This window comes from Lytechinus pictus, chromosome 1, assembly GCF_037042905.1.
Source record: "Lytechinus pictus isolate F3 Inbred chromosome 1, Lp3.0, whole genome shotgun sequence".
NCBI lineage: Eukaryota > Metazoa > Echinodermata > Echinoidea > Temnopleuroida > Toxopneustidae > Lytechinus > Lytechinus pictus.
Genome location: NC_087245.1, coordinates 22,261,735 through 22,405,913, shown reverse-complemented (window position 1 = coordinate 22,405,913; position 144,179 = coordinate 22,261,735). Strand labels below are relative to the sequence as shown.

The following is a 144,179-nucleotide window of genomic DNA, read 5'->3' as shown; positions in this document are numbered from 1 at the left end:
TGCACATATTCATCAATAAGTATGGATGGAAATATAAAGAATATGAAATATGTTATTGTTTTGAGTAGTGTAGGCAATATAACATGAGGGCGACAGGTGATTTCATCCGTATCACTGCCCATCCCACCCCTAAAATTCTCCAAATGGAATGCTTTTGGTTAACCATCTTTCTAGAGTCTCCTTAAGGTCTGCCAAACACAATATTTATTTAGAAAATCAATGTTCTACATATGACAGAATAATGATATCTTGAATTAACTGCATTATTATGCATTTTTGCAGAAAAATAGTCCTTGAAATGAAAGAAATAACCCCCCAATATTCAGTAATGGCCCCAAATTGAAAGGAAAGACAGCCCCTAAAAGGGTTTTGATTAGAAAAATGTCTTATGCAAATCTACCTATCTGCTGAGAGCCAAAAAGGCTTTACACTAATAGAATCATGTAGAACTTTATTTTAATACACCCTTTTTTCTACTTGAATATCCATGAGTTTTATCAAATTGGTTCTGAAATTTGCACTTTTGTGTTTCCTAAAATAATTCTAAATTTGTCGACTTGTATATTTCCTTATTACATATACTCTCGTGACATTTTTATATGATACGGAAGACCTTGTATGAACCTGACAGATAGACTAATTACATTAAAACCATTTTGAATGTCAAGAATAGTCATGGATGTTGTCAGTTATTTTCAAAATCTTTCACCTAGTTAGTCCATTTCTTTTTTTCATGAACTTTTCAGAAAAAATACATTGACCAATGTTCAGAAAATTAGAATACAAATTTGTGATGATGTGTTAAATGTTTTCAGATCTTCTGGGCCTTTTACTAGTTGGTAAATGTATCACATGTCATTCTTGTAAAAGCACATTTCACATCTTTATAATGATAAATGCTTAATGCCCTTTGCTATATAAAGTAGGCTCTTTCCTGCCAAAACAGAGGTGTTAAAAGTTAGCATACACCAGTCAGTTGATAGAGGACAACAACAAGCATTTTACACTCGTACCTATGGACTTGGTGTTCAACTCCCATTGGTGTTATTCTGTTTGATATATTGACAGTGTTTGGTGTTACTATATTTCAAATTCCATTTCCACCATGTATTTCTTATTAACACCTCTGAGATTAATGCAGTCCTCTCATAACACCATGGTAGGTCCTTGATAACACCAACTGGTTCTGATCTAAACACCTTAGTTTTTACAGTGTTAATTTGTTACAGTTTCCTATTGTCATTTTTTTTTGGGGGAGGGGGGGGGGTGATAGTCAGTAGTAAGACAAATGCAATACTAAATTGTTATGAAGTTTATTAATATTTATATATCAAAATGTTTGATAGATATTAATCAAGCAAGAGGCAAAATATAAGGTCTGTGATTATTTTCCTTTTTGACAATTAGACAAAGTCTGTGATAAAGATTCACACAGCTTGAAAACATTCACAATATTCAAAACCCAGAATTGAATCGATGCTTAAAAATGACCGATTTGTATGAAAATTGAAGTCACTGAAAGCATTGTTTATTAATATTATCGCATGATTGGATTTTATAACAAGTCATTGTTATAGGAAGGATTTGATTCTGAAAAAGCCAGAAGTATAAATATTTTTGCAAAATTACCTTGATGAGTGATTTGATTCTGGAAAATGCCAAAAGTAGAAATATTTTTTCCAAATCATCCTACTTCACAATGATATCACTCATGGTTTAAATTGCATTTACAAATAAATACAATTATCACATTTACGTTGGAAATGAAAGAGGAAATCATTTTAAATGGATACTTCTGCATTAATAGATTACCATCTTCATTAGATCAATGCAATAAATGTTGATAATGCAGAAAAGTCAATAACTTGCAAGTTCACTGGTTTAATATAAAACCTCACCCCAAAACAAAGAAAGATCAAAGAAAGATAGAAACAAACAAAATCCAAATACTTATTTTTTTTCATTGGACTCATATTGGTGGTAGAGTGAGTGAGGCAGATCTTGAATGTGGGAGGTCTCTTGTAATTCCAATAGAAACCCAATGTACATCAACCTGTATAATATCTTGGGAAGATGTAGTATTAATCGGAATTCCAATATCATTCAATGAATAATAATTGCCCACATTTTTTCTCCATCAAGTTTGGATCCCACTTTCCCTATCTCTCTCTTTTTCCTCTCTTTTTTCCCCTCATGCCCCCCCCCCCCTCTCCCCCATCATCCACTGTATTGTTGACAGCTAATTTTTGTTTTGCCACTTTCTCATTGTATTTGGACTGTGCTGTGCTGTTCAAGCCCGTTGAAGGAAATTAATTACCTGAAATACGAAGAAATATCTGTTGAATAGAATGATAGAGTTTATACTTTCGTACAGACATCTCTTTCATAGCAAAATTAGACCTGCCTTGGTCATATTGGTGGACCTGAAGAAGCTCTTGCCCGATTTTTTTTTTGGTTGGCCAAAGCGCTGCAAGATCAGTGGTGTTATCACTACACTAGTTGATGTGAGAGGACTGCACCAAACATTTTCACCAATACTCAATTCAAGGTGTTGGTTCAAACACTCATCGGTGCTAATTGTTTGTTCGACTCTGTTTGGTGTTACAATCAAACTCCATCCTGCAACACTGATTGGTGTATTCTATTTACTTTAACACCATAGTGTTATATTTAGTGCTTTCACACATTAAGGCTGAGGCAGGCCCAGGTCAGACATGGATATATAATTGTAGGCCTATATTGTTGTTGAAAGAAAGGGTAGATCGCATTCATAAATGCTTCAGAAAATTCTCACTTCAGTGCGTGAAACAGGATTGGGAATGAAAATGTTTTTGCGATAAAGATCTTAATTTTTTATGTTTATTCACTGTCTTTGTGCCTCATCTGTGCTGAAATGTAGCTTGGGAATAAATGTGACAAAAACATATTGACATACAAAGTTGTGTTACTATATTCAGGGAGGTCTCTGCTTTAATGGAAATGTACATTCATGTGTAACAACACTGTCACGTGAGATGAGGTCATTCATGTGGAATATTAAGGGGATGGGGTGGTGGTTCGAGCAGCTGAAAGAGGAAAGGGAAAAAATGCACTGTAATAAGAATGATGAGGGGTAAGTATAACATTTCTTGTTGAAAATATACATTGTAAAATTACAAACAAAATGCATGATTTGCATAAAAGTTGCATTCCAGATAATTTGCCCATGTCTTCATTTTGGTATATTAAACCATGTCTTGAATATGGAATGGGACAACAATTCCAAGATGTGCTCTTTGTAAATAACCTTCTTACAGAGTTATCGAGAGACAAGTGATTAAAGGGCTTTTTAAAAATAAAAATGATAATACCAAGAGTTATTGCAGAATCTTTTCAGTAGTAAAATTCACATTTTCACAATGAATCAGGAGATGAAAAGTAATCTAATGGTCACAGTAGTTTTTTTTAGACTGGAATTTAAAACATCTCCCACTTTTTGCAGGTATGATAAATGTTTACAGTAATTATAAAGTTATAATGAAATTAAAAGAAAATATTTGTTTCACTACTTGTTTACCAATATCTGCCCCATGCAGCAATGATCCCCTAAATGCCTACCTGACGGAAACTTGAAGTAAAATGGCATGAAGTCATTGCATATATCCATGATCAATTAAGGTTAAAAAGTTAATCCATTTTTTTCTAGTAGAAGATCATAATCTTGATCCACGAATAAATATGCCATCTCGGATTACTTTAATCCACATCATTCTTCACTGTCTTCTCCCATACCTGTTCCACAGGATAGTCTGATCTAAAGGCCCCCTCACACCTAACCGAATTGCCTGAAATATGCCTTGCGATGGCTGGCGAAAGGCATTTTTGTGAAAATCGTTTTCAATGGTTACTGATAGTTAATCATATTTACCCTTCGTGTTTGGGTTCGTACAGACGTACACCTTCTGAACTAACAGCTGCGATTATTCAAATTCGTGCGGAAATTTTGAACATGTTTAAAATTTCCTGACGAATTGAAAAATCGTTGGTCATCTGTTTGAATTCGCATCTCTTATTTAGTCTGCGGTAATCGTTTGTGTGTTATTGTCACGCATAGTCCCTCATCGCGCTTTTGCCGAAGTGGACCGATCTTGAAATAACCCTTAACGAAGCAACATGATGACACAAACGTACAAGAACGCCCAATCTATTCCCTCGTCTTCGTTTCTAATCGCATGCCATATCTAACCATTGCTCACTATTTGTTCGTCTTATTGGGTTATATCAACCCTTCGCTCGCCTTTGGCTGCAATTTACTCAAAGAGGTGAACCGAAAAATCATATCCTTTGCATGTCATATTTATCCTTCGCTTACCGTTTGTTGATAAAATTTGACAATAGTTACTGATCGCATGATTTGACGGAAATTTTATTTGAATTCGTTGAATTCGCGTGCATTTTTCCCATTCGTCACCCTTCATCCGCCTACATTCAGTCAGGTGTGAGGGGGCTTATAAGCTATCTAAGATTTTTTTTTTTTTAACTTAACAAATTATCTTAAAATCTGTTTGAAAAATATTGAGAAATTTAAAAAGAAGATTTTGAGGAATTAACATTCATTATTACATATTTGTATCTACATATATGTACTGTAACTTGTCCAGAGTACAGTATCACAAAGTTGTAGGGTGAAGAAAGTTACTAATATGCTTTTCACACTGCACTTTTTTCCCTTAACCCCAGGAAATTGGTGGGGCTAAGGGGGGGTCTTAGCCCCACCAATTTCCCGGGGTTAAGCTTAGCCCACTTTGTTTTCACACTACGTTTTAGCATATGGGCTAGCACAGTAAATAGTACGGTACTATCTGGCCCTGCAAAAAAGCAGGGTTAGCCGGCTTATTGTGGTGCTAGCACCACAATTGCGGTGCTAAGAGATGCAGTGTAAAACGAAACAGGGCTAAGGAAAAGTGGGGCTAAGCATTAGCCAATCACAGAAGTCGAAATTGCACATTATTCGCGCTCTGTATGGTAAAGTCATCAATATTTATGAGCTGTGTGATTGCCCGGGGTTAAGGCGTTAACCCCGGCTACCCGGCTAAGCAAATAGTATGGGGTTAAGAAAGACAGTGTGAATCGAAAAAAAGATAGTTTGGGGTTAAGGATAGTCCGGGGTTAAGGATAGTATGGGGTTAAGGATAGTATGGGGTTAAGGAAATGCAGTGTGAAAAGCATATGATCTTGAAGTAAGTCTATCACTAACCAGGTCCCTGGGAAGACCTGATTTGAGGGGGAAGAGTTCGCCTTTAGCCAGCGGGTGTCTAGGATCATGACTCTTCCTCACTGACAGACGTTTGTAAAAAAGAATGTGAGTGACTATACCCTATCAAAACAAAACTTCTTATTTATGCCAAAAGATGTGTTTCTAAAATCCACAGGTTCAAATGTCAATTTACTGGTGAGAGAGATTTTCCTCTGATTTTATAATAAACAAGTATAGAGATCTTGTATGAAGAGTAAACAAGAGAGGGGGAAAGATCCTTGTTGGATCATGAACTTGAGTAAACTGTCACTCAAAGCATGTCTTTGTCACTTTTGGAACAGCACTTCTGTGTAGATCAAAACATATTTTTGACTCTCGGCCATTAAGTTTAAGCTTTGAAACTTGTCTAAAAGTTTTTGTATTAATATTCATTGATTCGAATGATAATGAAACATTATTCTAGAATCTTAGAATAGAAAATCTGCACTTGAAGAAACATGAGAAAAAAAAATCAATTTGAAAGTGGTGGATACAAATGATCATAATTATGGAGATAGATTTATAGTATTGGGAAGGGAACAAAATGATGAAGACAATTGGAAATATGGATTGAGGTTATAAATCAAAGGATTGGTTCAAAAGTGTAGAATTTTGATTTATCAAAACTGTGATCTGGTTGATTAAAAAAGTGGGATATTAACATTCCATAAAGGTGTGATAAAGAAGGAAAGAAAAGTTTAAAACTACATGATTTTGAACAAAAACAATCTGCCCGACAATGACTCAACAACTCTTCACAGAATATTGCATTACACCTCTGGCTTCAGAAGCTGGGTTCACAGTCATACAAACAAAGCACTGAACTCAAATTAGATTTGAGCAGGGGAAGAGAAGGGGGAAATATGATCACGTAATCTTCAACAAGCTTTGACTAGATAGAAATTTAGGGGGAGGGGAAGATCATTCCATTTAGAAAAAGTCCGCCCCAAACGAGCGTTTCCTGTGATGCGACGCAAGGAGATAATGCTTGGTTGAGAATCTGTAGCAGGGAAATGGACAGATGCATCTTCTCTTTCTTCATTTAAGGTTAGGAAATAGACAATTACTATCTCCTTGATGAAATGTTTGTTATCTGTCTTAGAAATTATGTTAATGTCTATACTGAAGGTTACATAATTTTTAAAGCAGATTGAAAAACATTGAGCATTATGTATTACATGTACTTACTCTCCTTATTGTAAAGTAACCATAATGCTAATAATTCTCAGCTTAATTGTCTCTACTCAGTATTTCATGTATCAAATTTTCTTCATATTTGTAAAAATTGTTTATTCTTAAGGGCATTAACATGTGTTCTATTATCTGATAATTCAAGAGAAGTTTTATAGAGTTTCTTCATAGGTTTTGAAATTCTGATACCCTTTATCAAATGTGCTTCTTCTTTTTTATTTTAGTATTCAGTTATGAATTTCAAATGCAAGTATTCCAAACCAAACAAAAACAGTAATCATGTAATGTGATTGTGATAGAATGAAAATTTCATAATAATTAAAGGGCATTGTAATCAATCTGATGATTATAGCCCTTGCATACCATTACATAAACTTAAAGGAGAATGAAACCTTTGGAACAAGATAGCTTGTGTAAAAATAGAAAAATCAAAGAAACAGATCAACGAAAGTTTGACAAAAATTGGACAAATAATGAGAAAGTTATGAGCATTTGAATATTGCGATCACTAATGCTATGGAGATCCTCAAATTGACAATGCGACAAAGATGTGTGATGTCACTTGTGAACAACTCTCCCAATTACTTTAGTATATATCACTTAAATTGCCTCTTTTATCACATCTATCAGTAGATCATGTGTTCTTTCTAGAGGAGGGCATGTAATACAGCTTTTTAAAGGATACATCATGGATAAAGAGTTTGTATCACAATAAGAAAAAGCAAAAAGATACATTTTGAGGGTATTTTATAGTCCATCAAAGGGAAAGTTGTTCACATGTGACATCACACATCCTTGTCGCATTGCCAATAGGAGGATCTCCATAGCATTAGTGATTGCAATATTCAAATACTCATAACTTTCCCATTATTTGTCCGATTTTTCTCAAACTTTCTTTGTTCTCATTCTTTTATTTTTCTGTTCCGACACACGCCTACTTGTTCCAAAGGTTTCATTTCCCTTTAACTACACATTTGAGACACAAACACCTCTAAGTACTTTCTTGTAGTAAGCTACAGATTACATAATTTGATAAATAAAAATACAGAATTATTTATTAGATATGGAATACTTTCATTTCGTAAAAACTTTTTTTTGCATTTCGGAAATAGAAAAATCTTGAAATACCACTTTTTTGTAGTTAATTCTTAAAAAATTGAATCCCTGTTATAGAGATGACGACAAAGTGCTTGAGGGATGCTGAAAATTGTAACTAACCATGTTTGTTACTACTCCAGGGAGAATGAACCAAATAGCCAGGAAATAGGAGCTAACACCAAGTCTAACCATGAAGCCGTCAGAAAAAATTAAGCACATGCAGAGAGTCAAACCGCAAGATTGGACGAGATGGGGGGAAAAGGGTGAGGAACGGGGCAAAAAGGGCATCTGGAAGTCTCAAACCATCCCTCGTAACTCAACTAGCAGTAATTGTATGAACTGATGAATATTAGGAAGGTCGTATGCAGAATTTTTTCCTGGGGCGGGGGCAGGACGTGTAAAATATTTTGAAGAAAATTGAAAGCAAGGGAGCGAAGCAACTGAGCTTGTCATTGGAGTGCTTTTGCAGTTTTAAAAGTGAAATTGAAGGATTTCTGTGAATTTTGTTACAATTTCAAGTAAAAAGATGTAGTTTTTCCAGACTTTCTGGGAGGGGCAACTGCCACACCTGCCCCCCCCCCCTGCTGCATAGGTTTATTTCCAATTCATCTAATACCAATTCATCCAATTGCCAATCTTGTCTACTATCATGTGGTCTACCAACACTTCGTCCACTATCCACATGGTCTAATTGCCAATCCGCCCACTCACCATTTCATCTAATAACCAGTTGGTCCAATAGCCATTTAGTCCATATACCATTTGGTCTATTGGACTAAGTGTTAATTGTGCAACATGAATGAAAATGAATTGGATATTAGACCAACTGATTATGAGACGAAATGGTCATAGACGAAATAGTGATTAGAAGAAGTGATGATTGGACCAAATGGTTGTTAGACGAAATGTTAATGGGCTGAATGGCATTAGACTAAATGAAATTAGACCATGTGGTGAGTGGACGAGTTGGCAGTAGACAAATTGGCAATTTACCACTGCATTCAGCCATGAATATGAGTGGATAGAACTGACTTCTGAGTAGAGTCCCAGCATGGTGAATCTCTGACATTTCTCTACAGATATTCGGAGAACTGTTGATTTCACTGTCAATATTATTCATCTTCCCTTTAATTTATAGCTAGGTATTTATAACTTTGACCCTAATCTGCACAAAATAAATAAGGCCAACATGTATAATCTTGACCAGAGGTGTGTTAGTGGATAAGTCTCTGGATGTCTAATCATCAAGTCCAGGGTTTGGCTCCAATACCTCAGCACTAACATCCTTTGACAAAGTCTAATGGGGCGTTGCAAGAAACTTGCGATCAATTGCAATTCATTTTTGTTCCCGAAATCAAGCATATGCCATGCAATTAATTTGCAAATTTGCGATTGATTGCTCATCTGCTCCATGAAACAAGGAGTGTAATCTGATTTGCTGTAGCTAAAAGTGATCAATCAATTGTAAAATTGCAACAGAATATTTGCGATCGATTGCAAATATTTTCTTGCAACACCCTCTTAATCTGAATTTTCCACTTTTCAATGGGTGCCTTATCCCCCGGGGGGGGGGGGGGGGGGGGGGGGGGCCACTTCCATTGACGAGTGGATACCATGCGTGACCATGGGGTCTCGAAAAGCACCCTAAACACATATTTTCCATATTCTGAAAATGCACCCCTTAACAAGTATATTTGTGTGTGAAACCCTACCCTTAACAAGTATTGAAAACAAAACGATACTCTTGGCAAGTATTCCCTGAATTGACCCCCTAAACAAGTACAGCGATATTTTAATTGTTATGTCACGGACATCGGTCGTCGGTTTTACCTTTACCTGATTGGGTTTAGCCGTACGTACAGCCCCACCTCCCACATCTCCTGCAAAATCATACTCTAAACACGCAGTGCAGTGTTGACTCTTGGGGCAAATAGTACATCCCTTATAAAACATTTTGGTCTTTATTTTTTACACCCTAGCAAATTTGACTCTAAACACGTAGCTTTCCTAGCGAAAATAGATACCCTTTTTTCATTATTTTAGCGTTTTTGACACCCTTATTACGTTACGTACGTAAAGTGCCCTATCTTGAAAAATACATCCTTTTTACGTGTTTTTTGGTCACGCATGATATCCACTCGTCAATGTAAGTGGCCCCCCGGGGCCTTATCACTGTGTCATGCTAATCCCAGGGTATTAATATTGCCATAATTTATAAACATTTGTAGGCCTATTTGGTATTATGCAAATGTTGCAGCATATACAGGGTATAGTCATTATTTTATCTATCTTTGACCCCTGTCTCCTGAAAGGTGCATTGTGTTACGTCTGGTTAATTAATACCCCCAAAGAATATTGTATTATTCAGATCCAACCTTTTCTGTAATTTCCATTTTCTGCTTCAAAATCAGAATCAACTCGTGCAGGGATTATGATAAAATCTTGCATTTTCATCATGAGACGAGTTATTATTCATAACTTTGACCATGGAGTTGTAGCTCCATGGTTCGGACAACAGTAATATCAAATCAAATATCCTGATGATTTGTGTGCCCACAAGAAGGGCATTAAAGGGAATACCTCAAACCTTTCAGAAATTCCCTGCCCTAATATATGCCCATTAGCGGGGATTACTTGCTGGTCTGATCACAATTTAAGATCAAAGGATCGCAAAGAGTCCAAAGCCAGGTGTAAAACAAGATCTACATACCCCACCATGTTTCATTCTGCTTACCCTTGTTCTACATTTATCCCAAAATACTTATAATGATAACAACTCAAATTGCAAGTGGCTTGAAAAGTTGCATTTAATGTTAAATCTGCCTTCAAGGTCATTATTTCAATTAAGGTGCACAAAGGGCTTAGACTTAGAGCACCAGTTTCATTACATGCTAAAAAGGAATAATATTTTGTGTAAATTGATCTCATTAAAATTTTGATTAGCGGTGGAATTTTCTAACCTTGGGTTGAACCCCTGGGAGTGGATGACTTTTTTTTTCTTCAAAAGTTTGGAATTAGGCCTACTTATATTATGAACACCGAGAAATGCAATAGGTTTTGGTTTGCCACTAAATGTTGATTTTTATTTTAAAGAGCAGGGAGTTTATGAATATGATGGGTTAGGGAGATGATATGCCTCAGTGTCATTGCCCTTTGACTTTGAATATAAATAATGTGCTCCCATTTTTTTTGTATGTAATGGTTAATTAGATGAGTAATGATAATGTTGATGCTGATGATACCTCACCATCTAGAAAGCTGTCTTGACTTTTATACATCCATTCTTTTCATACTGCTATATAAGATGATGCAAAACACCCTTTATATTAAGAAGATAATTCAAAAGATATATATGAGGAAAAAATAAATAAGAAGAGTAAACAAAAAGTATTAACCCATGGGAAATAAGAAGAAATTAACATACAGAATTAAGGACAAGAAAAGGGGAGGAGCAATAGGTCTATATGGTGAGAAGCGTGAGGTTATAGTGGGTGGGGGTGAGATAGATAAGGAGGAAGAGAGAAAGATGGGGAGTGAGACATAGATTAAAATGGAGCTGTAGAGAATAGGGGAGTGTGGAGTGAGAGAAAGAGAGTTAGTGGGCAGGGGGGAGGGGCAAAGAAGTAGGCCCACATGATAAAAAGAAAAAAAAAAGATAAGAGATTGAAAGAGAGAGAGAGAATATGGGGAAATTTGGAAAAAATCTAAGAAATGAAAATAGAGACAAAGAATTGAAGGGCTTGCTGATATTTGTTGAGCTTAGGTTAGTAAGCCATGAGGTCAATGTTGGGGTGACACTGTATTATGGTAAATCTTATCTCATCGTATTTGTGGGTCTGTCTAAATATTTACATGAATAGTATTGTTTGTCAGAAAAGGTTAATAGTTTGTTCCAGTTTGAAACACACACAAATCCTTTTTCCCTCCCATTTTTGCTTTGTCCCTTAATTTGTCATTCATTCAAGAAAATCCATTTGTGAAAATACCAAGGAAATAGCATTCATGAATGGTTTGGTTTGTTTTTCCAACAAAGACTTAATATTTTGACTCATCCTGATTATAAGAAAATAAAATGAAGAAAATGCCCATCACTAAGATATAGATGGAGATGTGTATGTGGGGTGGGGGATAAAGATAAGAAGAGAAGTGGTAGGAGAGCTATTTCTACTAAAGTGTTTACTTGTAAAGATGAATTAGAAAGAAAAAAATAGAAAATGTAAATTTGTTTGGGGATGATGCAATTGAATAAGAAAAAGAGGGGAATGTTTAGCCAAGGATGTATCTTCAAAAGTAAACAATACCTACCACTTTACTTTCTGATGTTTGTGATGTAATCCCTTCAATCACAATGAAAGCAAGGTCATGTGGTTGGTTGGTAGTTTTCTGGGATCAGCCAACCAAACGCTGTGTTTCCAAGGCCACACCCCCATCCTCCTTCATCCACACACAATCAGTTGTGCCCAGAGTACACAATGCATGGATTGGGGAATGTGCTGTGTGTGTGTTCGTAGTTTGCACTCAGCAACACAAACACAGTTTGCAAGTGGGCACCAAACCATGCGCTCGCTCGTATTCTATCTTCGCAGAAATAATCATTTAAATTTTACATTTTTATTCATAGTGTACTGAGTATATGTTTTTTATCTTTTATAATCTGATTGGTGAAGAGAATAGTACAAGATTGAGAGCAGGAGTTGGATAAAAAACAAGTCTATTCCATCTTGGATCAAATACCATTACACTTGGAGTCTTGGACTATTATTTTGGATCCTAAAAGTTGGAGCTGTCATCAACAACACTTTATCTTATCTGGTGAGCATATCTACATCTAGTATAAAACTCAACATTTGTAGTTGGTGACATTGCATGTCTTTCAACATTTCATTCAACATGGGATACTATTGTTTAATTATGTTCACTTATTTCAAGGAAATATCTGAGTGAAAATTGATGATCTATGTGGTTTTGATGATGCATTACTAGTCTATAAATTGGAATTATTCATATTTTGTAAAGCAAATTGATTTTAATGTTGATGATCTGTGAATGATAGTTTAATTTAAGAATGAAAGGGTTTGTAGCATCCAGTAGGATTTGAGATCTGTCATTTTGTTTTGTGTGACAATAGAATAATTTTTACAAGAAAGAGACTGCGCTTTTATTTTTAGATTTGATATTAATAATGATAATATATAAAGATTATATCCAAAGTACTTCTCAATAAGCTTCCTGCCGTATATCTGCAGACCAATTCTAAAATCTTTGATCAAATGAAAAGCATATCCCAAAATAAAGGAAAATTTATCATTTATAAAAAATGATAATATAGACATGTAGAGCAATGATTCATTTTGAGCTTGAGGGGCAGATTTATATGAAAAATGTGGTAATGTATTTTTATTTGTATAGATCCTTTATTCTGCAGTTCAAGAAATGTTAGGTCTAAATAATACATCTCTGTTGCATCAGACAGATGCAGATTAATGAGCATTCATTTGATTTCTAAAGTTCCTCATTGCAATAGGATGATCTCTGTAGAATAAAATCTACCACAATTGAATGACAAAAAGTACAAACTATTCCAGTGTCTGAGGTAATGGGTGCAGACATGCCCCCCTTTGAGCTAAATTATGACAGGTGAACACTGAAGCCGGAAACCTTGGAATAATCGCTTGGTATTTAGAGATCATCTTTTTTTGTATGTGTGGTATAGGGTTGAGGTTTGAATAGGAATCCTGTTGGCTGTGGAATATATTTATCAGAGAGAAAACTGGTTGTTAATGAAATGAAGTTCAATATGGATTTCTGAAATTTGATCTATTTTTAACTGGAAGAACAGAAATAGTGGCAAAGGCTGAAGACAAATTATGTCATTTTTATGAAGAACATAAGTGTTTCACATTTTATTTGATTTCGTGGAGTAATTACCTTTACCAACGAGAACATTTGATATTGATTTCTACAATGTAAAAGAGAGAACTGGAAGAAAAAAGTGAAATACAGATAAAGTATCAAAATCGCCAGATTTTAATTTCTCTTTTATGCAAGCTCTACCTTCTTAAAAATGGATTCTTATAAGTTCACTGACCCTCATTCCCCCCACACCTCTTTTGTGGTATGTACCACAGGTCAATACAACATGATTCATTCCCCTTTGATACAAGACTGGGATAAAAATCAATATTATCTTGTCTAAACAGTAATTGCCTTGGTTGAACAAATCTGCCATTGTGAAGGAGTGAAGGAGAAGAAGTAACTTTCAAGGACTGACAACCTCTGGGTTGATGATTGTACACACATAATTTACATCATTAATATGTGCCTATTCACTTGAATGAGATGATATGGCAGAAGGCTTACACGTTCATCATTTAATTATTATTACTTTTCGGGGGGGGGGGGGATATCAGATCATAATTTCCTATGCAAGAACTGAAGTTTGTTGAAAATTTTTACCTGACTATAAACCATTGGTCAATTTTAAAAGAAGAAAATTTTCCCCAGAAAACAATTGCATAAATGGTAATTAACCAGCATGCCTGAATGTTGTTTATTTGTTTGAAACTTTTTTTTCAATTTAAAAATTCACCTTTTTCCTTCATTTTTTCTACTTGTAAAAAAACTGTTGGTAAGATTTCAGCCTCCAAACATGGTATGGATGGTCAGTCACACGTCCATCTAAAGATTACCTTCTAATGAGAATATAATCCCTATCTTAATACCATTTATTGGTAAATTCCTAGTAGCTCATCAGCCTTCAACAAAGCGTATCCTTCCATACCCTACCATTATCCCATTCTTATCAGATTTCACGGTCTTTTGAACACTTTTACCCTTTTTACACACGCTAAAATTTCCTTAACCCCGTACTATAGGTGGGGCTAAATTGCCATTTAGCCCCACCTATAGTACGGGGTTAAGCTTAGCCCACTTTCTTTTTACACAGCATTTTTGCAAAGTGGGCTAACCCCACCTATAGTACGGGATTATTTGGCCCTGCAAAAAAGCAGGGTTATCCCAGCAATTGCGGTGCTAAGAGCGATAGTACGGGGTTAAGATCGCTAGTGTAAAACGAAAGTGGGCTAAGCTTAACCCCGTACTATAGGTGGGGCTAAATGGCAATTTAGCCCCACCTATAGTACGGGGTTAAGGAAATTTTAGCGTGTGTAAAAAGGAATGAACCCTCAGTGCGCTCGTGAATATTCGTGAGCTACCACTAGTCCGGGGTTAGCGAGTTTCGTGTGTGAAAAGCAAGCATTCCTTATCCGGGGATAGCAATAACGATTTGGCATGTGTGAAAAGGAAAAAAAGATAGTACGGGGTTAAGGATAGTACGGGGTTAGCGATAGTCCGGGGTTAAGAAAATCCTGTGTAAAAAGGGTATGAGTTGCGTCTTTGATCAACCCTGTCATCCACTAGGCTTCTTGGGGGATTCCTATTGCCACATCTTTGAAGTTGTATGGTATTGGTAAGCACACAGAGATTGGATGGGTTCAATATTTTGTGTCAGTGACTCTACTCCAGAATACTTTCAGCAGACGTGAAAATACTAGCCATTTCCTGTCTTGATGCGCACTAAAGCCTAAGCACTGTAATTGTTTTGTAAATAAGGTTTAAATTTGCAGTCTACAGTGTAGGCACTCCCCGATATAGAGTCATGTTGTTAACCCATTGGAAACTGAAGGATATCGCTATAGACGCTATGTACAGCACATATTTTCCATAGACTAAACCCCCTTATATATTCAGGCTCAATCTCCAAAGGGGTTAAAAATATGAAAAGAATAACATTTTGTGATAAGGAAAAGAGCACATTCTGAATTAAGATATTAGAAAAATTACAACCATATCAACTACTGAAAATTCATCATCCACTCTGACTATTATACATTTGTTATGATTTGTTAGGACAGCAATACAAACTCAAGTCCTGTATTGCTGTGGTTTGTTGCCTGTTTGTTATGAAGACAGAGAAACTCCATAAATACCTGCTCCTTGCAGAAGGGCATGTCATTTATCACAACTCCTCATCCTCCATAGCCATATGGTAAAATAGTGTACACATGCAGGTTGATGACTTTATCATGTGAAGAGCTATGACTATGAGCTGTAACCTATGTGTTATGATGTTTTGTGTTTATTAGATGATGTTAGTACCAACAGACAGACAATCCCTACATGTCACTGTATCAAATATTTAGGAATGAGTAAAATCAGAGCGTAATGATATAAAGCAAGACTTACAGTAGTAAATGAATGAAAAAAAGATAATTGCTTTTAATTTAAAACATCGAGCTCCATCTTTCATATTTTGTTATGATCTCAACAGCGGATTGAAATTAGGAGTATGCCTTATGGCACAATTTTGTTACAAAAAAAGACAAAAGAATTGGAGTGAATGTTTTTTTATAACGTGAATATGAGACTACATTTTTGTTCTTAACTTCTTATATAAAAAAACTTCTCTATTTTTATGCTGTATGTAGCAAGTTCCCTACTTGTTAGACCGTTTTACTTATTATCTGCCAATTTTGATTGATTTTATCATATTAAATACATTGCCAATTTATATTTTAATTCATGTTGAAAACTTGAAGCACATTTCAGCAAGTTTTCCATTGAATATTTACCTTACTAATTTCCCTAAATTATTTTGCAAAGGTCAAGTGCTCATCTGCGGGAATTTATTTTATTAGCGTCATTTGCAGTTACCTGGTATTTGCATTCTGCGCTCGCAATTTTTTATTCCCGATAATTTGCTAAGTAGGGCGAAATTGGAGAAGAGGTCAACAAAGTGTAGCCCATGTGCTTTCCCAATCTTTCCAAACCAGCCTGATAATTCAATATTCACTCCCAGCCAAAGCTGTGTACTTTAAAAAAATCTATTGAGTAATATCTAAAGAGCTTTGGAATTTGGCATTGATGGTATTATCCAGGAGATTATGTTGTTGTTGTAGATCATATGTTTAAACCGCAGTGTATATAATTCATAAGGTATATAATTTTGCTTCTCTTAAATTTCCCCAAATTTTTCCAATTTCTGTATGGGTCTTCTTAGAGTATAAAAAAATAAAAATAAAATGAAAATGGGATGCACAAAACGAATGAGTGAAACAATGATACTCTCTTTTTAAAAGGCCAGGGATGTCACTACATTTGAGTAATTTAAACCCAAGAGATGGGGTTTTCGTCAGCCTGAGTTTGCTCAATATTGAAATTCTCTGCTGACCTGCCCTCAAAGGGAGAAATGGGGGGGGGGGGGGGGGCCTGCACAACCATTCTGATTCTGATTACAAGATCGCAATTCAGTGAGGCAAGGGGGATTCCCTCCACTTTAAGAAGAGTGTGATCCAGGGCAATAGATGATAGTATGGAGAAGGATGCCCCTGGCTTGAAGACTCATGTTACAAGAAATACAGGAGAAGTCAAGATCAGTTACAGTGTCTTTTGATGTTGTTACATGATGTCATCATATTCGTCTTTCAACATTACAAACTTCAAGTTCTTTGCAACGAAGATGGCAAATCTCATGTGTACAAAGAATAGCCACCTTAAAAACATTACCTGCTCAAAATTATTTATTTAGGTCCGGGATTTAGGTTAACTATATATATGTCATCAGATTAACATTTGGTCTCATCTATTGACCAAGTTAGTATATCAAGATTTTTTTTTTTTTATAACAAAGTAATGCATGATGGACACGTGAAACAATATATAAAACATATTTGTGTAAGATGTGAAATGCTTACATTAAAAAATAGGTATTGTTGAATATTGAGTTCGCCTACCTTCAGATGTTTTACACATTCTTGCTTTCCCTCATGTTTATAAAGATTTGGTCATGCCCTGGTTTTTGGAGTGCATTGAACTCCAGCATTTTTTAGACATCTGGAAGAGTGTGAATGACATTGGGTTATTATAGAGATGCAAAGAGGAAGGAATATCATGTTCACACTTTGATTCATATTCCCTTTCCCAAGTTCTATAACCTACATGTACCTACTATGTTAGAAGGTGAATAGCCAACTTGGTTACAGCAGGGAAACGGTTTGCACAAACAAAACTCGAATGCCTAGACCATTACCAGCTGATTTTTAGAGTTTGAAAGAAGATGCCAAGGTGGTACCAACAGTTCTAAGGTACTTTTTTTTTATTGAATTCTTCTTTATTTGTCATCAAAGTACAAAGTTCCAAATGTGATGATGATTTACTTTAAAAAAAAAATTCAGAATGCTACTCAGAAAATAATGTATGACTTAATCGTCATACAGTTTCTTTAAAAGAACAGTAAGTATTTTTTTAAAAAAGATCCCTTATTATGTTTTCAATATTTCTAATTTTGCAGTTTTCCTATTTCTTGTTTACTTCTTAGCTTTCTCTTGTACTTTGTGTGGCTCTTGTTCACATAAGTGCCGTGCAGCCAGACCAACAAAAGGTATCACGCTATTTCCTATGACATACCATGGTCCAGTGTGGAGTTAGTTCTTAGTAGGGTCCATGATCTGACTGTGGCATTATACTTGATATGAATTCTGAGATTGAAGACAGATGCCAAGCTTGAACAGGGTATCATGTTGTTTCTTGAAGACTGGAGAATCACTTGAGCACCCAACACATCTGGTTTCTTTCTCATGCACCTTTACCTGTATGTAATCTCAGTCACACTGGCAAAAACCGACCCCAGACCAACAAAAACTACTGCGTTCTTTCCAATGACATTCCATCGGTCGGTGTGGAGTCCGTTTCATTGGTGTGACTGGAGCCAAAGAAAGAAGCGTAACAGTCAACAAACTTTGCTCACTCAAAACATCTTCTTATGTATTCACACAAGGACCTTGGGTAAAGGTCAAGTCTACTATTAATGTTGTTAGCCTGTCCAGGATGGGGATCAAGTCTTGATGGTTCGAGGTTAGAATACATTGAAACCATAATCCAGAAAAATACATATAAAAATCTTTGTCTTTATTTCACTTATTATACTTTCAAAATACAGTACAAATTTGCGAAATGGGTTTAAAATGCTTGTATTTTTATCATCTCTTTAGTACAAAATTTGTCATTTAAATAGTGTATTTTGCGGCTTGACCATATCTCCTTCAGTATTGAAGTTGTAATTGTGAATAGAATGTATAGACATAAATACACATACACTGTATTTGTTGCCAATTCAATGTGCGATCAGTTAAGATTGATATCATCAAATTGATATACTGCATGACTACCATTTACAATGATGCAAATGTGCTCTTTGCTCACTAGTTAGTTTCTTTGTATTGGAAGAGTTTTATGATAAAATCATAGGAATTCCATATTTTCTTTTTGTTGCACATTTGTGACTAATTGGTCTTCAACTCATTCTAACACGGTTTTCTGTGTGTGATCCAGCTGTTGAATCTTGCCCATGCAGAAGTGAATAAATGTTGTTGACTTTCTGGAAAGGCATGTATACGCCAAAAGAATCCAGTTAGTAGTTGATTGAATATGCATAGAGTATCTCTAGGTATAGACAGTCAACAGTTTTCATACTGTAGAATAATCATATTGTCTTGTATGATTTTCCATAGAGAGGAAATATTCTTGTTTATACTTGGTATTAGATAAAAGATGGATTGTACATGTATCCATTATAGGGCTGTATGCTGGTCTGTCTGCAGGGCCACACAGACTTAGTAATATTTGTATGTTGTCAAATAATCTCCTAACACTTGCAAAAGTTTTGGCAACTTCTGCCTTGTCAGTTGTCAAAATTCAATCTTGAATTCCAACTTGTCCAAATAATCACTAATGGCAGCTATATATTTGCTCAGGTGCACTTTAGCTGTTTGTAGAAATCACTGGAAAGCCAATCGACAAGAGAACAAACCTTCACATTCTGTCTCCATTCTGACTGTTGCCCCCAGGTAAATGGGATTCTTTTGAAGTCAGGTACTATAGTAAGTGTCTGGTATTTGGTGACGCTTGTCAATAAAGTGGCACTTAATCTTGTGTAATTTGCACTTCTTATGACAGTGTGACATACTTATGTGTCCCATGATGGTGTAGAAGCAATTGAAAGCAGTGATTATAGCAGCATAAAGGGCTCAGTAGAGGATTCAACGCCTCTTTTTTTCCTTTGCTGAGAAATCTGTTGAGGAAACATTATTGCTTCAAGAATTCAATCTAGTTTGCTGGCACAAACCTTAATACTGTTTATGGAAGATGGTCCAACTTTGTATATCCTGAAGTCCCAGACTGGGCCTTGTGCACTGAAGGAAAGAACAAGTTGCAGTTTGGCTTTACTTCTCTCTAGACCCATTTGTTAAACAGTTTCATTTGATGAACCTGCCGAGGTCTGCTACCAGCAGTAGGCTAAATTCAATCTAAGGCCAATACCTAGTTCAACCACATTTTGTAAGTATGAAGCCCTGCACATGGGAGATTGCATGTGTAGCAGTGACTGCAGGTATAAACGTCATACTGCAACAGTTTCCAAGAAACGTGTTCTCCATTTTAAGTAGTCTGGAAATGAATCTCATTATGTGAAGGCACAGGATGTTAGATGATGTGCTGGTAACAAGATGTGCTTCAAGTTCAAGAATTGTTTATAGGTCAAAAAACGGTCATGGTAATTATAAAGATCATCAGCACTTTGCCTCAAACTTTGGATCATTACTACAATAAAGGTACAAATGAAACATGTAGGCCTACAGTATTACCTCATACTTATCTTTAGTTTACTGTCATAGCCATTCAAATGCAAAACATATTTTGGCATGTATTTTGGCATTTGATAGATATTGCATGGTATAAATTATTCTCCAAATTCAAAAGAATTTTTTTTAAAAGCTTAAAGATTAATGTATTGAACAAGTACTTTTTAAAAAGTTTTTGTTTTGTTAGATTGGCTTGTGATTATTAGGCTGCGTTTATGCGACCTCAAGCCAGAATCATGATTTGAATCATGATTTGAATCATGATTCAAAACACAAACATGAATCACAATATCACAGAATCAGCGTTTAGACGACCTTCATTCCAATGCTGTTTCTCCTCAGATTCGGGCCAATCCAGTGCGCATCACTAGTGCGCAGTTTGACAGAGGAAGTTTTTCGCACGTGTTTCGGCTCTCGAAAAATCTTTTGCTTCCAGAATTCAGTCTATACCTCATTTTGTTTACTTCTATCATATAGGGTCCATATGCTTCTATTCATCTTGTTAGTTTACCCAAAATGGTGTTCGGAAGTGAATTTCAGCGTAGATCCAATTTAATATTGATCCCATATTGATACTGTATACTCAACAACAACTGAGATCATTGTCTGTCCAGTTAATTCATTTAGTTTTATACTAGAACTTGAAGACATGACCAAAAAATGAAAAGTAGTGGACGATGCGATGACCAACACAGAACTTGAACATGACAAGAAATGAATGCGTAGTACATAATCATGTACATACAATGAGCATATAGAGCGCCTTGAGCTTGGCCAGAGTCAAACCGAAAGTAGCCCGACACAACAGTGAGGTCATAGAATCATGATTGTAATCACGATATCGTTTATTCGAACATTTTCGTACGTGATTCTGCAGAAACGTCTTTCCAAACGCCCCTTTTTTCGTGTTTCATGTTTGTGATTCTAATCATGATTATATTCAATTTCGACTAAACGCAATCGTGATTCTGCAGAATCATGATTTGAATCATGATTCAGATCATGATTCTAGGGTAAAAAAGTGGCGGATAAACGCACCCCAAGAAGGAGTAGAAGCACCAGTGATTTATGAGTATTACTAGTAATACATCTCTGTCAGACTTCCTTGTACACATTACCTGTTGGTATTTTCTGGACCATTTAACCTCCAAATCACAACTGTTGCCCATTTTGGTGGAGTAAAAACAGTAACAATTCTTCTCGAAATCTCTTTCCGCATAGTTGGTTTGTCTTTCTGCGGTGGCAAAAGGTTCATCGGAGTATATAAAGGGAAGTTCATTGGTCATGAATGAATGAATTTCATTGGGAGTTATTCACCTGCGCTCTTTAAAATTGTGAACTTGAAAAACAAAATGAAGTGATTTTGCCCAAAGTACGAATGTGGAATAGAGCTAATTTGTCATTGCTTTTTTCTTTACATAGGAATTCATTATCATAAGGAAGCAGTTACCACCGATGATTTATTATTATTAGTTCTTTACTGCCGTATTTGGTGTTAACCTGTAGACTACTGAATTCTGTAATTCCCATAGACTTTGTACAGGGACAACCGTGTTCTAGTAAGCAATGGGTTAATAATATAATTTTTTTAGATAGTCTGTACTAATTTCCTTGGCATTTGTAGCTGTTGTTATGCTGTGGAGTGCTAAAATTAGTATTGTGTCAGGAATTTGAACGTTCATGATTTTTATTTTGTCCTTTGGTAGATGGTAATTCTAGTGTATTGAGTACACTGCAGTTTTGTAAATCATGTGACGATATACACCCACATGAATGTGTAGGATTAGATCTGTTTACTGGGTATGAACAAATCTATCGTCTGAAGTTCATTGAGTCTGGCATGCTGGTAGGCGAGAACAAAGACAAAAGTTATTTATTTCCGGACTTTAAGTTATTTTTTTTCAGTTATGGAGTCTTTGTTATCCTTCTACTCTTTATAAGATTTTCTCTTTAGTTCTATTTTTTACTTGAACTTTGTTATTGTGAAGAAAAAATGCTTTGATGATGATACGATCTTTGTATTGTTTTGGCGGTAGTTGTAAAGAAAATTGTTTCGTATTGTAGCTTGTTGACATGTGGATACATGATTATAATCTTTTGTTCCATGTATCAATTTCTAATCCATTTAATTTGGGAATGTCTGCATATGATGGGTCTAAGGATTACCAATAGTTTTGCAAAACAAAATGATCTAAATGATGATTATAGACTGGTTGTAATGAAAGAAGAATGAAACAAACCAATTATAATTCAATTATATAACAGAAAGGTTTTGATTAGACAAGCTCTCATCATCTGATTAAGTAGCAATTGATTGTAGCAATTAATTGTGTGGGAAAATTTTAAGTACCGATTTGTTGTATTCCTTCCTATAAGTGGCAGATAATCATCTTGTATTTAGGATAGGGCAGTCATTAGACTAATTAAGATCAATGTTTATGACAAGATTGAAGATCCTACATGTTTGCACAAAGATGTTTTAAGTGATCATGAGTGATGCTAGACAGAGAGTAGAAACAAAACATTTCAATATCAAAGGGAAAAATTTGCTTCATTGTGCCATGTCTTCTGATGGGATCAATCCACTGATTTTGTAGCTACAACAGAGTTCAGTAGAATAGCCCATGTTGCAATGGGAACACCATCATTTGAATTTGGAGAACGGGGAAGATTTGTGCATAAATTTGAAATTGTAGGCCCTACACACTAATCTCAAATATGCAAAGTTCTTATATGCACTCCCAGTAAAGATCAAATATTGGAACTTTTTCCATTTATTCTATCAGAATTATTCTAGATCAGTCCAGAGGATCGCTTCCTAGATCTTTTAGATCAAATTCACCATGCCGATATTGACCGGGAAAAATTATTTCCAAGCAGATCTTATGAGGGTGGGCATCCTCTAAGGGAGATTAGAAAGTATGAATGGTCTTATTTGTACCCCCCCCTTAAGAAAAAGCCACCATGATTTTAATTTGATACTTCGATGATAGCAAGGAACCATGGGAACTCAGTACACAAACTTTGTTAAACTTGATATGACTTTTAGGCCATGCAGTCATGGGATGTTTATATCATATATATCAGGTTTTTATGCGAGATGTGTATTGCTTACATATCCTAACCCTGACATCAATAATTCAGAGTCCCTTGTCGCACTCTGTCACACTATTGCAGTTTCATATCACTTTAAAGCTGTCATCACCATTCTAACTTTATGTCCTTGTATAATGAGAATATTAACCTATAAACTGACAGAAATGGCATATAGAACTTTTTATATGCCAGTACAAATATTTTATCCCCCTTGGTATCATAACAAATAGTAAAGATGGGTTTTTTTATGGAGTAGTATAATAATATCACAGATCACACAGACATTAAACTTGACCCACCTTTTAAAGTTTACACACAAGTGCAGAAGTTTACAATAAAAGTTCACTGTAATACCTAGGGAATTGGTTTTCTTTCATAGTGATACAACACCAAATATTTTGATGGGATATGCAGTCTTTGAGAATCCAATGAACCACATTTATAGCACAACTTGTGCTGTGGTTCTTCATTGCAATATCTTGCTGATTTTTTTTCCTTAGCTGAACAGGGCAATACATATCCCTATAGAGACCAGTCCATGCAGTCCATGAGAGTGATCACAAGAGTCAGTATCAAAGAAGCTCCTTGATCAAAGCTATCAATTGTGTAATTCTAACAACTTAGAGACAGATTTGTCCATTTATTTACAAACCCACGTCCCCTGATAGGTTCCCAGGAATTTAAACATCTGAAAACTCCATTTCATCCATCGGACTTTGAGAAAAGTCAAACATCACCTCGCTCTAATGAGAATGGGGTCATCCAACAGCGCAGTATGGTCAGTATCTCAGGTGTAGTGCCAAGTTCAGACCAATATTGGATTACCTCTCCCCAACTCCAGAGCTGAAAATCACACACAGAGTCCCCGGAGGGCGAGATACCAATGGGTCATCGGATCCCGTTCTTAAACTTGGAATCATGACCCAATTTGTTGCTGAGAGATGGACTGTCCGCAGAGCCCTGAAATGGGGGCCGAAAATTGATCGTGGGGTGGAGTTAAACAATTTTCGCCCTTCTTCTTGAATTAGGGTTGACGAGGGAGTGGATTAGTAAGGGAGAAACTGGTCAAAGGGACTTTCAAGAATTTCTTGAACTTCTTCCAGTCGGAGGATAAAGGGCGGGCAGGGTTCATGCCTCTGGCCAAGTGCGGTCGGCTTGATGAACTTTTAACCTGTTTAATAAGAATTAAATGAATAGAAATCTGACGTATTTTGTTGAAATCAATTGAGAACAACAATATATGGCTAAAATTATTGGAGGAGGGCCTTTAACACCAGTATCATTTGGATCACTTTACTTCTGTGGTTGGATTTGATAATTTTTATTTAGCTTAGTGTGAGATTTTGAATCCTCCGAGTCATTTGCCATTGAGAGAAGAATCTCTCAACACTAAATCACGGTTTCCATAGATATTGAAATTGCTTTGATTGGTTTTACAGCATCTGCAGCCCTTACGAGATTGACCATAGAGGTGTTTGTGTCTTCATGGGTTGACCATCAGGTTTTATTTTCCAATTTGAGGAATAATCAGGTATTGCCACAACTGTGTCATCACAGAAATCTTCTATTTCTATCCACTTGGAAAATCAATGTCAGCAGTTTGGAAGAAATATATGTTGTAAAAAAATCCTCCAAGTAATTCTTACTTTTGAATGTGCTGCACGTGCCTGACGTGCCTTACAGCTGCAAACATAATACCACAACAATTTATTTTCTAAGAATCTGAAAACTTCTTTGAGTCTGAAACCAGGTGAGCTGTCTTTTATTTGACCTCTCTGTAGCTGCGGACGTGAGATGAAGAGTATTTTCGGTTGTGAGATACGAAAATGTTGTGGATTTGAATCCTTGTATCCTGTTGTTCAGACTCTGATGCCTCTTCAGGGATATACACATACTGTCTGCTGCAGACTCTCAGTTCTGAAGAGTTCTTTTGAAGAGAAAGATTCTTTTAGGGTAAAAAGGTAAATTGGAGTCTTAATCATTGGGTCATTGACTCTTTGACATTATATAAAGTCAAGATTCCATCTACACGTAGTCATCCAATTTCCTCTTATTATGCATGATGCTTTGTTTTTCAGTTCATGCTGATTCAATTCTGCTACCAGGACACTACATTCTGATCTGCATTGTCATGATGGCTGATTTTAAAGTTATCCAGTCTTTCTTTGTGATTTTGATTTATATTCTTCCCAAATGCCGTTGAACAAATTAAAAATAATGGGTTTCTTTTGAAATAATTTTATGTTCTGAATCTGACCTATTTCAACTTGCTTGTCAAGTCAGATGTAATAATTTATATTCATAATGGTTCTCTGAAATGCATTTTTGCTATGCTAAATTTGAAATGTTTTGCATTCCACAGGTCTCAAGAAGTAGGAATTTTGGTTTGAAGAAGGAAAGTATGGTTTATAAAGATGTGAAGTGTGTGCTAGTTTGTGAAAAAGAGCATGAATTAATGTACCTTTATTTACATTTGATAAAAAAAGTGCTAGTTATTGCCGATTCAGAGCTAAACACCTTCACATTTATCAATCTTTAATTTGCCCTTGATTTCATTGTTTTACTCATGTCATGACACAAAGCCGTATGTAGAAAAATTTGTAGCCCTACTTTGTACTCTTTTGTAAGCTTGGATGATATTCCAATATTCCACTTTATAGAATCTTAAGAAAAAATAAAGTAAGATGAATGCAGGGTTTTAGGTTCAGTTTTGTGTGTATGGATTTGAGCCAGCTTTAATAATCGATGAATATAAAAGGGACTTTGGGTTCTGTTTTGACAAGATCCCTATTAGGGAGAGAATTGAGGAGGCTTTATCATTGTCACTTCATGACAAAATGCACTTAGGAGGTAGGAAATAACAAGGCAGCGGAATGAAAACATTTTATTACCACCTAACTTTGCCTTCACGAGCCCTCCAAACACAAAATACCAATTCAGACTGTTCAGTATTTTGAATCTACCTGTTTGTAGAAACAACATAAAGCAGTTGGGAAAAGAAATATTATTTGAATAGGAATAAAATGAAAGCTACACAGACATCAATGTTTATGATAAGCCACACCCTGTTTCGTGATAATAATTTGGGGCTTTAATGACTGTAGAAATGATGGGATCTCAAGTCTAAATTATTCATATTATTTACCACTCTCAGTTAGAGCTATACATAATATTTTAGTAAGCTGAATGGGGACAAGATGCACTTTTAGTCCTCTTTTCCAAAGAGCAGAAAAAAGATCTCTAACAATAATCCTCACAGCGGGCCTTCCTTATCCTGCCATTCCGGATTTCGATTCCTGCAGGCGACAACCCCATTTCTCACACCGAAATCGCTGTATTTTCATTTCTATTCAATCCCTTTTCATTCCAGAAATCGCTTTTTTCCTTTGCCGCCCTCAAACAATCTAAATTCTCTATGAAGAAAAGGGAACACTTGCTCAGATTTGTAGTTGGTCCGATTGTTGTTTGTCAATCCGTTCCTGCAGCTGACAGTGTCCTTTTGAAAATTGAATTTCGCCAAGTGAAAGGAGCTAGAAGTCAACTAGTGAGGAGTAAATTGGCTTACAGCAACCAACACCTTGGTGAATTAACTTTGTTATTCCACTGTTGGCGTTTTAACACTTGATTGTGCCTTTTCTTCTCTATACCACAAATGTGGAGTGACAAAATATGTGTTTCACAGTAAACTTTTGGGCAATCAAATAGCAGTTTTTTGTTGCTTTCTTCCATACAAATGGAATTATCAATATAGGCCTGTATGTGGATTATAAAACAATATAACAGTGATAGCCGTAAAGTGATGTGATAATGCATTTTGAAAAATGTAGATCGACTGATCCAAGTGTATAACCCCACAACAAGTTATGAAATTCATCTCAAATTTTAGCAGCAGCATTTTTTAACCTAAAAGAAAGACAATTTAGCTCAAAACAATTCATTTATAAAAAGCATATTGTATCCTAGGTATTATATCTCTGAAATATAAAAAATCCTAAATTTACTTTCAGATGTGCATTGTGCAAGAGACTATGTAGGCCCACTGCTTGGTCGTTCAGTGGGTCTGAGGAGTGATAAGGTGATAAAATCAAATCAATTTCCAACCAATCAAAACTATGTGAACATAGCAACCTGTGGAACTTCTGAGGATGTTATGATTATGTGACGTGACATTCACGTAGGTAACAGCATCAATGTACTCTTTTTTACAGGATATGCGATATGTCACTTGAAAATGGCACAAATCTAGATAAATCCTCCTTTTGACGTGAGGAAATTTTCTGGATAAACTCTGAAATTTTACCCATTTTGCATTTTGAAACATGATGCATAATTCTCAAACCACTGCAGCTCACTGTAATACAGCAAAATCTTCTAGACTTTATACAACCTTGAACTTGATAGGGGAAACTAAAAAGGAGATTTGGTTGAACACTTTATCTCATGTTGTGTTTTTATTGTTTGAAAATAAGTTGAAAGGTTTTGTGAATACCTCTATTTTCATTGGTTTGTGGAGATATCAGCAAAGAATAATAATTGTTTAAAGAAATTAATTTCTGTTTTCTTCAATCTCTGGCAAAAGTATAGCAGTATACGGACGCTTGCTCTTCATTATAGACAGATCAGTCCTGTGTGATAATTTACCATTCCATTCAAGGTTTCGGAAGATGATTTGATGGTATTCAAAAGTTATACTGGTATGCAAAGATTTCCATATGTGTGCGGTATTTTCTAAAATAATAAATCAGGTATGGGCGAATATGAAATGAAGTATTTTCTCCAACCTTGTATATTGTATTCACAGATATTTTCAGTATATATCTGTGTGTGGGTGTGTGTGTGTGTGAAAACATGATGGAATGTAGTTTTTAGTATTATACAAATCTCCTGAGGCCTTGTATGGAATACGATATTCAGAGAGAGAATTGAACATTGTGTGTATTGGTGATGGATGTCCTCTTTTATGTTTGAGTATCCCCTGTGGGAAAAGTGCAAAGATTTAATACTTCGTATTGCAGTTGAAAATAAGGGGCTCTAACTGTAAAGTAGAATTAATATTTTTCTTGGTATTTTGAACAGGGTGCAGTTTCATAAAACATACTAGTAATCCATAAACTTGCTGCGAGAAATTTATGGGAAATTTGCTCTTAACCAATCAAGTAATGCCATTTGAATAACTTATAACAAGTGTGGCATTGGTATTGAAACGGAGTCCGGAGTCCGTATGTAACTTATACCAAGGGCTTGTTTGGCAATGGTATTGAAACAGGGTCCGTAAATGAGGAGCCATCTTCCTAATAGCTCATGAAATGAGATACTCATGGTTGAAAATGAGAATAAATGTATTTGCTCCTCTCATTCCATGTTCTCCTATGCCATTGATGCGGATGGAATGTGAAGCGTAGATACTGATAACTTGGATCATTCAACATGGAGTCAATTGCCTCTGTGTAGTTGATATTTAACTGGATATAGGTCTTGACAATGATACATACATCAGTAACATTTGGAATTGGATTGTGAATGTTGAGACTGAGCAGACTGCATTCTGTGAGCAGAATGTAAGATATAGGCCTGAGGAATGTAAATGTGATGGAACTCGAAAGGAATGAGAAGACATGAACAAATACCTGAAGGAATGTAAATCATGTGGATTAAAAAAACTGAAAATGATGAAAAGTACTCAAAATCTTTCTAGAGCAACTGCAACACTTTTGTCTAATTCTAGCATTTTTTAATTAGTAGGTTACAGTAACGGGAGGGGGTATGAATAAAAAATAATCGCACTTTCAATGGATTAAGCAATGTGCAAGGTGTGTTGCTATGTCAGTGCATAAATTTTCCTATGTTCAGCATACTTGAAGTCCTCCAATTATAGCGAAATAGCACCCAAACCACATTGGTTTATTGGGGCACTTAGAGGAGAGAGGGCTATTGAAAATGTCTGGAACTGTAATATTGGTGGCAGCGGTGGGATTTAACCATGGACCTATTACGAATGGACATTCAACGAATCCCCTCCTTTGACCCAAAGACCGTCGCCGCTAATCCTTTTATAAACAGAGCGCTGGCAGCTGACACCCATCAAGCCGGTCGTAAAACACGCTCTCACTGATGGACAGCGGAAATCAATTGTACGCTGCTCCTACCCATTGCGATGTTGTTCGTTCACTTTATCAAAAGCAACGCACAGCAGCGAACGTTAGCGCTATGAAAATGATAGCAGAAACAAGAAAACAGGCGTGCATAAACGTATTTTTTACGTACATCGCTAACAACCGGAAATGAAATGCATTGACATCACCTTGCAGATCCGTATATCTACGGCAAAAAAGCAGTTGAAATTTGACGAAAAAATCTGCGGAAAAACGTTAAAATTTCATCTTTTTCGGACAGTATTGATGTCGATAGTAGCGCTTACCTTCGGTCAGAAGTTGATTTTCATTTGGGCATAAAATTCCACAGGATTGATGAAATTTAACGGGATTTTTTTTGATGGACAGACGACAATCGCACATTATAGACATCCTAAAATAATGTACTGAAAAACCGGATATGAATTGCGCATTGCATTCTAGGTAATGTAGGGACTTTCCCTATTGGCAATCGGGCATACAACATGACCGTCTTTGGTCGAAAGAGGGCCAGTGATCGATCGGTGACGATCATCGGCCGAAAGGAGCTTGTGTAAACAATCGCCCCGGGCGGTCGTCGTAAAAACCACGTAAAGAGAAAGTTAAGGGTTAGACAGCAATTTTGACAACTGGAAACAGGTGGTGGTCATAAAATGCTCTCGTTGAATGTCCATTCGTAATAGGTCAATGATTTAACCTACATCATGAAATTGACTAGTACCTCGACCAGTTCTTTGGGGTGGTTGGTGGTGTTTGTTATCATTTGAATTGGAAATTCAGGTCAAATAATACAACATAACAAGTATGAAGGAGCCAAAATGATAATATGTCCATTTATATATTGCAGTTACTATGTGCATATACCCAACTGTGTTTTGATACTTGGCATCATATTATTACCCCGGCTGTAGCTAAGCTGCCATATTAATAGGTGCTAAAGCATTCCAGGAATAAATCCTACCGGGTACCCATTCACCTCACCTGAGTCGAATGCAACACAATGTGGATAAATTTCTTGTTTGAGGAAATTACGCCATGGCTGGGATTGGAACCCATGACCCTCTGTTTCAAAGTCCGGAGACTAATCCACTGGGCCACAATGCTCCACGTATGAATATAAAATACAATAATTGAACTAATTGTATATATTTTTGATAGAGAGGTTTTCTTGATCTGTTCAAACTGTGTAAAGAGTTGATGTGTGTACAAAGTCAGTGTGCAAAATTAAGAATTTTAGTTAATAAAGGAAAACAAACTAAATGAGGAATTTTTGTGCATCTGGGACAGAAAAGTAAGTTAGTAGTGCTTGAAATGTTTCATGAGTACATTATAAAAGGGGATAGGAAAGGAGATATGAAACTAAAGATGGTTTGTTTCAAATACAATGTGTTGGTCAATGTTGAAATATGAACTGGAGATGATGGGATGACTGGATGTTTAAAGAATGTAATGATTTCATAGGTACTGGAAAGAAGGGAAGTGAGACAAATTAAGATTAATCTTTAATAGGAAGTCATAATGGTCATGTCAAATCTTATCTGTATGATTTCTGCACACATCCACACTTCCTTTCTACAATTATTGCTTCAAGGCTCATTAAATGTCAGCCAAACAACGTCAATGATTAATGACACGTAAATGTGATTAACATTTTCTGTTTACACCCAGTACGTACTTATGTGACATGTTGCTAATTTTGGATTAACTGTTCTATCAAAAATATATGCCATCAAATGGTATCTTTCATGAATTCCTTGATATTGGTTTGCTGTTGGTACCATGGTACTGTCTGTTACCATAGTAGCTGTTATGCACTGGGACCCCGGATCTAGAATAAGGTAGCATTGTCTTTGCTGGTATACTCAAAGTTCACTTTGATCCAGAATGAGTCGATCTTGTAATTGGGATCAGATGAAAATAAAAGTAGCTCAAAAGCTGAGGTTTTCAGGCAGGCCTGTGGCATGAACTCAAATACTTTATTAATTGTAATGTTTTGAAGTGTACCAGGTTAATTTCTTCCTGCACAACTGGATTGACCTCCTTTATAGGAGTCATGGCAACAAATGTTGCCCCCCCCCCTCCTCCCTGACTGATGCCAGAGGTTCCATGGAAAACGCATGCCAAAGATTGTGCTACATTCGTTCAATCCAGCTGATCGATCAGCTTTAAGATGAACACATTTTATCTGTGGTTTCCCTCTATTGCCAATTTCATCATGTTCCCACCTAATACCGGGTGATTCATCGTTAAACCAAGAGCTTAAAAGTTGACATTTAAACTGGCTTACACCATCATTTTTCATATCCAGACAACTTGTTCCAGGGACTTTTTTCCCTGAGAGTAGGGGTGCTCTTCTAAAATAAGATGAAGTTTAAAGTTTAAAATAAGATGAAGTTTAAAGTTTAAATATCCCCATTTGTTGTAGCCTAGCTAGTGAGAACAATTTTCTGAGTGAAAGATGATTCAGTGTGTGATACCCAGGGAGACCCCCCCCCCCCCAGTTCCAAAGTGTGCAGTTCTCCCATGACCTTTCCCAAATGATACCCTGGTTCCTGGAGAGTTTTCCTTGAATCATCGTTATGAAATAAATTGGATTAATGTCATTTGATTAATAGAACTGTTGGTATGGAGAGGGATAATAGTTCAAAGAAAAAAAAAGCCGGTAACACTCGGGTAAGTCCATAAAATATGTATGTCCGACCCCCTATATGTGGGACCTTCATGACATTTTCTGTTTCTGATTTCTGGTTCTTTGGACAGTCTGTAATGTTCTCAAAGGACCATGACTTGATCAGGTTACAAAGTGAAGTAAGACTTGAGAAAAATGGGGGTCAGGACGAACAAAAAGTTTTATGGAATTGCCCACTCTTAAAGATTTGCCTCTCAAATACTATATCTAGAAACCATGTGGAAAGTAATATAGAGATCTCTGTCCCTTATAGGTTTTAGGCACATGAGGTTCACATCTCATTAAAATAAATGATATCTGTTAGAAGGTCCTTGCTAAAATGATCTACAAGAAACTTAAGAGGTATTTAACTTTAAGAGTCATGTATGTCAAGGACAGATCATTGCTTCCACATTCATGTAGGTGTATGGTAAGCCGATAAGCCCTTGTGCTCCACCCATCTAGAGCAGCTGTCTGGGGGAAGAAAAAAAAAACACCTGTCATATATCCATCAAACCCACACATGTATCATCTAGCACCTCATAATTTATATGGGTGTGGTCCGCATAGGATAAAGATACGTTTCAGATGTTCAGCCATGTTTTATGTGGCATGAAAGAAGATAACATACAGTACTTGGTCTTGATCAGCCATTTATCGCTCACCATTATATTTGATATTGTATTGGATGAATAGTTAATTATGAATGAAAGTACTTGTTTAAAAATAATCTCCTGGTGTTATGAGGTGTCAACAATTCCTCCTAATTTATAGGTATTTTCATGAGGGTTCGGGTGTGAATGTGCCAAATGTGTGCTATTTCTAGACAAGTTATTGAGCCTGGATTTTCATTTTTTTTGCCCAGCTGGATAGTGATATTGATATCTTGTCCTTTCCCTGACACAGTCTGCCTAGGGGTCATGTCAGGTCATGTGATAGGGGGGTTAATTGAGGTGATAATTACTGGTCAAAGGTCAAGGAACTTTCTCTGTTTGTTTTTGTCTGGCACTGGTGGGTGGCAAGCAAACCAAAGGATTGTGAGTGGCATGAGGGTATACCTTTGTGATAAAAGGAATGGTTTATCAAAAATTTCATTCATATATATTTGCCTTCGGAGGAAATGATGTGACCAATGTGGAATTATGTGCCAATTAGGGAATTACCCATGGTAGAAATAACATATATTTTTTTTTGTGCGTGCGGAAAATAACCATTTCGTTGGTGGTCATCCGAACCATCGTATCACACATACGACGGTGCAAACCCATTTCAGAGAAAATTGACTTCAAAGTTTACTATTATTTTCACACTTAGTTCCCCAGCCTTACAACATATTAATTGCTAGAAAAATATATGGTTGGAAAGACCAAGATAATTGCTTGACATTGGTATCTTTATTTTTATACAAAACTAAGGATCCAAGAAAATATTGCAAAAGAGCTACATGGTGGTAATTTTGGTTTGAGCGACTTAAATTTTCCCTGTACAAAAACGGCATAGGGAAAAAGCGATACGACGTTTTGACTGACCGCGATTTCAATGCGCGCGATCAGTCAAAACGTATTGATTTTCACGTGCAAAGTCAATGCAGTTCCCAGTGCCAATACGACGGTTTGGCTGACTGCACGCATTGAAATCGCAGTCAGTCAAAACGTATCGCTCTGTTACAGTACACGTTTCCACTGGGATTTGCGCATTTTATAAAAAATTAGTATGGCATCACCATGTAAATCCTCTCATATCTCAGAAAATAAAATAAATTGCTGCCTAGAAATTTAGTTATGAATAGAGTAGGACTTGTACTTCATTTTATGCAAAAATCTCAAAATCAATTTTTTTTTGGGACCAAAATTAACTGATACGACAGTTCGGATGACCGCCGACGATTACTAGTCTTTTTTAATTTCAACGTAATATTTCATTCACAGCTTCAACATTTGCCTCCATTTCAGGAAGGAGATACACTGTTTTCCAAATGTTAACTCAAAAGTCAATAAATCAAACTGTTTTATTTTTAACCACTCAGTTGTTAAGTATGAATCTTTTTGGATAATGACAACTTTCAAAAGACTTAAGCAAAAACTTAATCCTATGTAAAAACTTTCAAAGTGAGATGGAGTTCTTTATTTTCAAATACTTCCTTGCTTTACTAGAATATTAACAATGTCATCAAGATGCATTTTGGGGTCTTTTTTAAACTATTGTATTCATTGTATTTCTGCAAGACTTTGCTTAATATTAATGCCTATTTCAAAGCAGTGCATTCTAGATATTGGAGGGGGTTGAGTTATTATATAGGGCCAATGCAATTCCATGAACCTGTAAATGTTTGTTCTTACTATCATTGTATCATTAAGTACATTTACACACATTCACATTGAAGATTATTTCCAGAAGAGCCAGTATGAACAAAAGAAAGGTCATTAGACTTCATTCCTCTTGTGTCAATTTGATGCCCTAGTGGTATTTTGCAGATACTTCCTACCTGCATAGAGGTTTAAGATTGCATTTGAATTTTCAGATGGAGTCAAATTTTTCCATGAGGAATTATATATTTTGCCTGGCTTAAGGTGTTGGTCAATATTATGTAGCTGGATAGTATTTGGATGGAATATATTTAGTTGGAGGATTACAGAGTCCATATCTTTTTCTAAGAAATGCAGTTGAACAATTAGGAATCGGAATATATTTACTTCAACATGAAATGGATATGGTAGGCCTATTAGCCAAGGGTAGTGGGATAGAAGGATCGTGATTTTGTGTAGGTCATGAAACAGGTCAGTAAAATTACACTGACCCCATGTACAAAGAAATTCAAACACAAAATCAAATGAAAGGGGACCATGAAAATATGAAATTTGACAAGATGACATTCATGGCATACTTGACCTTCTCACTAACTTGTGGTTTTTTGTTGATGAAGAATTCTTTTTATGTGACTTGTGTGTCTGAACAATTTATCACAATGTCATGTTTATTTATGTATATTTTTTTCAATTTCTTGTACAGTCATAAAAAGATGAGAGAGACTTATTAGCTGAAGAAGGCTTGAACAAGTTCAACCATCTTGGAAGTCAAGAGAACAGAAGAGAAATTAGAGAGAATCAACTACGAAGAACCAAAAATAATCTTCGCAGGTAGGTTGGGTAAACCCTTCCTGTTTTACGGTAATTTTTCTTCCATAACCCCTCTGTTGTCTTCTTCAGTCTTTACCACAAATTTCTGCACACCTGGTTTTATTATTTTTCTGCATAGTAAAATTGGGAGGAATAAGTGTTTGAAATTTTAATGAGGGGGCTTTCTGTAATTGAACACAGCTTTCACAAAACTTCATAGGTTTCTTTTAGCAAAAGTGTTATAACTTACAGGGGAAATGTCTTTTTCCTTGCACTGAAATTAGAAGCCTTGGAGAGAAAACAATTGAGTAATGATTTAAACTTAGAGAGAATAAGAGAGCTGTCGAAAGGGCGGGGGAGGGGGGCTGAATAGATCCCAGTATAAAAAGAAAGGGATGCTGGAAAAGTGTGAAAAAAAAAACAATTATAGAATGGATGACACCAATGCCCTTTTTACACAGGATTTTCTTAACCCCGGACTATCGCTAACCCCGTACTATCCTTAACCCCGTACTATTTTTTTTCCTTTTTACACATGCCAAATTGTTATTGCTAACCCCGGATAAGGAATGCTTGCTTTTCACACACGAAACTCGCTAACCCCGGACTAGTGGTTTTTGTCGATCATTCGTAGTACAAGTACCTCACTCGTACCATTTTACACACGCTACAATTTCCTTAACCCCGTACTATAGGTGGGGCCAAATTGCCATTTAGCCCCACCTATAGTACGGGGTTAAGCTTAGCCCACTTTCGTTTTACACTAGCGATCTTAACCCCGTACTATCGCTCTTAGCACCGCAATTGCTGGGATAACCCTGCTTTTTTGCAGGGCCAAATAATCCCGTACTAAAGGTGGGGTTAGCCCACTTTGCCAAAATGCTGTGTAAAAAGAAAGTGGGCTAAGCTTAACCCCGTACTATAGGTGGGGCTAAATGGCAATTTAGCCCCACCTATAGTACGGGGTTAAGGAAAATTTAGCGTGTGTAAAAAGGGTACAAGAAAGGAAGAGAAGTACAAGAGAGACACCAGACAGAGAGTTGCCGCTTCCTTTAAGACATGGCACTGTGGTATCTTTGAAGATGACAACATCAATGATTTCACATCTACTAAACAGGTGCTCTGCAGGGACCTCATATTAGTCTAGACGACCACTTCTCTTTTTGAGTCCCTGTTATAAATACAAACATATACTTTTACAAGACAACAATGACAAGCTTAGCAAATAAGGTTAAAGGGCAAGTGTAACAGCAAAGTCACTTTCCAGGCATTTACTTGGATTCTGGCCCAGGTACCTTGCTTTCAGCCAGTAGTTCATTTTTTTTTAAAAACAAAATTACCATTTACAGATCTATTTTATTTAAAAGAGGATCTTTGCAGAAAGTTTTTTTGTTTGTTTAAATGCAATACTCATGAAATCCAACCAAATGCAAGTTTGATTTGCATACTTCTGATTGGTTAAATATCAAGGTGCATTTGATTTTTTCGAGTTGTGTTTGATTGCAGCTCTTTTTGTAGCAAGCTCCATCCCAATTTTGAGAGTCGTCGGTGATGTAGAGTGGACAATTTTGTTTTGAGTGTGTGTGTGTCTGTGGGGGGGGGGGGGGTGATGGAGTACCTGGGGATGGTCCATTTTGAAGAGTTCAGGTTCTGTCTTGGCCATACCAGCTGAATCTTTGGAAAATCTATGGGATACATAAGGTGATATCATGCCCAGTTTAGAGAGGCATATGAGATCATGGGGAGTATTTCATGAAACATCTTGTCAGTGATTTTCATTGAAAAATTTGCTTTGAGTCAATCAGATGCAAAGATTTTAGTAGCTTATAACAAATAGTCTCTGAAAGTCAATGGCTATTTGCTTCATGAAACACTCACCTGATTAAGAATTCATCAAACTAAATGTGTAGTTTTTTTCTCTCTCTCTCTGTTGAGTCCTATCTGTCATATTCTGTTTTTGTTTAGAACTTTTGTGTTGAGAATTCATTTAATGTGATACAAGAAAATTCACATATTGTGTTTTGGATCAGCTCATCAAAGATTTGGATTGCTTCGGTGATGCAGTGTGTCAGTTTGTGTGTTATCTTAAATCAGGAAAGCTGTTTGTATATTGTCTCTGGATTTCGTGCTTTCCCCTTCCTTCGTTTGTTTGTCCACCCTCTGTCTGAAGCTGAAGGTTGATTTTTTGTAATTCGAAAGACATCTTGGCACAGTAATGTTAAGGAAGACATGTCAAACATACAAACATTTATCAAAACAGAAGAGATCGATGGAGCCCCCTCCCCCGCCATGATGCTATCAGGAATAAAAAGGTTGGGAAATCATTTTTTTAAGAAAAGTTTATCTAAGACCTACTTGTCACAGTGGAGTACAGGCTGGATGGTACTCTGTCTGGGCCACTCCAGCCCAACTGTTTACCTTAAAAGAATCAATGAGATTTTCAGATTTTTAACTCCTCAGATTGGGGATGCAGTCAAGAGAGGTATAAATCATAAAAATTGTAGCAATCAAAATATTCTGAAAAGGAGTTTGATTGAATAAAGTGACACAACAAAGTTCTTTGAAAATGCACTGCCTGATACAGGCTTGCTTTTGAAGCCCGATATGATATTTCAAGTGATATCATTTGAACTCTGCATGCTTTTGCTCAGATCAAATTATATCTAAGCAATCAGATCCACAACATGGAAATAATCTTGAGAAAACACCCTGAGCTCAGAGATCTATTAGCCCTGGGAAACCATCGGCTTAGATAGTGAAATTCGATCAAGAAGCAATATATGAAAAGGACATGATCGGGAGTGGTTGTCAATGTTATGTTTGATCAACTATCCAGCCCATGGGGCCATCAGCTTCGATAAACGACAAGGAGCTTGAAATTGAATTGTCAGACAAAGTGTGGGAGGACAAATCAAATTTGGCAAAGATGGACCCCAGATGTTCTAACTTTGTCCCCCCCTCTGTCTGCCAAGGAACTGCATCTAACCCTCTGAACCTCACCATTGGGCATCCCACATGCAATACGAATGGAATTTGTTGTCATGGGAGGCCTGGGGTTAATTCAAACTTGAGCTTATTCAGACGTCCCCCACATCTTTCCTTGACCATAGCTATGAGACACTCCAAAATCTGTAAGATGGTGTGCACTGTCATCTTTTGAAAGTCATTTGAAGGTCAGTGAAATTAGCGCTGCTTCCAAGCATACTCATCAAGGTGGCTTTTCAAGTCTAAGGTGTTTTCGGCTGTCAGTTTTTGTTTAGATTTCAGGCACGATGATAGTGAGCTGGAGAATAAGGTTCTCCTAAGGGAAGTAAAAAGATAGAAAGTTATGAAATTTTATTTAGGTGAACTTGCAAGATATATCACTGAGTTGCCAATTTCAATTTTAAGTGACCTGTGGCTCATTTCAGAAAGAGTTGCAATCAAAGTAGACTCAAAAATTCAAAAGCAGTTTTATTTTCAACCAATGAAATGCATGCAGGTATGTGGGACTTGCGCTTGATATTTTGAGTATCATTTTTTTAGGAGACCCAGGGGCCTCATTAAAAAGAGTTGAATATTATGTGTGTGACACTTAAGTTTTACATTTGAGTACCAAAATCTTTATAAAACAGAGGTAAAGTTTGACGACAAGTCATTGTTGTTATGGTTTTAATTATATAATGCTCAATTTTTACAGATTTGACAGTAAAGACCAACTTGACTGAATCGTAAAATGTTATAACGTTGGTAATACTAAATGTTCAAGGATGAATAAATCTTTGTTTCAAATGACAATGAAGAGAAAATTAGAATATTTCATATTTCATTTAATAAAATACATAAGAAATAGTGCATGGGTGACATCAGTCCCCTCAGTTGCATACTGTTTTAACAAATTAAGCAAAAATTAAAAATGTCATAACTTTTTATTTTACACCCGATTTTGATGAAAATTTTTGTGTTATGCTTGTTGGATTTTCTCTTTTTATTCAAATCAACTTTTTGTTTGGGTGGACTTGTCCTTTAAATATTTCTTTACTTTTCAATTCTTACCATGGACCTATAGGTCCATGTTCTTACTAAGTGGGATCTTTTATGGTCTTTGGAAAAAGTGGTTGACCCACAAACCTGTCATTATGATGAATACAGTTGTCTCTATAAAGAAATAAGGTGCCCCATTTGCTTGCTCTCTCTCCCTCTCCAGTTTCTTTTCAAGCTGTGATTATTGGCTTGGATCCATAGAGCATCTTGGTGAGATATGTACTTATTGAATTGTCTTGTCATGTGTCGTGGGTCAGAGGAGAATCCCAATGTGTTGATCTGATCACATCTTCTTTAACATTATTGTTCTTTGCCAACTTTCCATCTACTATTAACGACCTTTGGAGGATTCACAACTTTTCTTTGGATTTCAACTTGAGGTGTCAATTTGACATTGTAAAGATAAAGGACTGTATTCTGAAGTTGGGTTTAACTTTATAGACCATGGTCTAACTCTGTGCCAAAATCATGGGAAGCCAAATTTTCAAAATTTTGTTTACAGTGAATGCTTCTCACGGCTCTTCACTAATTATTTGATGGTGAAGACAATAGTCATACTTATCCTTCCCATGCAGTTAATAATGTTTTGGGAGTCAAATGAGCTGATACATTGAACCTCTACTGTTAGAGATTTATGTAACAACTTGCTTTCCATAGTTTAACCACAACTTAAAACCAAAGTTTGAATTAAACCCGACTTCAGAATATGGGCCAAAAGGTTCAATTTCAGCTGCATATTTATTTCAAGTTGAGAGATTAAAGTAACTTTTATTCAAGAAAACAATGAGTAAATATTGCTAATAAGGCCAAAATTAATGATGAGCTTTTATATCATTGTTTGGATGATTGCCTTCAAGACAATATCACAAAATTGGCTTTAAAGAAATTAGGCTACTGGTCTCTATTGTTCATAGGGTCTTCTCTCATGGTCAGCTACTTGTATAATAAGAAAAAAGTGGGAAAAGTAGTTTGAAATTCATTGATCCTAATGAAAGGGGACCTGGTATGAAGTAGAGAGAAAGAGAGAGGGAGGTGGTGGGAGAAAGAGAAAGAGAGTGGTATTCTGGCATATTTTGACCATGAAATCAGTCAATATTTTCAGTCTTTTACCTGGCAGTGAAATGAGACTTTAATGAATTCCTGTTAAAAGAGTGGATCAGTTTTGAGACGACTTTGGATAAAGCCTAATGAACTACTGCAAACTACAGGTCATTGATCTTCCATAGACCTCATATCTCCTTGAAAATAAGTTAATTGGAGAAAGTGATATTGAAATGATATTTATATATATACATATCTGTACTTACGCACACATTGAATATCACTTGTGAATTCACATCTGAATTTTTGTTCGATTATTTCAGAAAGCTTGCTTCATATTTGCACCTTAAGTCTGATGGTGATTGACACATTTCTATTGGCTTTTTATTGATCTTTTAGAATTGTGGTGAAAAATCAAGTGATTGATTTCATTGAGCATGTAAATTGCCCGCTCAAGCACATTAATTGCCTTTAAGAATGGTTGATATAGCATTTTCTGCATACAATGTAATACTATAGAATATAAAATAATTTTTATGGCTGCATTGTGATATATAAGTTTCTTACACGTTATCCCCTTAACGTTGTCAGTCTGAGCCTCACATTGTCTTGAAATCCTATTACCTGACTGTTTATACATCTCAGACAGATATATCCCAAAATAACCTCGTCACGTAACCTGCGTCATTGCACAGGAAGTAAGGTGCGCTCATAGACCCATCACTCGATGCTCGTTTCTCCTCTCAAATCAGATCTCCTTACAGCCGACAAACACTCCCTTCTTTCAATTTTTGGCACAAAGCAACACGAAATTGGCAAAAATTTGGGCAAATTTACCAAGGAAATATTACTTTCCTGTAAAATCAAGAATATAGATGAAACAAAATAGCTGGAATCATGATGCAAAGTCGTGCATGATTCTGAAACGGCGGATGCTTTGATTTTGCGTTCGTAAACAAAACAGCTGTTCAACTCATTTGATAAGACAGTTGCTAATTATGATTTTGGATGTACCTATTTTCCTAGTTTTGTCTCTTACAACCTGTGCCAACATCCATTATCAGTGGTAACATTTGTGGAGAACATCTTCTATTTTGGTATTTGAGCGACTGGGAACAACTGTCTTTTTCGCTGACATGATTGCTGTGGTGAAATTGAGGGTGTGTTAATACCGTTGCTTTGGTTGCAAGCCAAAAATTAATGATAAAACCACATCTTGAAGATGTTTTTAGAATGTTCAAGGCCTCATTCAAGATCATCGTAAGTATACAAGTTTACCAAGGGAAGTTTTAGATAAGTGGATTACCTTTGTCTCCAGACTGCAAATAACAATATACCAGGTTCTAATCCTCTACCATGACACTAAGACCCATGGAATGACATTGACTTACATTTGATGCGCTTTACACAGGTGTAAAAAATTGGCACCTGTAGGATATTCCTTCCATATTATACAATGCAATGAAGCTGGAGCAATGATTCTTGGTTTTTATACGCCCATCCTAGACTGGACGTATTATGGTAACACGCTCGGTGTCCGTCCGTTAACTTTTCCTTGTAAACATGTTAACTTCAGTTTGACTTAACCTAGCCTCATATAATTTGGTGTGTATGATGCAAGCATGGATCCCAGGAAGCCTAATGATTTTGAGGTCAAAGGTCAAGGTCACAGTGACATGTTTTCATCTTACCCTTCTCCAGTCCTTGTAAATGCCAATAACTTAGTTTAACTTAACCTAGGCTCATATAATTTGGTGTGTATGATACTAGCATGTATCCCAGGAAGCCTATTGATTTTTAGGTCAAAAAGTTAGAGTCAAGTCACCACCTTTCACTTTTCTGCTTATAACTCCATTTTCCGCTTTACAGGTGGGCGTATTATGTGCTCACCCTAGCGACACTCTTGTTCCTAGTCAAATCGAAGATTAAGAAGGTGAAAGAGAAAGTCTATTTTGCAGCTATTCCTTTGATCAAATCTTGAATGGAAAAGGGTATATCCACAATTGATCTTTATGTTGCTCTTTGAACTCTCTCGTTCAGTTCAATAGATCCTCCTGTTTGTGAATCCCTTTGTTAGATGTAAAAATTATATAGAAATGTAAATGACTTTTCATCTTAAATACAACTTCCTTTCCAACCAGGATCAAGAAACCGCTTGAAGCTTTGCTGGATTATGTTCCTGAGCTGGCAAAAATTACTACAATTATTGTGTTGCCATGGAAACAGTCCATACATCTTCTGATGATATGTCAAAATGTCATTACTGTGGATCATCCCGTATTAATAGTTCCATACTGATATAAATGCAATTGTCTGGCTGGGAACCAGTCAGTATTTGCTGTCTTTCCTTCTTCATGTTCGATCAATTTTTTCTCTTCTGTAGTCAAATCCTTTGTTACTCATATCACTTTTATTTCTTTGTGTGCACTGTACTCAAAAGAAGAATTTTAAGAAAGCTTATGGTAAATAGAAATTTCACAAACTTTGATTCTTGAAGGCCCTTTTCACTGGACCTTAACTTGTTTATTTCCTCCCACTACAGATTAAAGGTAAAAGACAGTAGTTGCAGCAATCAATTATTTTATGAGAAAGTCTTTTAAATCAAGGTTTATCTTTGTAAACTTGTGAAATCTTAGCTCAAAATCGATAATTCTGATGATCACTTACACAGAAAAGCATACATGTATGTGGGACAATGTATTAATATTGCTTTAAAAAATACCTGACATTTGATGGAGTTCTGTGCTTATTCTGCTCATTTATCAGCAATTACGCATTTTATTCCAAAGCTATTGGGCACATATTTTTTATTTATACATACAGACACTTTGGTGGTAATTTCTTTGGATTCCATTCGAACTCATTTTGAGATCGTTACCGCAACTGGTATTTATCTTTAAGTCTTGTCTGTGCCCTTCATTTGCTGCTTGATCAGTGATGCATAGTCAGTTTGGTGTTTCAGTTTACAAAGTATGGTTTAGCCTACTCTTCATTAGTCCGGGTTAGCTTGATCTCTTGATTCTTGCCAGATCATCCATTTTCGGGATTAAACTTATATCTCAGTCGAATTTAATTTAGTGTGAATTGTGATCTTGGGATATGGTGAATGCTCTCTTTGGGCTCTAAATTTGAATCTTGTTGTTTCGATTAAGATAATTTGCCTGATCAGAAACAGCATGATAATTTGACATTTGGGCTGATGGAGATGGGGCTTTTCAAGGATCTTTGTTAGAATGTTTTCTAGCAACCCTGATATTTTTTAGGTTTCGCCTATATTGACATATATCGTAGGTGCGACTTGTTGCAGTCAGGTGTCATGCCACTTGAGAAAACTTCGTATTTTTTTTACTATACAATTTTTGTAGCGAGAGCTTTATTTCTGCTACTATAGTTGATTTACTCAAATTTGAACTGTGAAGTTTCTTCCCCTTAACTCATTTCTCCCTGGCTAATAAATGAAACACATAGATTTGCATTTGATCAACACTGACAAAAATTATTTTCGATACCCATGTTGATGTTAACTTTGCTCAATACCATTTCCTTGGATGTTCAGTTGTGTGAACGCACCTAGTTGCACTGTGTAAACTGCTTTATCACGAAAGATGACATTGGTCCAGTACAATGCCCTTTCCACTCGCAAGCAGGAATAACTAAAAATCTGACACTTGGATGAAAGAACCACTTTTGAGGGAAAGAATCCACTTATTTCCATGAAAGAGACCCACAACCCTATTCATAGATGGTGTACCATTGGACAATAGCATTTGAAAAATGATTGTAAGAGTTTCTTTTGTACCATTGGAAGGACAACTTGTGAGGTATGTGAAGTTTGTGTGAATAATGACCTTTGAAATTAGTAGTGAATGACCGATTCATTCATCTAGTGTGCATACATAGAGAGAAGCGCACTTGTAATTTGGAGTTTGGACTGACTGACAGAACAATTTGACGAAGAATAGTTACATCCATTGTTAGATATTTTAAGTCAGTCACAAATCTTGTCAGCAAATATTACTTGTGTTGATTGTCTAAGTTCTGTATACAGGTGAGCTGAAGCCGCATTGACTCTTTCATTTTTTATTACTTTGTTAAACTGTTTTCTTTCTTTTATAATTAAGCATTTCATAGCAGATAGTTCAGGGATGGTTTAAAGGTAAATTGTGACATTGGTTTATTTCAAAACTTTCTTTTAGATTTCACTCTTCGCTTTTCAAAATACTCATAAACAAGTTCTGAGTCCATAAAATGTATTGCATTGGCCAAAAGAACTGTTTTTATTCTCAAAAAAATATATAAAGAAGAGAAATTTTGCCAAGTGAGCTTTCTTTTGATGCAGATTTTGAAATTGATATAAAAAATGAAGAGCGCCACCTTGAGACCAAATGACATCAATACCTGCTCATGAATATTCATATCCATCGCCTCTGCGCTTGTCTCACGTGCCGATCTGTATACCGGCTATACAGTACAGTATCGGATTGAACGGCGGAGTCTGTTTGCGACTTTTTCATTCATATCCTGTAGGAGCGTGTGCATTCGCGCAGTCCCTCGACGGCAAATTAAATAACTTGGAAACAACCAAGGACCTTTTGAAATGACCATCATAATAATTGTGATGTTATGCACGTTGTTTTTCAAATCGCGGAGAATAGGTCCTACGTACATCTTGATATCTGGGCAGAGTACCAGGTACCGAGAGACGGCTTCCTTCCCTTTCCTTGCTTTTCATCTTTGCTTCGTTTCTCTAGCTGTATTTTTTTTTCTTTACTTGTCCAGGGTATGAAGGGAGGGAGAATTATGGTTGCTTGTGAAAGGGCTATTCTTATTTTTTTCCCCGTTTTTTATTTCTATTTTATAATTATATTTACATACGCATTTTTGTTTCGATTCCGATTCACTGAATTGTTATCAATTTCTTCAGGTTCTGTATTTTGATTTGTTCATTATTATAACGTGTTGTAACATTTTTTTTAAAGGAAAAGGAAATCATTTTGTATTGAACTAGCTTTGCCGCCATTCTTCATTATTTTGCTTTGTGCGTTATATAGGCCTATAAGATGCTCTTTCTCTTCCAGTGATTATTTGTCAATATACTGCCTCAATGTATTTATCACTAAAAAATGACAAATACCGCGTGGCCTATGCCTTTTTTTTAAACAATATATTCTGGGGCGGATCCAGCTTTCACTAATAACGGGGCCGGGGTGAACAATATTTTCATCCACATTTTTCCCGATCGGACGGCAGCTCAAAGCTAGTTTTTGTTGGAATCTATAGTCGTAACAGTACTAAACCCTATAAAAAATGCGAGCGTGAGGTATTATTTTTGGACTGTGTATTGTGTCCTGAAAATTGATCTGAGCAATATGATCATTAAACAAGATGCACACTGACGGATAAGGTGCTCAAAAATTTGAATAAGTAAAGGCCTATTTAGTTCCCTTGTTCGTTTTACTATAAGCCCTTCAACAATGTTTCCGTGTTTTGTATTACATTGATCAGTTAATATTTCTTTATGTCTCATACTATTTCGATATGAATTATACCTTGTCATTGTACTTGTTACTATGATTTTATATACTAATAACTCTGAACTTGTGAACCTGTTTAACCATGACTGAATGAATAAATCAATAAATGAATTGGTATAGATGAATAGATGTTCCATCGAACAGGCAATGCGAACACAAAGCGCGGGCTAAATTGTTTTTATACATGTGTAGTGACATGATTGGCTCCCACCCCTCCCCAAGTCTGAATTCCCCTCACCTTTTTTTATTCATTCTTCCTCTTATATTTTGCCCCCCCCCCTCTGCTTTCGTTCATATTACTTTGCGCCGCCAATATCGGGGGGGGGGGCGTAACGTTTGCCTCCTGGATCCGCCTATGATACCGGTGCGTTCTTATAACAATGTAACATCGATCCCCTCCAAGTTTCTCTTTGTATTTTTCTTTTCAACTTGTTATGGTAGTATACTGAACAAGAACAAGTATGACGTCTCCTATGTGCCTCTCCCTCCACCCACTCCTCCTCGGTCCGCTGCATGTGCTCGGATAATAAAATTACGTACTTATCATGGTGATATATATATAATAAAATTGCAAATTTTATTGCAAAAACTGCATTACTCGTGAATTTGTGTTTCGCATTTCTGATGTCTTATTAAATATATATATATATATTCGAGGACATACAGCTAGGCGGAACTATTTGGGGGAAGGGGTCTTCCATCTCTGTGTGATTCCGAAGTTCCGATGATGGTTCAGAGAATGTACTTCATGCAAAATCACGTTTTGGCATGACCTCTCAGCGCTGGGCATATCGACGGACAAAAAAATGCAAAAATGTGATGGATCGAAATGGTAAAAAATATATATTTTAAAGAAAACCATCGTTATAAAATGCAGTCATACCAACATATTTTTGTTAATACCAGTTTGAACTTAGATAAAAATTATAACCCGAGGCTATATTAGCAGCAGGGGCGGCGGAACCGGGGGGCGGCAGGGGCACTTAACCCCCTACATAAAAAAATCCAGGTAGGAAAAAATGCCTTTTTTAAATGGAGAGTGCACTTATTTCAAAATGATGTACATGAATGTCCCTTTTCAAAATAAAATACCCTTTTTGAAGTCAAACGATACATTTTAGGTTGGAAATCACAAAAATTTTGGCTCGCGCTTCGCGCCCACATCATTTATTTTTTAGGAAGGCACTCACTTTGTTTTGGTTACAACTTGTGCTTATAATGTTCAATTTTCAGGTTTAAATGTCACAAATCTTCAGCTCGCGCTTTCCGCTCGCATCAAAGGTACACATTATGTTCTTGGTTTCAAACTGCTTAGAATATCCAGTTTTCAGGTTGAAATATTACAAATTTTCGGCTCGCCGCGCTTCGCATCAATTATTATTTATTAAGACACACAATTAAGTTCTTGGGTTAAAAAAGTGCTTAGAATGTCCAGTTTTCTGGTTGGAATATCGCGCTCGCGTCCATTCTTCAATTAGATGCACATCTTTTTCATAACAAAATTGCTCGGAATGTTTGATTTTCATGTCTTATTAGTCATGTTAGTACAAGCAATGTCTAGAATTTATAGCTCGCGATTTGCGCTCTTAACACCTCGCAAGAATGCTCTTTTAACAATAATTTGCGCGATTTGACCAAAAAGCGGCGAGTTTCACAACTTCAGATTTGAAAATGTTCAAACTGCTTGCTTGCTACGCTCGCTCCCGGAAAAATAAAGCTTAAATGGATATTTTATCAATCAGAAAAGACTTTAAAAAGGTTTTGCTCAATTTAATTACTACAAAACGCACAACTATACTTAACACAGATGATAATCTCATGGTGAAAATATAAGTTTGCATAAAAAATGCAATTTTTTGCATATAAGTGCCTTTTTTCGCTTTGTCCCCCCCCCCCAAAAAAAAAAAAAAAATAATAATAATTGAAAATACGTTCCGTCGCCTATGATTCCGTCACCTATGGCACTCGCTGGTATTTGAATATATCATCATTTACACCCTCTCAAAGAAAGCAGACTTACTTTTGCCCTTTATTTTGCCCACAATGGAACTTACAGGAAAGCATATCAAACAGGATGCAAATGGAGGTCTATTCAGCCGGACGTTATTATACGCTTTGGAGTTTGGATTCTTGTTTGCCTAGAAAACGTAAAGTATTTCAAGAGTTTTTATATTTTCATTACATCTTTGTCCTTATTTCTCTATATCCGTAGCTCTACCATGCGCGTATTCGGGGGCGCCAAAATAGGGAGAAAAGGGAAGGAAAGAAAAGGGGTTGACGAATTGCTGTTTGACATGGGGGGGGGGTGGATGCGCCGAATTGATGTTCAACCTAGAGTATGTATATAGCGGGTGCCGAATTTATGTTTTGCTTAGGGGCACCGAATTGATGTTCGACCTAGGATGTGCCAAATTGATCTTCATCCTAGGGGGGGGGGGGCGAATTAATGTTTTACCTCGGGGCGCCGTATAGATGTTCGACATAGGGGCACCGAAGGGCACCGAAATGATGTTTAACCTTGGGGATGGGGCGCCGAATAATTTTTTTCTATATACGGTTGTCGAGTTGCTGTTTGACATATAGGGGCGCCGAATTGATGTTCAACCTAGGGGGTGCCGAATGGATATTCACCACACGCCAATTTGATATTTGTCTCGGTGCATCAAATTCAGGTTCAATTTACCTAGGGAGGGGAGGGGGTGCCAAACTCATGTTTGCTCCCATCAATTACCAATCATGTTCATGATTACCAAAAGTGCCTAGAAAGTCCTAATTTTAGATCAGAATATAAAAACAAATTCATCCTACTCTTCGCATTAATTGTTTAGTAAGGTGGCGATCCTGTTCATGGTAAGATAAGTGCTTAGAATGTCTGACTTTGTATCAAAATATATAGATTTTTATTCAGCTCGCGCTTCGCGCTCGCATAAACTGTTTTGTTACTGATCATCCTTTTCATGATAACCGAAAATGCTTACTCAAATGTCCAAATTTTAGGTAAGAATATGAAAAAAATTTCATCTCGCTCTTTGCGGACGCATCAATGTTTAGTTAGATGACAATCCTGTTCATGATTACCAAAAGTGCTTAGAATGTCCACATTTTAGGTCAAAATATCAATCACTTTTTAAGCTCGCGCTTCGCACTCGCACAAATTTACGAGGTCAGAATATCAAAAAATTTGAACTCGCGCTTAGCGCTCGCATTAATTATTTAGCTATATACCCATCCTGTTCATGGTTATAAAAAGTGCTTATGATGTCCAGTGTTGGATTGGGAATTCAAAAATTGTCAGTTCGCACTTCGTGATCGCATAAAATGTTGATAGATACTCATCCTGTTCTTGATTGCCAAAAGTGCTCATAGATTTTTTTTCCCCTCAAATTTTAGGTCAGAATATAAAAAAAATTCAGCTCACGTTTCGCGCTCGTATCAATAATAATTGTTTAAATAATTCATATACATATCATGTTCACGGTTGCAAAAAGCGTAGAATGTTTGATCGGAAAACAGATGAAAATATCCCCCTCCCCTATTGGCGAAAGCTGGATCTAGCCCCGGTTAAGAAATTACAGCTCCCGCACATAATTTTAGTATGGTCTACCACTCTGATGAAAAGTTGAACTAAATTGAAACCCCAAAACGCTTAAAAATTCTATGCTTTCTGGTCGCATTTATTCTTTTCAAGAAGTGGATACAACTTTGATCTTTTTTTACATGGACACACTATGGACACATTAAAAAAAATGGTCTTCGATTGCCTTTTTCACGTGGTTGTGGAATAAGACAATTCAAAATGCATTTAGGCACTTTGATTGCCTGAGTGGTCGGGTCGGGGTGCAATTTTCCGAAAAGTTCACAGGGGCGCAAAAATAGTGACCCCCTCGTGGTGCAAAATCCTGGATATGCGCATGTCCGTCGGGCATCGTTTCCACTTTTGTACCTCTTTATCTATACCGGTGTGATACTATATAAGTCCATGGATCAGTTTACTTCCATTTCGTCTGATGCCAAATCGTCAAATTGCCAACTCGCCTACTATCATTAAAGTCTACCATAATTATGTTCATCCACTATCGTCTAGTAACCAGTTGGTCCAATAGCCATTCAGTCCATATACCATTTGGTCTAATTGGACAACGTGCTATTGTGCAAAATGAATGAAAATGAATTGGATACTGGACCAAATAGTTGTTCGACGAAATATTGATGGACGGAATGGATATGGACTAAATTAAATCAGACCATGTGGTGAGTGCAAGTTGGCACTTGGCAGTCGACGACTTGGCAATTTACCAATGGACCTACTAGGCCACTAAATTGAACTTGTCCGAGTGTGCCATAACACCTAAACTGCAGGCTTTCTCATATCCGATACCCCCCCCCCATCCCCGCCGCCCCAAGAAAGGGAAGGGGGGCATGGAGGAGAGAGAAGAAATAAAGAAAGAAGTAGATTGTTGAAAGGGAATCAAAATAATATGAATCAAAGGGAATGTAAACGCAATATCATACTCTGTTTGAATCGCTTCTCTTTCATGGAATTTATATTTTGAATAGATCGTTTCATTTCAGTCTTTCTCATTATTTTACTTTCAACCCTGTATTTCATCAGCTTTACTATCAAAAGCCTGCGTAGCGAATTACAAAACGTCCCATCCTTGTTTCACCACCCATGACATTACGTAAATATCATTTTATTATTATCATGTAATGAAATTCATATGGTGTTTACACGCTGCATCTGCTGTCAGTTTGACTACCTTGTAAATATTTATTTACAAGGTAAAGCTTATTTCCAAGGTAATATTTATTTACAAGGTAAAGCCTATTTCCCCACTGGAAAATAGCTTTAGAGCTTTCGTGGGTCATCCTGTGTAAGCCTGTTGTTTTTAATGCTACTGTATATATATTATGGTGACTTGCGAAATAAAATCAATCAATCAATATTTTTTGACGATATCCAGTTGAAATCAGTGGCGTTCAAAATAATGGGGAAGGATTGGGGCTATATGGATTCCCAAATTTATCACGGCCAATACAAAAAGAAAGCGAGAAGGGGAACTAATATCTGAATATTATGTCAAAATCTATCACCGATAAAAAATGATTTGTGCCCGACACATATATCTGGCCCCTTAATTCATATATTTTACGTTTATTATTTACGCCAATAGTTCAAGCAAGGTTCCTAACATCTTTCTGTATTTTTCGATGTTTACACAATTCCTAGCCTTGGGTTGGGGGTTGTGTGTATTCCTTATGTTCGCATTTTTTAATGTTATTTTTCTATTTATTTCAATATTATCCTCTCCAACTTTATTATGGTATGACTATTCAAGGAATTATAATTACTCGTTTGCTTGCATGCTCCATGACCGCTTTGCCTTCACTCTGGGGGGGGGGGGGCACTTACATTGACGAGTGGATACCATGCGCGACCCCAAAAACACGTAAAAAGGATGTCTTTTTGTCAAAAACACAAAAATATTTAAAAAAGGGTATCTATGTTGCTAGGAAAGCTACGTGTTTAGGGTAATATTTTCGGGGATGATGAAACAAAATTAAAATGTTTTATAAAGGATGTCCTTTTTGCCCCAACACTACGTGTTTAGAGTCCGACTTGCGCGAGTTGTGGAAGGTGCATGGGGCCGTACTAAACCAAAATAATGATGTGTAAAGGTAAAACCAACGACCGACGGACCCGACATAACAATAAAATATCGCTGTACTTGTTTAGGGGTTCATTTCGGGAATACTTGCCAAGAGTATCGTTTTGTTTCCAATACTTGTTAAGGGTCGGTTTGAGACGCCAAAACTTGTTAAGGGGTGCAGTTTGAGAATATGGAAAATACGTGTTTGGGTGCTTTTCGAGACCCCATGGTCGCGCATGGTATCCACTCGTCAATGGAAGTGCCCCCCCCCCCCCCCCCCCCGGCCTTCACTTCTCTCAGTGCGTATTCAGAACTATTACTGTATTCTCATTGATCCCCCTGGAGTTGTAAAAAACCCATAAAGGCAAAATATTATATTTTCATCGGCAGCACATGTGCATTAATTACATCATCATAAATTAAGTACATCAGGGTCCATGATCAGAAAAAGCGTATACCCATTAAACCTCGCCAGATGGGGCTTGTCCCAAAATAACAATTTTATTTTTGTCTCGTTTCGAAATTTCATTTTTATTTTGGCTGCTATATGCTTCAAGCACATATTTGCTTACTGTATATAGTTTGCCTATGCATTTTACTCATTATATATATATTTTTTTATATATTGTATTTCTCCAGTCACTACATATACGATTGTCACTTGTATTATGATCATGTCTCAAGCATTGTAAATTTGTTTTGTATATTATTCCAATAAATGCAAAAAAATCCTGCAAAAAAAGCCACATCACCACATAGTTGAACCATTCCAACTATTTATACGATCGCCTCGACTGATCTGATACGATTAATTATTCCGCGATTATAATTAAGGCCCTTGGAACCGGGGGTGCAAAGCACCCCCAAGATTTTACAATGGGGTGCGGCGTGCATTATTTTCCATGTAGGCAGCTCCCCCTGGAATTCTGGTATAGGTGTCGAATTGGATAAATGTAGGAAAATTACCAACATTTTGTATTGGAACCTTTTTTAATGTTTTTCTTTTGCTTTGTCAAATTTTCCTCAGCACCGCCACCAAAAAAAAAAATCGTGACAGTGTGAACTTGGCACTTTTTTTTCAATCATAAAAAATGATTATATTATTTTCCCGCATGAGTTTTGAAATATTGACACGTACGCCAGTATCTCTTTGGTCCTAATATGAAGCATAAATTTCCACGTCTATAAAACAACAGTTATCATTCGTTTTTCCTATAGTTATAGCAGGGAAATGGGAGTTACAATTCCATTGATAAATAAGTCTAAAATGTTATGCCAATCAAGATGCAAGTCCCGGATGCAAGTAATGTCTTTGTCCTGCTCATGTCGCAGTCATTCACATTTTTTCAACGGTTGAACTGCTCGTGCACACTCTGTATGCGTATAGGCCTTTCCCGGAGGCCTTTCTTCCTCTCATTTGTTGCTATAAAATTTCATCTTTTTATCAATTCTTTCTACTTGTTTACTGTCTATGAAGGGGTAGCAAGTTGATCTCCCATGGGGTGCCCCTATCTATTGCTGCATCATTTGTATCCATTTCTCTTTGACCATCCATTTCTTGGGAAAATACATCAATTGGATGATCCATTTATATATGCCTATCCATCCATTCTTTCAGTCATCCATCCACCGGTCGTGCTGATGGTTTGATTATAGCATGGACGTAATAGGTCCATGATTGTATAAAGTATAAAGCGCCCTACTATATCATTATAGGCTACCCCCACCCCCTCCCCATACTACATAAAAACTCGGCGACCCATGTACACATTATATTTCAAAGCAGACGTAATGTACATGCACAATTCCCTTGTACATGTTGCACCTTGCTGCTTCTCCAGGTTTGCTTAGTCTTCTTTCACATACGTTGTTGCACTTTGCCCCACGGCGTGCCTTGTAAAGTTCTGTTGTAAGACTCTACATGCTGGTCGGCCCTGGAAATCACAACTCTGAAGCACGTGCACCGCGCAATACTCAACTTCTCATTTTTCCATATCTCGATGCAAGCTTTCTTGTGTGGATGCAAAAATAAGAAATCTTGTCCCTGACGTCATGTCTGCCCCCCTCATTTTTTGACTCATGACGCCTTTACTCTGCTTGTTCGACCTTGAGCCGTTGGTCCCCTGGTTGCTTGCTCACAGGCATTCGTGCTTTCTTAGCAGTCAGGTAAAAACCTCGGCAACAGAAATAACAGAAATTAGCAACTTGATGCGTACGTTGGTCACATTCATGCTATCACGGTCTACACAATGTAGACTACACGTACGTACTTCGCATCAACAGGTTTCTCAGCTCACCTTTTGACCTCGCGAGTTCAATCTAAACAAACGAAGAGTAGTCAAGTGTTGCATTGGGATTGTATCTTCGTTATGTTTTACTATAGGCCTATATTTAACCCCGCATTGGGGTTGCATCTTCGTTATGTTTTACTATAGGCCTATATTTAACCCCGCATTGGGGTTGCATATTCGTTATGTTTTACTATAGGCCTATATGATTGCATCTTCGTTATGTTTTACTATAGGCCTATATTTAACCCCGTATTTAAACAAACCCTGTTTTATATCGTAGAACCTGCTCTGAAAGTAATCGTTTTTCTCTTCGCCCTTTCCCTTCATGCTTGGCTGTAGACAGAATGGTGGTGGCCGTCTGTTTAGAGTTTTAAATATTTTTTGTCTAACTTTTTTTTCCAATTTCTCCTCTGTACTTTGCGAGTGGATCTAAATAATCTGAAACTGACTGAAACATTCAGGAAAGATAAAAAAACACCAAAATATCAAATTAGGGTATGTTGTATCCATATCCCTTTATGATGGCTCTCCTGATTCTCTTTCACCAATCCACTTCTTTCTTTCTTCTCTCTCCTCCCTCCCCCTTTCCTTTGGGGAGGGCCAAGGAGTCAGTATACAGAGTATACATACAGTGAGCTGCGCTATAGCGCCTCGCTGTAGTTCCCGTATATGTATCACGCCAAGCTATACATGAAGGGAAAGGTGCATAAAAGAGCTACAATCCACATGAATAAAGATCAAACTCGGAACTCGGCCCTTGCCCATCTCTGGGATTCTCGTATCTCTTTTAGTCTTGGAGTACTTTCAGATTCATGACATAAGAGTCCGAAAGTAAGCCGTATTGGGCAATCCTTTGCTTCGTCATTCACGTCAGATAATCAACGTGTCTGAATCCTTTTTCACGCGTACGATACATTTATGGATATAGCTCAATATAGTATTCTTATCCTGTGTGTGCTATCGCAAATAGTGGATTATATCTGAAACTAATGCAGAGCGCAAGCATGTCGCTAGCCGCCTAGCATCGGCTCATTGAGCTTGCACGCACCGTTCGATGTTTGCTTTCTACTCAGCTACACACACAGAGTACTGCACTTTGTTGATACGGGGATTTCTTGATACTGCGCATGCGCCATGACGTATTTCATCAATATGCATGAGTCGTAATGAATATGCATGATTCGAACGGTGTTCTAATATCAATTTATTTTTTAACCCGAGAGGGCGTCAACAAGAAAGTTCCAAGGCATATCGATTAACCGATAATTGTTATAATATATGTTTCACCCCTCAATATCATGAGAATATAAAAGTTATGCAAGTTTCTTTTCCGTGATAAAATAGAGCAATAATATAGGTATTTAATGAATGTAATAATTTCAAAATTGATTCATTGCCCTTGTCTGAGATCAACCAATCATACACTATACCTTTAACAATGCAAAGTTTTTAATGGATACTAAGCTAGGCCTATGTAGAACACCACCATGCTAACACAGACATATTGTTGTATGGTACTTCGTAGAGAGGAATGATGCTGGATCGTTCAGATTTTACTGAAAATCATACAAAACCATGTAAGAAATACCCCATGTATTTGTATGATAAAAAGCATCTTTTATTTCATTTTAGATCAAACACTTGAGGGGAAAACAAGCACTGTAAACTGGCTGTTAGAACCATGATTGCAATTTAATATTCTTTTAATGTGAGGAAATGAGAGAAAACTGATTTTTTTAATCACAATGATAGTCACAGTGAGATATTAAAGGAAAAAAAATAAATTGCAGTGCAGCTTTGGAATAGGCATGCCCTTTCCCTAATACAGGAAAAAATACATTGTGATTAAAATCTTGTGTGTATATCTTTTTCAAGTCCATGGACATTGAAATGTATGAGAAACAGACATCATTAGTTTGATGTGACTTTCACACATGTACAACTCGATGATAAAGCATTTATTTGTAATTCTGGTCCTATTTGACCTTTCTTGCTGGAGAATTTGATGAAGTTTTGACGATATATGTCCAAGATTCAGGTCAGGATAGAGAATACTGTCCTTGACAGCGTCATATGCTGTCATTTGGAAGAGAGGTCATTAGCGAATGTAAAATTGTGAGTGAAATGGAATACACATCCGATTGGCAAAGTGAGAATAGCATTTCATTCCGCCCTCTCACATTGCACTTTGGTTGCCCTTGTACTGAAACCATACTGAAACATTGAGGGTTTTTAGCTCATCGGCCCAGATGAGCTTATGCCGTAGGGTGGCATCCGTCGTCCGTCCACCATTTCAAAATGCTTCTTCTTCATAATTTCAAGTCCGATTTCGATTCTGTTTGCTTTATATGATAACTCTTGGTTAGGGATTCAAAAATTCTGCGAAGAATTTTGAAACTCATTAAATAGTGCTAATTTATGCTCATTTTTCAAAATTTACAAAAAAATGCATCTTCTTTATTTGTTGACCGATTTTGATTTTTTTTTGCTTCCATCTAGAAGAGCTTTATATGAGGTTCACTAATCTTCTACACAGAATTTCAAAATTTTGACTAGAAAAAAAATTATGCTAATCTATGCGTATTTTTCAAAATTCACATATAATGCTTCTACTTTGTTTGTTGACCGATTTTGATTTTTTTTCTATCTGGTAGAGCATGAGGTTCACCAAAGTTTTACACTGAATTGTGAAATTTTGAGTAGAAAATTGTTTACGCTAATTTATGTGAAATTTATTTATCAATCACAAAAAATGCTTTTTCTCCTTCATTTGTTGATCAATTTCAATTTTTTTTGCCTTATATGATAGCTCTAGGTAGGGAAACAAAACTTCTACACAGAATTTTGAAACTCGTTAAATATGCTATTTATGCATATTTTCAAAACCCACAAAAATGCTTCTTATTTATTTGTTGACCAATTTTGATTTGTTTGTTCCGTCAGAGCTACATGAGGTTCACCAAGGTTCTAGACAGAATTTAGAAATTTTGACTAGAAAATTATTTATGCTAATTTATATGAAATTTATTTATAAATCATAAAAATTGCTTCTCTGTCATTTCTTCATCAATTTCAATTCTGTCTCCTCAATTTATGTCACCAATATAATTCACTACAGTGTCAACTGGGCTGAAATTAAAAATTGTGTTAAATTTTGTTGCAAGATGCCGGATGAGCACCACATCAGTGATGTGCTAGTTGTTTAATCATTGTTGTAAGGATGATATAGGACTTAAAATATATGTTTCTTTAATAATGGTTTTGTTGTTTGTTGCTGATTGTGAAGGTTCATTCTGTGAGTGTTTTTTCTCCAGCACATTGATCAGATATCATAATGTATTGACAGTAACAGAGTATTTATAAGAAGATATTTCATGTGTGAGATTGGAATCCTCACAGCTCTTTTTGATACAGAAATATATCACGTTTTAGTTTGATAAGAATTAATTGATAACATAATGTTGAATTTCAACTACATCCTTGAGGAAATTCGGGCCAGTAAAAAAAAACATTGGCTTTTCTACAAGTGATTATGATATATTTCCATTTTTATTGTGTGTGAGTATTCTCTGAATGGAGTCATAACTTTCTTCTATTTTTATACACCATATCCCCAGCAGGTTTTCCCCTCTGTATTGCTAACTAGGATGTTTTTACTTTTTAGGAAGTTATTCCAGTGAAGATTGCTTCCTCTTTTGTTCAGATGGTGAATAAATCACGAAAGCAATAGTTGACTGAAAAATCAGAATACCCCTGTTTCCGTCTTTGGTTTGAGAGACAAAGAATGTGTTTGCTTGAATGACCCCTGAATATTTACAGACTCGTACCAAAAAGAACTTTTTTTTAAAAGGAGGATTGCCCATTTCAGCGGTATTAATATAATACCACTGTTCTTCCATGGGGTCCTTTGCAACGTAAATACATGTTATAAAAAAATAATGTACACTGTAAATACACAATACTTTAATTGAATACATTACAAGAAAAAAAAACTCTGGTCAAGCAGAGTTTCTTTGAAAATAGTGGACCATGAAGGCATGATGTGCGTAATAATAATAATAATAATGATAATAACAATAATAATATTGAAATGAAATATTAAAGATAAATAAAGAATAAGGATATTGCATGAATATCAAGGGTTTCTATGAACCATACATCATTATGATCATTTTGTTTACAAAATGATGTATGGTTCATATCCTTATTCTTTATTTATCTTTAATATTTCATTTCAATATTATTATTATTATCTTTATCATTTTTATTATTGTTATTATTAATATTATTATTGTTATTATTAATAATATTATTATTATTATTATAATTTTTTTTTTAGGGGGGTTGGAATATATTTCCAGTATGCATTGAAAACAAGTATGAAAGAGAGGGTAGTTTTTCCTAGTATTTGTCAAGGAAATTGAGTTCAAGATAAAACCATCGATATTTGAAAATTCTCCCTTCTATTATGTACTACTTTAAAATTCCATATATTCTGAAGTTGGTAATTCACCTAAGAAAAGAAAAAGCTATTGAAACTCAAAATCCTTCATTCAGTATGTTGTAAAATGTGGATATTGATTTTCCGGAAAAGGTTACTGTGCCGTTGTGTTGTGTGTTTTTGTATAGTTGTCGAGAAAGGTGATTATCACCACACTGTCCTTCACTTTCTGTAAATCCTGAAGTGTTAGATATTAGATACTTGAAATTTCCTTTGATGCAACACTGATACTATGGTAATTTGAGACTGGGGTGGATATGAAAGCTGATTAAATTATTTTTGTTTGTGTGTTATATTAATTAATGTTGTAGGTGGATCCTGTCATTTCAGTAATCAGTTTACATCCTGTTTCCATTTATTCAAATTACATATGCGCTGACGTATATTCTCTATAATTTACTATTGCTCTATCTTTCTGTTTCTTTTGTCTCATTTCATGAAGATATTTGGATATAACAACGTTTTCATACCTCAGCATCTTCTTGTATTTTTGAACTATTTCTAATACCCTTTTTACACACGCTAAAATTTCCTTAACCCCGTACTATAGGTGGGGCTAAATGGCAATTTAGCCCCACCTATAGTACGGGGTTAAGCTTAGCCCACTTTCTTTTTACACAGCATTTTTGCAAAGTGGGCTAACCCCACCTTTAGTACGGGATTATTTGGCCCTGCAAAAAAGCAGGGTTATCCCAGCAATTGCGGTGCTAAGAGCGATAGTACGGGGTTAAGATCGCTAGTGTAAAACGAAAGTGGGCTAAGCTTAACCCCGTACTATAGGTGGGGCTAAATGGCAATTTGGCCCCACCTATAGTACGGGGTTAAGGAAATTGTAGCGTGTGTAAAAAGGTACGAGTGAAGTACTTGTACTACGAATGATCGACAAAAACCACTAGTCCGGGGTTAGCGAGTTTCGTGTGTGAAAAGCAAGGATTCCTTATCCGGGGTTAGCAATAACAATTTGGCATGTGTAAAAAGGAAAACAAAATAGTACGGGGTTAAGGATAGTACGGGGTTAGCGATAGTCCGGGGCTAAGAAAATCCTGTGTAAAAAGGGTATAAGTAGAATTTTCATTTATTCTATCTGTGCCTTGACCTCCCAAGTCTAGTGAATATCACATGGATTCAATTTTTAGTTGAAAATTGATTTGAAATCTGGATGTATCTATAGATTTTGTGAAATGTGGGTGTTTGATACATATTTGAAATTTAGATTGAAGCAGTTAGAGTTAGAATTAAAATTTGTTTGAGTTCATGATGAAACTTCTTCATAGTGCTTGATAGATGGCATGCAGAAAATGTATTCTTGGATTTAAACCTCTGATTCTCCTTTTCATTTCCCTTTATTTGAAGACAATACATTATAAAGTGGGCTATTGTATTGATTTATACTAAATTTGTTGATTTCCAGTCTCAGGTAATAGTAGGTCCTAAAACTCCTATCATTATTCTTTATTTAATCAATATTTGATCAATAAGTATGAAGCCAAAGAAGATTATGGCATTACAATTGAAGATTAACATCTTGAATTAGGAAATAATCGTACCTAATACAGTACTTAATGAAGTGTACAACAGGTTTACTGATCTAAATCTCCTCCCTGAAATGGACCCATTTCACAGGATTGTTCTTCTATTATCACATACCGCTTTGAATTTATAGAAATCATGTGAACAACCCAATTGCACATGTATTGAAAGTAAATGCCCCATGAAATGAGCTCAGAGCTATTTTCTTTTAGCTGTTCAATGACCTCTAGTACAAATCGTTTACATTTACTTTGGTTTACTCTTGTTTTGTTCCCCCATGGGAAAGAAACCCAACAAAGCAATGCATGTTTTCACGACAAAAGAAATTAATAAGGATATTTGTTGTTTTTAGATTGGACCTACCATAGAAAACAAATCATATGAAAAAACGTTTAAGATTAAGATGCTACTGCTAGTATGATGTTGAAAAATCATTGATGAAAAGACCCTTGAAACCTGAACCACTTCACAATGTGTGATGCAAGTATATTTAATGAAATTCTGGGATCCAAAGTAGAATTCTGAGATTCATTTGTGTCTTTATATTTTTAGCTCAATAGAAATATTCTTTGGTAAAAAAACAGTTTTATGTAGCAAACAATTATGTTGCAACATTGACAGTGTGCACTCGTTTTTCAGAAATTAAAGATACATTCAAAATTTCAATTTTTCAATATTTTGTTTCCTTTTTGTTGTTGCAGGTTACCATCTGCATAGAATAGTAAACTTCCTGCGCCTTGGTGTATTACGTCACTGTTAGCACGGGACTAGTAACATGGTAGTTCCTGGTTCATCATAAAAACACAATCAGGCTGACGTCATACCGAGGATCATATCGTTAGCCACCGCAAGGCCAGTGATCTGCATCCTAGCCAGGCTCATTACGTTTCTCTCGCTCCATGACCTGACTGTCCATCACGCATCAGAGTGACAGCTAACCATTGAATCGGCTACGAGGTACGTACTCCTACTGAGTCAGTTCTGCCTATCCGTCATTGACAGCGCACCCCTCATTGATGATTTGTTGGCTAACTTTGCCCAAGACTAGTAGTAACACACACCTTGGTGGTCACATGATCAGTTACCTCACCGTTTAATGCTTGATAGCATCTGATCTGAACAGTGGGTCCCAAAGGTGCGTGCAGGTATCCGCTTGCCTATATTTGAACTTGACATCCTGAGCATCTTCCTGTCACCCGATCACTAATTGTGTCCTCCTCAGAAAATATCAGGAGACATCGATAGCGCTTAAAAGATCTATATTTTAATACAAGGCTGCCCCTTTGCTTCTTGTAAGCTATCTCATTATAGTGGCTGTTAATCATTGGAGCTCTTGAAAGGGGGAAGATCAAAACAAATTGCCGTAAACCATTGACGGCATTGTACATTCATTTAGTATCTTCTGTAACTGAACCTGTGTAACCTTCTCAGTTTACAAGCCAGTGCGGCTTTGCCAAAACCCCGTCCATGCAATTGCTCTCTTTACATTCCTGGTGGCTTGGGAGCAATCATTTGACTGTCCAGAGGCTCGCGCTGTTAATGACACTTGCAGACTCCACCCTAAAGAACGATTTCAGTTCTCCTTCTCCATCTACTAGTCTTGGACTAACAGATGTTTTTATTGTTTATATCCATTGCAGTGCGTGTACAAACTGGGAACATGTGCGGAGTGCCGAGTAGCCGGTGAACTCATCACAGATATCTCGCATGGAAAGTGCACACAACGTGCCAGCAGTGCAGATGCTATTTGGACTGACTTCTTGAAGCACCAAGTAAGGTACACTTTATCGGTGGTGTCAGAGTTTCTACTATCATCTGATAGATTTTAAAATTCAAAAGGCACTACGGAAACATAACCATGGAATATCCAGAGGAGAAGTCGTTCAACAATAACAGCAATATCATGGATGGTTTACATGTTGGAAACGGTCATTCGAACCATGTGCATACTATCAACTCTAGCAACAATGCCAGTCCAGGTATTCGAACAATTAGCACCATTTCGCCAGGGGACCTAGATGTCATTGGTGTTGAGCATCAGAAGCCATCATCAAATGGATACAGTTCGGTCAAAACTCGTGTTGCGTACGAGGATGAAAGTGTTGACAATGTCATCGAAGAGGAGCATATGTGCGGATGGGGGAAGATACATCCCAAATCATTACAGTGCTGTTCTAAAATCCCCTGGTTTCTTGTATTTCTTTGTATATTCGCCATTACGCAGGGTATAACTGTTAACGGACTTGTCTACGTCATCACTACAACGTTAGAGAGGCGTTTCAAACTTCCCTCCGTGCGGAGCGGTTTCATCTCCAGCTCTTACGACTTCTCAGTCATGGTCGTCATCATCTTTGTCACGTATTTCGGCGAACGTCGCCACAAACCAAGAATCCTTGCCTTTGGAGCGTTCATCTTTGCTGTGGGTTCTTTTATATTCATGCTTCCCCAATTCACAACACCAAACTATCAATTCCGATCATCGGATTACGAGTACTGTGATGCGGGCCGTAACGGGACGGACCTTTGTGACTCTGTAGAGGAGACCAGTGGGCTTTCATTATATTTTTGGGTATTTGTTGGAGCGCAGTTTCTTCATGGCCTGGGGGCAGCACCCCTCTACACACTTGGAATTACATACATTGATGAAAATGTGAAACCCAAGATGACATCTCTTTATATTGGTAAGTACACATATTTTAATGACCTGATAAAAACCAGTTGAACATGCTTTGATTTCACAGTATGATACACATTTTCCTCTTATCCCAGCCAAGTTGCTTTGAGGATATTATTTAATGGATTAATTATTAACTGCCTAAAACGATGTTTCTGATGTTACAGATTCAAATCTAGTTTCATACTCTCAAAGCTGGATAAAAATGTTAGTTGATCAAGTGATTAAAATAGACATTTCACAAGTAAGAGCTTTTTTTGCTGAAAAAGGATTCTTGATTAAAATTGGTATGACTAATTTCACTAGAAAAGAATTATTAAAAGTACAATAACAAAAAAATCACTGTGATCTTATCCAATCTGGTAGCAATGTGTAGAGGTGTTGCTGTAAGTTTCCTATGCTTCATTATAAAAAAGGGAAAGAGAATTGAAATATTTGTTGAATTCCATTTGCATCAAGAGAGATCTTTCTAATACAGAGATATTAGAAATTAATGTGACAATCTAATTTCTGCTGTCTTTCCACACTCCCATTCTCTACTTCACTAACGTGACATTTAACATTTGTTTTTCTGAAGTAGTATTGAATGCTGCAAAGTAAATTTACATATATTAACACATATCTCTCTGAATCTTCTTTTGAATTGTATATGCAACCTGCCACCCAAAACCACCAATAAGTCGCCTGGGAGGGTTCTATGTAATAGTCAAAATAGTAAATTGGTCTTCAAAAAGCCAAAAATTAAAAAAATTGTTTATCTGAAGTAGTATTTAATGCTGTAAAAATTCATAAGACAAGATATAAGAGTTTGTTTGACACAAGTTTTTGTGGACTGCTTGGAAGTTTAATTAAAATTGCTCAGTGTGCACATCTCATGCTTGAGTGAACACAATCTTCAAATGTTATTTTCTCCTTATTTTCTGAAGCTCATGCTTTGTTTCTTCTGCATTCAATCAAGTATTTCAGTGGGTTATTGTTGATCAATTTAGACAAACTATATATCATTTTAAAGCTATGGCTGTGCTTTTTCAAACTAGATTAAAATATCAAAATTCATTTTGTGCAATTTATTGTTGGTTTTAGCGTGGCTGGTCACATATTTTTTTAACAAGGGTCCTCTAAAGATGCTTGTTAGTTCTCCATGAAAAGTTTGTGAAAATACTTATAAAACTAAATGAAGGATAGAGTTCTGAGACAGTACTGAAAATCTTGGAGGGTTAACACACTATCCTGTTGACTTGAGAGCAGTGAACTCTTTCATCAGTTGTCAGTAATTAATGTCTCGTTCATTTTAAAGAAACATCAACCACAGCACTAGAGCAAATTAGATTTATTTATCCAAAGTTTATTGGATGTGAGTTTTATGGGTGTGCATGCCGTTCATTGTTATTGGCATTTACAAGGAAGCTAGAAATAACTTCTCTTGAATGTGTAATATCTCTGCGGCAAATGTAGCGACAGTAACAAAGTGACTCAGAACAATTCATTGACACAAAAGGCTTTCTTGGGTTGAAGGGAGTGATCGCTGACAAATTAGCTGACCGCAAGAAGGAAATTGGAGCTTCCACCCCTCATTCTGTTTCTTCATCTTAGATGGTTGTCTTAGAAATAACAATTGGAGGGGACGAGGAGGGCACAGTGGTGCCATGCTTGTGACAATATAAGCGTATGACAGGTTGTAGAGTCTCGAAGGTAAAGTCAGGAAGTTAAGGTAACGCGCAGTGTCAAGGGAAAGACTTTATGTAAGCAGGACATTAGTTGGGTCCAACTTGATAACCTAGAAAGATTCCAAGACCCCAGGCTGTAAAACACTGGACAATTTCAATAGCTTGTTTGCCAAACCTTTTGAAAAAAGTTGTTTAACAAATTAATGAAGAAGATTTGTAAATCGGATATTACAAGAGTATCAACACATTTAAGTTTTTCTTTCAAAATCTATGTTTATATTTTTGTTCAACTTGGGGTTTCAAAGAACAATATTTGACACATCTATTCTTCGAAAGTCGTTTAGCTCATATAGTAACTTCATATACAATTTAATGCAATAATAGTTGCAAATGTAATTTCTTTTGAAATATACCATTCAAGCTCTACAATATTTCTTTTGAAATTTGGCATCCGAGCTCTACAGTATTCTGTTTTCAATTTTCATATCCATCATTGCCTTGGATACGTGACATAATTGAGTTTTCTATCGCTTTTCAGAAGCACACCAGCTTTGGAAAACAACCTACTCCATGATATCCTTGGTTTCTTCATAGAGCTATTTAGCTCCATGGTTTCTTTTTACATCGCCATAAATAAGGCTTATGCCTGTTATAAACCTCTCTGTAATGGGTAGCAGGAACTTTTCTTGTATAATTACAAGTAAAGCATAATCATGATTATGGCATCTCAATTTTCAAGGAATTATGGGGATTTGATGAGAGTATAAAGATGAATCCCAATGGAGAGGGTGCTTCCCCATTCGACCTGATTCCTTCATCACCTATTTACGGGAGATTGAAATGCAATCAGGGGCCTGTTTCATAAAGGACTTGCAACTGTTGTAACTTTGCCATTGAAACCTTGATTATGATTGGCTGCTGAGCCTTGTTACCATCCTTTATGAAAGGGGCCCCTGAGCTAAATAGATGCTTGGGTCTGGGTTTAGTTTGATACAGGGCTCAAAGACCAAAGCCATTTAGAACTAGGAGGAGGGGAGGGGGGGGGGTAGAGATTCATATTGCTTGGTTAGTACATCATCCTCTGTAGGGGGACTCACCCAGACCTATGTGATTTCAAACCGCCAAAACCAATAAAACATCCCTTAATTTTGAGAAATTGTTCAAGCCCCAAAATACTTGATGATTATTTTCTGTGATAAATAATACCAGCCTTAAACATTTAACATTCCTATTATCCAATCAAGTTTCTGAATAGTTACCCCAATTGGAAAATGTCAATTTGCCCAAATATAGAAAAGTTTGTATGATTTTATGCTTTCAAAATGAGTAATAAAATGACTGATGTGCCAATAACCCAATAGAGGTCTCAAGAGAAAATTATATTTTGACCTATTTCTTCAAAACAAATTGTGCCGCCAGAAGTGTAAGTCATATAGTAGGAAGAGGTGGAGTTTGCGGAAACTATGACAATAGTTTTCGGTCTGTATAAATTTTTCACATATTTGATGCATTGCAGCCTATAGGCTTGTTTTTACTAAAAGATGATTATACTCAGGAAAAGAGAGTAGACAACAAATTTATGTCTTTTGAACAATATGATTGTGAAAAGCATTCCTCACTCCACGCGATATATACCTTCGAGGTAAAGACGAGACTGTTTCCTGAAAGGAAAAGGAGGAGTATGTTTGTCAAACTATGAAAAATTGGCTTTTATCTGTACCAGTACATTGTCTTCATTCTCGCATCATTTTGCCCATAGGCCTTTTCAGACTAAATATTTAAATAAAGAAAACATAAAGAGACAAAACATTGGTAATTTTTTTTTAACTTGATATATCCTCCATACTTTGGAGGTAAAGATGGGACTGTTTTCTGTCTTTCAAAAAGAGATGCACAAAATAATTACAATTTTTGAGTGCATTTGATATCATGTGATAATAAGATTCTTTGATGAGTAGCACTTTACATTTAGAATATTATTGGAAATCTGATTAAATACATAGAGGCCTTTATATACAATTAATGTGTTAAAGTGAAAATGTATTTTTTTTATTGTATTGTAAGCTAAAATCTATTTTGTAATTCTCATGTAAAGAAAAAAAAATAATCCTGACATCAGATTGATTTTAACAAAAGCAGAAAATACGAGGGAAAGAGAAATGACAGGCTTTCAGAAAATCCATCAAAGAATATTTTTGGATATTTCTTGCTTTATGGAGCAGCTACTTTAATACCTTGTTGTCACAAAAATAAAACTTTGAAAGTTCATAGCTCTCGTATTATTTGATGTCTGTTTGTCAAACTCGGATATGTTTCTCTCATTGCTGCATTTATTGAAACCAATTTGACATCAGGGTGGACTTCCCCTTCAACAGGTTCCTTGTTGACCTATTTTTCGGAGGCAGCATCTCCACACTTATTATCATCATAATATAACACCTAGCATGATTTAGCAGTGAAGCAATGCATAATTGAACATTGCCATAATGTTTTTTAGAGCTGAGGAAACAACACTGCCGTGATGAAGATATCATTCGTGCATTTTGTCAAGCTGGAAACATCGAAGGAAGAATTCCTTCATGACTATTACAGTTTTGCACTTCAAATTTCTTTCTTCACTTTCAAGGTGATTTTTCATGCACATCATAACACCTATCCAAAAAGTTTATTTTAATTTAATTGCTTCTCAAGCACCTGCTATCTCATTAAAGTCCACTTGCTGTCACAATTATTAAAAATCGAGGATGTTAAATGTCAATGTCTATCCAGTTAATCAAATTTCTACCTGCCTTTTTAATTCAAGGTGAAAGTACCTTATTATAATGTCAAATTAGAAATGTATTCATTTAATACCTTGTATGGATACAGGCATGTGATGCAACATTGTTCAAAAGTGCAAACTCTGTTCTTGAATACAAAACTGGTAATGTGCACCAGTCGATGTGGATGAGTGTCGATGCATGTGCATGACTGCAGAAAATTCAAGTATGCAGTTTGCTAAGAGTGATCATAGATTGTTGTATCATTGTCCTACATCAGAATAGTTCTTAAGAAAAAAAATACTTCTATTTTATAGAGCATGTTTCTTATACACCAAGGATAAGAGTCAGTTATATGTGCCCCCCTGTATATGTATCAATGATCTTGAATTACTTACAAATGGAAAAGCAAATGACCATGATGGATATGGAATCTCATGGGCAAATCAAGTTAGCCAATTAAGAAGTGGGTTCTACCCCATTCCTCTATAAACCACATTGACATTAATTGCACGTGTCACAGGCCTCCCTTGAATTAATCCCAGCTTTAAAGGGGCTCAAATCTAATCGCTGAAACCATGCACAATTTGTCCTGGTGGGGTTTTCCAAATTCCCAGCGTCAATGTTGTCACTCAGCGGAGAATTAAAAGCATTTAGGGTTTTCTTTTGAGGGCTCTTATTACGCTTGTTAATGAAGGGAGCTGGTGATGGGCGGGGTCGGTTGAATTCAGCGCTTGCATGGCCCTCTACAGCTAGTTGGCTTCAAGGTGCTGGCCATAGATAAGAGCAAGAGAGAAAGTTTTATGTGCTTGTTTACCATCGGATAGATTTGCATTGAGAGAAAGCCAGCATTCGGTTTGCCAATTTTGATCCCACAAAGGCTATAATTAAATTATTTTTTGGTTGAACCAGACCAAATTTAGTATGTTTGATAATGATATGATATTTTTTGTTGACAGAAAGATGTAGGCCTACAGTGTGGACTATCAAACTTTGATCTTTATTAATTTCATTATAGTTTAATTTTCTGGATAAATTCATCATTTTATGAAGGTGTGGTCATGTTAAAACATTAATGTCAGAATAGGGAAGGGTTGTTTGCTGTACTTTTTCTGGGAGGGGGGGGGGGCTGCAGCTACAAGGTTCATAAACCTTTCATGCCAAGAGAGAACAATTATCTTTTTTTTCGAACACACATTATGTTTATAAAAATATGTAGGAGTGCAAAGTCCTCAAATTCAATTTCGCCAGTATTCCTATAACATTGCTGTAGTTCAATGACTTGAAAGGCGTAGATGTGCAAAAGTGCCTTGAAAGTTTTAGTTTACGCTGTCAATTTCATGTAATGAAGAAGGTAATTGGAGAGTGTTTGAGGGGATGTGTTCAAAGTTTGGAGCTCCTGAAGAGAGAGAGAGAGAAAGGAAGGGAGAGAACGAGACAGAAGAAGAGATGGGGAGAGAGAGAGAGAGGGGGTTGGAATAAGACAGAATGAGCAGGGTCATGATAATGAGGTGTTGAAGAATCTATTAAAGTCTGAAAATTACCCAGTTCCTTACTTCCTACCAAAACAAACTGGCTGATGCTTGAAACCACAACACTGGAATTAAAGAAACAAAAAGACAAATCTGAATATTCTACACACTTTCCATATATTCTTTTAAAAAAAGAACTTGTTTTAGGAGTCAGCTGGGTACAATTATTAATCTAGTTGTTTTTTCGCACTATTTTCTATTTACGATTGGATAGTTTGCAATAATATCTGACTCTAAAAAAAAAAAAATAATAATAAAAATAACTAGTTGCTCCTTGTTGACCCCTATAATCTCGGTAATTTTTCTAAAAGGGTACTGCATGAATGTACTCCTGTGCGCCTATAAAGTTGCGCAAAAATAGGATAATTTGTCAGCAGTTTTTTTTCATTCTGAAGATACTTTTGAAGAATTTGCTTTTACTATAATACAACTAGATAAAAAGCAAACACCTAGACAGCTTACTCCATCAATCTGTGATTTTGAAGAATAACAGAAAATGTATTTTTTTCTTTGCTTTTAATATGAAGATAAGAAGCAAGTATCAAGATAGTAAACAGTTTACTCCATTAAACTGATTTGTTTCAGCTGTATAATTTTGGCCACCAACATTAATTGATTCCATTTTGTTGTGGCAAAGGGGCTTCAACCTCAGAAAAGACTACTGGGATTTGTTAATTGAGCTGTTTTCCGAATATTTTTTTTTCTTCAGGAAAACATGAATTCCTCATGCTCTTCGAAGATGAAGTTATTATTGTATGAAAATTACCAGGCAACTAATGTTGATATGCTTTATCAGCTTAGAAATACATCAATTTCAATTGTAAAGGCAAGGAAATAGACTGATTATTGACTACAAGAATTGTTTTGGTTCTCAATATTAGAATATTGAACTTATTTGTGAATCGTTTGTGATAATACATTCATCAGACTTTGCATGAGTAACTTTTTAGATAGAATGATTAAATATAGGTCATATGCCAGTGAAAAATCTGTGGTAATTATGAAAGTGAGGCTGAGAGAAAGAGAGAAATATGCTTTAAAAAACAACACCCTTCAAAATGTTACATGTCCCATATAACAATCCCTAAAAAAGAAATCATTTGATCATTCTCACTTCAATCAAATCATATTCATCCTTGAAATATTTTTGATAGAAATCCAAGGTATTAGGGTCACCATTGTCCAAACAAATTAGAGCTTTTCTAAGTGTGACAATAGTTTGATGGAAGTGCTTGTAAACTACAACTGAAAATCTATTAGAATCCTTTGAACTTACTTTGTAGGAAGACAATGACAATTCTATGATCCAATTCAGAAGAATTACCATGATGAATGATGAATTGAAAGAGTATGAATGTGATTGATGTATGGGTGGCAAGAGAGACAAATTGAAAAAGAAAAACTGATGGAGGATGAAATTGATGGATAATCTGTCAGATTATTTAAACGTGGGTGATAATACTCTTACAATGATTGGATTACGATTTTCTGAATTGCATTATTCATTGCATATTTGTTCTGGTCTCCTTGCACCCTATGAAAGAAGGAAGGATTGTAGAAGTTTTTGGAAGAGGTATATAACTTTGAATTTGCTGAGGAAATTTAAATGATATACAGAAAAATGTTGCTAAGTTATTGTAAACAGTAATATACATACAAAGTACATGTAGTGAGTGAAGAGATTGATTATGAAATAGATAGAATTATAAGCAAACATTTAGAGATACTAGAGTTTTAATGGGGAAGAAGGAGTACATGTAGGAAGTGGAGTAGAAGGAAGATGAGGAGGAAGAAGAAGATGTGTTGGGGAAGATATGGAGAGGAAGATAAAGAGGAGAAGGGGAAGCAAGAAGAGGAGCAAGGGGGAGGAGAAAGAGAAGAAAAAGGAAGAGGAATATTATGAGGATAAAGAAGAGGGGGGGGGGGGGGTAGATGGAAGATGTGGAGGGGGGATGATTAGGAGGAAGAAGAGTGAGAGTAATATTAAGAGGAGAGGGAGGAGCAAGAGGAGGAGCGAGGAGGAGGAGGTAGATTATGAGGATAAAGAAGAGGAGTAGATGAAAGGTGAGAGGTGATGATGATGAGGAGGAAGAAGAACAGAAGGGGAAGGAAGAGGAGGATGAGAGGATACAGAGGAACAAGAACAGGATTAGAGAATAAATGGAATGAATGGTAAGAAGTCTCATGAAGAAGCTTCAGGAGTATCATGAAAGAAGATGGTTGTACTTGATACTGGTATTTGTTGGTCATGACCATCCAGATGATTTGTGGACAGTTTATTTGACAGATTGGATTCACAGTCGGAGTTGACATTGATTGCTTCTCGAAATGGTCATCTTTGACACGAACTGGCCATGAGAAAAAAGTTCTCCAGACCTCTTTTTGTGTGGTTTGTATGGCAGTCGGTATTTTTGCCGGACTGGTGAATGAATATGCATATGATATTTGTACTTTGTTGTTTTTATATATGTACATAAAGTCTCTTTAGGCAGTGCTGCACCAGCCCGAGTTTGCTCAATCTCAAGATTTTAGCCTGATCGGCCCTCTTCGCGATTAATCAATCTCGAAATTCGAGAAACCCCGTCTCCACCATCCCAAGAAGAGCGATTCCTGCTCGAGCGAGGCATTGATGCATTATGGTCATGAATAAATAACCCCGAATGCGTCTGTGCATGCCTGTGAATTAGCGGGATAATTCGTAAATAGTGTGCTATTTTGCAAAAAAATCCCAAGTTGACTTGGGATTGCAATCTCGAGATTAATCCAGCGAACTTGCGCGATAATTGCGTCTCCATTACAAATAATCTTGAGATATTGTTCAGATCGGGATAATTTGCCGGATCAGAAATAAAATGCTAATATGAAAACTCAGGCTGGTGCAGACGGCCCCTTTTGCTGTGTTATGCACCATTATCATCGTCATTATGATTATAATTTTTTATCATATTCATCATGGCCCATCAGCATGATAATATAGATGAATGATTCATTGACTGCAATGGTTCGTTCTGACATTGATTGCTTCCCCATATCACCCTCTGTGACAGGGTTTGACCATGATAACACAGTGGGGATGCCAGACCAAGGCTAGGCATGGATGATCAGTCCTCTGACAGGGATGAGCCTGTACTCTGATGGACAGTCATGTCCACCCCTACATATGACGGAAATGATCTGTAACTGTTCTTTAGCTGATTACCTTGACTTTACTCCATGAAGACAATGCTCACAACTTATTTTTTCATACTCCAGCACGATTGGCCCTTCCCTCCCGCTATTTCGGATCTGACAAGTTATCCCGATCAGAACAATGCCAGGATGATTTGTAATGAAGATGCAAATTAGCTGGCTATTTTGTATGTTTATAATCCTTAGTCAACTTCAGACTTTATGAAGCGTGCTATTTGGTGAATTATCCACGAAATTTGCCAGTGAAAGAGCTCTAGTGGCTCAGAATAATTCATTCATGGTGTATCATCTCTGCTAGCCTGAATCGAAGCGATTCTCTGTAGATCAAGGTCACATTCCGTACTCAAGCAACTTGGGCTGCTGAAAAGTTATAGGAAACCAAGAAGTTCCTTTAAAGTACAGTATTTATTAGAGCCTAGAATAACTCGAAGTCATGAAAAAATTCAAATTATTTTCTCAAGCATTGCTATTGAATTTTCAACATATTAAAATATTGGAAAGATTTGTTTTACCACATTAAATGTCCACTTACTGTATAGCATGATAAAATTGGAAAATGTACTGTGAATTAATTTGTGTGAGATGAATTGAACATAAATACATATGTATTTTTCCTTATATTGAAATCTCTAAATTTTGTAATTATTTATTCATGAACTTGAGAAACTGCAGTAAAATGTAAGCTAACAGTCTGATTTGTAACACTATCAATCAAAAAATAAAAGATTAACTCATGCGCACTTTAAATACATACATTTACATGTCACATTGGAATGACATTTAAGGTTCTACGAAGTCGATCTGTGCTCAAGGCCTGACAGAAACTTATCAAAAAAGAGATTCTTTCCAATTTACAAAAATGTGACATTTCCTCCTGCAAAACTTGATATCTCAACATTTTTTTCTTTCAAACCAGGCCAAATGTTTACACCCTTCCTGTAATTACGTAAAATCACGAACATCTTTGATCAAGGTTGCATATTTTCATATTTAAATGCCAAAAGATTATGGCAGTATCTGGGTCTACATAAGGGGATGGTGGCACTTTTGTGAGATGAGGTAACAATTTTAGTGGGATAAGTTGGGGGCAGGGGGTTGAGGATTTTAAAGTGGAATGAAAAACCTGTCTCTCTCCGCAAGTTCAAATGTTTTTTTGTTGGCTACCTCACGTATTTTATTAACTAATCTAATATGAAATCCATATTAGGTTTGTGGGATCTAGAATTAATTTTGCCACATCCTAGTTACACCTAGTAGGATAATGATAATGCTATCTCTCTTTATATAGTGCTTATTACATCAGAACGACACATCTCTAAATGCTGTACAGATACATAGCAATGTTGTTATTCAGGATAACGTCATGTTCCATTAAATCATTCAGCAAGAATGTATTTGCAAGTTGAAACATGAATTCAAGCTCTGTTCCCCATTCCTTCAACACCTCCTGAACATTAGCTCTGGTTTTTTTTTTCTTGTGAGATGATAAGATATTTATGTCATGGTGGAGCACTGACTGAAGTCCATCATTTTACCTTGAACATGTTTAAATGAATATTACAATGAAACTATTGAGATACATGTATAGTCCATGAAGAATTTTGCTTTTTTTTTTGTTATGCCATACTAATTTTTTGTTAAGATTTGTCTGGGCGTCTATTTACTGAAAAAAATCTTAATTAATCCTTGCGCCTTACTATAGATTATATCTAGATAGAAAGCACAATATAAAAGCACATTATTATTTTTATCCTCTTTATTATTTATATTTTTATTGTTATGCATGTAGATAATAGTGGCATCTGTAACTCCAAACAACCTTCAATGTTTCTCTCTTTCTTTGATTATTTTTAATTGCCAATCAATTCTTGGTCATGTGTACTGAATTGCTTTTTGCCAATAAATCCCCCAAACCTGTATAGTCATTAGAAATGCATTAGACCTATGGCATGCCCTTATTGGAGGTGGGGCAGCTATATATCACACAACAGACAAATCGTTTTTCAAACTTTGTAAATAGAGCATTGCAAGAAATAGGGCCTACCCTTTGACACGGATCATTTTCAAGCTGTAATTCAAAGCTAACAAATGAATGATTGATGTTTGTCTAGCAAACTTTAGAGAGTTGATATTAGAGCTGTTTTTGGTGGAATCATATGAAGGCAATGCTGGATATTTGATCTGGATATTTGATCTTCTAGCACTCGACAAGTAAATATGTATTCTCCTTGTCAACTTTCTGGGCCAGTGATGAAGACATTCACCACATGAAGGAATGTTGTTATTCAGTTTATTCATGACTGCCTCCGAACATATTGTTTTTAATCCCCTTTCATTCCATGGGCAGATCATTCCACCTACACACAGTGGCGTATCTAGGTAAAACAGCCCTAGGAGGCAAGCACTTATGCCCCCTTCCAATATCTGACTCTGTGGCTAGTATTTTTTTTCTATTAAGAGGACTCTGAGCACTTATCTTTATCAAACAAGGTTTGTGATATATAAAAAAATGCAAATAAAGATGATTTCCTAAAATTTATAGTCCAATCTGTGCTTGCAAAGTATTTTATATAGGTATTATCTTTTTTTTTTCTGTATTGTGATTATTTTTTTAATACAGTTACTTTGTTTTGGTTGGGTCCTGTGAAAATTACATAAAGCATCCACTAATACACATTTTCTTTTCATATTATCCACACCATATAAACAGCTTTCAGAAATACAATTTCATATATTGTAAATTTGTAATAATGTACCGGAAAAGTGGCAGGTAATTTTAGGGGAACTTTGCAAAAAATTTAAGAATGTCATTGTACGGTATTTAAATGATTCGCTGTGAGGTATTCTTTTGTCCCAGTAAATTCACCATCTAAGCATAACTTAAGTTTAACCTATGTTTACATAACTTTTGCCACAATTAGTCCTTGTTCAAGAGACGTAAGTAAAACTGCGGTTGGAAACAATAGACCAAATGCTTCTTCAGAACTGTCGCCAATATATTCATGTCTGTCTAATATCTCGAGTTCGGCTGTTAGTGGGCACGCCCTCCTATCATACCTCAAACAATGCATAGTTGTGAAAACAGAGGTAGAACTAAGGTTGGGTTTCATGGAAGTTTTCACTCAAACAGAGGCTAACCAAAGATGTATTGTCTGCAACAGATCTAAAAGGATACCCTGTTATTTATATACAAACAAAACTTGAATGAAACTTTGATCTGCTTGATTTAATGCACTAAAGACCCACAAGGACATTTACAATGGATTCTCCTTTCATTGCATCCATTCATTATTGGTTGTTTGTTCAGTGGCTTTTTTAAAGTGTGAGTTGACAGTTTTCTTGTAGAGAGTATTGAAAACAAACAATAATTCATATTTCAATAACGCAATGTCCAATTTGTCAGCAATTTTATTGCAATTTGAACACCTTTTGTTGGGTCTTTTTTCCCTTCAAATATTTATCATAATTAGACACTACCATATTTACCTAAATACATCATATGGTAGTACATGCAATATTATGAGTGACTACAGTAGGTGACTGTCTGGTTGAAAGATTCTTGTTCCAAGGCCTTTGCAGATGATGGGATGAATTATCTGATTTTCTTTTAAAAAAATCATATTTTCATTTCATTATTTTCTTGTGTTATATAAAGGGGATGCTAGTCTTGATACAAGTCAAGCAAAACTTCCAACTTGTATCAGGATTGGCAACCATTCAGTACACGTACGTCCCATTCAACTCTTTAGACGACAATTTTTGGGCCCGATTGCATAAAAGTTACCATTGTGGTAAACTCTGCCATCCAATGGTATTCATGCAATCCTTGATTTTCATTGTCTGTTGATCATCGTTACCATGGATGGCTGGATGGCAAAGTTACCATAATAGTAACTTTACATGTATATGCAACGGGTCCCATACTTATTTCGATATAACAGCCAAAATAGCATTATCATAGATGTCTATAAATAAAGATAATCTCTCTTTATTTGTATGTTCCCCAATATAGGAATCTTCAATGGAGCATCATTACTTGGGCCTGCCTTTGGTTACGTTCTTGGAGGGATGTTCCTCAGCATCTACACGGATCTTGGTGTTGATCATGAAAGGTAAAAACGACACTCTGAAAGCCCTAACTTTTGATACGTTTAGGGCAAAGTCACTTTTTTCAGACTTCTTTCAATTTAAGGACAAGTTCAAAGGGGCACAAGAATATCCAAGTTCAATAAAGTGGGCAGTGACGCCAATAAATAGGGCATCCAATTTTTTTTGGTTTTTTAAGCCCTGGTGGGTGTTTCATAAAGCTGTTCGTAAGTTAAGAGCGACTTTAAGAACGACTGGTGATCCTTTCTTGTGGTAAATGGTGAGCACCAAAATGTTCATTGGCGATGGTTTAGCGCGTAAGAAAGGTTCACCAGTCGTTCTTAAAGTCGCTCTTAACTTATGAACAGCTTTATAAAACGGCTCCCCGGTGACAAGTTTCTATTGCTGTCAGATCAATCAGGGTTGATCAAGCCAATATTTGCCTGGATGGACTTGCTAAGCATGGTAATTGGCGTCAATATGCTGATCGGGGTGATTGAAAATGATCTGGCTGGATATTCAAATATTCTTGACATGTTCAAAATAAATGTGAATGTAAACACAGCGATGATCAAGGTAGACAATGCCGACTGTGGTAGATTGACACCCGTCACCCATTATCTTGCCAAGCTAGACCAACCAAGCTCTCAAATAACTTGATAGGGCATGATTTAGATCACTGATTTAGCAGTGGGAACATAGCATGATTGATTTTTTTTTCAAGCAGAAAAGTTGTTTTTAGGAAAAGATCTTATGAAAATGGATAAAAAATCATATTTGAATAAAAATATAATTTGAAAATCCCCAAACTGTTTATTCCAGAAACCAGTCACATAAAAGTTGGCATTCAATTGCATGCTTTATATGAAAAAAATATAACTGATTGGATTACTGGTCAGTCATTTGAACAATATACACATTCAATAATGAATCCTATTGGCCATATTACAATCGACTGGCAACCTATGTGCTGTCATGATCTGTGTAAAACAGCGTCTTGATCATGTTTTTGTTTTGGAAAAAAAGACTTCTGCAATTAATACCCCTTTCATAAACCCATCCTCCAATTATCCGCCTAAGAGTAATGCGGATAATTCAATAAAAATTGCATTCACAAACTCCGAAAATAATCCGCACTATTTTTTACGAGTGCCCGACCTGAAAAAGGCGGATAATTGTCATGGCAACTGCACACACCCCCTCCGATGGGGTTGTGTTGGAAAAGGGTGACCTTGTGACCGCACCATGGCAATTATCCGCATTACTTTGGAAATGCGATCATAAAGTCAAAATCTGGCCCCGATGCCGCTATTATGCGGATAATTGCAACATCGAAATAATGTGGATAACTCTGGTCCCGCTCCGATTTTACGAACAAATTGGGTTTATGAATGGGGTATAAGTGAATGACGTATTAAGAGTTTCAAGATCAATGTCTATAGATGGACCAGAGACTCTTCTAAATGTCATGCTGATATCGTCATGCATTTGTTTACAAACGAGACCTTGTACTTGTTCATTCTCGCCGTTGATTCCTTCTTCATTAGTGCATCATGCACCATCTAGTCAACCTGGGGAGCGTTTCATGGTGACTTCTGTAAGTGATTTTCACTCACAGATATTATAAGCTACTAGAAATCCTTGTATCTGATTGGCTGAGAGCAAATAAGTCAATGAATATCACTGTCAAAACTCTTCATGAAATGCTCTCCAGGAAACTCGCTCTCTCCAAAGCTTTCCGAGCCTGGTCACCAGTGCCTACCTGCACGGAAACACTGGGTTACCTCTGATACCGTTTGTGTCAACATGTTGCCATAGTAACATAGTACCTGGTGGTTTGTAGGATAGTGGGTTGGCGATTGGCACCTGACCAAACTCTGATTTTCATTAATGAGATTAGTACATAGCGGAGGCAACACATAGTAAACAAGAAACCATGTGTTTAAAATGTTACTGTAACTTGGTTGCCATGGTTTCATGGGTTGTAAACTTTGGTGCTTCAAGCTTAATTGTATTTCATAGAAAGTGGAAAATAATTTTCCTTTCCTGCTTCTGTTTTGTACCTGCTCCTTTGTTGCTTCATCTATCACTGCTCTTAATTCCTTGATCCTACTACTATCACTACTACTACTACTACTACGGCGACCACTAGTGCTGCTGCTGCTTTAAGTAGTAGTAGTAGTAGCAGCAGCAGCCGTATCAGTAGTAGTTGATTTGAATTACTAAAATGAGTTAATTTTTATTCAATTGTTTGAAAATATTTTGCGGAGTATTTAGACTTCATGCTATACAAATAGTGGAAGCTTACGTTGATGACACGAAAACAATTACAGAAAGGAAGTATTCAGATGCAAGATAAATTAAAATTGGCAACATGCAAAAACACCCGCTTATGAAAGAGGTTAAGGACCTTCTATGCCAAACCTTAATTTTGCGTTGGAATGACCCCTAAAAGCTATCATTCTCTGTGATTGATCAAACAGGTGAGGTTTTATTGCATTTTAGCTTAATTAGATTAAGGTGTGAAGGCTTGATATCTATCATCATACCCATGATAAAACAAATGCCAAGAAATTTGTTTAAAGTTATCACTCCGATTAAAGTTATCACTCCGAACTTGCATCATATCTTGTTTGGCTCTCATTTTGACATATTTCCATAATTTCCTGATTACATCTCACCTATTCAGGTTCTTGATTGCCTTAAACAAAATGTACTTGACAGTGTTTGAAAACTAAAAGGATTTTGACAAAAATAATTTAAAAAATACTTTTAAATGGCTCATGATATCATTATATTATATGAATTACATTAGATTCAAGTTTATATCAAACATTTTGTTTATTTTTACTCCTATATTGTTCTTTCTAGTTTTCTTTTACAAAGCTTTTTGTTTTGTTATTTTGGAATTTTTTTTAATGTAAACATTGTTTCCCTTTTTTGTGTGTCTTTTTACTTCAATGTGGTTCTTTTTGTTGTGTTAACTTTTACAAAGAAAAAAACTTATGGTTTATAATTTTGCATGATCCCAGTTATGCATTTCATTTTAACGTCTCAAATCATTTTGCGAGCTTTAATCTTACCAGAGAGATGCTTGGAGGGAATTATCCTAAATTAATGATCCAATCTCTGTCAATAATATTTTTCTTGATCATTGATGTGTTGAGTTGGCTCAGGGACTGTTTCCCCCCCCCCTGGATGTGGTCAGAAAAGTGAGAGAGATAGATCCTCATCTTCTTCTGTGGTCAGTTTATAGAAAAGGACAATTTTTATGATGGGTTAGAGTGAGGTGTCTTCATAAGTTGTAGTCATTTCAAAAGAATTGATTTTGCCACAATCAAACATTATAGGTTCATATTAAATCATTCTTAATTTTGTCTCATAATATCATATTTTTTTTTAAATCTATAAACTACAGCACGAGGCAATATCCCCTCCCACTTTGCATGATTATGAAGAGCTTCTGCTTGGTTTATTCTAATTCATATCTGTTCACCAATGAAGATAATATTATTAGATTAAACCATTTTCATTAATTCTGTCATTTTTTTGTTCTTCTTTTAATTTTTTTAATGACTTCATTTTCATAGGCATTGTTTTGATCAAAATAAGCATATAATTTTTTTGTCATGCATAGTGCTGTATTTAGTTTCATTCTTGCACCTTTCTGAGTTCTTTTCTCCCAGTCTTCTGCTTAGTTTTTCTTTTCCATTTCCCTTTTACTCATTTCCCAGACTCTATTGAAATCCCTGATGCCCAATTTCTCTCTCTCTTCCTCCATCTAATAACTCAATTCTTCCTCAAGAGTTGAATACCTTCCAAGCTCCCGCTGACTAGCGGACACGTATCCAGGCAAATCATAGCCGACTGAACCACCATCTAATCAAATTTATATTATGAATTGATTTTAAGTGGGTCAAGCGGAAGATAGTATTCCTGTTCTTAAAAAAAATGATGGCATTCTCGCAAGTGCCATCAGAACACGATTGTGACTTTCCCCATCGGACTAGTCTGTCTCTGTATGTTGCTTTTTCTCTTTCCTTTTATTTTGTCACTTTCATCGAAGTAGTTGATGATATGTGAATTGATAAATTGAAGAAAAATCAGTCTCAATGGCTCCATGAATGAATTTTGACACTACATTGGATCACCTTGATGTTTTTATTGAAGAACAAGAGCAATTAGATCATAGAAATATCGGGTTATTTCTAAATATATAAAAAGCCGGTGTGTTAGCTCTGTTAGTAAAGTGCCCGTCTCACAATTGGGAGGTTGGGAGTTCAAGCTTCTGCTGCCGCATCAGACCAAAAGATGTTAAAAGATGGGAGTTGCTGCTACCCTGTTTGGCGTTAAACGATTAAAGGGAGAGAGCTACATTGATCTGGAGCTGGACAGTGGCTGCCGGTCCCATAATCAATTGGGCAAAATGAATATTTAGGAGTATTTCTGTATTCAGATTCTAATATGAACATTAAAATATGGATTGATTTTCTTTTTTTTCTTCAATACAGTTGAACTAGAAATAATTAATTTAATGATTGCAGAAAAAACTATATAACAGTTTAATGACCTCTAAAAAGTTTGAAACAGGATTGGGCCTCGAACAGAAGTCTTCACAATCTCTCCCGTCTTCTTGAACTCTGGTTTCCTGAAAGGCTAGACACTATAGTTTTGACTTTCTTTCTGGCTCAAGCTATCTCTTTTCCTCACCCTATGATCTCATTTTAATTTTCAGTTTCTCTGAGAATCTTCAATACATAACTGAAGAGAATGGAAGGGTGGCATGTTTCATATTAATTGAAGGAATCGTTGGGGGATATTGGCTCAATTCACAGCATTTTGGTCTTTTATGTTGCAAAATCTCTAATCTCTAATCCCCTGTATTTCTCTTCATGAAATCTCTGATTGATGGCTTCCTCGAATAAAGCTTGTATGAGGGATTTCTGCCATCTTCAATATGGATTAAAGCCTTCATTTTGGTTTTGTGTTTTGTTTATTGTGATACTTCAAATTCATGTAATTCAGGGTATACAAGAAATAAATGGTGTACATAATTCGTATTATACCTATCAAATCTAATTTGAGCGAAGTTGAATATTGTTGATGAGGAAAAAATGAGAAGTGAAGATAGAATAAGAAAAAAGGGGTTTAAAAGGGCGTGTACAATCACCTTATACATACTGTGTCAAAATGATATGGAGCACAAAAAATTTGATTGAATACTTTTTGACAGGCAAATAATACCAACTTCAAATTCAATCAAATTTTTGTTTTTCAATTTTGAATGTATGCTCTGTCGCCAATTTGGTTAAAATGTTTAATATATCGTCTTTTCTTCTTTTTTGGTTAACAATGGCATATTGCAAAAATAATGCAATATTGATATTGCTCTGGAGTTGGGGCACATTGAGAGAGAGAAAGAGAGGGGGTAGGGTTGTTCTTTTTGGGATGAAATATACTATTACTTAGAGAGAAGTGAATAGAGGACTGATAATAATAGTAATGTTTCAAGAGATAGAAATAAAAAGAAAGGGAGAGAAAAGGGATTATTCAAAGAGGCATAAACCGATGGGGGGGGGGGGATAAATAGAGAAATGGTTGATTAAAATGACTATCTTTTCTTTTTATACTTTTTTGGTGACCTTGATCGGCATCCTTAAAGATACTCTTTACAAAATAAAATGCACATTTCATGTTTATCTCTTGAGATCATGAAGCACAATTCCCATGTGCTTCGAATGTGTTATACTTTATCTGTCTTTCTCAGCCCTGCACTCATCGCCGCTCAACATTCATAACAGATGTATGTACAATGAGTAATGATGCCCTGAATGTAATTACACAAAAGTGCAGAGAAAGCCCAAAGATAAATTTTCAGAAATACAAACTCAAATATAATATTTCTAGGGGTTTCCTCCAAAGATGCATACATAGATATTGGATCAGAAGCCCAGATGATGGTGTTGGGCTTGGATTCTCTTTTTTCCTCTCTGCTTGCTTTACTTGAAATGGATTGTGATTTATTTTTGCTGCAAAAATTGTCTTTTCATTTATTTCAAGTCCATGTAGCTGGAAAGTCTAGCTTCAAGAAGTTGTTTTCTTTCTTGAGATTAATGTTAAGAATCTTTGGAATCCTTTTGAAAGGTGTTTAAAAGGACTCACGTCCCTTTTTATAGTATTTGTTCATGTAGTTTGTTAATATATGGGTATTTCCATTTAAATAATTCATCTGAAAATTGTTTTTCGTCAAAATCTAAGGAATGACATAGATTTTTGTTATTATAGGATAAGCTGCAAACCCTTGATCTTCTTTGCTGATTGAATTTTTCTACTTGTATTTTCTTTTTTTTTCTTCATCTTTTCCATATTAACAAATTATCCCTCCATAACTGTGCTTACACTATTTCTCTTAAACTTCCCATGTGTTTCCGTATATTTTCTTTCCCTTTGCAACTTCCTTTTTTTGCCTCACTTATGAAAAAATACCTTTTTGGGGAAAGAAATAAATTATTTCTACCGTACATGAAGCACTGCCCCTCTTCCCTGTAGTCAATATCACACATTCAGTACACAAATTGCCTACCGTAAGCTGACAAGTTCCCCAGTCTCATAGTTTTATAGCTTATTCCTTTACCACAAATCAAAATTAAAACAGAGCTGGAACATACCCCAGGTTCACTGTCCTATCTCTGCCGTTGCCATGGGGTAATAACTGATTTTAGAAATGAACCCAAACGAGAGTCTCCAGATAGCCATATAAGAACTTGAGGAAGGATCAGCGTGACAAAGAAAAAATACTAAGGGTGTCAGAGACAATGAGAAAATTTCCCTTTTTTGGATTTGCGATGAAAGTATGAGGCTAAAGGGGCATTTACACTTCTCAGATTTTTAGATTTATTAGTTATTCAACTAATTGCTTTAAACATAATATGACTTTTTTTTGAAATATTTTAAAAAAATTCAATTGCTCTCAGTTTTTTTCACAACTGAATACCCTGATTGAATATGAAAATGAGAATGTATGTGATTGTGAGGATTTTCCCAGCATGTGCTGTTATGTCCTGTTTAATCTCTCGGGTTATTGATAATAAATTGGTAGCCTCTAAGAACGGTAACCTGAACAGTTCATCATAGAAAGATATAGTAGGCTTGTCTATATGGATATCTTGAGAAATATTTGATCCTACAAATGAGGTGTGAGACTGTCTGACCCTTCTAAAAACAGGGTTAACACACCCATTGCAGTAGAAGCAAACCTGTTGCAGGAGATTGTCCAGGGCCAAGAATAGTAAGAGTGAAAAGCAAAATAGATAGTGTAGGATTAATAGGATAATGTGGAGTTAACAAAAGGAGGTACGTGACAAAAGAAAGCGTGAAAAGTAAACCAGTGTACTATCAGAAAATGAAAGTGTTAGATGAGACGACCTTTGATGAATGAGTGGACCTTAGTATGTTCACACCTGCCATATTTGCAAAAAAACAACAACAACATAAATTTATAAAAAAATTGTTTGGGCATGAAATAATTACTGATGAAGTTCTCTCAGGTATAAAAACCCACATCAAGACTCTCACATTCCTGTACAATTAATGCACATATTCACTTTGTCTTGCATAAAAGATCTCATTGTTTACCTTCACACTGGAATATCACTGTGATTTTGCTCATTTGGAGAGATCACTGCGAAAGTTCTCATAATTTTGAAAAGTACTTACAAATTTGCTGTTATCTTTCTTCTATGGGAGTACTTTCTTGCCACACTGGCAAAATACCCGGTAATTGGTGAAATGGGTGGAGTTCTCAATCAGAAAATACCAGGTATTTTTTCATGATTGGGTGGGTGTGAAATCACCTCATTGGATGGGAAGGGATCTAACAAAGCTGTATCCTTCAATCCAATCATCTCAATGAGATAATTCTTGTCATATTCAGGATTCATTCTTACAGTGTCTGTCCACTCACTCCTTTTGTGTCTACAAGGAAGGAAAGAAAGAATGATGAAATTTTGGTTTGTGGACTCAGAGAGCTTTCACACGGGTCTCTCAACCGTTTTCCTGCTACGCTCAACTGTCTTTACTAATGCTTAGTTGTTTCTGTGAAACTCATCAACACACCACGTGAATGCAACATATAGCTCGTATAATTGTATAGACCTATACTCTGCATTCATACCTCTCAAAGATTTTGTTCTCCATTGGTAGTACATACACAATAATACAAAGACGAGTAAATAGATAATCGTTAAAGTCAAATGAATTGGACAATGTATAAACATTGAAATAAATATAATAAACTTGTATTGCAATACAATACAACATGAAAAGTAATTGGCAAATAATTCACCCATTAAAGGCAAATGGTGAAAAAGATGAAACACTAATATAATATAAAAATGATATAAAATTTAAAAAATAATTCTTTTATTCTTCATCAAATACAAAAAAATTCTTGTTGTATGACATAACCTGATTTTAGAAGAATGCAAGATGCATTTGTCTGAAAACGCTTTAGTATTGTTGGCTTGATTCATAGATGGTTTGCTCAAACTTGCATGTGACCTAAAAAAAGAGTGAGAGCTTCTTAAGATGAGTAGGCACTTACCAGTAATGTGAGCAGTCCATAGACTTATAAGAGTGAATAATTTATGTGTTAACCTTTACAAAGGAAGGAAATAAAGGCCCAAGTCTAGATATTTTATTCATAAGATCTTTTGTCTTGTCCAGTAAAATAATTCCAAAAATTATTTCAATTGCCATCTTAATGTTCACAAAAGACACTTAAACTCATGGTGAAATTGATTTGTAATTGTTACTTCCAACTAAATGAAATAAGATGAAATGGAATCTGTAGCTGTTATGAATTAACTTAGTAAATACTGCTGAAAAATGTGATTTTTAGATTGATATTTGTTTTTGTATTTGAAAAATATGGAAATTGTTACCACTTTCCTGTATCATTTGCCTGTTTTATTTTAGCAAGTGTATGTAAATGAAATAAACCCTGCCAATTGCAGGAAATATGGAAATTCCATCTGACATAAAAATCAACAACATGTATTACCAGGGGTGTTTGTCAATCCAGGGAGTTGTTGCCAAGATTCTCTGGTCTATCTTAACATGATGACAGTAAATTGGGCACTATTTCATTTATTCCTGAAGAAAATGTTTGAATTTAGAAAATATGTGAAGATGTTACTTTTCCTCTTCACTATAATGTTGCTCATATCATCCAACTTAGTCATCCCATAAAAATCTATACCCAATCTCTAACCATCTCTGAATATCCTTATTCTTATTTCCTTTAGAAAGTACAAATGTATCTAACAAAAATAATAAATAAAACACCGAAGAACAAGCTGTGGGAATGTTGTGAATTTCCACCACCCACCCGACAGTTCAAGATCTCTTCCAATCTCTCTTCCAAGGTTACAAGGGGAAAAGAGTTCTTGATAAATCTGGATCCCAGATGTAGAGCTCTCTCCTCCATGTTTTACCAATAAGATGTTCATAAAAACTGAGAACTTACTATCCCAGTTCAAGGTTAGGTGTCTTTAATTGTATTATGCTGCTTTCAATCAGCTCTTTTTTTCACCCAAGAAGCATGTTTTTCAAAGATGTTTATTCCAAACCATGGTTACACTAAAGGGAACTTTTTGTCACAAAATAAGCATGTTACATTACATAAATTAAAAAAAAGTGAAAGAAAAAAATTCCCCAAATTGAAAGATGATTCTGCAGAACTGCACAATTGTAGAAAAAAAATGCAATAAGAAATAAAAGAAATAAAATTAACTGAGGTAGATATCCTTCATAACTCTAAAGGTCACTGCAGTGACCTGCTTTCTAATTCAGACATGCATTGTATCCACCTCAAGTTGGCCAGCATAATTATGTAGGTCTATATAATTCCTCGGTCAAACAGAATGATGCACCATGGGCGGGCTTGAAATAGGAAACTGGAGCACCTTTAAAGAATAGTTATTTTAACAACTATTTCACAAAATAATACTTGTGATAATGGAAAATTTCTTCCTTCTTTGACAAATTATTGTCAAACCTCCATTTATATTTTCTCATTTTTTTCTTGCTGTATTAAAACGAACTTGGCATCTGATTGGACTTCCCCTGGACATGCTGGAGTGTAAATTCTGTGTACATCACCAAAAATTTTCATTTCATTCACAGCAACTACAAGTCACACCTTTCTATCATATTCTTATCAGCTTACCTTCAGAAGGCTGTGACATTTGAGATTGACATTTGTATTTCCTGGTGGTAATTACCGGCATCATTAAGGGTCCGTCAGACTTCTGCTAATTACTGCAAAGGTCAATCCGGTCACTCAGTCATGCCCTCTCCATACTGTCTAATGAAGATATCTTGAAAGGGCAATAGTCCAGCTCGTTACACTCTACAGGAATTTTGAATAAATCCAGATCAGCTGTGGTTGTGACCATTGAAAATCTCGATTTAATTTGACTCCTTAAGATTTTTTTTAACCTTATATGATTTATATTCATATCTTCAAGATTTGAATTTAAATCTTTTAGGTTTTTATCTGAGTCCAGTGCTTACTAGTCACAAACTGCAGCTGATACATGGATTTGTTTTGAGTTTGTGCAATTTAGACTGTGCACTCGTGTTTTAATTCTGTGCTGAAAGTCTTATCAAGATTTGGTAAATCACATTTTAAAAGTTTAAAGTCATTCAATAACTCAAAATCATGAATATAGTTGGGTCGGCAATTTCCAAATTACTTGCATCTTTAGGGTAAATGTAGCATCCTCAATTTCAAAATGGCATTTTCTTGTTTCTCAGAAATATTTTCTTTGACATTTACAAAAATAAGAAATAGAACATTGAAGTAGACAATGTGGTCAAACAAGCTCACATGAGGGAACAATTATCTTTTTATGATCCTTTTCCTTGTAATTTTATTTTTGAGATACTGGGTTAAAGAACAATGTTAAGTGTCTTCCTTGGTGCAATTTGTAATACATACCTTCTTTGAGGAAGCTTTATTATATTTCATCCATGCCATCCTGTTATGTCATAGTATATTATGGATGTGGTTGGATCATGATTCTTATGTTTGTGAAATGTATCATGCCAACGTACAGAAAACTGGTTTCTATTCCCTAGGCAAGCAATCTTACTCTGTATTTGTTTTTATTCCATGAGTGAATATTCTTTTTAAATCATAGCAACATTTTCAAGTGAATATTCATATCATCTTATCAGCCCAAAAAGCGCACCTAAAATGAACTTCCTTACCCCCCAAAATGCTTTAGAGACAGAATAGTTGCCTCTGGTATTAATTATCTCAGAAATGGGTCATGATTACCCTATGGAAAACATTCCCTGATTTGAATGGAAATGAAATTATAAGACCCCATTGGGTAATTCTAAAATGGCAAGAGTAAAACATGATATGAGATAATTTCCTATATTTGTTTGATGATGATCTCAAGAACATCTTCTTTTGATAAAATTCGGCTCACTTCTTTTTTTTTTTTTCTTTGTCTTTGGGATGCACATTGGAATGTATTTCGTGAAAAATAATTTTGTCTTCCATTTCTTTGTTTGTCTCCACATGTTTTTCTGTCTCGACTTAGGCATCAGAAAATGTTTTTGCTTTCCCCTTAATATCCAGACTGACTGGTGCAAAACCGGATTTTTTAATTCAACTTTGCCCCCCCCCCCCCCAAAAAAAAAAATAGACCAACCATTAAAAAAATGGCAATTGGTGCGATGGGATATGCGCACACATGGTTCTATGATGCAAGTGCAAGGAGTTTTCCACTGCATGCAAAAGAAGAAAAAAGGGGTCTCAAAGCTCTCATTGTAGACCTCAAACTGTTTTGACTTTTGAGGAAATGATCTGTATGTTGACCATTTTTAACTTTGTGTCGGTAGTTTCTTCCTAATTTTTTAGTAATTTATATACAAACTAGTATGTGGAATGCTATTTTTCCTCATTCATTCCTATTTTTTTTGTCGGACAGGCAGCAAGGTCTGCATTAAGTATATCTGTTTGTTGAATAATGATAAATCACTTGTGGTAGCAGCACAGTGTACTTAACATGCTCATGTCTTTAGCGGGTCATTAAATGGCAATTACTTCCTATATCTTGAAGGAAGATATAATGTATCCACCTGTCCAATTAGGAACAGCGACATCTTCTTGAGATGATTATAATGAGTACACATGAGCTCATTATGTGTTGTTTTAATTAACACCGATCCGTTCAGAAAATAATGCAGGGCTGTTTCGTAAAGCATGACTGCTGACCCTTTCTTTTGGTAACTGATATACCCCAATTTTGAAATGGTTTTGAGTTTGCTCCCCAAAAAAGGATCACCAGTCATTGGTAACGTAGACTGTAACTTACGAACAGCTGTATGAAACACCCATCAGGAGACATTTTGCAAGTGTGAAAGCAGAGTACTCCAAAGTACTGGAAAATACAATTTGTACATGCTTCTGCTGTCCTACTGTAACTACTACTGCAGCTGCTACTAGTACTTCTAACTTCTCTACTTCTATTGCACCCCCCCCCCATTTCCGTACATATTCCACTCTTCTTCTCTGTTTCCCCTCTGGCCATCTTATTTGTAACCTCCCCTCCTCTCATTATATCCTTACCCCATCACTGTCCCTTCAAATTTACCAAAATGACATATATCTATTGCTCACTTTCCCACCCTAATCTCTGGAAAAGTATTAAAGAATGGTCAATAGTACACCAAACTCTTAATGACCCTGTGTAAAAAGGGGTCGAGAGACTCAAGTTGGTGATTAAGTGAGTGAATACTTTAGGGAAATGTGGTATTTATTTAAATGGTTGATCTAAGTTAGATATTGAAAGACTGAAATGGAAAAACATTAATTTCAGAGAACTATACACAATAAGAGCATCTTTTTTAACTCTGTGTAGCTTTCTTGAATACATGTATTGGCATTAGATTCTTCAGTATCATTTATTTCTCTTTGGGTTGCCATTGATAGTATCATTTTCCTTTTAATATGATTCAACCATAAATTTTGTACTTCTGAATCAATAACAGATTCTTGAACTTGCCAATTTCCTTTGTAATCATTCCAAACAAACACCAGTAGTCCTTCTTCACTCCCACCCCCCCCCCCCTTAGGGTGATTTGTTGTGTTATGGGTACTACTTTATATATATTGAATACTTTAGGTTTGTATTTCAAAATAATATGGTTATGAAATGATTTCTTTCAAAACAAACTGCTAAATTAAAAAGGAAATAGCATCATCTTGGAGCAAGCCTTATAGCTGATATGAAGACTGGTTGCCAATGACAGCTGTCAATATGACACCACACATCAGCGGTTGTACTCATTGTTGATCCACAACAGTGAAAGAGGGTCACCAGTCTCTCAGGAAACCAGTGCTCTGGTGAATCCCCCTTCTGTCATTATGTCCATTCACACCTCGCGTTGAAAGCCTCTCATAAGTGCTGTTCACATATGTTTCGTTGAACGTGCTCAGCATCAGAGCAATGCCAGGTCAATGCCAAGTTGATGGAAGATCAAACATAGCTTAATATTCAAGAGCCTACTATATATTTGTTATGTTGAAAACTTGTTATGACTATAACCTAAACTTTTGAAGAAACAAAATTCTTAACATTTTTAAAAGCATATGTGTGAACAGACCCCTGGAAAGGTGAGAGAGAAACCCTCAAAAGATGGGCCATCTGCACCAAATTTGCAGTGATTATCGGCTAATGCCAAAGACATCAGCAAAGATTGGTAGTGGATTTATAATTGCAACGCATCTGTTTTTTATAGTTTGGCCCACCAGATGTATGACGTTCTTTGTACGGGAAAAAATTACAGTGAACTCTGAAGGAGAGAAATTATGGTCTGTAGAATATGGCGGAGAGATATAGAGAGATTGAGAGAGAAAGTGTGATTTATGTTGACATAAATTTCACCTTGTGCATATTATTTTGTAATAAACGTGACTTTTCTTGCGTTTGCATTTGTTTTTCCCCTTTCTTAGCTTTCCAGCACTGTCTTTTTTATAGTTCATAAGATGTGTGTCATTTAAAAAAAAATCCATATTTTATTGTTCGAAATAGACATGAAATGAAATACTCCGAAAATTTGTCTCTGTGCAGCGCCAGATCGACGAGGCTCTATCCCTTTAATTGCTGAACGCCAAACAGGGTAGCAGCAACTCCCATCTTTTAATGTCTTTTGGTCTGACACGGCCGGGGTTTGAACCACTGACCTCCCGGTTGTGAGGCGTTTGCTCTACCAACTGAGCCAACACACCAGTTACAAGCATATTTCTCTCAACGTATCTTTGCACCTGTACAATGTGGCCTGTTGCTACAGACATAATCTTGATTTGGACTTTTTGTATCATGTCCTCTCAATATTAACATATAAACAAAACATGGAATTATGTAATCACTAACTGGCAGAAATGGATAATGAAATTTTTGCATTTGTGAAAAAGCTACTATCGTGATTCTTCAAACCATTCATCATCTATTGTCTCATCCATTGTTTCTTTAATTCTATTTAACACCCTTCCTTCCTGGGCTGTGTCTGTCACCTCTTTGCGGTTAACTCAGACTCTTGATTAGTCCTCCAACAAGATACAGATGTGCGATGGGTCAGTTATGAATTTCAAAGCTTTCCACTATGTCTGCATCTTCATATCTAAGAAAATTGGTTGTTGTTGTTATGCACATATTTCAAATAGGTTCTTGCTTTGATGAAATACTTTACAATTTGTATCTGAATGATTGCATTGTGATTATTGTATCTCACAATAATATTGCTGATCTACAAAAAACATCACAGACCATCCATTCCCGGGGGATCATTCCGACAAGGCACCATTCCATATGTAGAGCTACTGTTTTATTTCCAACAATATTGGGAATAACATGGACCTACTAGAGTAGTAGGTCCACGGTAATAAGAAGCACATTGGTTCAGTGGGTAGATGAATTGTATTGTAATGCAGTAATGTGGGGGTTCAAAACCAAGCAGTTGTGCTACTGCACTTTTCTTCTTCACCATGGAAACCTTCAGAAGTTACTGTCCTTTGGTAAGGTATTTATCCTTGTTACCAGGTCCCTTGAATAGGACCTAACGGCATTGGTCATCTCGTTGCTAAATCACAAGCAGCATTTGTGTTAGGGTGCCAATTTAATGCTGTGATGGAGAGAAGCATTGTGGATAATTATGCCTTGTGTAAGGATATTAGCGCAATGTTGGTATTGAACCCATGACCTTTGTATCTCAAGGCAAGTGTACAAACCACTTGACCATGGCACCTCTTGCATGAAGATCAACACCAGAGCATTGAATCTTGTTGCACAGTTTTTTCACTCGACTCTGAATGCACCCTGACTCATTTCCAGGGCAGTTTAGCTCAAGTTTTGCTTGGGGGAAGTTCTAGTCTGGACCTACAACTGTGGATTTCACATGTGATTAGAGTGATAGCCAAATCTATAGGGGTCCTGTCACATTGGACGAAACCTTACATGATAATATGAGTGCCTAAGAAACCACTTTGATACATGCACACCCATATTTTCACTAAATGATAGATTTGCTTGCCAAAGGACATTGGTGCCATGTTGGGTTTGGAACCCATGTCCTTTGAAATGGTATCATTGCTGAGCGAGGTGAATGTGTTGCCAGATATTGACAAGTCCATGTTCAGGAGGTCTCCATTGAACCAAAATGTAGCATCTCTTGTTAACCCATTAGATCCTGAATATTACCATTCCCCTTTCCCCAAGGCTTATTAAGTTCACGGTAGAGTCTTTTTCATAAAAGACTTGATGATACTGTTTGATGACTGCCAATTACTAGAGATGTTGCTTTTATTATTACTCCATCTGAAGACTTATTGTTTATGAATCTTCAATGATTGTAGTCATTCTATACCATTCTTTCATTTAAAACTTTTCTTGGTCTGAAAGGGGTGTTTGGAGGTTTGTAGTTGATAGGTAAGATGCAAAGGAGCAGACAAAATACACTCTCTTAGTCCCATATGTGGCCTCCAGTGTCTAGTTTTATCCCCAACTTCACTTCTCCGTGTTGAATTGTGAACTAATTTGAATCACAAGGATGCGTGAGTTCCTGGCCTCGGGAATTTAAAGTCTAGATTCCGATAGATTAATGGAAAATAATGTATAGCAAAGTTTTTCAAAATGTTAGTAGTTAAATGAGCATGACAGAGAGATGGTTAAGATTATTACGCAGACTTCCTTGGTGAATTTGTAGGGTCAGCCTCTTAGCAGATGTTTCCATTTGACCATGTCCATTGCTTCAGGCCTGATTTGGAATCTTAATCAAAAGTATGTTTGCAAAGTTCACTGATCAAGTGTTCAATTTCTTTCTTTTTTTTGTGTGTATTTTCCCATTTTTTACTGCTCTAGGGTTATTTTTAAATACATGCAATATAATATGCTGGTATTTGTGGTAATAAGTTGTCAACTTGTTGGTGATAAAAAAAATTAATAGTTCTCATATTGCAAATGTGGCTATTATAGTAAATCACATTAAATATTACAAGGGCTGATGTCTGAAATGTAGCAAGATCACTACAGAGTGAAATGCTTAATGATACAATTAAGAGAGAAGATTGTTCACTGATTTTGTTCAAGAGTAAATGATTCAATTAATAAATAAGCCATTTTGTGTAGAATATGTTTAGAATATGTGTGTTGAATAATATGTAGCATGGATAAAAACCCAAGTGTAGGCCTATACCAAATCCCCGGTGACAAAATTGTAGATCATTTCTAACGTTTAGTCAGCCCATGTTCCACTGATTTCCCATTTTCTTCACCTAGCTGTCTCCATCCTTTTATCTACTTTCAATCTTTGAACCGCTAAGCATTTTCTTTGCCTACAAATACCAAAGATGTCATTGATTTGAACTTATCACATTCAATTTCCCTCTTTGTATCAGGATGGAGTCTGAGAGTAAAGATGTAGGGATTTTATTCCTCCCTAATGTTCTGTGACCCTCACAAGTCCCTCTATAAATTTCAGGAATAATTTTTATAAATCTCAGAAAATATATATATTTTTTTCTTGTTAAATCAAGAAAACATAAGCAACGTAAGAATTAGCAAATATTTCAATTGAATGATTAGGATGAATAAGTGCATAAATTAGAAAGTGGATTAAATACATGAATAAATGAATGAATCGATCAATCAATTAATCAGTTTCTAAAAGAATAGACGAATCAGTTCATTAATTTAATATGAACAACCCAGCAGAACGTGCTTTAAACAGTCATAATTCGAAAACATAAATAACAAAAACAATTAGAAGCCTTTTTTCACACTCAAGTGCTCTGACTGAAACTTGTAAGCCTGAACGAATGATCAAACCTAGATTTGTCTAACATCTCATTCTGTTTTGTTTCCTATACACAGCCTTGGTCTGGATCCAGAAAGCCCCCTCTTTGTCGGAGCCTGGTGGATGGGTTTTATTCTTACTGCTTTCCTGGCTCTTAGTATCATCATTCCATTTCTTGCATTCCCAAAGTCTCTTCCAGGTGAGTGAATAAGGACAGATCTCTAAAGACCCTTGTTTCAAGAAGCATCTTGTCAGTGTTCTGAGCCAATCAGATGCAAGGATTTCAGTAGCTTATAACAATAGCCAATGTGAATATCACTACTTGTTTCGTGAAATGCTTCCCTGAAATACACATAACGACATAGGTGGTTAAGATTGGGGGTCTTTGATTATGATAAATTTACCATAAAGTTGACATCATTTGTTTAGAATTTGACACACTTGGTGGATATAGCAATATCACTTGGCATTGAGTGTGATTTAAGACCATCATTTAAATATTCTTGTGTTAAGTGTGGTGACAGGGAAATGGTAAAATTCAATTAACACATCATGCAGAATCGATTCTATGGTAGAAGGTGTCTAATCCCTATATGAATTAAGCCATAGGGAACTGCAGACATTGATCAGTATTTTATGAAAAGTTTTACCAGTGATTTTCACTGACTAATTTGCTCTCGGCCAATCAGATACAAGGATTTCAGTAGCTTACAACAATAGGCAGGGAAAATTACCAACTTTTTGCTTTATGAAACACTCCCGAGTACTTTCTCCAATGGTCAGTTAGTCAGTGAAATATGAGGTCAAAGGTCAGTGATAATGACTTCACATCTTCATAAGATCCCAGGGGCGATTTTACATTGTGGTCAATTCAAATTGAACTCAAACTGTGATTGGTCTCCAATTGTGTAATTGAAACAAAGGAATTGAGATCAGCTGAATAATAAGTTTTTTTTTTGGGGGGGGGGTAATAGATTAGATTTATTTATTTCCGTTTAAAAAAAATGATATAATCGAAGTAACAGTGCAAATACATATTCAAAATAATACACACAGTTCATTGATATTTCATAACAAATATTGAAGTTGAATCAAGTGAACTTGCCCTTGAGGCCCTTGTTAGATAATGTCTGTAAAATGGAGTTGAATGTTTGTGTATATCTTTGTTCAATGTAAAAACATCTTATTTGACTATACAAATCAATTAAGTCTTAAAAATTGCAAAAATATATATAATGATATATTTGCTATATGAATTGAACAGTGTCCATCTTAAGATTCGTAATCAGAGTGGTGAGGAGTAGTAAGAAGGTGAAGCCTAAGTTTCTCCTTTCATTCCCAGTCAGACATTCCTTGGGTTAAATCCTGGTGAGTAGGAATTGTGTCTTTAAAAAGAAATTCATTTGAAAGGTCCTCTATCAACCCAAAACTTACTGGGCTTGAAATATCCTGGTTTTATGTAAATATGGCAAAATCAATTCTGCTGGCTCCTCGACCTTGAACATTTAGTAACAGTAAGTTCTTTTAAATACCTGACTTAGACATACACATTACCGATTTTCCTGCAGGTCAACATCATCTGGCAAAAGAGCGGGTCAACGAGGCCCACAAGGGAGCTGAATTCTCTACCAGAGAGGGCTTTGGCAACAGCCTCAGGGACTTTCCCAAGGCTACCCTTGTCCTGGTAAAGAATGTTCCTTTCATGTGCATCTGTGGTGCCGCTGCCACCGAATGGTTCCTACTGGCAGGGTTCGCAGTCTTTGCACCCAAGTTCCTAGAATCACAGTTTAGTCTGTCATCCAGCTGGGCAGCTCTGTTAGTCGGTGAGTTCTCAGATCTTTTGGGGGATATAGTGTTGGTCAAAATACTATGAAGGGACCTTGGGCTGTTTCAATTAGTGTTAAATATGACTTAAAGTCACATTTAGTTGCCTGTGTTGTGTTCTCAATCATCACATTGAGCCGATCATGCTAACGGAATGCGCTCTACCACATATTAACCAATGAGGTTATGCATTGAATATCATGTTTGCGTTTAAAGAATTACTCTAAGTTACCATTAAATTGTGAAATACCCCACTAGCCCCTAAAAATTCTTCCTGGGAACACTGCTCTGGAAAACTGGACAATCAAACTAGCAACTTTCTGTCACCATGAAGGAGACAAAATGATCTTCTGGACAACAAGAAGATTTCTTTTTCTGTTTTTGAAAATCATTTTTTTTATTGGAAATACATTAGAATTTGCCATACAAGATGAAAATTGACCACTAGATAACTAAATAAATATAGATGAATAATAGAAATGATTATAGTAACATTTATAATAATGACTATTAGATTCATGGAGTAGATGATTAAAAAGACAACTGAATAAATAAAATAAATAATAGCAATGATAATAATGATAACGATAAAAAAGTATCAATGAAATGCATTCATACGTTTGAGGGTAGATCTTTCTGGTAGAGATGATTAATATTCAGGAAGAGGGAATTATAACTTGTTGTAACTTTCTAAAACAATTGCTGACCTGATTTTTAACTCGTGGTTATTAATTCTGACAAGTCAAAGCTTCCATTTAAAGCAACAGCGTAATGACGATTCACCATTATCGGCCAAGTCTCTTATAACTTTACATGCGTTGGATTTGTTGGGAAGATTACATACATTTTCTGGAAAGACTTTACAATGAATCAGTTGTCCCGATGACAACCATTCTCCTACGTTACTCATAGCAGTCCTAGATTATCAGCTTCTACAGTTGTTTAGTAAAATCCAACAGCTGTTGTAGAATGCCATCATGCCCCGTTGTTTTGTGTATTTCCCTGGTGACACTTTGAATTAGAACGTGAAGCTACTCAAGTTTGTTCCTGATTAATCTGTGGAGTTGTTTAAGATGATGATTATTCTGCATCATTAATAGCAAAATACCTCTCCATCAATGATCTGTGCCTGTAACTAATGGATTCACGTCTGGCCTATCCCATACCCCGATCATAATTTACGGTTCATACGATATTGCATGGGGAGCAGTTGTTCAGGGAATTGGACCAACCGATCTTTTTTAACAATTCACCACCCATTAAAATGACATCACGGCTGGTGTTAGCGACCTCTTTTGTTCTGTTTGTCTATTTTTGGTAGAATGAATCGTTTGTGATAGCTGATAACAGATGGGGAAGCAAAGAGAAAATTTCTGATGGCAGTTGTGGTGCCGTTTATTCTCGTTGAGTAATAGCAATTTTCACAAATTACAGTCTCCCACCACCAAGCACCATCAAGTTAAAACTGAAAATATGAAAGATATTTGGAATAATTCCAAACTCAGGGACACAGGTGTAGTGGAATCTATATTTGGAAATTCTAGTAATGATGGGTTTGTGATGCATTGAGGCCTGGAGACAGGGGAAGATTTCATCTTTTCCTTGATTACTCTTCCAAATATTCTTTCATTTTAATTAATAAGTCAAGATCGTTGTCTCAGCCGAACCCATGGGCCCTGTCTATTGGTTAGGTAACATTATTTATGTAATTACCTTGGTGTTTCTAATTTCCAATGTAAATAGACAGATCTAGTCTGTTGTTGAGAAGCGAACCTTTGCTGAAGCAATAACAACAAGTTTGATGATGTTTCAATTGTTAAAGTAAGTATGGTAATATGAGCTTCATGACTGCTTGCAGTATTAGGTGTCCATATTACATCAAGTTCAACCTGTGTGAAAGAAAGAGATCAATTCTGTTTTCTGTCTCTTCAGCCAGTCATGGCTCAGCTGGTGTTTCTTGTAAAGTTTCACCTACACATGCCCTTGTCAGCTTTACACACGGTCCTATTAAATCACGTAACCTTCAGAGTCAGAGAAAGATTTATCAAACACTCAAGCACCTTCGGCTCTGTAGTTGCATTCCCATTAGACTTATTTATGAGAGCTTCTCAGGTAAACAGTTCAAGTTTAAACATCTTCGAACCTTCCTAGTTCCATTTGCCTGGTTCAGTCTCCCCTAGGAGGGATCTGAAGCATCTGCATTTTAGTGATAGTTCTAGTTTTTATAGTCTGCCTACTCTTTTGATGACAAATCACCCAATTATCCAGTAACAGTTGTCTTAGCATTCTCTTGTAATTTTCTTTTCAATATTTTATAGCTGAACTAAAAAAAAATATTGAATCCCAAAAAACAAAAACTTCTCATCCCTCACTCGTGGAAATTCTCTCTCTCTTCATTGTCCATTTTGTTTCATGAAGTGTGATTGTTCAGCCTTCTATTATCCCCAAATTCCATCATTCTCCCCCCTTCTTTTGTCTGCTTACATGACCCCATGTTTCGTTTCCCCTATTCTTATCTTCCCACCCCACTCCTAGACTATTAAATTGATATAAACAACGCAATATTTCATTTTAATCAAGTTGGCATCAAGTTAACTAGAGTTCTATTTCTCTGGCATAATTGCCTTTTTATTTTAAATCACTTTCAACCTTGTAAGGCCAATGCACCTGTATCCATGTTTTTTTTTTTTTTTTTCAAATCCAAAAATATATTTTCTTGTCGAAATGTTTGACAGAGTATCTAATCACAATTACACTTGTGTCATTCAGATTAAACAGGGGGTGTTTGTTATTATGAATGTAGAAATTGGAATTAGATAAGAGAACAAATGCTTGAAATATAGTAACAATTAAATAAAGAAAAGGAGGGGCTGTTTTTAGGTGATGAATTTGTTCTGTTGAACTCCTAATTGAATTTAGCAGCTGTACGCTTTTGATTGTGTCATTTGTCAAATATGATAACTCAATGAAAAATGTTTTTCAAGTCCGTTCCCCTGATGACCGTAGCAATTGTATGTCACCTTTGGTTATATTAGATTGCATCGGAAATATTAGGCACTTCTCCATCAACCTGACTTATGAATTATTCTACAGGTCTCGGCTGGCAAATATATCCCGTTCAAAACTCTCTTTATTTAGTGTAAGACTAAGACACAAAGATTATTGGGTAGGATTGTACAGATAGTATTGATACAGGTATTCTAACATTACTGACTGTCAATTGACAATTCTGTGATGATTTTGGTTGATTAACGGTCTGATTTTTTAATCGTTGCTGTCTGACATTGGATCCCCTTTCAATTTATAATGTAGATTCTACTCAAAATTACAATTTTACACCAACTTCAGTTTTTTTTTTTGGTGAGATTTCATGCCATTTGGTAAACTATCCACCTAATTTTCAACTTAAAAACATGATTTGGTTTATCTTGGGATGGTATCCATAGTACCATAATAGACTCTCAAATGTTGAGCACGATATGTGCATATTTTATAACCCAAGTTCACATTATGCTCTCAAAATGATGGAGTTTCTTGCATACATGTATAAAAACTTATTCTTGAAGAGGGAAAGTTTGGTTAGTATCTTGAGGATTTAGGAAAACTCAGGCTGATGAAGACCTTCCTATTGTTGTCAACTGAGAACATGGTCATTGGTGACCTAGTCTAGGTAGAAAGCAATAAAATACAAGTATTCCTTGAAACCAATTTCTGTGGAAATTCAGGTACCAATCATATAAACGATAAATCAAAGTTAGGAGGATCCTAGGAATAGAAGAAAGCCTCATAAATCATGGTGAAAGGCTGTAAATATGACTTTGATGTAGCTAAAGTGAGTGATGAGAAACAGGCAGAATCATAGGTAGACTTGTCCAAGGTTTAGAGGGCATCCTTTATGCTTCTGATTCCATTCCTCTGAATTTCAATGAACCTGACATGTTGTGCTTAGCATTTTTTAAGGCTTACAGAGTTTATATTCCATACTCTTTTCATTTCAATATACTTTGTTTTGCATTCACCTTGTTTGAATTGTTGAATAGCCCACTTTGTCCCCATGTGCCTGCGCACTGCCAAGGAATCAAGAAACAGTAACAAAAAGAAACAATTCTCAGAATGATAGAAGACTTCTTTTATTTTGTTTATTCCTGAGTTATATTAAAGGAAACAGGAGAAGCATACCCTGCTTTTGTGTGATCAGCAGAACGTTAAGATGATGTAGTTTAGCAATGAGTTGATATCCAGCTATCTTGATGAGATAATATGAGCAGCAGTTCATTTCAGAGAAAATAGGCAATCGCAATTTCCAAGTCCATTTTCTCATCAAAGCTTTAGTACTTTGAGGGAGAGATGTTCCGGCTTCCCTCATCTCCGCTGATAACAGCACTTTTTTCTCATGTAAAGTGCATTAGAATGATGTGAATACCATTCCTCTTCTTTTGATAACCGACTAAAGACCACTAATGGAGCGCTGTAAAGTTCCATAAAGAAAAAGCTCTCATGTGCAGTATGTTTCTAAGTATTCATAATTACGCCTGCGAATGGTTGAAGAGGCAGATAAATAGCTTTGCGTTTTTGCAGGGTAATTTCCACATTAAGACATAATTGCCAATTAAATAGAGATTGAAATACGGGTGATTATTCAAGATTTATGAGAAGCCCAATTTTCGGGATTGGAATGTTTGTATTGATCCTTCTTCTTTTCCCGTGGAGGACTTATAAGTCTGCAAGGCAGTGCCAGCCAGCATCATTATGACTTCTGTCAAAAGAACATGAACAGTTTGGAAATATAAATGTTTTGTCTGAGATATACAGACTTTGGATAGTGCCTCTGGCATTTAAAAAAGAATGACATTTTATTGTGAATTGGATCCAATTATATGCAATCAGAAATGCAGTTTGTGTGTCACATGGTTCCCTTAAATATGATAAAATCCCCCAAAGCCTTATAAAGCTTTTCACCTTTTTTATATTCTGTTCATAATCCTGTATTAATCACAGAATGCTTACATGGTTGAGAAACCATGAGATCCTTGCACTCAATCTATTTTTATTGACAGGATTGAGTCCTTGTCAAGTGAAAAGGAACCACCTGAGTTACCATTGGAAGTAGGAAGGGCTGGGGAAAGTTGTCTAACAATCACATATATTACAGCAACTTTAACTGTAGAAATTCATTTCTTGACCCCCATTTTAAAGAAAAATTGTCTAAACACTAAACAGGCATATAAAAGACTTTGCAGTATTGCGCTAAAATCCTATGTAAAAAAGGTTGAATTTAGAATAAAGATAAAAGATGTAAGATGTGTTTGATAATTTAAATGAACTTTAAACTGCAAGAACTTACGAATAGTCATTGCAAACATGTTATATAATGTATAAAAAATGAAAACTGAAAGTCCTTTGCTTTCTGGGTTTTATCTTAACATAGATCAATGCCACAAACAGATTAATTTATTATATTTTTCATTTTTCACAAAATAACCTCAGAATGCAGTGGATCCCCTGCAATAACCTTATGTACATTAGGACAGACTTGAGAAAAATCTTTCATCAAACATTTACTGGTAGAAATATATTGTTAAAGGACAAGTCCACCCCAACAAAAAGTTGATTTGAATAAAAAAAGAAAAATCCACCAAGCATAACACTGAAAATTTCTTCAAAATCGGATGTAAAATAAGAAAGTTATGACATTTTAAAGTTTTGCTTAATTTCACAAAGCAGTTATATGCACATCCTGATGGGTATGCAAATGAGGAGACTGATGACGTCATCTACTCACTATTTCTTTTGTATTTTATTATATGAAATAGGGAATATTCTATTTTTCTCCTCATTGTCGAGTGAAACAACGATTAATTCCTCCCAGAACATGTGGAATCAGCATTGATTAACACTATATGATTCAGTCAAGTTGGTCCTTATTGTCAAATCTATAAAAAATGAAATATTGCATAATTCAAACAAGAAAAAACAAAAGAAATAGTGATGGACATCATTGACTGTGTCATTTGAGTTGTACATATCACTGTTTTGTGAAAGATAAGCAAAACTTTAAAATGTCATAACTTTCTTATTTTACATCCGATTTTGATGAAATTTTCAGCATTTTGCTACTTTGATTTTTCTCTATTTATTCAAATCAACATTTTTCTGGGGTGGACTTGACCTTTAATTTAGCATCCTGGATAAAAATGCAGGTTAGGTCTTGAGATGGCGCTGTTTAAATTTACTCTGACTGACGAAATGGCTTTAGTATGTCAGAGGATTTTAGTATTAGTATGCCATCAAAGAAATGTTTCCCTTTCATATATTAGAGATAACTGTCTTGAGAAAATGATTGAAATCGTAAAATCAGACTTAACTCCTACTTATTTTACCTATTAACAATATAATCTCTTTTTTACTGTTTTTTTTTACTGTCTCCTCTAAGGTTTTACTGTCATCCCAGCAGCCGTAGGGGGCTCCATCATTGGTGGATATGTGGTCAAGAAGTTCAATCTTAAGTTCCAAGGGATGATCAAGTGGTGTCTTCTAGTTCTGACCATCTCTTTCTTCTTCCTTGGAGCATTCATCATCAGCTGCCCAAACCCTAATATTGCTGGTGTTACTGTCGAATATGGGGAAATGTGAGACTTTTTTCATATTTATTTTATATTTGTTTAGATATTAAAACCATCAAACATCAAATAAATATTTATCATTGTGATGTTACTACATGCACTGCAGAATCTATTGATTATGTTTCTCTATATTTGCAAATGTGGTGCTATATCCTTTTGTACTTAATATGCCACAGATTCCAGTCGGAAAAGTATCACATAATGCACGGTTACAAGGAGGTTTTATTATTTTGTTCGACATTGAGCTAATAAAGATTAAATTCAAATATTTGCATTGAGTGATACTTTTTTAGACAATGCCTTCAAAACAAAGTAAGCCAATGTAGTATTTTAAAGATCTTACTTTCAGTGTAGTTTAAGCTAACTAAATAGTACAGAATAATGAAAATCAACTAAAAAAAAATCTTTAGTTTTGGGATCATTACCACTACTGGAATTAATGTTAATGCTTTCTCTTTCAGAGATGTTGATGTGACGTCAAGAGGAACTGAATTGGAACACACTTGCAATGGAGATTGTTTCTGTGACAGTATGTTTCAACCAATATGTGGGGTAGATAACATCATCTATTACTCGGCCTGTCATGCTGGCTGTGTGGATAGCTGGGAAGAAGAGGTAAGAAGTAAATCTTAGGACCTGGTTACATAATCTATGATTGATCATAAGAAATATTTTCATGCATTGATAATCTTATACAAACAATGTCAAATCACCTAGGACCCCTTAACACAATTTGCGATCAATCATAGAAATGTTTTATGATGGATTGCATTGATAATCATGTGCAATAAATCATTAAAAATCAGTCTATGATCAATCACTAACCTTTATGTTACTGTTAACACTCATGTAGGTAGTAGATAACATCAACTCTTCAGCTTGTCGCGCTGGACAGTTCAAAAGATTTGGTGAGAAGTAACCGCTCTTCGCACAAATTCATAATAATACTCTCTCGGAGTAACTATTCCAAGCCTTTATTGATTTCTCATTGCTGTGATGGCTGGGGGACACTTTCCAACCACTGTCGTTGATCTTAAAGGGTTTATGAATTACAGTAAAATACTTTCAGGATATAGCTTGAGTTCAGCTGAAAGTAAGGTAACTTCACATGTTCAAATGGTTTACTTAGCCCATTTACTGTAGATAGATTTTTAAGCAAATGATCGAATTCCCAATGGAAATTCCTTAACATTCACAACCAATAGCAAAGCATCACAAAATTACAGAAACCATAAAAACAACTTTAAAAGCCAAGACAGAAACTAATGATGCATATCTTCTCTCTCATGTCCATGCCACCAACATTAAGACACTCCTTGCCAAGTTGGCTCTTAAACTTGATAATTGGGTAGTACCCTAGAAGAAGAACTTATTCTGAATCGCTTCACTCTCTTTCTCCTATCATCAGGGGTATGGCAACTGCAGCTGCATCGCGATTCCCGATAACTTCACGTCGGACCTGCCGATGGCCACGTTGGGAAAGTGTGACTCGTCTTGCGGCTGGACCAATGTCTTTCTTGCACTCCTCTTCTGTATTGAATTCTTCACAATCCTTGCCGTAGTACCTTCCACTACAGCCACATTGAGGTAAGTAAAACTCCAGGGATGGTTCGTAAAAGGCAATCGCGGAGTTACGCATGATATTTACCCTTATATTACTATCGACTGGAATATGGAGCATAATTTTGCTGTCGGATAATTTTTTAAAGTATGGCAGTCCTCATTTCTGTAGCAAGATGAGTAGATTGTAAAGTTGTGCAATCAGCTAATGCATGTAAAAGAGTTATGTGAAATTATTTGATTCGTTTTTGTTTACATTATGAAATAAAGGTTCTTTTTTATTCTCTTGAATAGAAAGGAAAGAAAGAAAAAAAAAGTTGTGCAATCAGCATCAGCATATTTTAAATCCAGAAAGTCCAGGTATGGATTCTGGATTAATAAAAAATAAAGTTGAAAAAAAATAGAGAAGCAAAAAAAAAAAGGTAATCACCACTCACATGGATTAGTGCTCCCTGTGTCCCACCCCTGCCATGCCTGGGTCCCATTTTATAAAGCAATTATAATGACAGTGGTTTCGAGTGCAGAATTGCCTTTTAATATGCACTCTTTTGGCATTTTTGTTTGTATTTCAAAAGACAAAATCTCACTTGAACACAACTGTGGCTTGAATGAAACATCTTTGAAAGCTGATAATTTAGGTAAAAATGTATCAATTGTGTTATTATGTGATACCTTCTTCCATGCCAATGCATTTTTTTATCTGTATGTTAATGCCATTGCCTAAGTATAAAGTTTTTTATCCCTTGTTCGTTTCAAAATTATTCTATCAAAAAATCAATCATGGGGAAGTAGCCTATATCTTATTTTACAATTCTTTTATTTTTTTCCAGATGTGTTCCACATTCACAGAGGTCATTCGCTCTTGGTTTGCAGTCATTAATCTACCGAGCTTTAGGTATGTTGTGCAGATCTAGTTTGTTATCAGTCATTTATTTCAGTATGTACAAGATCTTTTTTTTTATTCCTGAAAATCACTTGTACTTGTACTCTGTTTTTGCAGCATAATTTTGAAGATGATGTGTGTGCTTACTATTTGGACAAAAATATATGTGATAGCTAGTGCACTAACACAAACGCCGGGTACTAAAGAGCACTTATTCCATAATATTGTTTTGGGGTCACATGATACTGCACTAATCAGTCATGAACCAGATTTGAATAATAATGAAATATGATACCTCCAGCTGAAGGAGATAATGTTGAAGTAATCTTTTCAAAACCAAAATATTGACTCATTCTTGAACTCAAATTGCACTAGAGAAGGCAGCTGTATCTCTGAGTTTAGATGATCAGAACTATGGACAGACAGTGCTATTTCATGCACTACTTGTACTACTACTACTACTTCTACTGCTACTACTAATACTACTACGACGACTACTACGACTACTACGAGACTACTACTACTACTACTACCACCACCACCACCACCACCTACTACCACCTCTACCACTACTACTGCGATGACGACTACTACGACGACTACTACTTCGTCTTCTACTACCTACTAGGACTACTACTACTTCATCTACTACCTACTACGACTACTACTACTACTACCACAGAAAAAATCAAGAGGGTTTGGGGGTGAATTCACCCCAGAAAAGCCTAAAAGAGCCCTTTAAAAATAAACAAGAGTCCCTCAAATCCCTTTAGGGTCCAATATAAACTGTAATGTAAGGAAATTTGTCTGGTGAGCTCAAAATGTAAACCCAGGAGTTCTACTACTTCTACTACTGCTGCTACTTCTGCTCTTTCTACTGATATTATTACCACTACTCTACTATAACTCCTAGTTCTTCTATTTGATTATTTGTATGATAATATATTTTTTGTACTACCCCAGGTACTGTTCCCGGTCCTGTAGTCTTTGGAGCTATCATAGACAAGGCCTGCCTGCTGTGGGAGAACTCATGCGACGGTCAAGGAACATGCTGGCTCTACAATAACGCTACCTTCAGCAAATCAATGCTCATCGTAGCTGCATGCATTAAAGTAGGCTCCCTCCTCTTCTTTCTGGGGGCGCTCTTCTCTTACAGACCACCTCCGCCCCCTCCCGTGGGGTCACCAAGGGTCGCTGCCAGGCACGCCGAAGGAATAAGGAAAAACGGAACTGTTCCAAACGGGATATATCGTCAGATCCCGCCGCATTCAAGCATGGACGATGTACATAATAATTCAAGACAGACCACAGTTTAAGTGGTGATTTTTTTAATTCTCAAGTCCATTACTAAATAGGGAGTACTGTCATTTTTATGAAAGAATAATTTGAAGTTTTATTGAGCTATAAAAGTTTTGATTTTTTTGGTATTTTTCAGCTTGAAGAACAAAGACAATTTGTAGCATGCTGTCAATTTTCTTACACAAAATTTTTAAATATTATTCAACTATTATTGTTCAACATTCTTTGAATGCTACCTTGTATGGAATGTTGGAATTTAACAAATAAACCTAGAATGGCTGCTTAAATCGTGATATTTGATACAGTTGAGCAAAATATCTTCCACAGAGAAAGTATTTATATACTTGAAAGGTGTTTCCTCCAGCTACAGGTCTTCCAATAATCTTGATAACTTTGCTGCTACGTAATCAAAAGAGTTACCCACATTTATCATAAAGGGTAGTGTATATTTTTTTATAACTGTTCGTCATCAGTCTTCTAATTTTACCTTTGGAAATTGAATTCCAACTTATAATTAACAAGTACTTTTAAAAGCGCAATTAAATGTTTGGAAGATGAGACTGACCTTCAATTCAAATGTGTTAATTTTGCTAATTAAATTAAAAAATGAAATTGTTTTGATTTCTGCTGTGTCACCAATATTTAAAAGGCATCTTATTGAAAGTTTGTGCTACATCTTTTGGAAGGAACTCTACTCAGTGTCTTTTAATGCATTATCCATTCTTTGTGTACTGTGCTACAATGATAGCATTAAAAGCAAAAAGACGCTCACTGGAATTCTCGCCAAAACACATGGCATGCACATTTATGTTGAGATGCCTTAATATTGTGATGAAATTGGCAGGACAAATGTTTAGCTTGATGGTAAACTGATTCTTTTTTTTTTGTTCTTCAAAAGAAATCATTTGCGAAGGTTTTTTGAAGCTTAGTACCTCTAATCACATCATCATTTTCTGTTTATCTGGGTTAGTGTACGTGAGTGAAAATTTCAAAATTATTTTATTCTTATACTTTGTCACAGATCATTCCTAATATTAAATGCTATTTCTTTGAAAATGTTTGCAGATTATAGTTGTCAAGAGCATATTTGTATATTTTGGCTAAATTGATTTAGATTATTCTGTATGATTATAGCATTATAAAATAAAGCTATTGCATATGATATGAGAGTATGTTTGATTTCAAGCATTCTACTTTATAATTGTGGGGAAAAAATTGGTCTGAATTCACAATGGAAGTTTAAACCCCAACCTATGTTTTTTTTTACTTAATATGATCCAATTATGTAATTACTGTAGGTTTGTACATGGGCAATACACGCCTATTTGCACTTCTTAAACTTCTCTTGTGATTTCTGGATTATCTATTTTGTTTTTGAAAAATCAAGACATATGTCGATGTGATTTTGCATAAAATGAATCTTAATGAATTGTGAATAAAGTAAAAATTAGTTAAAACACATGCAATTTATTTGATTATTTAGGTGTGTCAAGAAAGGAGGGAAGGAGAAGGGATGGAGGAAGAGGTTGGGGTATTGCATTTCACATTTTACTAAGAATATAATAGAATTGAGGTGAATTTACAGACAATTATCGTAACTGCTGGTTGAAAATATATTCATGCTTTAAGTTCATCGAGTTATGTTGCGTTACTTTGACCATGACTAATCAATACATAATGATTTGTTTTATTATTAATTATATATTACTGTCATATTGAAATTGCAATAGTGCTAACAATTTGTGTATTTGAGAAATGTTTTGGATTTGTTTCACTTTGGTGAAAAATGGAGATTATCTTTGAAATTTGGAAATTACGATATTATTTACAATTTAACTTTAACAAATGTATTCTTGTAACCCTTATGTATCAATTATTTAAGTTATTTATTTTGAGTTCCCGTGCTTATGGCCGTAAAATGGGTAAATATACTTAGGTTTCGCCGTACATGTTAGATCAACTTTATGTGAAATATTGATTTTAATATTCCCGTGCTAATAGCTATGCATTCAGCATATTGTGTATTCACTGTGGTGCGTTTGATACTTGTGTGTACAGCATTATATAAGCTAGAAAAAATGCTATGCAATTCATATTCTCTTTCTTCCTCTCTCTCTCTCTCTCTGCCTTTCTTTGAAACTCTCGCTGTCCTTAATTCTCTTGCTCTCTGTCTTTTTTTTTTCTCTCTGACTCTGTCTTTTTTCTTTCTGTCTCTGTCTGGTTCAAAAGATTGCAATATGAAAAGAAGTCCTTTGTTGTCCATGGTTTCATAGACTTAATTTAACAATAAAAACAGAAACCAAACTATATAATTATATATAATTAAAATGAAGAGATTTTGAGAAATCTATAAGCCTTTTTTTCTCAGTAGGTACCCTTTATGCAGGTAGAGGACGAAGGCACATTTAAGCATTCATTTGAATACAAGACTGTTTTCTTTTTTTTACTTGAATGCATATCGATTTGCAATGTTACCACAACAGAGCATTCGGTTCATTTTATATAACGTTGATATATTTTTGGACAATATATATATATATTATATTGCTGTAATGCTGTAATTTTTATCAGCCATTATGTCTACATCATTGAGAAATTAATGGCTTTGTAAATGTTGTATCTATCTATGAATTAATTTATTCTAATATTATTTATTTTGGTTGTGTGTAGGTAATGTTAGTCTGTCTGTTTCTCCTCTATGGTACCTTAACAAAAAAGCTTTGACTGAGGAGACTGCTCAGTGTTTTACTTCAGCAAACAACAGCTGGGGAATGGAAGGATACCACTGTGAAAAGCGCTGTGCAGGACTCCTTATTAAAGACATGGCATACACTTTTCCAAAGCGAGCAGTGGAAAGTCATTAGATTGTCTTCCAAAATAGAATTGCACTCTCTCCCTATCTCCTTATGAGTGTCATATACAGCACTGCTCCTTGTCAGAGCCATTAAGAAAGAGAGGAATTGGGCCAACCTGGATTCAATGGGTTACGTACATGGCGCAAAGTGCTTTGTAAGGCAAGCCCGATTGCGCCGGCCATGTTGGTTACCCATTGAAATCAGGTTGGCCAAACTCTTAGGCCCGGATTCACAAATGTGGTTTTTTAAAAAACCATGGTTTAAACCGTGGGTTTTAGAAACCATGGTATAGAAATCGCAAGTTTTAGAAACCATGGTTTTAAAAAAAACATGGTTTCTGAAAACCATGGTTTTCCAAAACCATGGTTTTAAATGAAACCACCTTTGTGAATTCGGGCCTTAATTGATCTGCTCCTTGTGTCTGTATAGCTCCCTCTGTATTTCAAACATATACAGGTATCTCACACTGATTCTGTCAGTGATTCTTTAATTTTCCTGTCTTTAGCCATCATCTCCCAACCAATCCCATGTACTCTCCTACTTTGATCTCACTGTATTTCCTCCTTCCCCCATCTTACCTCTTTCCTTTCTTCATCCCTGCTCTTCATTTTCTTCTTCACCCCCTCGTTCTAACATCCTCACTCTTTCACCCCTCCTCCCTTCCCCCACCTCTCCCACTTTTCCTTTACATCTCTCACCTTTTCTTTCTCTCTTATCCACTCTCTTTCCTTCCCTCTTCCTCTTTCCCCTTCCGTCTCTCCCATGCACTCTCCCATCAAATCTCTTCCTTCATTCCTCCATCTTCACCACTCTCATCCTCCTTCCTCCCTGGCATTCTTATCGATCTTCTTTCTATCCCCTCACCACCCCCCCCCCCCCGTGTCTTTTTAACCCTCCGTTCTCTCTTTTCCTCCCTTTCCTCTCACCTTTCTCTCCCCTTTCTCTCCCTTCCTTTCTTTTCTTCATGCATCAAATACTCATATTTTGTGGGAAATGGGACCATCTTTACATCATTTTTATTCATAAGATGACAAAGCAAGTAATCTAGCCTCTATTGAATTTATTTGTTTATTGTTGCAGACTTTCTCCCAAGAATCTGCATCTGCTTGCTGCATAAATATCCATAACTTTTCTTTAAATGATAAATTGTCTTCATGAACTGGATGGTCCCGATGTACAAAGCTGCCAGGAATTACAGAGTTCAATAGCCAACATGATAACTAGTGGAAACTATTATGTTGAATGCTTGAAAGTACATTTTTGAGACTATATTGTGGAGTTTAGAAGTTGAAGCAATTCAATGTATTCTATGTATAACATCTATCTTTGATTGTTAACAGTTGTATATGTGCATGCTCATTGCATGTGTTACATTTACCATATTCTGCTTTGCATAATGTCAAGCTTTAGCAAATTCATTGTTATTGTGTTTAAGAAAACAGCACTTTCCAGGTCTGATTGAGTGGTTAAATAAAAACTGACCTACCTGTATTGAAAAATATTGAAAAATCCTTCGCTTTATGAAACGCTGGAGTTTTGAAATTAAGCTATTAAAAACTGAACTAATGTATTTTCGTGTAATCCAGCTGCATGCTGATGCTGAAGATAAAATCCACTCAGGAGTTGAAGTGTTCCCTGGATAGGATTGCATCTGGTCAGTCCCCAAATGTAAGTTAATACACATAATAAAAGAACCTAACTACACAAAAAAAATTAAGATCATCATTGAGGAGATTTCTTGAAACTTACATTGCCATTCGTGCTAGATATTGTTGTTTAGAAATTTAAAAGTGTTTCCTATCTGTTCTTCAAGATGTGCCTTGAATGTTTCAATTAGATATTACATTTGTGATTAATTCTTTGTGCAGATGCAATATATGTTTTTAGATTAAAAGATGATGTAGAAATATGTTTTACATGGAAGTTTAAAAAGTTGTTTTCATTGTTTCAAGAAATTATTATTAAAGTGAAATGGACGCAAGAGAAATTTGCTGAAAGTAAAAGTAAGGGAACAAGTGGAGAAGGATGATAAGGAAAAAGAGAGAGAGAGAGAGAGGAAGGGGGATTGGTCCTTATTACCCGAGTCGACGTAGGGGACGAGGGGGAGAGGAGGAGAATGAAAAGAAAGGGAAAGGAAGCGAGAAATCAATAAGGGGAGGGGGCGATCTAGAAAGAAAGAAAAAATCTCATTGCAGAAAGGGAAAGTAGTGGGTGCCGGAGTGGAAGGAAGGACACGGGGATATCCGGGAGCGTTTCATCTACATTTTTGTCTGACAAGTTGTCAGATCTGACAACTTTCCTTGATTTTTGATTGGCTGAGAGTCGGATAAAACGTCTGACAGGTCCTTTCATAACGCCCCCCTCCCCCCGGAGAGAAGAAGTAGAAAGAATGACAAGACAGAAGGAAACTGGGAAATAACAAAGAAGGGGGAGGGGAAAAGGCGTTAAGGGTATATAAACGCAACAAATAAAGGGCGAGGAGTATTTCTAGAAATTGAAGCGAAACATCGCATTTAAATCGTGATTATTCTTGCCAAAAATGGTCTGGATTTTGTTTCAACTAGAAAATTCACTTACACTTGTTAAGACGGTCTATTCTATAAATTATGCAAAATTGATGAAATGAAGAGGTTCCTTCATTTTTGTCTCACCTGCATAACAGAGTGAGACTATTAAATAGGCGCCGCTTTGGCGACGGCGGCGGCGGCGTCAACATCAAATCTTAACTGAAGGTTAAGTTTTTGAAATGACAGCATAACTTAAGTATATGGACCTAGTTCATGAAACTGAATATAAGGTTAATCAGGTATTACTAAATATCCTGCCTGAGTTTCAGGTCACATGACCAAGGTCAAAGGTCATTTAGGGTCAATGAACTTAGACCATGTTGGGGGAATCAACATCAAAATCTTAACTTAAGGTTAAGTTTTTGAAATGTCATCATAAATGTAATCAAGTATCACTGAACATCCTGTGCGAGTTTCAGGTCACATGACTAAGGTCAAAGGTCATATAGGGTCAATGAACTTTGGCCATGTTGGAGGTAATTATTAAATTGCTGTCATAACTTTCAAAGTTTATGAATGTAATTTATGAAATGTGGACATATGGGTAATCAAGTATTACCGACTGGTGTTAGGACACATGATAAAGGTCAAATGTCATTTAGGGTCAAAGAACGTCGTATTATATTATTATAATTTTTATGAATGATGCTTTTTGTGAATAATTATTTTATAGTACTTTTCAAAGTCAGCACTGCTGCTATATTGAATCGCGTAATGCAGGTAAGACTGCCAGAGGCGCTCCACTTGTTTCTTTTTGTATCCAAGCAATAAAAATGAGGGACCTTTCCCTTTTACTGAGGTTTATATTGATCTGACAAGGCAACGAAAGGTAAAAAAAAAAGAAATGTAAAAAAAAGCCTTATTTGAGGTATCATTTTCCTAGTGATTTTTTTTTCGTGTTGCGATTTGACACGTGAGTGAATGGGAAATAGGATTACTCGTATATGATTAGAGGAAAGATAATGTAGGTCTATATCAAGAAGAAAAAAGAAAAGATGGAGGTACAGGTAGTATCAAATAATATCAGGTAACGTGAAACAATGTCTTTATTCGGACCATTCAGCCCATTGAACTAGAGGTTACATTACTGAACTGAATTTGATGAAATTAAGTATACCTACATTATTTATTTGTACAAAGAGTGGCATAACTGCAAGATAGACCTTCATAAAATTACAAATCATCAATGACATAATACAGTCAGTCAATACAGAAAAATTATGTGGTTAAAATAGGTAAAATCAATACTAAACCTGTAGAAACAAGAAAAGATCGAGGTACAGGTAGTATCAAATAATATCAGGTAACGTGAAACAAGGTCATCATTCGGACCATTCCGCCCATTGAGCTAGAGGTTGCATTATTGAACTCAATTTGATAAATTTAAGTAGGCCTACAATGCAAGATAGTCAAATTAATGACAAAATACAGTAAGTCAATACAGAAAATTTATGCGGTTAAAATAGTTTAAATCAAAACTAAACTTGTAGTTGGAAATGGAAAACACAATGGGGAAACCCAAGGAGTCACTACTTTTGATATTGATTTAGAAAATAAGCAGAACGACGGGTTTTTGTTACGTTTGAGTTTCATTCTCTTATTGGGCGTCACTCGAAGAGGGTGGTATGATGAGCGCTTTGGAGACATCTTATTCTCAGTGATCAGATGTCAACGTGAGTATTCTTTACATAAAAATATAGTTAGAATAGCTTTCCTTCTTTATTCATCTTATAATAATAATAATAATAATAATAATAATAACAATAATAGTAATAATAACAATAACAATAATAATAATGATAATAATAATAATGATATATTGTATTTATATAGCGCTTAATACATGGTGTTTCTAAGCGCTGTACAATAACGATTAAGTAACACGCATTAATATAATTGAACATTTTACAAGAAAGAAGTGAAACGTACTGTGTAAAGTATTGTATATTAAAAATTGGACATTGCAAATTAGGTTATTCATGTATTTTATTTTTATTATCAGTTTTCTTAATTCTCCCTCCCCATCATATTAATAGGGCGATATATTAAATAAGAATCTCAGTTTACATTTGCATTTATTATTGTACAAAAAAATAGTTGGGTATATAACAATATAATGATTATAATTATTGTATAATGATTATAATGAATACCCTCTAGCAATTAATATAATGATTGATAACATACAACCTTTGTACATGTAATGGAAAAACACAATTTTTCACAAAACAGTAGTAATAATAATAATAATAATGATTGCAATTTAAGTAGAGAATCGGAGATGAATATATTCAAATAACATTAGGGTATATATATTTTTTTACAATATTCGAAAAAATTAATGAAGTTTGACCGTTATCTCTCAGAAGAATTTAGTTTCCAGTTTTCAGAGGAAAAATAGCCTTCTCACACATTTATATAATATATATATTTTTTATATCGTTGAAGATTTTCTGTAGCATCAAGCGAAATCAAACCAATTTAGCTTAATCTGTTATATACTAAAATCATCAGTTTATTCAGCGTTCTATTTAATTTATGGTTGTAATTTCAACAAGAATATTTTGTTAAAGTTAATTCTAATACAAGATTACTTCTTCAAAACAATCTCTTTTCAAAGTATTTTAATACTTTCCTACTAATGTTACATAATAAAAGAGAAAGCTCAATGGTTTCATTGTGGGATGGACAGAATGTGCGACTAATTCTTGATTTAACCTAACTTTCCACAAACACAAATTCGTTGGAATTTGTAAATAATTAAGCAATATTGGAAAACGCGGTATACTATTAAAACGCCACCATTTCTTTACAGTGAAACTTGTGTTTTAATTCTCTTCTTATCTATCTTTTCTGTGAACACTATTTAACATACTTTTCTTCACAACTGGACAATGAATAAGTTTGTATTTTAGGCTCTGGATATTGGGGGGGGGGGGGTTGCAAAATATTTTGTATCATTCATTGAATCCCAAGGATTTTGCGATTTAAAATTATATTCTTTCAAAGATTAATTAATTTCTAATCTCAGTCAGGTGAAATCTTTAAGATTCATCTTTAAATATCAGATTTGAATTCCAATTCTGTTGAGATGTACAAAATAAATCTTTAAAGTTTCAAAATAATATCCTGAGTTGGATTGGTCCCCAACTGCAGTCGATCTCGATTTGCAAGCTGGTATGAAAATACAAACCGTTTATCGGTTTAAATTTAACTAAAGTTTTGACAGGGAGATTGTCCCATCGTAATCAATAATCGGTGAGCGATTTTCTGTTTCTGATTCAAGGGCGGTGGTCCGGGGGGGGGGGGGCAGGGGAGATCGCTTCCCTTGGTTTTTTTTTTTTAGTAGTGAACAGAAAATAGAAGGGGAAAAGAGAAAGAAAAAGAAAGAAGGAAGTTAGGAGTATAACAAAGAAGGGTCCGAGTCGTATAACTCTATATGCCCATATCATTTAAAGTCTACATTGACATAATTATCCTGGAGGGCGCAAGCAACCTAAAATTAACATGTCAAGCGAAAAAATAACTTAAGAAAGTTTGAAACAGTAATAGATTGATTTAAAAAAAACATTTAAAATGGAGCCTCCAAACAAATTTACAATGGGTGACGATATTAATTCACTCGCATAAAAGGCATATAATTTTAGATCACGAAAATTTCCCAAGCAACTCTTGATTCAAGCTTGCCAGATATCTCTTTTCCCTATTAGCTTATAGTGTATCATGTATTTCATGTGAGTAAATCCCAGGGGATGCATGGGATGAATATTTTCCCCAAATTTGGGAGAGGGAGATGGCATGTACAATCATCCCCCTCCCGCTTTTCAAGACAGAAACGATTTTTGGACACCACTCTGCCATAGGTTTACATCACAACATAACCATTATCTACAATGGTCATTTCAAAACGAAATGGCGATAGACCTTTAATTGTTATCATCAAAAGCGATGGATTGTAATAATATGTACATGGTTATAATTATACTCCCTAGATAACCCTATATGTGTCCCCCAAATTTTGAATTTTCATCTCAATATATTGCTATTATTCACCCCTCCCCACTTCTCGGGCCGGATTTAAGCATCTGACGTAGGCCTATTTCTTTTTCTTTTTTAATGATTCAAACAACAATAAAATACCTCTTTGGTCCTTGCAGGAAAGCTGTCCTTGATAATGACTGACAACACGGCGGGAAATGACGTCACACCTGATGAAAATGAAATTGTTCAGGACCCTTCAACCGAAGAAGCCAATGATACTTTTGAAGATATACAGGTATCCAGACACCGTGCTGATGCTACAGTTACACCGGTGAAACCGACTCCAGGCCGATCACAGTTATTATGTTATTTCCAATGACATGCAATCGGTCGGTTTGGAATCGGTTTCGTTGGTATGACTGTAACATAACTATTAAAGGTTGGGGGGGGGGGTTATGTATTATAGGGCATGTAAATTTAAGGAGAAAAGGCAGAAAAGGGTGGGAAATGGCCGAGGGGTGACAGCATTTTCCACCCGGGGGGAGGGGGGGGGGGAGGCACTTCCATTGACGAGTGGATAACAGGCGCGCCCCATGGGGTTTCAAAAAGCACCCTAGCTACCCTTAACAAGTATTTGAAACGAAACGGTACCCTTGACAAGTATTCCCTGAAATGACCCCCTAAACAAGTACGGCGATATTTTAATTGTTATGTCACGGACGTCACGTTTTACTTTACTTACAATGATTGGGTTTAGTACCGCCCCACCTTCCACACCTCACTAAAATCGGACTCTGAACAGGCAGGTATCCAGGATGTTGCACCCCGGGGACCCGACCTAATTTTGGCGCCCTTGTGAACTTTTCGGAAAATGGCGCCCCCGCCAGGCAATCATAAGTGCCTTAAATGCATGTTGAATTATCTTATTTCATAATCAAGTGAAAAAGGGCGATCGAAGACCCCCTCCCCCTTTTTTTAATGTGTTCATGAGAAAAATATTCATGATTATGTTATAATACCTCTTTTTGAAAAGAATAAATGTGACCAAAATACAGAGAATTTTAAGCACTTTAAGAGAATTGTAAGTGTTTTTGGTAATCAAGAATAGGATGGGTATCTATCTCAACATTTTATACGAGCGCGAAGCGCGAGCTGACAGTTTTTTAATTTCCTACCCAAAACTGGTCAATGTAAGTACTTTTTGTAACCACAAACAGGATAGGTATCTATCTAAATAATTAATGCGCGCGAAGTGCTAGCTGAAAATTGTGATATTCTGACCCAAAATGTGGACATTCTAAAGCACTATTGGCAATCATGAGCAGGGTGGTTATCTAACAAATCGTTTTATGCGAGCGCTAAGCGTGAGCAAAAAATTTATGATATTCCGACCCAAAGTTGGACATCCTTTAGAGCACTTTATCTAACTAGCACATCAATGATGTGGAGCTCATCCGGCATCTCGCAACGAAATTTAACACAATTTTAATTTCAGCCCAGTTGACACTGCAGTGAATTATATTGGTGACATAAATTGAGGATATAGAATTGAAATCGATGAAGATATGACATAGAAGCATTTTTTGTGATCTACAAATAAATTTCATATAAATTAAGCACAAATAATTTTCTAGTCAAAATTTCTAAAATCTGTGTAGAACCTTGGTGAACCTCATGTAGCTCTCAGATGGAACAAAAATAATCAAAATCAATCAACAAATAAATAAGTATTTTTTGTGAGTTTTGAAAATATATGAATAAATTAGCATATTTAATGAGTTTCAAAATTCTGTGTTGAAATTTTTGTATCACCACCTCGAGCTATCATATAAAGCAAACAAAATTGAAATTGATAAACAAATAAAGAAGAAGAGGCATTTTCTGTGATTTATGAATAAATTTCGCATAAATTAGCATAAATAGTTTTCTACTGAAAATTTCAAAATTCTGTGCAGAAGTTTGGTGAACCTCATGAAGTTCTACCAGATGGAAGAAAAATATCAAAATCGGTCAACAATTGACGAAGAAGCATTTTATGTGAATTTTAAAAAATATGCATAAATTAGCATATTTAATTGTTTCAAAATCTGTGTAGGAGTTTTGAATCCCCCACCTAGTGCTATCATATAAAGCAAAAAGAATTGAAATCGGACTTGAAATGGCGAAGAAGAAGCATTTTGAAATTGTGGACGGACGAAAGACGACGGACGACGGACGCCACGCCACGACACGACATATGCTCATCTAGCCCTTCGGGCCGGATGAGCTAAAAACGAACAGGATCGTCACCTTATCTATGTCAGCATTCTATGCGAGCGTGAAGCGCGAGCTTAAAATTTTGATATATTCTGACCCAAAATTTAATTGGACATTCTATTAAAGCACTATTGGCAATTATTAACAGGATGGGTATCTAACAAATCGTTTTATGCGAGCGCGAAGCGAGCTTAAAATTTTTGATATTCCGACCTAAAGTTGGACATCCTAAGCACTTTATCTAACCATGAACATGCAGGATCGTCACCTTATCTATCTCAATATTTTATGCGAGCGCGAAGCGCGAGCTTAAATTTTTGAATTTCCGACCCTAAGCTGGACTTTCTAAGCATTTTTTGTAACCATGAACATGATGGGTATCTATTTAATAAATTGTGCGTGCGTGAGCTGAAAAATGATATTCTGATCAAAAATTTGGACATTTTAAGCACTTTGGGTAATCATGAACAGAATAGTCATCTAATTAATCGATGTTAGCACGAAGCGCGAACTATAAATTGTTGATATTCCGACCCAAAACTGTCATTCTAAGCACATTGTGTGACCATGAACAGGATGAGTATCTATCGAAACAATTGATGCGAGCGCAAAGCGCGAGCTGTATCTTTTTTTAATCTTTCGTCCCAAAGTTAGACATTCTGAGCACTTTATCTAACCAGAACAGGATCTTCACCTTACTAAACAATTTTTGATATTCTGACCTAAAATTTGGACTTTCTAAGCACTTTTGGTAATCATGAACAGGGTGGGCATCTAACTAATAAGTATTTGATGCGAGCAACCATGAGTTTGGCGACCCCCCTCCCATGTGAAACATGAATTTGGCGGCCCCCGGTCAAACATCGAATCGGAGCCCCAAAGGCAGAACATGAATTTGGCGCCCCAGGACAAACATCAAATTGGCGCCCCTATGTCGAACATAAATTCGGCGCCCCATAGGTCGAAGATCAATTCGGCGCCCCTCATGAACATCAATTGGGCGCCCCCAGGTAAAACATAAATTCGGCGCCCCCCGGTTGAACATAAATTCGGCACCCCACTAGGTCGGACATCAATTCGGCGCCCCTGTCGAACTTTAATTCGGCGCCCCTAGGTCGGACATCGAATCGGCACCCCCAAGGTCGAACATCAATTCAGTCCCCTAGGTCGAACATCAATTCGGCCCCCTTATGTCGAACATCAATTCGGCGCCCCTAAGTAAAACATCATTTCGGCGCCCCCCTTCCCTCTTCTTTTTTCCCCTTCTCTCTTTCTTTCCCCTTTTTTCTTCTCATTTACTTCTTTCCCTCCTTTGTTTTCTCCCCCTTTTCTTTCCCTCTCTTTTCTTCCTCTTTTTTGGCGCCCCCCTTCTCGCCTAACCGGGGGGGGGGGGGGGGCGAAAGCCCCCCCCCCCCGAATACGCGCATGCTACACACGTACATCCTTTATAAAGCATTTTAGTAATTTTTATACCCTCGCAAATTTGACCGTATACACTTGGCTTTCCTAGCGAAATATATATTTTTTTCAGTATTTTAGTGTTTTTTACACCCTTATTACGTATCGTAATTTTACGCGTTTCTTTGGTCGCGCCTGGTATCCACACGTCAATGGAAGTACCCCCCCTTCCTCGGTCTTTTTAAAGGGTGATTGGCACCTTTCCATCCTTCAATTTTTAGAGTGTAATTGTAATCTTTTCTAACAACTGTAGTCGAGACTGGGGTATAATTGCTATCCTTTTGATTACTTAATCTATCGATCAGTTTCATTGAATGTATATATCGCCAGTACTTTACATGAGGAGCATTTAAAATCAGTGTAAAACAAATCTTTATAAGTAGAAATCATCTCACTGATCGAACTCTTGTATTATATGAGCTCTCTAGAAATGCCACATAATTTGGTTCAAGTCCAAGTTTATTTGAAGATTACTCCGAACCACTTACGAAAAACTACGCCAAAATTATTTTTGAAAGTGATACTTTATACCAATAGTGTGTCATAAGTCACATGACGATGATAAGTTGATAACCAATAAAAAATATTTAAATTCACTCCCGAAATCAAGACAGACGATACGAAATCTTGGTTCCATCTTTTCTCCTCTCTGATTTTATCTCCCTTTCTATCGCTAGCTCATTCACAATTTTCTGACATTTACCCAATCGCAGGAAGATGATGATAAGGAGGTGGTGACGGAACAACCGAAAAAGAACAAGAGCGCGGCCAGCACTGATAAGAAGGGCGATGACGACGGTAAGAAATCGTCTCGTAAAAAGAAACGTTCGAGCAAAGATGGCTGCATATCTGCAGCAGCGGGGGTCGGTTCCATATCCAGGGACTACCTGGACGGAGCGATCAACGCCGAGTACGTCGGCCCCAACGCCGACTGTATATGATGTCCTGCGCCAAATTCCCGGACGTCGTCACCCGATGCACGTTAGAGCTATGCAGCGCCAACTTCGTACTCGGGCTAATCCTCTGCAAGTGCGGTCTGGCTTTGGACACGAAGATCGTTTGGACCGACGACGGCTTGGAAGCCGAGGCCCTCGGGACTGGCTTGGATTTATCGGAAGGGTTTGCCGTTGGCGCGTTGGGCATGAAGATCGGGATTATCGATAAGAAGAAGAGGGATAAGAAGTGGAAGAAGAAGAGGCAGAGATGGCAGAAAAAAAAGAAGAAGGGAAAAAAGTCCAAAGATGAGGAGAATGAAGAGGAGGAGGATGGAGAAGAAGATGAAGAGGAAGAGGAGGAGGAGGATGAAGAAGAGAGTGAAGAGGAGGAGAGTGAGAGTGATGGGTCGGATGAGTAATCTGCACAAGAATACCTTTGTTTGTTTTATATCAAAACGGGAGGTATAGGCCTACAGGTCGTGCAGTATAGTGCATGTGATTGAAAGGTGCACTTGTGATACAAATTTAAACATAGCACAATTATATAGATCTAGATCGCTTGAAAAGAAAAGAAAAATCGAACTTGTTTTGTTACCTTACCATTGTGTCTGATTCAAACAAGTATTAAAAAGAACCCTCGATAAGATAAATAATACTGATATACATGTCGGACAAGTAAATTACTTTTATGATCTTGGATGAGCAATTAAGGGGTGACGATCACCCATCCAATGCTTGGTAGGCACGCCAGTCCACCCCTGTTGGCACTTCAACTTTTCTATCTAAATCAAATTTGTGTTTGTTCTTTAATAACTACTTCAAACCAACTACTTCTATATAAATATGTGAATTATATCCCAAACCCAGGTGAATATAGAAACTTCATTTTGGGTAGGTTTTATAAGAATTAAAAAACAAAAAATAAACAAACTGCTTTAAACAAAATTCCTGATGCATTAATTTTTTTTCCTTCAAATTATGGATCATCATGTTCCTCATTTTACGAGAATACATTTGAAAATCCCGGAGAGGAATGACCTGGTAGGTTCATGATTGAATTAATTATATAATATTGACTGGCCTTGAGGAGAACATCAAATATATTTCCCACAAAAAATCATATTGGTCCGAGTCTTTAGACGAGGGCAATATGGTTCTTTTAAGCTATACTGATGTAAATTCGAGAAACAATAGTATATTCCTGTGGATAATGATACGTCAAATACAGCTTGCCTTTTGAAATGTAAAAAATCTTTTTTTTCTGAAAACTTCAAAATATAAGTCTTTTTTCTGATTCTATTTTTGTTTAAAAAGTGGATTTCAGCACAGCAAACTCCAGTCCAATTAACATGCCATTCAGAAATTGATTTTTTTTATAATTATGATCATGGTGTTAATATTTCTAGTATCAATGCAGTAACTTTATAATTATCAAAGGAATGTTCTTGTTTTGTATCTTTTGTTACATTTGGATGCAGGTGTGGACCATTATGATGTACATTTGTAAGCGTTTTCTTGTAACAAACTTTCTTATTTTACATCCGATTTTGATGAAATTTTCAGCGTTATGCTAGTTTGATTTTTCTCTATTTATTCAAATCAACATTTTTCTGGGGTGGACTTGACCTTTAATTTATTCATCTCTGCAATATTTTTTTTTCTATTTATTTCAAGATGTTCATTGTGATATGCAATTTGTATACAGGATCCCTAGAAATAATAATTTTAATGGGGCTACTATGTTTAAATGAAAAAATTAGATAAATGAAGTCAATTTTGATTCAAAAGAATCCTTTCTATTTTATTTTGTTCTGTTCTATCCTCATGCCAAAATAATAGGAAATAAACAAAAAAATTCTACTTCATAAATTTTGCTCACTCAAATAAAAATATGCTATTGTTACTATCTCTTCTCTTTGTAAAACGTGAAGAAACTGTTTCACTATCATTTTCTTGAAAAAGTTTTCAATTGTCACATGTCGATGTTCATGTGGGATACATGTATTTCCACAGCAAGTCACACCTAGAGAACAATGACGTCATTACACTTGATATAGGTTTTTACTATTTTAATACAGATTCAATGCAAAGAAAAGTAGTTTCACATTGTACATGTATATATTAAAGTAAAAGTCACACCTTTCCTCAATTTGGTTTTAATAAAAGGGGACAAATGGAGGAAACACATATCATCAAAAAATAACAGAATCAAGAGATTCAAATTTGTAATTATGTGATATCACATGCCAGCAGCTCCCATGTATGTCACGTAATATATTTTACATGAAATCCTATTTTTAGCAGCTTGTGATGACTTACAAGAAATATCTGGGAGCTGTTTGTATGTGAAATCACAAATATAAAACTTTGAGACTTCATAACTTTGCTATTCTTTGATGTATTTCCATCTCAACCTTCATCAAAATGTAATTCCCTCTTTTTTGTCTTTTTTGAACATCGAAGCGATATAAAAGTGGACATCCTTTTAACATGATTTTATGAAACAATTTGAAAAAGTACAATAGACCAGAAATAAATGTTGAAACGTGAGCAAGTACCAAGATTCAAAAGAACTTGACTGAAGTGTAAGACAATTGTATTCATAAATGAAAAGGAGTTAAATCAAATAGATATATTTTCATAAAACCTTCTTTCAACTGTTAATTCCCCCATGGAGAAACAGTCTTTACAAAGAATTGTAAATGCTGACTAAAATGTCAATTATAAATTTCACTTCTCAAACATATGACAATATTACATTATTAATCTATACCTACATGTAATCAAGTTCAGCATCTTTCATTTTCATAAATCAGAAGGATTCAAAATACAGTTTACTGTCAGAATGTGGATTTTGCATTTAACATGGTCAAATTATTATTTATAAAATTCAAAACCTGAAAATGATTAAAGACAAAATAAGGCAAAATGTCCAGACATAGGAAGCTTTATTTGTCAGATTTCATTGATTTTTATGTTTAGCCTAATGATTATCTAAATATGTCGAATATTATATTCATGACGAAAATTCTCAGTTTTCCCCATTATTAAAGTTGGCAGGATCAAACATTGATATCAAATGCATAAAATGACAGAATATGACAATATTTTATCGCAAATTATTTCACTTATACCATATTTGACTGAGAGGAACACTTTTTTCATGATTACAATAATCATGATAATTTGGTCATTTCATACTGTAAACTGGAAATGAGAATAATGATTTCAAATACCAAGGTCAGAAACAGTAAATGACTGAGTTCAAATAGATATTTCAATGCATTTTTACAATAGATGCTTAGTACATGTACATGTAATAAGATATGCCAACTATATTATCCTTTATCAATTATAGAAATTACCAGGGTATTACACTATAATCATTCCTAAATTATATATTCATTGGTAATGCGCAAATAGTGTATATTATTTCCTGTATGCAAGTAACCGGAGCTAAGCAATGCATGGTTTCACTTCTATTCACACAAATCAAATAAAAAAATGAACAACTTTTGAATTGTACTTTTGAAACCTCACATTTTGAAGGAAGTCATAAAATCAGGTTTCACATTCCCCTTTCCAGTTGTTAAGTCCTTGAAATTTTTTCTTAAAACAATATTTGTTTAAATTTCTTATACAACCATAGTTGAGTGTATTTAACAGGATGTAGATGGCAAACTTGGCATCTGAAGCAGCGCCTTTGAATATGAACTGTAAGCAATGCTTGTAATCTAGAAAGAATAGGGAGTCTACTTTCATATCCACCAAATTAAACATACATGTACATGTTGTCATGGGGAGTTAAAACCTTACATCTCAAACTTAAAAAAAAAAAAATTGAGCTTCCCTGGAAATTTGTGAATTTTTAAGTTTGCGATGTAGACTCTTTATTCACTTTGGATTATGATTTAACAGCTGTATTTAGAAATCTGGCAATGATGGCTACCTCATATTGTCTGAAATTTAACAGTCTCGTAATTCCTATAGCAAACACTTCTCAGGCAAAAGAAGGTTGTTTATGTCATAACTCTAAAAATAAGATTTTTTTTCAAAGCTGTCTTAAAATTTGTTTCAATTTGGAAAAAAAAGTGACAATGTATTCTTAATCAAGTTTCTTGATTGCTCTACTAAATCATGTTCACAAGCTTTGCATGGTTTATTTGGTAGATTTCCATTTTTTGTTTGATAAAATCAATATGAAAATTATAATATATAGTGGTAAATATTTGTTATATGATATCAAAAGTAATGTAATTAGAAAACAAGGAAGTAATAGGAACATTTTCATTGTCTAATTAAATTATACATTAATACATATAGAGTAAGACTTTTGTTTTCCCTTCTTCAAATAACTGAGTGATGTATTGAAATATCAGCTTTTCTTGCCCAGCCAAAGGACTTGACATGATTGAGTTTCGAAATGAATTAATAAACAGGCATAATATGTGTGAGTCTTAAATTTATCACGACAGACTTCAGACAAAATAAGGTTCAATTAGAGATAATTGTGCTTTATATAGAATTAATACATGTACCTTTGGATGACAAGTCTGAATGTTTTACAGAAATATATAATTATCCCTAAGAGCAGGGCCCTATTTTACAAAACTCCTAGTACAAGCTCTTGAAACTAACACATTTGAACTTCCATTGGCTGAGAACATATTTGTTACTGATAACTTACATGAACAAGATAGGGTAAAAATCTGGTGAAACCAAATGCACGTCATCAAAATTAAAATTTGAAGATTTTCACAAAATTGGAATAATCAAACATTTCAAAATCTTTCACCTGACAGTTTATTATTAAATATTTGATATAGATATACATGTACACAGATATATTTGCAACTTTAAGGGTTGAATTCTCCAAATGATAAATATATCTCAAATTAGCATTGATCTTCATATGAAAAACGCCAGACATAACGCTGTTAGTCTTACAAACGATCAAAAGTTTATGAAGAGCCCTATGAACTTCATACAGAAATGAATGTGTAGGACTATGTACAAATTTGCCAGCTGAACCCTTTTAGCCGCTCCCCCATATTTTAAATATGAGGGCATTTGAAGAACAAGCATTTTGAGTAGACTACTTTTTTTATTATATCATACCTTACCCAAATACATTTGAAAGGTTCCAAGTACCTTTTTTCATTCTCTCCCACAACTAGAATAGCACTTTTAACTTTGAAAATAAGTAATCATTAGATTTATCAAAATGCGATGCAGGCTCGAAAGTTTTGAAACCTGATGATGTTATGAGAGTACTAACCCAGAGTTTTAATTACATTTCACATTTGCCACATTCACCTTTCATAATGATTTTGTTGAAAGAAAATAAATCAAAAGAAGATAGACAGAGAGCCAGAATGGTGTAGTCAGAAGCACAGAAACAAGGCAGGAAGAGAGAAGATCATTTAAATGAAAAGATGCCAATCAAAACTGAAAGACAAGAGAAAGAGGATGAGAGAGAGAGGGGGGGGGGGGGGATGGGGAACAGGAAATACAAAATAAATGGGAAGGCATTTATGAACAACAGAAAAGAAAGCAGCAAGGAGAGAAACAGAAAGAATGAGTGGGAGAGAGAGAGAGAGAGCGGGATACAGAAACAAGGCAGGAAGAGAGAAAGACATTTAAATGAAAAGATGCCAATCAAAACTGAAAGAGAAGAGAAGAGGATGAGAGAGAGAGAGAGGGGGGGGGTGGGGAACAGGAAATACAAAATAAATGGGAAGGCATTGATGAACAACAGCAAAGGAGAGAAAAAGAAAGAATGAGTGGGAGAGAGAGAGAGCATCTGTGTGTATGTTTGTGTGTGAGAAAGAGCAAGTCGGAGAGAAAGAGGGGATGATAAAAAACCCATTTATACTACTGGAGTATATTTGGATGTATACAATGTACATTATTCCTATCTACAACTTCAAACCATACCACAGCCTGCTAAATTGCAGAAGTAAAATAGCATTGAGAAAATTGGCATTGACATAATATTTAGTTATATTAATTCTACAAGTACTACTTCTTTTTAGTCGTTAATCCTGCGCCTGCGTTGAATTTGAAGAATATGATATCACCATCCTCTACGACATAGGTTTTTCCCTGTTGCCTGTACTTCCCCGCAGACTGATATGTGACAGAGGTTGGTTTAAAGAAAAGGAAGAAAAAAGAAAGAGAGGATGGTTGGATATCAAAATGAATAGAATAATTCTTCTGACCTTCAGTCCTTTCATCCATCTATCATTTCTTTCATCTAACCCATTTATACTAGTTTCTCCTGTAATCTATAGATTCATCACACTATCCTCCACTCAATATTGCAGAGAAATCTGACCATCTGTCTATCTAGATACTCCATTTACTTTCTCATCCACCTCTCATCTATCCTCCATCATTGCTGCCAAACTTCAGAGTACCTATCTATCTATCGATCGTTCGATCCATCCATCCATCCTTCCTTCCTTCCATCAATCGATCGATCATCCATCCATCCATCCATCCATCTTTCTATCTATCTATCTATCATCGGCCATCTATCCCAATGTCAAACACAGGTATATTTTACCTTCTATCTATCCATGTTAAATAAACTCCATTTTCTTTTTCATCAACCTATCTATTCTTCTATCTTTCTATCAATCCAATCATTCATTCACCATCCATAAGTAAACAACAATTTGCCCTTTATCTATCCATCCATGACCATCATCTACATGTAGTCACTTTCTAATTCCTTCATTATTCAACCATCTATAACAATGACAGTCATCAATTTGCCCTTCTATCTCTTCATGTTTACCCTTCATTATCCTCATCATTTTTTTTTTCATCTATTTATTCTTTCATCCACCATTTATCACAATGACAAACATTAATTTGCCCTTCTATCTATGTATGTTCATCCTTCATCATCCTTCTCATTAACTTTTTTTTCCATCCATCCTTCTCATTAACTTTTTTTTCCATCCATCCATCCACCCATTCCTTTTATCCATCATCTATCATAATGCCAAACATTAATTTACCCTTTTGTCCATCCATACTCATTCTTCATTTTCATCCACCTATCCATTCATTAATCTTTCATTCATCACAATCATAACCACCAATTTTACCTTCTATCGTACAATCCATTTAACTTTAAATCTATGCATTCATCATCTACCACAATTACATCAATTTGCCCCTGTATCTATCGATGCTCATCCTTGATGATAATTTTCATCCAACTACCCAATCACCAATTTTAGATCTACATCAATGTAAGGACTTAAATTCAACCTTTTATTGTCAATTAATCTGTCTGAACTCTTACCTTGACATTATTTTCATTTCCTAGTTCCTTGAAGTCTTCAAACTTCATCACCTCTGCCATGATGAAACCTTTCTCGAAGTCTGTATGGATCTTCCCAGCTGCCTGCGGTGCCTTTGTTCCTTTCTGTCATCAAAGATAAATCGATGAACAAATTCAAGATAAACAGAATATAGTCAATCTTTGACGTTATTTTCTATGAAGGGTTTTTTTGTCTCCACAAATTGACTTTGCAATATCAGACCATGCAATAACGAGTCATTGCATGGTCTACTGAATGATTATCATGAAAGATGATAAGTAGGATGAGGGGTTGGGTGTCCAGACACTTTAAATTTTCAACCCTTCTGTTTTTCGGATTGCAAAAAAAATATAAATTCAAAAGATTTTTTTCAGTTTTGTTCTCTATAATATTGCCTAAGACTTTGCAGTAAAAATTGATGAAACCTTGCATTTCTTTTCTTAACTTTTACAAATGGCTCTTTAAAATCGATTGTCCGGACACACAACAACTGGGTATATATTGGATGCCTTTCCTTCATTGGATACCAGAATATACAGTTTCAAGAGTTACAGAAATAACAAGTGAAATATTTCTGGTATCCCATTCTGAGCAATCCTATCATACATAATTGCATGAATGGACAAATCTAAATAATGACCTTCATGTCAGAAGTTGTTTTGCCCATAAATCATTCAAAAAGGAATTTCATGAACTTGGCAATGACAGTATTAAACAAAACTGGACAGACCCTTGTGAGCCAACCTAAACCTGATAAAAATAAAGTTTCACATACTTGTTACATCACAATTTTATCCAATAAAACACATCACTATTTGATATCCTTCACATCAGAACTGTATTGGGGCATACACAATTATATGTAATAATGAATTGTGATTGTGACATGCATTCAAAGGATTCCCCCCAAATGAAAATGGACTATTTTAAAGATTAGATTCGTTTTAGCATTTTAATCATGGTTCTCCTTAAATTGGCAATAACATTGACTATAATCCATGTTTCAATAACATATCAATCATAATAGACTTAAGCATTTATATGTCTTGCTGATCACAAGGTTTCATACATCATACAACATTTAATATTCTGCAAGTGAAAAAAAAAAGCTTAAGGTCACATTAGCTCAGGATAATTTTTTTTCTTGCAAGTTTCAAGTTTTAAACCTCATGACAGCAAACAAAGAATTTCAACAAAAGAAAGTAAAGGAAAAAAAGTATTTCATTGTTTCAATAGTGAAACTGGTTAAGGCTTACATGGTAGCAGCTCTATGGCCAGGAAATCCTTATAAACAAAATTTGCACTTTCACTTCCAATTTGAGATAAGGCATAAAAAAGCTATCAGAAGGTGGTTTCAGACCGCCCCGATGTTCGTCAGTTCCAGGTATTCTCTGATCGGGAAATTTACCCTGATCAGAAAATACCAGGTATTTTGGTAATGTGAAAGCAAACTACGCATAATTTCCCCGAAAGAAAATACCCGCTAAATAGTAGGTACTTGGCAAAATTACGAGAACTTTCGCGGGGATTTTTCCAAGGTCGCAGGTATTTTGGCAATGTGAAAGCAATTTACGGGAACTTTTAGCCCAGCGTGTTGTTGGGTGCGGGCGCCGTGGGTGGCTGCTGGGCTAGTGGTTTTGCGCCTTGCCTGCTTATTAGACCATACTGCGCATGCTCCTAACTTCAGGAGTTTATCCCGAAGGGTATGTTTCGGGGCAGTGTGAATGCAGGAATAATTAATGGGGATTTTTTAGCCTAAAAATGTTCTTGTAATTTAACGGGGATTCTTGTGATCTAGGCGGTTTGAAACCGCCTAGAGTCATTTCAAGTGGGGAATGGCTTCTTCATCTAATCCCACATTGACATGTAACGCGTTAGTCTTATCTGATTTGCAAGATTCTTTATTTTCCATTCAGGCTATTGGTGTAGCCAAAGAGTTGCAATGTAACAAAACTTGATTTTCAGACAATCAGGGCACTGTTGCATTTGTTAGCACTGACAAGTTGTCATCGTCTCACAGTTGCCATAGTAACAGTAAGAGACCAGTGCAAGCTCATTCAATGAAAACCAACTACAATTTGTCAGCTGATCATGGCAGATGAAATGGCTTGTCAAACCAAAGATGTTGATGTTGGGAAATAAAAAAGAGGGAGCCTTGGAAATCTCCATTCATCACAATGTTAAAGCTCATCCAATGTTGCAGAGTTAGGCAGTAATTTGTGAAAAACATCCCCTCAAAATAAATGAATAATTTTGTGCCTGGTTTAGTCACTTATAAAAATTATTTTAGAATAAGGCAAACTAGCAATAGATGCAACTATTTCTCTCAATAGGCCACAAGGGTGGTAGATCAAGTGATGATTTGACCAAATAGCAATCTCGCCCAATACAAAAGTGACAAGATGGGTGAGCAATTGTGGTACTGCATGCAAAGTATCTTAGAACTCTGGACCAACTGGTATTTAACCATGTGGTTGTAATCCGCTAAACCTTTCGACAGCTGAAGTTTGTCGTGCTAGGCTCTGTTCAGGGGTTACCCAGCTTAAACAGGCAACAGGTTAACCCCCAGCCATCTGGAACCAGGTTATATCTGCACAAAGTCTATGGGAATTGCACAATTCAGTACTCAATGGGTTAAGTGATCTAACTACCAATGCCAACAAGCTTTCTGCAAACTAACCTGTATGGTCCATGCCTTGACCTCGTCTTTGCCCGCTGTGAAGAAGTATTCCAGCTGGAGACCATGGAATCCAGTCTTGATTACTTTCTCCAGGACACTTATTAGAAAAAATAATGATAATAATAATAATAAAATGATAAAGTTAAACCTGCATATGTTAAAGAAATCTGACATTTTATTTTCAAAACCATTCAGAGAATAATTTAACTTCTCAATAGCATTTCTGGTCGTTAGAGAAAAGCTTTCAACTGTTTTATGTACAGTCATATGTTTGATACCACAGATACACTAAAGTACACAAAATTGAACTCAATACAAGGTAGTCATTTATGGTGTGGTTTTGACCTCCTCTAAATACTTCTTTTTGTCTTCATCTCCCATATCAAAGAGCTTTGATTCCAGGGATGCACTATACAACTCAAAATTGAACTCAATACATGGTATTCATTTACCTCGTGGTCTTGACATCCTGTAGATACTTCTCTTTGTCTTCATCTCCCATATCAAAGAGCTTTGATTCCAGGGATACACCATACAACTCAAAATTGAACTCAATACATGGTATTCATTTACCTCGTGGTCTTGACATCCTGTAGATACTTCTCTTTGTCTTCATCTCCCATATCAAAGAGCTTTGATTCCAGGGATGCACTGATTGGTATTATGGTAGCACCAGGATCGTTCGCATCTATCCACTCCTTGATCTTCACAAGCCTGTAAAGAAAAAAAAATCATTCGTACACTGTTGAGAAAATTGGAAAGCTTTTCTCCAGAGTTCCACACAAGTTAATATATGACAGCTGAAGTAGAAATCTGATCTTGTTGATTCGGATTCTCATCTGAATGGAAACTTCAACATTTTTTTTATAATGGCTAGAGGAACAGTGAAAATTTAGCACCAGAAAAGGTCACTAGTAGGTTATGCGTAACTTACAAATAGCTTCATGAAAAATACCCCTAAGATTAATATCACGCCCAAAGTCAATTTTGGGGAGCGATAGCAGAATTCCCAAGCTCAGCTTAAAGTCAATGCTACCTTCCATCCATTGAACTACTTTTAGGATTGAATCAATGTTTGTGACCAGATAATGAACAATTATTTGGACTTGTTTTAGTAATAGTTAAAAAAAAGGTGAAGGGATTTTCAAATAATTTTCTTAAAGGCAATAATACAATCATAAAATCATCGAAAAAATACTCTGGGACAGATTTGGACTACCATTTCAAAATAATGATCATGCTCTTGTAACAAGCCCCCAACTCATAGAACCTTAGTTATATTAATGAAGATTGTTATAAAATAATGAATCTACACTTTGAAACCATGGTTTATGAAGCTTTCATGCATTATAATTATGAGTTATTTAGCACATACAGGCGTATTGAAAAGGGACCAATATAAATGCATGCTTTTGCAACAGGGCACTAATTTAATGCTCTAAGCTATGATCTGAGCCCAATCTTTATGATTATAAATTCAAATAAACATGGGCTCCGATGTTCAATAATGACAATGTTCATACTATAGAAACCGGGATGAATTTAGCACACAGTGACAAAGAGAATACTAATGAAATTAAGAAATATGTATGGTATCTGCAATTTTGTAATGAAAAGTAAATATATGCATTATAAAAAATTAGTAACCTTACCATTTGTTCTTTTTTCTAATGTAGTCCCTCTCTGATAGATTGACAAGATAAATGATCGGTTTGGAGGTGATGAGTAGATGCTTATTTAACACTTCGACCTAGAGAGAAAATAGACAAAACAAATGTATTGTAAGAAATCCATCAATATCACATGAATAATTAAAATGTTAAAATATCACAATTGTTCCTCCTCCATTCAATACTTTACCTCTTTTTCTCCTTGTCATCTTCCTATAATTTCCTTTATTTACCTCTCTAACAATGCCTTCTTTGATTTCTTCATTCTCTTTCGTCTCTCCCTTCTTGTTTTTTACTCCTCTTTCTCTTCTCCTCTTCTTCTTCTTCTCTTTCTCTCTTTCTCTCCTTCTTATCCCCCTTCTCTTTACCTCCTCATTGTTCTCCTTCTTTTCTTTCCTCGTCCTCTTCTTTCACCTTTCCCTTCCCTTCTCCTCTTTACCTCCCCTCGTCTAATATTTCTTCTTCTCATCTCCCTTTTCCATTCATCTGTCTCATACATATGTAGATGAGAATCAATTAATTAACATGGTGATATTCCCATGGAATCACTTACATCATTCGCACCCCACTCTGCATGTCTTATCGGCTTCATCTCCTCCTCCAGATACTTCAGCACTCGACCAACACATTCCTGTGACAGGGGCAAAAAGAGAAAAAAAAAACAATTCTGACGTACGTTGAGGTAACAATTGAATATCAGTGGTATATTCCTCAAAAGATACAGTGTAGATGCTATCGCCAGATCTCTACACGCACAAAGCTTCAAAGGAGAAAATAAAAGAAAATGTAAATACACGGATTGTACACATAATTTACTTATTCAAAATAGGGTCCAAATGAGTGAAAACAAATTTCAAAGTATTGACAAGTATTTCCTCTCTCAAAATGAGATGGTCATTAGTAATATGATAATTTTGGTGGAAAAGTTTGCGAAGATTAAAAGTAAAACCAGTTAAAGGGAAATGAAACCTTTGGAACAAGTGGGCTTGTGTGGAAAGAGAAAAATCGAATATAGATCAAAGAAAGTTTGAGAAAAATTGGACAAATAATGAGTTATGAGCATTTGAATATTGCGATCACTAATGCTACGGAGATCCTCCCATGGGCAATGCGACAAATATGTGTGATGTCACATGTGAACAGCTTTTTCTTTGATGGACTATAAGATACCCACAAAATGTCTCTTTTTGCTCTTTCTTATGGTGACACAAACCCTTTATCCATAATGTATTCTTTGAAAATCTTTATTACATGATGCCCTCCTATAAAAAGAAAACATGCTCTACTGATAGATGTGATAAAAGAGGCATTTTAAGTGAAATATATACGAAAGTAATGGGAAAGTTGTTCACATGTGACATCACACATCTGTCGCATTGCCAATGGGAGGATCTACATTACAATAACAATCTAAACTTCAAATGCTCATAACTTTCTTATTACTAATATTAAACTTTTCTCAAATTTTTGGAAATCGCCAAATGATAAGAAAATGACTCACATCAGCTAAGAGTCAGAAGCACTGCACAGAGAAATGCATAAATGGGACCACACGCACATTTTTGGTCGGAACCTTTCAGCTGTTTTAGGTCATCGCTTGAATAAACTTGTGCAAACCTCTGATAATCAATCCATAATGGTGGACCTTTCCAAATGATATTCTTATTCAACATAAAAAGCACTTGTAAGCTCAACATAACAGGAATGCCAGCGTAGTAAAAGAGAATTGAAGTATTTTGAGGGATGACAAAAATATATAATTGGGCTGACTTTTCTGAAATAAACATCTGTGCAATACAATTTTGGGGAAACTATATATTTTAATGAAGAAATCTGCAGTATACTCACATGTACTTATTTTAACCCTAAAAAGACTGGGGGGGGGGGGGGGCTGATTCAGCCCCCCCCTCAACATTTTTCGCGATAAATCCGCCGTGCAAAATTTTTTGACCGCGTCGCTCGCTGACTTTTTACTTTCAAGTTTCGCGCAACTTTTGAGACCAAAATTGTGACCCCTGGGTACGCGGTTCCGAAATTACGCAACATTTCGTAAGTGCATGCAGACCCAAAATTACTCAAAAACGTGAATTTGTGTACAAATCCAATGCAAGTAGTGTTTTTAGCCAAAATTCATATATGTATCATTATTTTTCCTTTTACTGCTTTATATCAATTAATTTGATCTTTTTTATGGTAAAAATAAAGTCCCTGACAATTTCCATTGAAAAAACAATAAAAAACAAAAAGTCGAAAAACAAAGAAATACATAAGAAATTAAGAAAACAATAGAATACATAAGAAAATAAATGTGATGTTGAATTTTTTCTTTAATAGATTTGATCAGATGCTTATCTAGAGTATGGGAAACAAAAATTAGCATTTTAGGGGCATTATTTAATTAATTAGAGCAAACTTATGATTTTACGCATAAATTAGCATAATTAATGAGCAATGAGATTTTTTGCAGAATTTGATATTATAGTTTTGTAGATAATGCCATGGGTAACGTGCGTGCCAATTTTCGTCGCGATTGCGCGATCGACGGCCGAGATCATAAGGGGGGGCTGAATCAGCCCCCCCCCCCCAGTCTTCTTAGGCGTCGAAATAGCCCAGTCTATTTAGGGTTAAAGGAGAAATATATTGATTATGAATATGGCCTTATTATATATCAGTGGAAAGGTAATGATGTGAGGATTACCATTAGGTCATTCAAAAATAATGAAAATAATACATAAGGTGGAAATCGCCAATTAAAAAGCGCTAAAATGCCTCTCCGAAATATGCCTCGCATCGGTCTCTGAATTGACTCGAATTTGATGACGTCACTGTCTGTACGAGAGGCGTGATTGGCTCTCCCACGTCAAGCTCCACTTGCATGCAAAACCTGTTATGAGGGTACGTTTTCTCCACAATGTCACTGAATACTTCGATCATGAAATGAAAGAAAACCCATAAGTTTATCTAGATTTGGATTTTCAAATTGATGATTATGAAGATGAAGAGAATGATGATAAAGTTTCTAACTCTAGAAAAACAAAGTGACGTGGATGGTGGTAAATTAAGGGAATTACGCCGGTGATGATGAGTAGGACAATTCAACTTGCAAGCCGATTCGCTACCAACGCATGCAGCTGCTAGCTGCACCGCGGGTCAAATCCATGAAAATGAATTCCATGCAGCATGACCACATCCAGACAGAGTCTCTTTCCTCTATCAACAACATAATGAGAAGGAAAATAATAAAATAACTGTACTTACAAATAAGTGAATATAATACGAACCTAGGCTGAAGGTAAATCAACTCAAGGAATAGCAGCAGACGATATGCACCAACGATGGATTTCACGTGGCTGGAATAGATTGTCACTCGTTCTGTTAGATAAAATTTATATCTCATTATTTTGACTAAATTACGAAACTTGGAGAATTAGTATTCTACATAAAAATTAAGTAACACCTGGTACTATTTTTTGAATTACGATAAAATATTTTTGACATGTTTGAAGCAAAGAAATTGAGGTAAATTAAGATAAGATATAAAGGATCATCCACTTAGCCGCATGCGATTGTAAACAAACAATCAAAAGCACATGGCCAGCTTGCTCCACTGAACTGAAAATACGTATTTTCAGTTCAGTGGCTTGCTCGCCCATAGAGTTGGATAAAGCATAGCTTTATAAAGCGTAGCTTTATCCAACTCTATGTGCTTGCCTTGCTGATTGTTTACAATCGAATGCGAGCTAGGCGGATGATCTTTTATATCTAATTTTAATTTACCTCATTTTCTTTGCTTCAAAAAGGTTTTATCGTAATTCAAAAAATAGTACCAGGTGTTACTTAATTTTTATGTAGAATACTAATTCTCTGAGTTTTGTAATTTAGTCAAAATAATGAGATAGAAATTTCATCTAACAGAACGAGTGACAATCTCCCAGCCACGTGAAATTCATCGTCGGTGCATATCGTCTGCTGTTATTCCTTGAGTTGATTTACCTTCAGCCTAGGTTCGGATATATTCACTTGTTTGTAAGTTCAGTTATATCATTATTTTCATTCTCATTATGTTGTTGATAGAAGAAAGAGACTCTGTCTGGATGTGGTCGTGATGGAATTCATTTTCATGGATTTGACCCACGGTGCAGCTATCAGCTGCATGTGTTGGTAGCGAATCGGCATGCAAGTTGAATTGTCCGACTCATAATCACCGGCGTAATTCCCCTAATGTATACCTCTATCCACGTCACTTTGTTTTTCTAAAGCTAGAAACTTCATCATCATTCTCTTCATCTTCATAATCATCAATTTGAAAATCCAAATCTAGATAAAATTATGGGTTTTCTTTCATTTCGGGATCGAAGTATTCAGTGACATTGTGGAGAAAACGTACCCTCGCAACAGGTTTTGCATGCAAGTGGAGCTTCACGTTGGAGAGCCAATCACGCCTCTCGTACAGAAAGTGACGTCATAAAAAATCCCCAATTTCGCGGACGTAATTCTGCGTGCTTGAAGCATTCAGAGAGAGAACTTTAAACTATCAATTAACTGAGTTCCATTGGTCTCCATGATAAATGATTTACACCATCGTGTTCTCCTTATTTTCTCCTTTAATTTGATATATGATTCTCCATTTTTACGATTTTCAATATATTTCAACTTTAAGTATAAAAAATTGCCAAAAAAGAGGAATAGTTGGTAACTTTGTAATAATTATTTTCATCTTCCTCAAAACAGGAATTTCCCTTTAGGGATACCGTTTGCAGAGTTGGTACACTCCAATTCACACAGACTTACCAATTCTGCCGATGCTTTCTTGTCGGCACCTCGAACGGTTTTCTTCTCCATTTCATTATACTGCGTTCTCAGGTATTGAATGTCCTTTAATCTAAGCTCATTGAAGATGGTATCTAAATCTCTAACAGGGTTGATATCACCGTCTACATGTGTTACATCCTCATCCTCAAAGGCTCCTAAGAAATACACCAAGAGATTTCAATACTATGACTAGTAAATACAAAAACAAAAGTACACTTTGCTGAATTCTCAACGTTAATGTCTAGTGTAAAATTATGAATGTACAATACCAAGGATGAACGTTGAATGTCCAGTACTGAATAATGAATTCTAAATGTTAAAGAAGAATGTTCAATGTCAAGTGCTGAATTATAAACACACATTATCAATGAATGTCAAGTGTTAAATAAATCTTAGCAAACTCACTACAAAGATGGAAAATGGCATCACAGGCCTTGATGTGTGAGAGAAAGGCATTGCCAAGACCTTGACCATCGTGAGCTCCAGCTACCAAACCAGCAATGTCAACCACATGCAAGAAAGCAGGAACTTTGCTGAATAAAAAAAAATACAAGGACAGGAAATCAGATGATAGTAACAATCATTATACAGGTACAGCTACAAAATGCAGCTACAAAATATAATTAAATACTCCTGTGCTTCTCGCCGTTAAAGACACATAAATTCCAATTCTTAGTAGAGATTTGATACCATTGTGAATTTGTATAACAATGAAAACTGTCTAACAGTGATTGTAAAAGGATGTTTATAATAGTCAATACACGTAAACACCAGTATTTGCTGAAAAGAAATGGAATCGCCAAAATGATTAAAAAAAAAACGATTCAATACTTCCTTATTATAGACACAGATGAGAATGGATGGGAATACACCCAAATTGTTGGCACAACAGTTTCAGCCATTATTTGTTTACATTTGCAATGTGAGGCACTGGAACAGCAATCCTTGGCAGTAGATGATTCTTGTTCTAGTTATTCTTTATAAATATCCTAAAAAGAATTAATAACACTGATTATTTCCATCTATTTGTCTATCTCTAACAACAAATCTTAAAGAGACGAAGACTATCCATTCCAGACCAGTCCCAATACAGGATTTGACCTTTATCAATCAAGTTTTTGATTTAGTTTCTGCTGAACCTCATTCACAGCTAGTTGGGTTTTTTTAATAAGAAACATGGGGAGTGTTTCATGTAAAGTTTGGTAAATTATTTTCAAAAACTAATCTGCTCTCAGCCAATCAGATAAGACGATTTTCAGTAGCTTTTAACAATAGTCTGTAAAAACCAGCGTCTATTCACAAGTGAATGCATCAAAATGGATTCTAAGCCTTTGGTCCTGCAAATATACTCCCATAGAAAAGCTGAGCAATAAGTCAAACAGAAAAACAAAACTTCAAAACCAAATACTTACACAAAAAAGCTCAAGACCATATCTCTATATAGACAGAAACAATTGTGGCAGTAAAAATGATATATTATTGGTCATCTCACCTTGCAGGTTTGTGGAACTCGCAGAGGAAGTCATATCGAACATCTGGGACAGGTACCCTACGTATCTAAGAACAAAGTACAAAGAGATCAATCCATTAAACCAGAACCTACAAAGCAATTTTTAAACAAAGAACTATGCTTTGAACATCTATTTGTATACTAAACTAACTTTTCAAAGGAATAAGCACACACCTTTTCTACCATAGCACCTAAAACATGGAACTCCTTGCCTTTTTTTTTTTGAACTTCCCCAACACTTACTTCACTTTAAGTGTCACAAAATTAACCTTATCGGATTTCTGTACATTTTCCATATAAAGTTTAAAATTTTGTAATTTTTTTTTATTTTCAATTTTATAACCCCTATATACGATTCTGTTTTCCTTTTTCCAGTTTCTGTGTAACTTTGGCTTAATCTTCCATATCTAAAATACATGTATACTGAGCATGAATAATTGCATAGTGCTAATGTATTTGCCAAAAGAAACGGATCAGTGCATCTCATTCTTTGGTAAATATGGTATGATAATTTCCAGGTAGAAAACACTTGAAAAAGTTATAAAAAATTATCCATCAAGGCTATACTTTTCCATGAATTCCTATATGAAATATACTTTGAACTAAGAGACAAATGTACATTATCTAAGGTTAACTGTAATATTTTCCTTTTTTTATATCTGCTAAGATGGCTCTTAGTTAATCAGGATTTTTCACTTTGCAATGTTTGCATATAGTTATCTTGTTAGAACAGTACAGCAGTATGTTTATACTAATCAACAAACTCTCTGGCTCTATTTCTGCTGGTAAACCAAAAAAGCATTGTGTTCATTTTTTTTAACTTCACAAATAACTCAGCATTGTGCATTATATCACAAATATATAAGAAAAGTATACTTATTTTCATTAGGTTCTGTTGATGATAAACAGCAAGCAATATAGCATGGCAAGAAAAAGGGGAAAAAAGAGGAACATTTAAAAATATCACACAAAGACAATGGTTTGCTGATATAAGGTAGTGTCATTGTTATTATTGAATAATTCTTATACAATATTATATGTGTATCAACTATTATCAAAGATTTACAATACTGTAACTTCATATGATTTAAAGTCAATGAAACATTGTCAATAAATATAATCATATTGTGAGTTTCCAAATTTATGTAACACTAAAGTTAGAGCACAGCCTTTCTCTTCTCTTGAGATACTTCATATGATACAAACATATCAACATGGATTATTTACATTTACTTATGATTTATGATGGAATAGAAACATTATTAAATATGTCTTAAAAATTCATTTCACCAGAACAGTATATCATCATATTTCATTGTTAATTGTTTGAATAATTAGATATTCTATATAAATATTTTATTTAGCAAACAATCAAAATTATAAGTTCCTCCGGTTATCATTTACAACACTTACCAATTGTACAGAAAGGGAAATTCTCAGCTGCAGCTTGGCTCTTAGTCAAAACATTGAAGAAAGTTGATTTTCTGTAAAAGGTTATAAAGGGGGGAAAATGGAAGGTAAACAAACTATCATACATTCAATAGTGAAATGGGTGTCAATTTTTTAATATTATACATTGGTTTATTTAAAAGGTACTCCAGGTTGAAAATAATATCATTTGGACAGATAAAGTAAAATCGTACAAACATAACACTGAAATTTTGTATTTTTCAAAATGAAATTTCATTTATTAAAATTTTGTCCTCTAAGAATGAACCAAAAATTGGACTGACAACTGGTGTAAGATAATCCTTGTTGCAACTTATAGAGACTCACCCAACATTTGGCAATCCGACAATACCAATCTTCAAAGATGTTCCAAAACGGCCTAACAAAACCTTCTTAGGAGGCCCTTCTTTCTTTTTGGGAGGCATGGTTCAAATCTGCAGAGTAACAAATCATTTACACAATTACAAATGTAATGAAAACATACATTCTAAAAATACAATTCCAAACTTCAATTACTTCTAGTTTTTCCAGAGACATTACATTTTTATTTTGCTTGTCAGATAATTCTTGAACAAAAAAAATGGGCCACTTCCCCAAAGAAATCCAGGTTCCGCCAATGTTGGTCATAAATAATCAACATTATATTGGCAGTACTAGTAGCAGTAAATGGCCAATACTGGAGAAAATTAAGGAGTTAATAATGCCCCATATTGGAGACAATTGAACAATCATTGGGCCAATTGAAACCGTGCTGTGTTTTGATAGTCCAGGCTAGCCGAGTGATCGGCCTATACATGTAGCTCTATTGATATTACACAAGAGCTATGATTGCAGTGTAACCATCGACAGATTTTTTACTAAAACATGTGGAATGAGACTTATTACCATTAGGCATTACCATATTTACAAGTTTACCTTTAGGGGCTACTAATGCAGTGTTTACATTTCAAGTTTCGTGTTTGGTTTATTTCTCCTAGCTCATCAGATAAAGTATTTTAATTACATAAAACATGAAATAGACAATGAATATAAACAATGTATAACATAACAATTTAAGTTACATCAAATAAGTTACAGAAAATGAGAGAAATGGCCAAAAAAAGGAAGATACCTTGTGATAGGCCACAAAAAGGAACTTAAAAAAAAAAAATCTCAACATACAGGTTATCATACTGGTCAGCAAAGCGGAAAAAAGTTTTCAAGACTTATCTAGAGCTAGATCATCATCAACCATGCACTGCAGTTTTCTTGTCTGATAAAAAAAAGTGCAGTGTTAACTTAGTGTTTGCTAATAGTCATGATAGTACAGTTTACCCTAGACCAAAAACTTCGGTCTCTGTCAAATTGGTTGTTCCGCTGAACTCCGTTGGCTCCACTCACCAAATACAGAGACCAAAGTTCTTTACTATCTGTACAGGGGACTCAATGGCCATATGTTTATGTATTAAGTTCGGATAAATCAAGGAAGTGGGGGTAGCCTGGAGGCGTCTGGGGAGTGAAAGTAATATACTGTACGTATGGTCACTCCCCTAACGCCTGGCATTGTGATGTATGGGCTCCTACGTACCGAGGGAAAAGGCAACTATAAAAATGTGCCAAACTGCTAGTTATGTTTAGAATCTGAGGTCACGACTGCTGTACATGTGTAACAATATTGGTTGGCAACATTTGGCAAAAAATGCGTAGTAATGGTTATAAAATGACGAATAAATTATATGAAGTAATAAAAGTAGAAGAGAGTTTACTTACACTTGTTGACATCGCCATCTTTGATCCTTTGTTAATGCAACCTAGTTACGTGACGCGTATAGAGGGCAGCAAAATCATGAGCGGCGCTAGATTAAAAAGTGCTAAAATGTCCCGCTTCAACCACTGAACTAGAAATACATAGAGAAAACATATTGCATCTTGCCTTCTACGGCGCGTTCTCGAACAATTGACCTAGCAAAATGGCGGCGGTCACGTGACTTATCGAGTTCGCCGGCGATGTTTTGCTTGGGTGTACACGACTTCCACGTATTTCTAGTTCAGTGGTTGAAGCAGGACATTTTAGCACTTTTTAATCTAGCGCCGCTCATGATTTTGCCGCCCTCTGTACGCGTCACGTAACTAGGTTGCATTAACAAAGGATCAAAGATGGCGATGTCAACAAGTGTAAGTAAACTCTCTTCTACTTTTATTACTTCATATAATTTATTCGTCATTTTATAACCATTACTACGCATTTTTTGCCAAACGTTGCCAACCAATATTGTTACCCATGTACAGCAGTCGTGACCTCAGATTCTAAACATAACTAGCAGTTTGGCGCATTTTTATAGTTGCCTTTTCCCTCGGTACGTAGGAGCCCATACATCACAATGCCAGGCGTTAGGGGAGTGACCATACGTACAGTATATTACTTTCACTCCCCAGACGCCTCCAGGCTAAGTGGGGGTTGCGCGACGGACGCGAGCGTCGCGTAACGTTGGGGAAGTACAATAAGAAACAAGATGGCGGTGTAAACATCGGGCAAGTCTCTTCACAATATTTTTTCATTTTTTAAAATGAATTCTTGTTTAAAAATAACGAGCGCGTAGAAATGTCGGAAATAAAGTTTTATCCCATGTAGGCCCTACATGATTTATGACTAGATGTTTTAGAAGGAAAGTAGAAATCTCGGGGGCGAAAGTTTCAGGGTTTTTTGCGGTACACGCAGATGAATAGGAAGGACTCCCTGGCTTCATTCACAAGAAGACAAGAGAACCGGCTCTGCTTTTTATATACCAGAACTGGATATTAAAAGATTCTATAGATTAAATTCTGTAAGTATAATGAGAGCCGAATTAACAGCAATGGTAATGGCACTTGATTGGCTAGGAGATAACAGAGGTATGTCCGTGGTAATTTTTACAGATTCGTTGTCTGCTCTTCAAGCACTTGAAAGCAATCGTATACAAAACAATCTTATTGTTGATATCTTGTATAAAATCAAAGTTTTACAATTATCAGATATTTATGTCAATTTTGAATGGATACCATCCCATTGTGGTATTCATGGAAACGATGTGGCAGACCTTTTAGCAAAAAAAGGAGCATCAAAAGAACAAGTTGAATTACACATTCCATATATCAAAGAGGAATGGAAAACCCACATGTCTTTGATTTATAAAGAAATCTGGCAGGCTCAATGGGTATCCTCATCTAAAGGAAGACATTTATTTAGCATCCAACCCAACGTGGCAGATACAATTAGTTATCAAGGTCTCATTCGGTTTGAAGAGACTATGATACACCGTTTAAGACTCGGAAAATGTAAATTGAATTATTATCTGTATAAATTCAATCAACATGAAAATGGTCTATGTTCCCATTGTCAGGTTCCTGAGACAATAGAACATTTTTTACTACAATGTAAGAAATATGAAAGAGAAAGAAGAATTATGCAAAGAAGCCTGAAATTAAACAAGCCAATATCAGATCTAGCAACATTATTGGGAAGAAATGCAGATTATAAAGTCATCCTGAATTACGTGAAAAAAACAAAAAGATTCGAATAAGAATATTCCACTGATCTCTCTCAATCTCTTTCTCTCTCTCTCTTCCTTTTGTTCAGATGATTAGTGATAATTCTTAGACTACTAAAATTGAGTTTCGACCTAGCTTCTTATATAAGTTTGCATACTATGAAGTACAAAAACGCACAATTTAATGGTGGTGGTAACTAATCATAATTATATTGCACCTCGCTATGTGACAGGTCAGACTAGTCTAACGCCGAGGACATTGATGCGGGAATTAAGCAACTAACTCGGAAACGACCTGGCGCAGATAATCTACCAGATTGAAGAGCGCCAACTTAACTCCAACACCAACCAACCTTCATTGAGAGTAAGCCTACGGCTACGTTAGTAAATGATTTTTACTCTCAAGAAGCCGCCTGGCTAGTCTCGACTCTCACTGATTAGTCTGATTCCCTCATCACCAGATCACTGCACTGGTGACTTATTTAGTGATAATCAATGCAATTATTGTAAAATAGATAGGGGTATCTATAATCTAGGGGATAAGATGAAAATTTTAGAAATTTATAAATGAATCCCCAAAACTGCAACTGAACTTCTTAGATTGTTGGACTTGGAACCCTTTTTCGCCAAACGTCAGAGACTGGCTTTAATATTAATTATTATCAGTCCCACACGTTAATTTTTTAGTAGGGTCTGGTGTACTCGGATGTGTGACTGAACAACTTGAACTGGCTGGGTTTACTTACGCCAAACAAACAGTTTGCTCACCTCTTTACAGCTTTTCATGTACTTCAGGTCTATAGTGAAATAAAGAAATTACTCTCAACTATCAATGGTGACATATTATACCTGTAATTCACTGATTTCTTACCGGTTCTGTTACTTCAGTTTCCAGATTTTAACACGCGTGGCAATGGCATGAAATAATAGTCTTGTTTACCAGGAGTTCTGAGGAGAGTTATTAGTCTAGACTAGTTTAGACGGGGATTCGTTTAGACCATTTTAGGTAATGGGCGTGGCAGGCGGCAGTACCTCTGATCAGCGCATTACTCCCCGGCATCAGACTCCATCAAAACAATCCGCAAATGAAAAAAAAATCGTGGTTCAATGAAAGATGAGGGGGAAAAGAAAAGAAAGAGATTAGGAAAGAAAAGAAAAGGAAAGGAGAAGGGAAAAAAGCCGAAGAAAATGAATGAACAGACTCTCAGTATAGGCAGCGGCGTAACAGGGGTCGGTGGCCAGGGGGGGGCAAGAGCCAAAAATTTCCCGGTCATATCATCATGAAACAGGCAATGGTGTCATAAGGCAAAAATTTTGAGGGGGCGATACGGCGTGTCGGGCAAATATATATATATATAATAGCGAGCGAGCAACATTTTTGACATTTTTAGTGCAAAAATCTAATTTTTGTGATAGATTTTGGCATAATGTTAAAAAGATGATATCATATTTCACCCTCCTCTCTTTCCTTTTTTCTCTCTTTTTTTGTACGCCACGGTGAACAAGATTATTGTTATGATTGTGAGGATCAGGGCGAAGCTCTACATGCTCGAGGGGGCCGAGTATGGTACTTGTGGCAAGCCTATTAGCTTAATATAGGTTCCGAGCGAGCGAAGCGAGCGAGATAAAAAAAAATCACCTTTTTATGAGAATCTAACATGAAGATAGATTTTAACTTGATATTCAGAAAAATATAATACACTTTCCTTTCTTTCCTCATTTTTTTTGTTTGGTTGTAGAACTTTTGGGGGCCATGGTCCAAACTCATCCATATAACAGTGCTTTATGGGTGGGGTCCAGGGCAGAGCTCCGGAACCGATCTTGATATCAAAGCCATTTTAAACCTTACAGATGGC

General features: G+C 35.8%; 3 protein-coding genes across 4 annotated transcripts; 2 read left to right on the top strand and 1 right to left on the bottom strand.

Annotated features, from left to right (window-relative positions):
* Nucleotides 1-75,181: 75,181 nt before the first annotated feature.
* LOC129259415 (solute carrier organic anion transporter family member 4A1-like) lies at nt 75,182-110,078 on the top strand. The gene is made up of 9 exons (XM_054897711.2): nt 75,182-75,194; nt 75,675-75,774; nt 93,196-93,317; nt 94,687-94,941; nt 101,376-101,571; nt 102,027-102,180; nt 102,974-103,152; nt 103,956-104,020; nt 104,972-110,078. Exons 1-9 carry the CDS (start codon nt 75,182-75,184, stop codon nt 105,322-105,324), a joined length of 1,437 nt encoding a protein of 478 aa, XP_054753686.2. The 3' UTR covers nt 105,325-110,078.
* Nucleotides 110,079-112,320: 2,242 nt separating this feature from the next.
* Nucleotides 112,321-120,620, top strand: LOC129269087 (high mobility group protein B1-like). 2 transcript variants are annotated; one of them, XM_054906576.2, is made up of 3 exons: nt 112,321-112,428; nt 114,887-115,005; nt 119,138-120,620. In XM_054906576.2, exon 3 carries the CDS (start codon nt 119,362-119,364, stop codon nt 119,776-119,778), a length of 417 nt encoding a protein of 138 aa, XP_054762551.2. In that variant the 5' UTR covers nt 112,321-112,428; nt 114,887-115,005; nt 119,138-119,361; the 3' UTR covers nt 119,779-120,620. The 2 variants fall into 2 exon arrangements, with proteins under 2 accessions (XP_054762551.2, XP_063954262.1); XM_064098192.1 differs by having other exon boundaries at nt 119,102-120,620.
* Nucleotides 120,621-121,413: 793 nt separating this feature from the next.
* Nucleotides 121,414-143,275, bottom strand: LOC129259400 (obg-like ATPase 1). The gene is made up of 13 exons (XM_054897696.2): nt 143,195-143,275; nt 139,145-139,251; nt 138,782-138,852; nt 138,245-138,260; nt 137,351-137,407; nt 136,264-136,391; nt 135,838-136,013; nt 131,600-131,677; nt 131,029-131,126; nt 129,950-130,090; nt 129,377-129,473; nt 126,678-126,800; nt 121,414-125,488 (listed from the first exon to the last, which is right to left on the bottom strand). The coding sequence occupies exons 2-13, from the start codon at nt 139,240-139,242 to the stop codon at nt 125,381-125,383; spliced, it is 1,191 nt and encodes a 396-aa protein (XP_054753671.1). The 5' UTR covers nt 139,243-139,251; nt 143,195-143,275; the 3' UTR covers nt 121,414-125,380.
* Between the last annotated feature and the right edge of the window lie 904 nt (nt 143,276-144,179).

What these genes read in the sequence shown, in the direction of transcription:
- LOC129259415 (XM_054897711.2), top strand. An exon ending in CTGGGCAGCTCTGTTAGTCG is followed by an intron (nt 94,942 to 101,375) that starts GTGAGTTCTCAG and finishes GTCTCCTCTAAG; the next exon opens with GTTTTACTGTCATCCCAGCA. An exon ending in ATTAATCTACCGAGCTTTAG is followed by an intron (nt 104,021 to 104,971) that starts GTATGTTGTGCA and finishes GTACTACCCCAG; the next exon opens with GTACTGTTCCCGGTCCTGTA.
- LOC129269087 (XM_054906576.2), top strand. Translation starts at nt 119,362, where the DNA reads ATGATGTCCTGCGCCAAATTCCCGGACGTCGTCACCCGATGCACGTTA.
- LOC129259400 (XM_054897696.2), bottom strand. Translation starts at nt 139,242, where the DNA reads ATGCCTCCCAAAAAGAAAGAAGGGCCTCCTAAGAAGGTTTTGTTAGGC. An exon ending in GTCGGATTGCCAAATGTTGG is followed by an intron (nt 138,853 to 139,144) that starts GTGAGTCTCTAT and finishes AACCTTTTACAG; the next exon opens with AAAATCAACTTTCTTCAATG. An exon ending in TGCCATTTTCCATCTTTGTA is followed by an intron (nt 136,014 to 136,263) that starts GTGAGTTTGCTA and finishes TGTATTTCTTAG; the next exon opens with GAGCCTTTGAGGATGAGGAT.